The sequence below is a fragment of the Macrosteles quadrilineatus genome, unplaced genomic scaffold (genome assembly GCF_028750875.1).
Source record: "Macrosteles quadrilineatus isolate MER2022 unplaced genomic scaffold, UCM_ALF_1.0 Scaffold_5__1_contigs__length_97177068, whole genome shotgun sequence".
Lineage (NCBI taxonomy): Eukaryota > Metazoa > Arthropoda > Insecta > Hemiptera > Cicadellidae > Macrosteles > Macrosteles quadrilineatus.
In genome coordinates this window covers 90,564,155-90,695,542 of record NW_026542598.1, presented here as the reverse complement: position 1 = coordinate 90,695,542, position 131,388 = coordinate 90,564,155, and the positions used below count along the sequence as shown (strand labels likewise).

At 34.1% G+C, this 131,388-nt stretch overlaps 4 protein-coding genes across 4 annotated transcripts; 2 read left to right on the top strand and 2 right to left on the bottom strand.

The window, feature by feature from the left end:
* Positions 1–8,887: 8,887 nt before the first annotated feature.
* LOC128993911 (60S ribosomal protein L32) lies at positions 8,888–16,176 on the top strand. Its single transcript, XM_054418013.1, has 4 exons — positions 8,888–8,975; positions 12,188–12,290; positions 13,557–13,709; positions 15,989–16,176. Exons 2-4 carry the CDS (start codon positions 12,198–12,200, stop codon positions 16,145–16,147), a joined length of 405 nt encoding a protein of 134 aa, XP_054273988.1. The 5' UTR covers positions 8,888–8,975; positions 12,188–12,197; the 3' UTR covers positions 16,148–16,176.
* A 5,855-nt stretch (positions 16,177–22,031) lies between these two features.
* LOC128994013 (guanine nucleotide-binding protein G(s) subunit alpha) lies at positions 22,032–79,493 on the bottom strand. Its single transcript, XM_054418209.1, has 10 exons — positions 78,911–79,493; positions 78,692–78,764; positions 61,100–61,154; positions 57,310–57,429; positions 56,349–56,446; positions 30,664–30,718; positions 28,829–28,902; positions 28,045–28,224; positions 26,379–26,577; positions 22,032–25,191 (listed from the first exon to the last, which is right to left on the bottom strand). Exons 1-10 carry the CDS (start codon positions 79,047–79,049, stop codon positions 25,045–25,047), a joined length of 1,140 nt encoding a protein of 379 aa, XP_054274184.1. The 5' UTR covers positions 79,050–79,493; the 3' UTR covers positions 22,032–25,044.
* Positions 79,494–80,914: 1,421 nt separating this feature from the next.
* On the top strand, positions 80,915–98,880 carry LOC128995871 (malonate--CoA ligase ACSF3, mitochondrial-like). The gene is made up of 11 exons (XM_054420898.1): positions 80,915–81,138; positions 83,276–83,664; positions 86,366–86,525; positions 87,030–87,184; positions 88,197–88,353; positions 88,842–89,042; positions 89,820–89,965; positions 95,224–95,372; positions 96,146–96,233; positions 97,358–97,536; positions 98,338–98,880. Exons 2-11 carry the CDS (start codon positions 83,277–83,279, stop codon positions 98,530–98,532), a joined length of 1,818 nt encoding a protein of 605 aa, XP_054276873.1. The 5' UTR covers positions 80,915–81,138; position 83,276; the 3' UTR covers positions 98,533–98,880.
* A 30,025-nt stretch (positions 98,881–128,905) lies between these two features.
* Positions 128,906–130,747, bottom strand: LOC128995785 (uncharacterized). Its single transcript, XM_054420803.1, has 2 exons — positions 130,582–130,747; positions 128,906–130,076 (listed from the first exon to the last, which is right to left on the bottom strand). Exons 1-2 carry the CDS (start codon positions 130,710–130,712, stop codon positions 128,906–128,908), a joined length of 1,302 nt encoding a protein of 433 aa, XP_054276778.1. The 5' UTR covers positions 130,713–130,747.
* Positions 130,748–131,388: the final 641 nt, after the last annotated feature.

Sequence of the window (131,388 nt, the reverse complement as noted above, 5' to 3'; positions counted from 1 at the left end):
TCCTACCTGAAGCTGCCCTTAACCAAACTAATGATGCCTGCCTTCATTCAGAGTTTTAAATTATTTTTATACATTCAGGCTTGCAATTTCTAGAATCAAACCGTTGTGTAGGTAGCATGCAGTGGTCGCTATGAAGTTTAAAAGGAGTTCTCAAAAAAGAAGTATTTCTTTAACATCGTTGTAATAATATAGTCTCAGAGTAATAAAACAAAAGTTAAGTTTTATTACTCTGAGAAATAGTATAATTTTGTTAATACTCTATTGACTTAAGATACTGTAAATACACTTTTTATCATATTTCAATACCTGTAGCATCGTTTTATTTGTGAATAATGTCGAATAACCCAAAACAGCGTCGGTTGGTATTAATATTAGTCTCTCTTGTTTCGAAGTATTTTTCAACATGTGATTTTCCCTTTCACTATAGTTAATTTGATAATAGTTTATTAAGTAATCGTTTTATTTTGTAATATATTATTTTATTTGATAAAATAAATTGTAAATAGTAAATATTAAAACGCACGTAATATATTGTGGATAAACATTTTTCAAAACAGTATTCGCCTGATCAATAGTTCGAGAATGATTTTGGATATAACTACGCAAGCACTAACAAAACAGATCTGTAACTCTGATTGGTTTCAACAATTGACAAATCAGCTGATTTAACAGTTGTTTTTGTTTTCATGCTACACTGTAATCCAGGCACGTTTGAACATGGAATAGCCAGCTATTAGATGATCAACAATGTAATATCACTAAGCTAGACAAAACACTGTTGGAAATGGTTGAAAGGTTTATCTTTTCTAAGAATTTCATAAAAAATCTGCCTTACATGTAGATTCCAATTTTCGAGATTTGTTTTGCGATCCTAACTCCGGAATTTAATAATTGATTTGGTAATTCGTTAATCTAAATTTGAGAATTTTCTTACATCAAAACTCCAACATGTAACATATTGATTTATTCCTTGTCATTTTTAGTTCATGTAAAATTATTTCTAATACGAATTTCAATCTTTCAACAATGAAAAGGTAAAACTAATTGGGAGAAGAATGAAAATTAACAATGTTTACCTTTAAACTTAAAACCAAAATATTTTTTATTTTTGAATTGAACCTTAAACCCAAGACCTTAACCTATGTAACACTCAAAGCTATTAAATTTCGAACAAGCCTAGTGTTATAAGCGTGTGTTAGTAAGTCTAAGTATATTAGAACTGTTCAAAATTATTGTTACAATCGTCAAATGAAGAAAATAAACTCAAACCAGCATCAACAACTAAAAGAGATTAATTATTATTCAAAACCTTTATACTTTTTGAAAATTTCTATAATTCAATTGTATAGCCAAAGTTTGCACATAGTAGATAAATAAGTCATTCTAATAAAGTGACAAACTAATTTAAACATTTTAACACAATATCAGCAACAATTTTTCCTAAAAATGTTGTGTGCGTAAAGAAAATTTTATTGGAAAATCCTATTGTCAAACTTCATAAAACTAAAAAACCCTTAAGTCCATTTTTTAAGAGTTTCTACATGAGGTTAAAGGGGGATTTTCTCGCTAGCTTGTATTAAGGTTGGTAGAACGACTGTGCTGAGGCCAGCTTGGGCAGTTTAGCCACAAAACACGGTGCTGGATGGGCAATATGGGTATACAACACTGCTGTACAAAACTAATATCTCTGCTGACTTTCGTACGTATCATGACGGGAAAAATATCGGAGTTTAAGGTCATAAATTGAAATGTCTGTGTTTTCATCCACGTGGTCTGTTGCTGTTGATACGAAAAATAAAACTTAAGAGATCTTGATTGATATATAGTCATAATCCTAAACGATATTTTTTATTCTTATGATGTACTGCAATTTTTAGTAACTAATAAAATTATATTTTCAGATTTTTTCGAACTGCCCATAGGCATTTTGATGTAGAGGCCGAAAATACCATCCGTTCGGCGTTCAAATTCATATTAATGACTCATGGTATATATTTTTTATATCATATGTGTCCATTAGCACGACCTAACTCGAACAAAAATCGTCCGATTTGGATGGAATTTGATACGTTTATTCGAACGTGTTCGCGAACCAGAATGATCGGACGATAGAAACGGGGTTTTGTAGGGGTATTATGGGGTAAAAATGAGTTTTTCTCATTTCAACCCTTATTACTGTAAATAACATGTCCCAATTTCTTCCTAGACTATTTTGACCTAAAACAAATCCTTTGGTATATAGGCTATGCTTAAATTGTTATATTGTTTTTGAATTGGTTTTTCTTTGATTAAATGTTGTTGTTAACAGAAGTGTTTTTGTATGGTTATTAGTTACTGAAAAATTCAAAAAAGTTGTAAATTTAAATTGTCTATGTTATTCTTATAGGGAATACTGGGTAAACTATTATTGTCTGCTTGTTTGTAGATGTATGTTAATCATACTTTTAAAAAATCATTTTGTAGGCCCTACTAAGCTATTAACATTTTACTAAAACCGTTGATTACCCTCCCTGTAGCAGCAAACCTAGGAACCTAATAAATCTAATGTTATTTAAATAGATTTAACTATAAATTAAATCAGGAAATTAGAAACTCGCTTAGACTGCCTGCAGGTTTGCTGCAGCGGGGAAATATTTTTGTCTTATTTTCTAAGTTATTTCAACTGCATCTCCTTTTCCAGTAAGACTAATTCTCTAAACAGCTGATTGGTAATCAATAGATGGCGTAGAATAAAGTAAAACCATGGTAAAACCTAATCGTCGCACAAAACAGTGTCTTTGAATGGTAGTTTTATTTAAAAATTGTTTACCTAAGCTAAAATAATTTATTGCAACACTTTCTTATGTAGTTTTAGTAAACCTTCATAACACTTTAAAAGTCTCGTCTTTTAACATAAAAATAATTCCTGCCTTGATGTGTTTTACTACTTATTTGAAAATTAAATAATTTATTGCAACACTTTCTTACGTAGTTTTAGTAAACCTTTATAAAACTTTAAAAGTATCGTCTTTTAACATAAAAATAATCCCTGCCTTGATGTGTTTTACTACTTATTTGAAAATTAAGCATTTTAAAACCAAACATTTACAATTAATTAAAAGTTATCGTATGTCACAACATACTATTCAATTCATATGATCTTTAATATAATACAATGATAGTTCTGGTTCACCCTGTGGAGGATTCATTGTCATTATCAGTACCCCCCTACCCCCCACATTTGACTAACGCTCCCCGATCTTGGGGGACCTAAATTTAGTAAAAGACAGTTTAGACTCTGGACGTCAGAAGAAGAACTTTTATGTAAGTGTACCATCGGAAATGGATAATAATTGTGTAACAATTCGTAAAATTTACAAAAATGTCACTTTGATTGCAAAAGACGTATGGTTAACGACATTTTATTTCGTTTTTGGCAAAGAAAGCTTATTTAGTTGAACAAATTTAAATAATACCTACACATAATACGGTACATGAAGTATAGAACCATCAATTAATTTTGAATCATAATGTAGGTAAACTCTGTACCCAACTAGAATAATAACAGATAATAACAATTAAATGTATCGCACATCTTAGGTTATATTTTGTAACTTCTAAACAAGAATAAAGTACTGTAATCGCTTACCAGAATACTGCAGTTAATCGTCAGAACAAAGATGCTATCTCACAGGAAAATCTGCCTGAATAATATCACAGAATAAGTCACTTGACACTAACACTTTCAAGTAAATATCTACCAAACACGCTAATTCACTACACGATATAAATACTAACACTCGCTACACGTTCTATGCCCGTTATGACCTGAAAATACAGCAACTTTCAACAACGCGAACAATGACAACAATGAACCAATAAGAAACTGGCACATCATGCGAGTAGATGACTCGCTAATCAGCTGTTTAGAACAACTGTTTTTGGTTAAGTGAATTAGCCAATGTTTTAATACGATACTACTGTAAGCAATTAATTAATTGTTGGATTATAAATTACATCGATGAATTTAACATGAAAATTGTTATTTCAACGACAATTTATTGTAAAAAGATTGTACTACGGTTGATGTTATTGTTATTTCCCTTCGTGTTGATGAATTATTGTTGTTAATACTGTATCGCTAGTGTTGTATTTCAATGGAAATTTTAGAAATTGGTATTTTCCATTGTGATAAATAAATCAATTATGGAAATTATCAACGGACCTAAGTAGTATTTCTTTGACTGTATTAAATGTATAATTATTACTTAGTTCCTATTTTTTGGGAAACTATTATTGTAATTGATTATTGTAGTATGTACTTGTACTGTCATTCAAAGCAACTTTCACATTTAATCAATTATGATAGGTTTAAAGATATGCTAAATTAAAATTATTGAAATAGATATACACATATAAAACGGGAATTAGACTAGCTGTTTTGATTTAGTTTCGTGGATTTAATCGATATTCTTCTGATTGTGTTCATGGGCTTCAAATCACGCCATGGTTCCACGACAAGGGTGTAATGCAAGTATTCAATGTACTGTGGAAGTATGGACAGTAACTGTTTGAAAATCTTACAACAAACTGATGTCACGGATATTTTAAAGAATTTAAATATCATTAAGTAAAGCCTAATGGTAAAAAGAGTCCACGAATAAGGGAGGAATTATCTAAGTAGTGGGAGCTTTTTGCCTAGAGCATGAAATGTATCTTAGACTTGATAAAAAACATCGTAGATATTTTAAGTATAATAAGTAGATTGGATGGGGACGTGGGCTCAAGATCAATGAAGTCAGTATGGAAATAGCATAACTTTGTCCGAAGAAAAACAGTATTCAGAACTTTGTCAAATCATCGAGGTAAGTACAAATCCAATCAGGCAAATAATCAAGTCTCACTCATCTGCAGGGTTTGCTGCGGCGGGGATATATTTTCCTTATAGATTGTTTAGTGGGTTTTACAAAATACATCTAGTGTCATGCTTAACATCCTTGGCACGCAAGTTTTTGGTGACAATATATTATATTGTCATAAATGAGAATATATACAATACAATAAATGAGAATTGATTTTAGGGTTTTTAACAATATATTATATACAGGGTGATTTGTACTCAGTGTGACAAAAATTTTTTGGTGTGAGTACAAAGTAAATGAAGTGTGATGATGCATATCAAATGTTCCAAGTCTCAAAATTAGCTTCCCAAAAAATTATTTGACGTTTTTCAAAAATAACCATGCTTTTAAACTTAATACAGCGATTTCTCAATTACCTGTATATGGATTTGAGTAGATAATGTCATTTTCGTGTTCTACATTAAATTTTGAACAAGAATAATGGAAAATGACGGAGGATCAGTTGCAAAAACTCCATTGTAAATAGATTCAAAGATAAAAATTAAGATATTTGATAAAAATTGTAAAAACAATGGTCTATTGCATTTTTCACACCCTGTATACAAGAAAGTGTCGGAATAAGTTAAAAACTGTGCCATTTTATAAGCTTTCTAACTATATGCTACACTATTGAGGTTTAGATATTTTTTTGTTTGTTTTAGTGGTTTGAATACCAGAAAACAAGGAACTTTTTTACTGTTTTTACTGTTCAAGCTGAAACAAAAATACAACTTTTGCTTAATACATGCCGACTTTCTATGTTTCAAATGTTAAAGACACCATGCTTTGTAGTCTTCAAACCATTAATGCGTACATAAGCAGGCATAAACCTCAATAGTGTAGCATATGGTTGGAAAGCTTATAAAATGGCGCAGTTTTTAACTTATTCCGACACTTTCTTGTATACAGGGTGTGAAAAATGCAATAGACCATTGTTTTTACAATTTTTATCAAATATCTTAATTTTTATCTTTGAATCTATTTACAATGGAGTTTGTACAACTGATCCTCCGTCATTTTCCATTATTCTTGTTCAAAATTTAATGTAGAACACGAAAATGACATTATCTACTCAAATCCATATACAGGTAATTGAGAAATCGCTGTATTAAGTTTAAAAGCATGGTTATTTTTGAAAAACACAAAATTATTTTTTGGGAAGCTAATTTTGAGACTTGGAACATTTGATATGCATCATCACACTTCATTTACTTTGTACTTACGCCAAAAAAATTTTGTCACACTGAGTACAAATCACCCTGTATTATATTGTGCTGTATAACTAATATGATATGAGTGTATTCAGGCTGTAGTGATGGTAACAGTTAATGAAAGATTCCTCTTGTAGGTTGGTACCCTTGTCACGTCCAAGGAGGGATATTTATTGTTACAATAACATTTCTCGCCCGTCAACACTGTCACTGTCCGCACCAACTTTGCCACTGAAATATTGTTCACCTTGTTTTACAGAGACAGCTGGTTACTCGTTAGTATAATTTGTGTACAAACACATTGGATTTTAAACCTGCTATTATTTATTTTTGGTCTCTTTAGCGAATGCCCCACGTCGGGAATAATCCATTTATCTAAGAATACTTAATTGTATAGCCTAATTAATAAATATAAAATATATTAAATATTCTATAGTATGCCTATATGTGTTTGTCAAATTAAAACAATGTAACCCTTTTTAGTGACAGCCATTAGCCCCCTACTTTAGAACCCGCACCCCTAAATATAAAATCGATACAGAATGTTAAATATTTGATGCGGCAATTTTTAATAAACTACAAATTTGGTATACTGTATCTCCACTCATTAAACGTGACCAAATAGTTTATCAACCTTAAAATTTATAATCCTATCGCTATGTTCAGTTGTATTAACTGTCTCTGAGGCTGCACTTTACTTTAGGTCCTACACTCATTCGGATGAAAATATCGATAGATATATCGATTAATAGATTGATTCATTCGATACAGTATATCGTTTGGTTAGTTAGGTAAGGCTAACCTAACCCAACCAACCAACCGATATATCGTTTGAAACAATCGAATAATCGATATTTTCATTCAAATGAGTGTAGGATACAGGACCTAAAGTAAAGTGCAGCCGTTTCTGGCCTATGTGTAATTTGGTCTTTGACACGTCAAACACTTCGGTTTAAGATTGTTGGGTTTAATGGCTGTAAACGCATGTAAATGCTCGGGATCCAGATAATTTCTACTATTGTACTAAAGGCTTGTAATTTTATCCACTCATATAACAGTATTTTATTTCGTAGGTTGTTAGAAATGAGAATATTTACCTGAAGAAAACAAGGCTTGAATAATTCACTAATCACACTTGAAACATTTTATGAGTATGAGTTATGTACAAACAGTCAATTTCAAAAACAAAATAATAAATAACATGTGATTAGCAATCTATAACAAAAGGAAAGAAATAAAGGCAGAGTATAAAATATTATAACCTTGGCCGCCGTGATTTTTTTTTAATGGTTATCATTTGTATAAATTTATTGATTATTTAAGGTTTTTAGATTTAACTGATTTATTCGATTTATTGCTTTTTAGGATTCTCCCCAGAAAACCCCCCTTCTAAATGTAGCATTCGTTAACAAAATATGGTTTAATATCTGCAAGAGTGATTCCAAGCTACGTCTGAAAATAAGAAGATCTTTGAGACAGCCAGGAAAAGCTGAGATTGCTAAGATTGTTAGGAATAAGTTGGACGAAAAGCCGAAAAACGTAGCGATTGTACCTGTAATTACGAATGAACTCAATGCCGCTGATACTAGGAATGTGAGAGACAATATTGAGTAATTATAAGTTACTGTTTACTTATGATTACATGCATGCTTTTGTTACAAGCAGTAAAAATTAAAATACAGCTTATTTTTTATGGCAAAAATTGCATTTAAAATGTCATCATACTAATATATTGTTACATTTTAATTATTTCAGGACCATATCTGGGGTGCAGCCTTCTTCCCTATTGCATCTTGCTCATTGTGCCACATCTATAAGATCGTCAATGCATGAGGCAGCACAGCAGCTGGCATAATCCTAGCCCCTTCTCCGCACATGACAGAGAACCCTTCACTTGTGGTTCACTGTACCGAACTAATTTACTTGATTTTTTAACAGTTGCGTTTAAACATAAATGAAACAAGGGACTGAGTTTTATCTACTGTATAAACTAATAAAACCGTTTGTTTATTTAACTTAACTCTGTTTAGTTCACTGATCGAATTTCCGTTGGGTTTTCGATTAGCCTACTGTGGATTTAAGAGTTCGGAAAATATGTTTAGTTATATAGGAGTTCTGATTATTTGGAAGTAAGCGTTACACTTGAAAATAAATTTACTTGGAATCATGAAATGACCCCAAAAGCTTTTGAACTTTCTAATTAGAAGTAGTTTTGGTTTTAATGATCAAGCAAACTTTGTATGAAAAAGTTTCTAGACTGAATTTTCTGCTCAGGCACCTAGGCTATAAAACATTTTTTTATTAAGCATAATTTTCCACTGGCTAACCAAGTAATATTTGTTTATTTATTTGTGTTAGTAGGTAGTTTAAGTTATAAATATATCGTACATGGTTCGTTCATTTCAAATAGTATATTGCCTATGGATCAAAACTCTACACGTGGAACAGTAAAATAGTTTTATACTTGGCAGAGAATAAGACCAGCAGAAATGTTGGGTGCTTCACAAGAATTCTTTTCGTTTTTGACATCCATTAGAGATTTTTCAAGAGTTTACCGTGTTTTTTGTTAAAAATTTAATTACTCACTTGTTATAGTGCCATACTGCATCCAGATTTTAAAATACAATAAAGCCACAGACAAACTAAATGTATCTTATCAATGATGACCAGTGTATGATTATATATTTTTTTCCAAACAGCTTTGAGCTTTGAGTATTGTAAGTAACAAGTAAGCTTCATGGTACAAAGTATAAACAGCCAACAAATAATAAGAAATTCGCTGCAACACTCGCTCTACTCCACTCTGCTGACTGACTAGTGACTACTCTATAAATCCACATTTTACTTCTTCTTTCCTGAGTAAAGTTCTAGTTGATAGCCAAACGTAAGTTGCCTTGTTAAAATTTTAACATATTTTATCAATCTCTATTTAGTTAATCCCTCATTTTTAAGTAGTAATTCAATTATGAACACTCTTTTAAATTTTGAACATTTATTTCTGTTTTGCACAGAACAAGTTTCTTGCGAATAACAGTTACAATTAGGACCTAACCTGAAAGTAGAATGCCTAGGCCTAGGTTCCTACACTGCAATGTCTCTTTATGTTATAAAAGATCCAAAATTGCTCGATATAAGAGCTTATATCACATTTTCATGGCTCTTGAATTATATTCACTAACTTACATAAACATATGCCTACCATGCCGTGAGTAAAACTTAGTTGAACCCACATTAGGTAAAGTTAACTGATGATTTTGTTTCTGGCTTGGCATAGGCTATGTCAACTTTTCGGTTAACGTATTTCACAACTAGAGGTGGAGCAACGGTTGTTTGACAACGGGGACAACCATGGGTATCTATACTGTATAGGTACTGCATTCAGTGAATGTTTGTGGTGAAGCACCTCTCCCAGTCTAATGGGACTAGGCGTTATAGCCCATAGGAAAAGAGCAAGTGTGACAGAATGTGTCATCGTAAAAGGCTGGTTCACATGCCCTCCCCTCAGTCGCTTCCCAGCATTCTAAACATAGACAGTTCTTGATTTAGGGTTTTGATCTCGATGACGAAATGGTGGCAGAGGTTGGCACGATTTTCGGGGGCTTTTAACTCGTTAACTATCATTCCACGATCAAATTAATTAACTTTGCCTACAAATGAGTTTGAATGGACCCGAATGTTGACACCATTTCCAAGGCTGCGCTGCAGTGGGTCCACTGTGGACCCACTGTTGACAAAAAACTTTCTTTTGACAATCTATCCAGTCATTAGGCCTACTGGTCAACGATTAATACATAGGCCTAGTATAAAGGTGTAAAGAACCAGCCTGGCCCTAACATTCACTCCCCAGCGAGCAGTGCTACATTCCAAACACTTGCCAAATGCAGTAATAGCCTAGCAATTTATAATTTAAACCACCAAAATCTACTTAGGCTAAACACTTTTACTTAAAATCAAAATTGCTCAAATGTTTCTGCGGGGATTAAAACTTTAATAGCCTACGTAAACTATGCTACAACCGATATTTTGTTGTAATTCTTGTCTGCTTGTCAATGTCGCCATTAAGTTTGCTGGTGAGTTATGTGTACCTACACTAATCACAAACTAAAGGAAAACAGAAAAAACCGCAAGACAATAATCACAAACAATTAACCCTCCGAGTGTCATGCGTCGCTGCAGCGACTCACGAACACTGTTTACGGCAATGGCTCTATGACTGACTGAATCGGAATGAACTGGATCAAGTTAGGTATCGTTCTTTTCGTTAAATTATAAGCTTTCTCCAGAGGTCTGTCTCAGCGCTGTATGTTCTCCGAGCCGATCGTAATTGTAGCAGACAGCTGACATGCGTAATTGTAAACATCTTGGTTATCCTCGGACCGATGACTGATGTGTTTTATTACGTTTATCATTGTTTTAGTGTTAATCAAAAGTAGTGATATACGTGGTGCATTATAAGAAGATTTAAGTGATTTTGAAGGGCTGGTTGATGATCCTGAAGAAGTAGGTAGTGATATCGATGCAAATTATCAGCCAGATTCCTAGCTATGGTTACTTAGGCTATGCATTCTTAGCTAAACGCAATGTACTGAAATCTGTTTTTCACTCATAACTTATTTATTTGATAACTTACCTCACTATATGATTATATACCGTATTTGTAATCCTCATAAAATTTAGAACAAAGTGGCTATTTTCAAATATTTATAGGCCTATAATTTATATAATTTCATTGAGCGCAAACTTTTTTTTTGTTGAAAATTTTCCAAAATATTTTTTTTTTTACCTAAAAAATTGTTTTTAAACAAATGTTTCTTATGTTTTATATATAATATTGAAGCCCATGGTTTTCCAAACAAAATGGTATATAGAACAGTATAATTAACATTGTTTTTAAGCTTCTCAGATCCGTTTTAATAAAACCTTGCAAATGAGCTAAAAATAGGCAGACATTAAGGCCAAAACAAGGGACACTCGGAGGGTTAAGTAAGTTATCGGTAATGCATTAGGGCCTATTACTGAGTTTTAACTGAGCCTTGATTGTTGTAAACTAACTTAAATCAGTTCCTATTTAGGCTTGTGAGGAAAGTAGGCCGGGCTTTAAGTTATACGGATTTGTGAGTTAGGTAGGCCTAAAATAATTTAGGGATAGGGAGGTAAAGCTTAGATGTTCCAAAGTTGTTAATTGTTACCTCCAGAATATTTTTGCACCAAGTTATTGAAATAGTGAGTTAAGCATCACCCTAAATAGGCTTTCAAAATACAAAATAGGCCTCATGGCCTCATTTAGAGCGCCTATGCTAAGTGGCACGTTTAATATTTATTAGGCCTATATCAACATTTTTGGATGGTGATTTTGGTCTCTGGGGAGACATCAAAACGAACAAGTTAAAGTGGTCTAGGTCTTACCATGAGACCTACGGTACCTAATATATTATTCAGATGAGAAATTTACTAAAATGGACAGATAAAAGGCTAGGCTTAAGTTTTATAATAAGACAGTCCTACCTAGATACGGTAAATTAAATGTACAATCCTAGGAATAAGTTTGATGGAAGAATGACGAGTATTTTCAGTTGACGTGTTTAAATATTGGCGCAACTTACATGAAGATGAAAATTAAACCTGAAAATATGAATCTTGGTACCTAATAGAACCTCTGTAATCCGAACTAATTGGGACCAAAGGTAGTTTGGACTATTGAATAGTTCGGATTACAGAACATATTGTTGTTTTTACATAACAATAGCTAAAACATGGCTAAAATTGATCAAAATTATTTTGGGAAAAGTGAAAAAATGTTTTATAAAGTAAAATACAGTGTATATTTAATACAGTAGTAAATTGATGGTGAATAAACAGTACCTAGGCCTACTGTAAATTAAATACAGTATACAATAAAGAACTGCTATACTGTGTAGGCCTATAGTGTACCTACAGCAATGAGGGGTTCGGATTAGTGGACGTTCGGATTAAAGAGGTTCTACTGTACCTCGTGACATCAGCATTGAGGATTGAAATCTTTGTTCCTCCGAGATGAACTTTTAATAAGTAAGTCTCTGTATTTGTATAGGCCTAAAAAATTGTCTCTACTTTCAGACCTATCAACATGGCTATAAGACCCGTATATCGTCCCAAGATCGTCAAAAAGAGGACCAAGAGGTTCATCAGACATCAGAGTGATCGTTACATCAAGTTGAGGGTGAGTTGATTTTATTACATTATTTTGATCATACAGTAGAACCCCTGATATCCGGCCTTGGTTTTTCCGGTCCTCTGTTTATCCGGCCACTTCCAGGAAGTCAATATCAAAATGTTTTTCTCAAAGCTTACAGACGTTTAGATGCACCACTAGTCTTTGCGACTTGTTTGAGCTAAACTATTTATCTGAACTATTTATCTGTTTGTTTCAATATATTTTACTGTGTCACTAAACTCAGTTGAACTAGGCCTAACCTCTAAACAGTGGGGGGTTGGGAAATTAATCTTTGTATTTATTTCACAAAATGGATAAGAAAGTTGAGTAGAATTGTGTTTACTATTAAGGTCCTAAAAATCTTCAAGGCTGATTGAATGTAACTTTTACATCCATCATTTAATAGTTTTTGTTACCTGAAATCTTAATACTCGTACGTTCATTCCTTAACAACTATAGCCTACAAATATCTTTTTTTGTACAAAAATGTTAATTCTTCAAAAAATAATCCTAGAATAGACTTAAATGATACTTTTGACAGCATGTATTGATTAAATATTATTATAGGTATGAATCATTTTCATTTTCATAGTAGGTTGGTTTATCCGGCCAAATCGCTATCCGGCCAGGGGCTTGGTCCCGTGGTGGCCGGATATGAGGGGTTCTACTGTAATGCTCATTTTAGCCTTGGTTGCGAGTAGGCCTATGGTACTTAGTTTGTAAAATTAACATTGTACTCACAGAAAGCAACATAACATAGTTAGTGTGATCTAGTATTTTATTTGATAGGCTAGATCTATTTTACTCATCCATCTAGACTTATGTGGTCAGGCCTACATTTCCAATTTACCACAAATCAAGTCACTATCCAATCATCTATTTGTGGGGTATTAGCTGAGGTGATTACGGACAATATTAGCTGCTTTGATCTTGTGCTATCCTATTCCGTCCAATGATCCTTAGACAATGAAGTGATAATACGGTACTAAACTTAATTTACATCTAAGAGTACCCCAAATGTTTCACTTGAGCTATTTATGGCTGTTTTTAAAATCCTTTGTCAGCCGTAATTGTGATATACCGAGGGGGCTTGTTTTGTTTTGGTGAGTTTTGTATTTGTCTACTTGTTTTAGTAGGTAAATCTTCTATCGATAACGGATCCAAAAATATTCATAAACCCTGGTTAAGAGATTCATCTTGATGGATTTTAATTTGTTCAGTATGAGGCCTATGACTGTTCAGTACAATAAACCTCTTTTTATTGTTTTTCAGAAAAGCTGGAGGAAGCCCAAGGGTATTGACAACAGAGTGAGGAGAAGGTTCAAGGGTCAGTATTTGATGCCCTCCATTGGTTACGGAAGCAACAAGAAGACGAAACACATGTTGCCCACCGGCTTCCGCAAAGTCTTGGTTCACAATGTCAAGGTAAGTTTGTGGTTGTTGTTAAAAATTTTCTGAAATAATCAGCACTGGTGGTTTTAGAATATAACTACACAATCGCGATGTGATGTTATGGAGTGCTTAAAAAAATATAATGTCTAAACTAGACATAATGAATTAGCATCATTTGGAGAGGTAAATGCAATTGACAAAACCGTTGATATTTTGTTGTAACATCTTTCAAATTACTTGTGCAGTGGAACCTCTATCAACCTATTGGGGTAACCTAGTAGTTTTTGTAATGAGCGCAGACCCTCAGGCAGGACTTAATGACTTAATTTGGTGCTTTGGTATTACCGGCGGCCACATTAGGTTGGGTCATTATAAAGATGTTTGTAGGACTTGTCTCGTTTCGTTATGAATCGAACGATACCAGAGGAGTCATACTAGAGAAGTCACGCCAAATTGCCTTCAAGTAGGCCAAGGTCTGATCATTGACCAGAGCGCGCGCATCACATGTATCTGGGGTATTTGGCGGGCGAATGTACTGACTCATCTGGTATCGTTTGTGGAACGTTTGGGGTGCAATGACTTGAAATAAAAACACCATTTGGGGAATTAAATAAAACCCGGTCGACTACATGTTTACGGTTTGCTGGAATCTTGAGGGACTGGAGAGCAAGGAAGCTTTTGGATCGGCGGTTAAACGTGGAGGGAAAAGTGGCGTGATGGATTGTAGACAATCCGGGAGCTTTATTGAAATCATACGATATGACGTCACAGTCGCCTGATCGCAGTCAGGACACGCAAAACATATTGCCAACTCTTTATAACACAAATCTAAATATCGTAAAAATGGCAACATTATGGTACATTATTATTGTATACACTACAGTTAGATTCATAACGAAACGAGGAAAGACAATACAATTTACATATTTATGATAACCCAACCTAACATAACCGCCGCAGCGCCCTGTATACCTACTTGGCGTAGTATAATGGTGGCGACATATTCAACACAATCCTTGTCGACATCGCTGGAGATAGAACTCAAAGGCCACTTATCGTAATCATGTCAAATTTGGTCAATTTCAGTATGTTCTTCCCAATGTCGTTATTTTTGGTCTCCGGTAAAAAAAATCTCTAAGTGGCCTCCGGATAATACGAAAGTACCCTTAGTTTTACAAATGTTGTAGACCTTTTCTAAGTATTACAAAAAACTTTATTTATTGAGATATATCTGTAATTCTCTTTGTATTTAGGGCCTACTAGATAAAAGTCTATTCCATCAAAAATAATATTATTAATGTGGACAATAGTTCCGTGATTGTGGGAGCTGTTGACAATTTAATGTAGGCCTATAGCACTTTAACAGTGAATAGCGACATTACAACTTGCAGGTAATGCAAGGTGAAAAGGTGCAGCCCTAACTATATAATCTTGGTTCTTAAGACCACCCATGTCTATAATTAACAAATAATGAATCTTTTAAGATTGATTTCCAGAAATATTGCTTTACCGTATAATTTTTAATTCAGATGTTAGACCTGTTTAGGGCTTGTAGTATTTGTACCCTATCCTTGCAGAGTGGTCTAAGAGTATCTGCATATTTGTGGGATACTCAAAGTACTTTGCTACATCAACACTGGTTATCAGATAGAGGAATTAACTGTTGAAGTTACTTCCTTTGAGCTATAACCAAACAATTAAAATAATGTTTATTCAAATTTAAATTCAAATAATCTTTATTTGTAAGTAGCGTATAATACATACATTAATACAGTAGACTCCCTCTTATCCGGTCTCCTCGGGACCGAGGCCAGTCCAGATAACTATTTTTCCGGTTAAACCGACGTCCCCAAAATGTTGTTAAAACGGACCGTTTAAATGCATACTCTATACAGTATTTGACAGGAGAGCATTGTATTTAGACACGTAATCACTGGTCTCAAATCTTTCCCACGAGAACAGTCGTTTCAGTACCGCCCACTTCCTGCCAATCTAGTTCAGTTAAACCGATGTGGTGATAAAAATTATCCGGATAAAGAGATGTCACTTCTACCGAGTGTAGTCCGGTCAAACCGATGACTGGTTAAAAGGTGTCCGATAAGACGGGTGATTTTGTACTGTAGTGTCAAAATTAATTTATCATAATGTCTGAAACAAAGAGAAAATTAAATAAATTTGTAAAAAAACGCGAAACAAAATACAGGTATGAAAAAGTATTATCAAAGGGTTCATATAATATTGGGTTTCATATTGCCAGACAGAAAGAGATTTATTGTTGGCTGAATATAATTTTATCTTGTAATTTTTTGCAGGAGCTTGAAGTACTGATGATGCAGAACCGCAAGTACTGCGCAGAGATCGCGCACGCTGTGTCGTCCAAGAAGCGCAAGGCTATTGTGGAGCGAGCACAGCAACTGTCGATCAGAGTAACCAATGCCAACGCCCGACTCCGCAGTGAGGAGAATGAATAAACAAAATAATAAATTGTTTTTTATTTATACACTGTGAATTTTTGTTTACACCTCATAATACTTCAACTGGGTGTCCACATTCTGGAAAGAGATAGTCATGGGAAAAAATTCTGGTCATTGAAAGTCATGGAAATAGGCAAAAAGTCATGGAAATCCCCAATGATGGATGGATTTGATGGGACTTTTCAATGCTCTAGTCGGTTTTAACCCGACTATTGTAACAATTTTCAGGATTTTTCAGTTTTTCACAAATGCACGGCAATTTAATTTATTACAGCTGTATAAGTTTAATGAGTTTTGAGTTTGTAATAGTTCAATACAATCTTTCCCTACTGTATCTTATAATTGAATTTAATATTTGTAGGCTTTTGTTGCAACAGTAGTGTATATTGAAATGTTAAAACTTTATTATTACAACTCAAATTGGAATATAAATAGCCTAATAGGCTATTGTTACTGCATAATAATGTTTGGAGTTGTCTCAAGTTAAGTCTTTCCTAAGTTAAAAGCTTAATTTAGTAAACTCTACTAAACTCAATAAAATCCAATAATAAAAAGTATACAGCAAGGAAAAAAAGAAAGTGGCTCGAGAGAACTTGGCCAGCTATGGTGACGGAGGAGGCTGGGATTTCTTCTTTCCTTCCTTATACCGCACCTTATTAAACAGAAACCAAGGTTAATCAAAATTAAGTCAATTGAAAAATGAGCTAGGCCACCTGAGTTGTAGCATTGCAGAAGTAGTAAGTTATGATCTTCAGACATGTCAGCTACCAAACAATCCATTATGATTTGTTTCATTAAATAAATGACTATTTTAACTTACCACCATAACCTAAATTTTGCTTGTGATTAAAAATTTTCTTGTTACAGCCTGTTATTATTTAAACTTGCAAGTCAATTTTTTTTATTTTTATTTTCAATGATAAACACTACACTTGTCATAGGTTGAATATAGTCACAGATTGAATCGAGCTTTTTGAAGAACTTGGGTAACAGACAATGTAATTGAAGGTAAGATTCACTAGGTATTGAGAAGGTTGGAAAATTTAAGAATAGACAAACTATTGTACAATAATTTGTTGCAATTGGTGATTACATTTATTATATCCTCAAACAAAATATCTGAATGAGAAAGGCAATTTAACCCCATGAAAGACTTTCTAGTCAGCGACTAGAAGTTATAAGGACATGGAGTACACAACAATAATATCATAGCTGAAACGGTACTTTTTTAAATGGAATAGTTCCTGATTCCTGTTAACACTAATACCAAAACCTCGGTCTGACAGACCCACGGGAACTTTCAAAAACGCATGTCGGCAACACTGTTTATACCTTCCCCCCCTTTTCCTCCCCTACCTATTGATATAGTGTTTGTTCATTTTGAATGGGTGCCATGACCTTGACAGGTTGTCTGTTCATAACATGTTTGTCTCAGAAGCCCAGCGTTAGTGTATTTTAAAGCAGGGTCTCACAGTCCCAGGGTTTCGGTTTGTGTGTTTCTACGCGGGTTCCATTATTTTTCAAATGGGATCTCACAAACCAGGGGTTTCGGTTAACGTCAGCCGAAGTAAGGTTTCGGTATTAGTCTTAAGCTATCTACAAGTTGCTAAAAAGGATTATAAAGGTAATTCAAACTCTTAAACAGTTGTATTTGAAAAATAACACAAGCACTAATTGTTTATGATAGTTATAGATACATACGTAACGTATATTATTAAAATTGACATGCCACAAGTCGTTACACAATATTATTACCCTACAGTAACTTTAAATTAGAATTCCACTGAGAAAGGTTGGTGTTGTGACTGTTGTGTGACCTAATGTCCAAACGATTGAGATTCTACTAGTACTTAGACAAACAATAATATAGAGCGTATTGTTCCAGGGGTAATTTTCTTGCAAGCCTTTGTCAGACTCTCCATTTCCGCCTCGAAAAGTACATAGTTTATTAGCACAAATGCCAAATCCATCAGAAGCATCTTTATTGTCTGAGGATTGTATTTTCTTACTGACCAAACCAACTCCTTCATTTTTCTTTTTGATGAAACTTCCTCTTATTTAGGTAAACTCTGTGCTTATGCTCTGTTCAGAGATGAGGTAGGTCTACTGTATGAGCTAGACAATCGATGGGATGAAGCTGAAGGAGTAAGGGAGGCTGATGCAATTACAACATCAACTTCTTTCTTTCATCAAAATCTTGTCCAAAAATGATGTTCCTTAGGCTGAAACAGAGCAAAATATCCTATTTTAGTTTATATTTTGTAAATTGTTGCCCATATCGATGTCATAATCCCATAATATTGAATTGAGGTCCTATGTGGTTTGTTCTCATTAAATCCTCCCTTTTTAATCCCACAGATGGCATTTTCCTCAGCAGAGTAAACTAAACCAAACCAAAGTAGCTGCTACAACTCGCCAACTCAGATTATATTTTGCTGGCGAGTAGTAGCTGCGACTAAGTTGCGGCGTGTTAGTCGCAAGTGTGAACGAGCCTTTATAGCTGTATAGAGTGTTTTAGCCATAAAATGTCATTTTGGAAATAACTGTTGTTCAATCCAAAGTTGTAATCTACTCTTAGCAAATTCAGTTTTAAACATCGTACAACTACTAAATCTACAATTTTGCTGGACCAATTTTATTATTCAATGGGTCGTTGGAAAGTTTAATTCATGTAGTTTCGCAAATATTCATGAAAGTTTCATTTCAATAACTATCTGCAGTAAAGAAAGAAAAATACAAGAATCTATACTTATTTAATACATTAAAAAGGGCTTCTTCAGAGTTCCTATTTCTAGGCAAGTTTACGCTGCATTTATTGAGCATTTTCAAGAAATACACTTAAATGATTTGTATGAAATTGTATTTTCTTTCAGAATATCACCTTCCACTTTGGTCGATTTCCTCACAATTTAAATTTTTTTTGCAAAAAAGTTAAGCAACCTCCAAATTTATTGTGGTGAGAAAATACCGCTACAGACGTCTAAATCCTCCATTTTTAATCCCACCGATGATATTTTCCTCAGCAGAGTAAACACAACAAAACTGAAGTAGCCGCTACAACTCGCCATGTGTGAACTCAAGAGTATATTTTGCTGGCGAGTAGTAGTTGCGACTAAAGTAGCAGCCAAGCAAGAGCAAGAGTCGCTGAAAATACTTTCATTTTGTTATCAATATTTTGTATTTTCCAAACAACTATTAATTTGAAATTGGAAAATATTGATACAGTACAGTTGTTTTAGCTTGTTGCGCCTTCAAAATTATTTTCACAGATCTTCTGTTCAAAGTTCTGGATTATAAAAATATTGAAGAATGTTCTATTGAATTAGGCACTAGATGTGACCCTAGCGAGCACATAGAGATAAAAATTCACAAATTTTCAACCAAATTTGATGAAAATCAGATCATTTTTGCTCGAGTTATTGCGCTATATAGTGCTCGATTTGGCGGAGCGGAGTTCTGGTACCTCTCTTTTGGTAAGATAAAAATATTTGCATAAATACATATATATAAATTAATCTAAACGGAGGGTGTTTTTTGCCTCTGAGCACCTCAAAATGAAAAAGTAAATCAGTCCCGGGTCTAGGTCTTACTATAAGACCTACAGTAAAAGCTTATCCCCTATATGGGAAATTCGCTAAAAAGACCATGCTGCAGTGTGGGCAACGCAACACTACGTCACAGTGGTGGATAGTTGTACCTTTTTACTATTAATAATACAACTAGACAATCCATCATCATGTTATATTTGTAGCCAGATTTTTTTCAAAATCGTCTTAGTTGATGTGAGCCACCGACAGATTGCGCTGGCTGAATTACAGACCTAAATTACTAAGTTCTGCCGAATACACACACTTTTTTACCGCGTTAAACTTGGCCTGAAGCATATGGCCTTTTTTTCTAGTGAGGCCTTGGCTAGTGCAAAGAAAAAAGGTCTTGACTAGAATTAAGATTAAATGAACAGGCCTAATTTTCACCTATTACACCACTAACAAACTATTTTCACATTACCTCATTCTTGCTATCTTCTGCGCTATTGTAAATGCCCCTGATATTTAATATTTACACTTCCTCTAGGAAGTATTCTTTTTGATCAGTCAAAACATCAGACAAATCAAAATTCCACAACGTTGTTTTGTTAACATTGTCATACCCAACACTTGAGAGCTTCAGCTTGTTGACATTTTCACTTGTTTCAACAGTTAGTTGTTTCCTCTATACAGTCCTCATAGAATTAATTATTTATCTGTGTCTTTTCTGGTACCTCATCAATTTTTTTGTACACTACCTCACTAACTCGTCTATTTGCGGACCTAGAGGTTGTCGAGTTATCCAGAACATTGAAATTGTTAATGGGTTTTAATTGAACAGTGAGTCAGTGACTCAGTCGGTAGCGTCGGGGACTTAGGGCCCAAGGCAGCGATGTTGTGGGTTCGGATCCTGGTTAGTGCAGAAAACATTTTATCAGTACAGATCACCTTTGTACTGTACCGGCTCACTCCTTGCTTTACTGTATACAATCCACGCACGGGCGGTTAGTCTATGTGGACGGGCAAATGCAAGGTTAAAAGAGACCGCCAACCTCTTTAATTATATATATATACATAACAGATTAATTTTACATATACATTTTTGATACAGTGTCATAGAAAAGTCTCGGTACGGCAAAATATATTTTTTATAATATATCAATAATAACGATAAATGTCTGCTCTTTTAAGCTATTATTACTTTTTTATCCCTTAAGGAGGGCACGGCCTATGGGGAGTCAGACAAAATTCTTAAATAGCAGCATAGGTAGAGTATGGTATCAAACTAAAAGGTCTTAAAATAGTAGAGCACATTGCCGCAAACCGGAACTCAACCGAGTAAAAAATTACAGCCGTTCAATGATTCATTAAATTTGCAGTGCTGTTATACACCACTTCCTCAGATGCCTGCTAGAATTAGGAAGAATATCATATACTTAAGCATAGGTCCGTATGCACATAAATTTAAAGGTCTTTATTAGTAGAAATCAGTTAAGCAAATTTTAGCTAAAAAAAAAACTTATGAGTAAAAAATGGCATCCGATCAAAGATTTAAAATGGCAGATTCATGAATGTCTAAATGGCTGCCACTTCTTACTCCGTTGCCCGTTTGAGTCCAGGTTTGTGGCAATGTCTTCTATTAACTAAGACCTTCAATTTGATACAAACATGACCTAAGCTGCTATTTAAGAATTTTGTCTCCTCATATACAGTGGCAAAGCCTGGATTTTACTTTGAGGGGGGACATCTGGGGGGCCAAATCTCATTTATCTATTAATAATAGTAAAAAATATATATCTTTCCGGGACTTTCCAATCACACTGTATACAAGAGTATTTTTACATTATTGAGTAAACACTAAACATTCATCAAAAAAATGTTGAATGTTCAACAATCAAATCAAATGAGTTGACAAAATTGCTTTTTTTGCTTGCGCCGTGTCAGCGATTGACTGTCGAGTAGTGAGGTTTTACTGTATTTGTTTATATTAACCTGTCATAATCAAGACTTTTTATTGCAGTCACTGTATTCTTTGGATTTTACCTGCCACAAACACAGAAAACTTTTCACTTTTGAGAGAAATTTGATCAAAAATCCGTCATCTGAACAGCTGATACACACACTGATGCTGCATGATATCAGTACTCTGGGCAATTTTAAGGTTTTGAGCAAAGTATCTTTAAATTGAAGATGGTAATCAATAGCGACTTTGGATACTGCAAGTAAGCTTTTAATTTTATCATCCAATACGTTACAAAGCACACTAATGAAAATTTGCTTAGTCTGCAGGTTTTCCCCGGGGGTATTTAAAACTACGTAAATATAGACGGGAATAAACAATAAACGACATTACACTGATTTTAGAATAATTTATTTAACAGTTAATTTTGATAAGTTCATAGCAGTAGAATGTATCTTTCTTTACAGTAACTTTGATTTAGGGTAACTTACATTAAGGTAACTAGTGATGCTAAAAAATAATAATAAGAAAAATACTTTAAATATCACGTGTACGTGTACACATGAATGAAATGAACACAAAGAAACAATAACCGTACAGGACATGGCACGGAACCAGGAGTGAGAAAGGATACCGATCAGACGGAGGTATGTAAACCGATACATTATTAACTAGTTAATTTACAATTTGTTTGTAACGGTGCGACTATGCGGGACTAGTATACACAAGATTCTATACAAATAATTAAAATATACATTAAAAACATATATATATATTTATACCGGTTCGATTGAAAATATTCAAGAGAAACAATAGTTTAATCTATCTTACAATGCAAACTCTCGATCTCTCTCTTACCAAAGAATTACATTTAAATTCGGATACTTTCATCATTGTGACAAGAGACATGACTCTTCCCTGCTTTAAAGTAAAAACCACTTTACGATTTAAACACGAGGGAGGCGGAAATACTTATTTTTAAATCTACAGATGTCGGAAAAGGTTCATTTTTTGTACTCTCTGTTAGTAGACATGTTTTTAAAAATAAATTAACATAATTAAAAAAACACTTGGTTTCTCTATGACAATGATAAATGTATCAGTTTTTCTTAGAACAAACAAACCCATACAACATTTTGAAATTAGGTATAAAATACATTTCTCTTCACTAAGTAAGCTTGTGCATTTGTGACAATTATGGTGATAATGCGCAGCTTTCAATCCACAGATGGCAGCCGAGACAAGCGTATTTCTGCGATACAGAAAAAAATAACAAAAACAATACTGTTGCAACAAATTAAAACTATGTAAAAATATTCTGGGGTAAAATGTGACTACGGCAATTGCAACGGTCTCAAGTATAGATGGTACATCTCAAATACTGCTATAGTACGCCACCTACAGGTGTCTATATACTGCACTTGAATGGCACATGAACACACCAAGCTTCAGCGGCCTGCGGTTTATCAGTGTAACTCATTACGCAGTTTACGATTCACATTTGTGCATATTTGTGATGTCTCATTATGTCAGTGAAATGTTTTCTTAACGTTACCGTTGTACGAAAACATTAAAATGTCGGGACATAATGTTCAAATAAAACTTTCTATCTTGATAACAATGACCAGTAAAATTTAGGCATAAAAACAATTCTAAAACGCATTAGCCATCTTACGTTATATTATCTGCACTTTAGTGCTGAATGACTAGAATTTCTATCTTTTAAAACATTTCACAAACATAACTTAATGAAAATGAAACAATAATAAGATAACAATATAACAAAATCAACAAAGTATAAATAGTTATGAGTTATTTTGGTAAATTCATTGTCGGTTAAATATAGACAGCCTAAAACACAAACTACTGGTTGTATGGGCAATTCCACTACATCCCTTTGTAAATTGACCACTAAAATATTACGGATGTTAATAGTTTTAAGAATTAACCAAACGGCAAATCATAAAAGAGGTTTCGGTCAGAAAGCTCATAATTGAAGTAAAATCGAATAAGGAAAACCCTAAGTAGAATAAAAACTGTAGAGCTGGCCTCAATAAATATTCAAGAATTTGTAATAAACTTGGTAATGAAAATGAAATTGCTCACACACCCCTAATATAAATACTAGTTATATTTAAAATTCAATAAAATTAATTATGTTAATAATTTATAGCTCTGTAAATATAAAAATAAATACTTTTATAAAATTTAATAAAATAGCTCTATAGTTTCATCGAGTTCATTAAAACGTTAAAAAGAAAAGTACAATAAAATAAAATGTCACATAAATTAACTTTAAATTTGCGCTTTACTATCATTTTTGTGTCTAAAAACACAGTTTTTTTTCTCAATCTTGTATCTAAGAAGCAACCACTAAGTATTAAAAAAAATAAGGTTAAACAAACGGTAATATAAAATTTACACTACAAACATACGAGAGAGGTCAGGGATTTGTACAAAACTGTAGATACAGATGAAAATGAATCGTGTGGAAATGTATCTCTAAAGTAAGAATCATTTTCTAATAGCTATACATTTTTTACAAAACTCATTAAAATAACATTCGAAAAACAGCCTTATAATCATGTTTTACGTTCAAGGTACATTACTTAAATTCTCACAAACATTTTAATGAATTGTGCTTTTTTTAAATGCTATAGATTTACAGTAATTCACCATTACTTGTAGCACTTACAGATATCTAACCACTCATGAAGCATAACTAAAAATCGTTTTTACATTTGGGAGTGCACTCTATGACACGATGTAACAAACGTCGATTTTTACTCATGACATTCCCTAACCGTCACGAAATAATTGTAAACCGTCTACAAGTCATTCGTTAAAAAAGAGATTTGCTGTAATTAAACACCATAAAGTAATGTCTAAATTGCACTACAGTGGCCTGTTACTACGGTAAAACCTCCACCTCAGTATTGAATAACTCGACATCTGACGACGTAATAAATAATGATAAAACAGTGTCCGACCGGTCTACAGCGAATCACACTTAATACTGATAGGACTACTAAATAACATCAACGTAAGACATCGTGACGAATATATGTCCAAAGTATATGTCATGTAATGGGACGTGTTTGAGAAAGTCATCGACCAAATTAAGCGATATAAAAACACACAAACCTCGCTGGATATAGAAATCAGATCCCATTATATTGTACACGACGTTTACAAAATGATTTTCTATATTTAAACAATTTGTACAGAGTCGCAAAGTGTCAGGGCTCGACAGGACTTCTCAGGGACAAGAGCCGTCAAAAGTACTTCCTACAGTAGTGCAATTCACACAGAATCCGAGCGAAAAGAAAAATGACGCTTAAATCAGGCTAAACCGATACAAGAACTAAAGGAGTCCTCGTAACTGAAGGCAGGAGGGGGAAGGATGATCACAAGAGCTCGTACTGGCGAAGGTGCATGCGTTGTATTATGTCTCGACAGTCGTTGAACACGCGCCGGATGTTCTCAGTGTCCACGGCGCAGGTGAAGTGAGGATAGCAGTAGTGCTTGCCGTCCCCACTGGCCGTGCTTATACGCTGCAACACATAATACAGAGTCACTAACTAACAAGAGAAGAGCAGAGGTTGCCCTGGAAATGGTACACACCTCCGTAAGGTTGACAGGTGTTCATTCTTTAATTGGCAACTATAATAAAAAATGATCCCAATAATTATGCTGTGAATTAAGTGTTTACAGTACTAGCACAGATGAGAGTACAATTAACACCTTTTCAAGCAAGTTGTATACAATATTTTCACCACACCAATAGCAACAAATATACAGGATAACTTTAACACAATCTAAACAGAATTTACATCTTTTTAGAAATGGTAATGTTTGTAAACCTTTCCAATTCCAACATTTATTGTGGAATTGCAAAGAGCTTGTCCAAACCTGCCTACTATACCATATAGCTTCGTTGAGAGATTGATAAAACTCGTGCCTTTTTTAAAAAGTGCTCAACAAATTTACCTCGCCAACCTTGTCCCACCACAGATTTGCAGACTAGCATTCGCAAACCTAGGAATCCTCACAATGGTGTCTCTCTACATACTTGAAACCATAAAGTATGTAAATGAAATAAACCCCCCAAGAAACCAAGACCTGCACCACTACAACACCCGTCATGGATCCAAATTTGCTCTACCAGTTCACCAAACAACTCTGGGAGAAAAAACATTCCTACACCGGCTGCAAACTGAGGAACCATCTTCCTGACTACCTGAGAAACCTGACTGGCAACAAGCTACACCAGGAGTTGAAGAAGTGGCTAATCGCAAGACCCTTCTACTCAATAAAGGAATTTTATGGAAATTAACACGTACAATTCACTATTGTATTGACACTATTGTAAGTCTTAACAAATGAACAATAAAGAATATTGTATTGTATATTCACTAGCTAGAGCTAGGCTAGGTAAATTCATGATTACCTCGGCAAATTCATTCATTGACTGAACGCCAAATGCGCTCTTTGTCCGTACTTTCTCGGAAAGCAATTAGATAGGGATAGTGATAACAAATTCCTGGCGGAGAAGGAATACCACATTGGACATAGAAATGATCGAAGGGGTAGAACATTTATGAATTGGTAGTGAATTAACGGTGATGGTTATATATTCTTTTTTCAAGATTACTTAACATACTGCAAAGGAACAAATCAAGCAACAGGTAAACTAAAAGTTTATTTTTCAAATTGACAGTAATTCTGTACAGATACGTACCAGGAACTCGTCTCTGATGAAGTACTTGGCGCGTATGACTTGTGGGTCCTCGGAGGGGTCCGGAGCAGCATCGATGGGTGTCTGGTAGCGGGTGAACTCCTGGAAGTAGTCTTCCAACTTGGACTTGCCCGCTTTTATCTTCTCTGCCAACAGATCCTGCTTGTTGAGGAACAGGATGACTGATATGGTCCTTAGCCATCTGCGACACAAGTGTTGTATTAGTTATGGAATAATGAAATCCTAACAGTGGAACTCTCATAACACAACTTTTACAAACACTTTTAAAATCCACTTGACAATGTTGTGACCCGTGATGACTACTGTAGGTCCCTCTTATCCGGACTTCTCAGGACCGAGCCTAGTCCGGATAACAGTTTTCTGATTAAACCGATGGTCCTGAATCACTCTAAAACCAACCCAAAATTTGGGAGAGCAATGTATTTAGACACATGATCACTGGACCCAAATCTTTCCCACGAGAAAAGTTCTTTGAGTATTGCCCACTTCCTGCCGATGCAGTCCGTATAAAGGTGGCTGGGTAAGAGGGAGCTACTGTATTTGAATTAAAACAGCCTAAAAAACAAACCCTTTTTCCCTAAATTTGAATGCAACTCACAACCTCAATAACAAGTCAAACTTGATAACATGATTTTGTTTATCAAAAATTTCCCTCAAAATGTTTTAATGAATAGTGTTTTTAATTTCCCACATTTTAAATATCCACTATCCATGAAATAGATTTTGTTATAGCTTTAGAGGCGTGTAGGCTTATGTTGGTTTACACATCAACTGTGAAATTTATGATGATTCCTTTATCAATGTAATTGTTTTAACTGTTATGTCAATTTCATATAGCCTTTCGACCCGATACGTCCACTTTTAACCTAAAAAATACAAAATAAATAGTTCCCTCCCCTACACTAGTGTATAAAAAAGAGAACAGGTGATGAGTGCAATCCCTATTAAACTCACTAAGCCGTCAACTCCCACCCAATCCTGTCACCGCATATTTCAGGTGGGCCCTCTCACTAAGGTTAAGTTACATTAGTAAGCTTAATACGGATTGCACACTTACCATCCATTGAGATCTTACGAGCAGCTATTCTAAGTGGAAATGGCTTTGGTAGCGTTAGTAATATCAGCCACCACAGAAACATCAACCAGACGCAACAAATGTCACCAAAGTGAAAATAAAGAACAACAATAGCTCATGCAGGTGAAAGTCAACCAATTAATTATTCATTGGTAAAGTTGCTCTATTGTAGCTGACTAGATACGTCGAACCAAGTCGGAGGGTAATAAAAACAAACCATTCGATGAGGATTAGCAAAATTTAGCGGCCTAGCAGACTTTAAATTACTCTTACTTTGAATATTGCTTGTGACATCTAAGCTGGCACTTTGTTGCTAGTAGCTAGTTCAAAAACATTATGTACCGTCATGCGTATTGCATCAACTGTCCTCGCGACCCATATGAAGGTGCTCAAGTACATAATACAAGGGAGTAAACCCTGTGAGGCAGCAGAAATTTTTGCAGTCCGGTATTTTCCCTACATCCGCCCTCCTCCCGCCTACACTGCTCACGCTAGGCCAAGTGCCAGCTTAGATGTCACAAGCTGTAACTGAGCAAGAAAACATTTACTCCACGCAGTATTTCACTGTTGTACCTGTTATTCCAGATGCTTCTGAACAGATCAAGTGACTCTCGGAGCCGGTTCTGGGTAGGATCCTCTCTCAACACCATGTTGTAGCTGCTGCAAGCCGTCACAAAGATGATGGCCGTCACGTCGTTGAAACACTGGATCCACTTGCGCCTCTCATCACGCTGACCACCCACATCAAACATGCTGTAAACAAACACCACGTTACAGTTTGGGAACCGCTTTCATAGATGTAATAACATTTAAAAGAAATTAAAGGAATTTGTTAAAAATATTTCACTGAATATCAGACAAAGTATAAGAGGTAATCAAAATTGTTATAAAAAAATGCAGAAGCTGTGATCGCAGCAAAATCCTGAACATATCTCGTGGTCACGTAGACATCATCATCGTACTCCGCGGTCTTAGAAACATCATCATCAAACATAATCACGGCAACATTTTGAATATCTCCCGCGGTCGTGTGGACATCATCGTCTCCTACAGTTTTGTAAAATCACCATCATCGTCTGCGGTCAAGACGGCGAAAGTATGATTTTTCAATCTTTAAATCATCACAGACCCGTGCTGTGATCGCGATAGTAAAAGCTTGGCTTGACTCAGCCAGTTGTCAATAAAAAAACTCACACCTTTGACTATTAATACAACAACTTCTGTATCCAATAGTCAATGCTCATACTTAGATACAGATGCAAATTATCAGAATGTTTGATTGACCAAATATAGTAAAATATCAATTGATTAGGTTAATTGGAGACGGTAAAATCATATATATTCTAATTAAACTTACTGGAAATTGACTTTCTCCACTTGAAACCTCGTTTCAAAAATTCCAGATGTGAGAACTCGACACCTGAGAATATCCTGGAAAATACGACCTTTTTAAAAACCTGTGCATTATAAGAGATCCATAAGTTTTTCTACAAATCACATATAACTGCAAATAGAATAATCCGGGATAATAATGTTTCTGAAATAATTTAAGAAACTATTAAAAAAATATTTAATCCTCTCCTAGAAGTTGTTATTCTAGGTTAGGATTTTAAACTAATTAGCCAATTAATTAAGTGTCTATCAAATAATAAATTTTACTCTCATAAAATATAAAGCGATATTATGGCAAAGTAACTTGTAAAGAAAGAAGAAGGAAATCTGATAAGGTAAATATATTACATATATTTACAAACTTGTAAATATGTATAGCCTAATTTAAGATCTAATTAAAGCTTAATTACATCTTTTTGGGTCGTTTTGGTAGTATGTTTTATTTTTGTGTGTTTTGATATCGTTAATCAAAAGACACAAATTTTTTAACCAAAAATATTTAAGTTACTCTCATTGTTTAAGCTTTTTAAGTCCTGTATTCTGTACATATAGAATACTAATACATTATACTGAAAATCTCATTGTTATTCGTTAAATTCAATTTATCCTACTCTTTTGCTCGTCCAGCAAATTTGATCCCACCGGCATTGATCAACTACCATCATTACGTAGCAAAAGAAGCTTTATTACGGCGCCAGTAATGTTTACTCAATAATGTTGAACAAGTGTTGCTGTCGCTGCACACTTAAATGTAGACTGCAGTAATTAATCTGTTACTATTCCAAAGACAAATTAATTTGCTGAGGGATTTTTCTTAGATGGAATCTTACAAACAAGTTTAAATTTATCATCAAACAATTCAACCTAAATGTTCATTAAAATAATAACTAAATTGAGTGTATTGAGAAATTCGACAAAGTACAAAATACAAAATTGCAAAAAGTGTTTTGTTTGTAGTTGAAGTTTCTGGTTTGAGTTGAGTTTGTGTTGTTTCGAACAAACGGTTGGCGGGTTGGAACACGCCAGCAAGTTTACAGGCTAGTTTTTATCTACCACCCACATGTCTAGTCTATGGAAAGAGTAATTGCCTATTATACAACACAGTTTCTGGTAATGCCACTAACGTCATAGATAGTGATTGCTTTTTGCTCGTTTATATAACTTTGAATGACATTTAGGCCTGCAAAAATGATAATTTTATTTATGTTAAAATTTAAGACGCTGAATCAAAGTTAGCAAAAACGGTTACAAAAACTGCACAGTTGGAAGTAGGTATACAGGAGTATGGACTTCGAATTGTTACTAAGTATAATCCTCATAAAATATAGGGTGTAACGAAACTTTGCTTAACCATGTAAAGCAATATGGAAGTGCTATGATGAAAATAACAAATTTGACATAATTAAATCTCATAACTAAAAATAAATTAAAAGCTAAAACTTTGCAAAGATGTTTTTGTACCTCAAATGCCTGCTGGGAAACTGTTTTTTTTTTTTTTTTTTTTTAGTTATATTGATGTAGGTGCGTAGACAAACGTTTGTTTACAAAGTAATTGACTATTGATTATACAACAACTATGAGGAAGAGAGGGTGTCAGTTTACCCCAAATACTATACTATAATTAATTAGTTGACGCCAATAGAATATAAGTCAAAAATTTAATTCTATGAGGACATCAGCCACATACTCATCCGTCACGTTGGATTATTTAGTGTGTTAGAACTATACAATCTGTTTATGTAAACATTTTGCCAGCAGAAGTTGTGTGCTTTCAGTTGTAATATATTTACAATGATTTACCTGCTCAGTGGGAGTGTAGTCTGGTTGCTTGATATTGTGGACTTGATCCAGGAAGCTGAAACAGAAATATCGGTTAGACAAGAATCACACAGGTGCACCTCTAACCTATAAATCTGAATATTGTGTTGAACCCCATATGCAGCAAACCTGCAAGCCAAGTATGTGTCGATAGAATTAATTCCTTGAATAAATGGAGTTGACGTTGTGTCGGTTAGAGATACATTTTACAGACAAATTTTCTTGCCTGCTAAAACCTTAAACACTTGAAACGCTTTTAAGGGCAAACAGTGTAAAGTCCTCAAATATTTTTAGACACGCCAGGAGTCGGATCTGTCTCTCTTGCAATGTAGTTTTTCGATGCTAACTACTAAATTAAAACTCAGCAGATTCAAAGAACACAAGTTTTGGACTGGATGATACAAAATGAAATAAAGTAGAACCACAGATGATACTTCTACTAGAGAACAGTACAGTAAAACTGTTCATATTCGGCCTACGTGGGACCAAGCCCCTGGCCTAAAAAACCAACGTATTATTAAAATACCCCCGCCAAAGCAAAGCTGCAGACTAAGCAAATTTCCATATGCCTGAATTGATATACAATTAAATCTATTTAAGTAAGACTAGGTTAAACAAGTACCTAGGTTTGCTGCTACAGGGAGGCTAATATAGTGCGTTTTTCAGATTTCCATGTAGAGAAATAGATTCCAGACATTTTGTATATCTTTAATTTTACATGATAAATCATTGCAGAATCGTTTTACTTTCAAAATTAAAAAAAAAAATTTATATTTTTCTTACATACTATTTACTGTACTAAATAATTCCATTTCCAAATTCTTCTTTTCATTACGAACAATTCAAGTCTACGGTTCAATAGGTTTGCTCTGTTGGTTTAGTTCATATGAATTTTCGAAAATATGACTGCAAAATCGCCAAAATTGCCTTGCCACTACAGTACATAGTTCACCCATTGCCAGTTGGAGGGTTTACTTTTTCGACTTTTTCAATGTTTATCCAGCATTTACAAATTAAATTATTCGTAAACCATAAGTATTACTGATAATCTCATGATAATCAGATCCAATGAAAATAAAGTAAAACTTAAGAACATAAATTAAATTTAACTAAACAAAATGAAAAAAAAGTTAATTATGAAAATAAATATTGGTTTCATTAAATCATTTATCCATCTTGTATGATGTAATATTTGAATTTAATTTAAATACGCATTTGCAACAAAGGTAATTGTATCAATTCATAACTAAACAAACCACGAAATGTAAGGGTTAAACTTTTATTTGGATTTTTGATTGAACAATCTTACAGTTATAGAGTGGTTGTAGTTAGCAAAAATCATCCACTTTTTGTTTAAATCTCATTAACAACGCAGTCCAAAACATCAAGGCCACCTCAACGCGAACTTACGGGGATATTCAATAAAATAAAGACTATTGCTAAATGAATAATGAAATAAATTGACAGCGGGGGGAGGGGACGAGAGGATGCTACACTGGGTGGGGTGGGGGGAGGGGGCGACCTTGGTGTGGGCAGCCACTGCGTCGCTGCCAACCTCGCAAAACAAAATACTCAACTCTCGCTTTCACAATGGTAAACAATCACTGTGTTGGGAGAAATGCTAAAGATCCACGCAACAGGTCTGGCAATAGTTAACATCAGAACATAAGTGTTTCCTAAATTTTAAGAACACACACACGAAGGTGGTGTTGAAAAAAAATAATCTCGTAATGTATGCTAAGTAATTTAGAGGGTAAGAGAAAAAAAATATTCTAAATTACAACACGTAAAAGAGAAGTGGATACGATTTTTAACTGATATTCAAATACTGTAAGCCTACTATTTGATTGGTTATCAATGCAAACAATACAAATTGTGTAAATGATCGTTTTCGGATTAATATCAGTTGCCAACATATTACTGTACTTTATTAATCTGAATTGAACGAAGTACTTAAAACAAACAGGCGAACAAAATGTTGTAACATAGTGCATAAATCATAAACAAAAACGTGTTGTGTTCTTTATTTTAATTACCGATTATCGATTGATACGTATGGATTTATAATCGTTTGGTGTGCAGTGCAGTTTCCATTCAGTGAGTAGTATTAGTATCCTACTGTTCAGTACAAGTCACTATTTTGTCATGTCGGATAAAATAACTAAGCTTAAAATAACAATCACACACTCCAAGACGTTTTAGAACAAAATTACCGCCTAAAAAGCTTTACCTAAAACAATTGTTTCCAACTTGAATGAATCTACTATTTGTGATAAACTTGAAACAAACATTCAAATACCGAAAACAAGAAACAAGTTCACAAAATACTACATTACTGTACTGTGTTAATAATGGAAATAAAGACAGCCCCGGTATTAAGTTAAAAGTTACCCGCTAAACGTAATCATCAAATTTTTCAAGTAATTTGACAGATAATAAACGACGGCGGAGGGCGGGTGACAAATGGTGGTGGATAGAATACCATTAACCATGCATGGACGAGCGAGCACGGTAGCATGATAAGGGTGTCTGTCTACCTGAACACCCAAATAATACTACAACCACCTCCCACTATGGCACCAGCGAGTTTGAAGTGACCACCAGCTGCTGATGACTACCAGCTCCGCCCTCCCTGCTCAGCATCAACAGCAAGGTGGGAGTGACATAATGCTGATGACTACCAGCTCCGCCCTCCCTGCTCAGCATCAACAGCATGGTGGGAGTGACCTACTGCTGATGACTACCAGCTCCGCCCACCCTACACAGCATCAACAGCAAGGTGGGATTGACCTACTGCTGATGACTACCAACCCCGCCCTCCTTACACAGCATCAACAGCAAGGTGGAAGTGACCTACTGCTGATGACTACCAACCCCGCCCTCCCTACACAGCATCAACAACAAGGTGGAAGTGACCTACTGCTGATGACTACCAGCCCCACCCTCCCTACACAGCATCAACAGCAAGGTGGGATTGACCAGCTGAAGTTTACCAGCCCCGCCCTCCCTACACAGCATAAACAACTTTTATCTCTGCCTTTCTTACGTAGCCTAGTGTCATCTCTTTCCTACTTTTGCGGTCTAGTTCAAAGCAATTGATAACATTAAAATATATAAAAATATATATTTCAACAAGAGAAACATTCCACATCTCATTCACGCATCTTTATTTGTACGTAATCGCCCACACCATTAACACCTCTTGCCTGGGAGTGCATTGCTCCATACAGGTCAACTTGCGAAATGTCAAGCTTTAATCAAATAGCCTATCGTAGTGATGTAGTGTGATTAATTATTTCAAATAAAACACGTAAGATTCGCCGTTGTTAGTATTCAAGTAAATTCTATTATTTAATTTCAATGATCATATAGAGGCTTACAATAACACGTACTAGTAAAGTATCCACATTACAAGATCTAGCTAAATATTTTAATACCTGCAGGGGACTTAGAATGTGTGTAAACAATTTAAACAAAAACACACGGGATACGTTTAAATTTTCGTACGTAATTAAACCTCCAAAAGTTAATTCTTAAATATCCTAACTATCTAAAAAAATGGATACAAGAGGTGAGTTAAAAATATCGGAAAATCCCCCGTATTTACGTATCCAGGGAATCATGGCGGTGTGTAGTTGGCAGCTCCGCGGATGCAGGGAAGTCTGCGACGGGAAGTGTGGCAAGCCTGCGGCAGTCTGAGCGGCAGCGCGGGGGCGGGCGCGCCATTTTTAGTGCCGCCAGGATCTATAAATAGCCGACACGGAGATCCCCATAACCGCTCACTATCTGTACAATGTTGACACTCGCTTCTGCCTGCCTAGTGCCTAGCTAACCTGGCAGTTGGGACGACTGAGACATTCGGAAAATAACCGGAATAATCGTGTTAAGTTCATAAGCTGATTTGGATTTTGAATTGTATAACTTCCGAAATTGGAGGCTATTTTATGGATTTTGTAATATATATAGGTTACAGTACTTACGTCAAGTAACTCAAAAACAGTTATCATCACTTGCAATGGACAGAAAAATGTTATAGGAAAGTTGTGCAACTAAATAAATTGGGTACACATCGTCTGGGAGGTACTTGAGCGGAGGGATCACGGCAATTTTCCATAAAAAATCTGTAGTAAATAAATAGCAAGTTCATTTCAAAGTAGTACAAAGTCCCCATTAAAAAAAAACACACAATTGTTTGAGCAACTGAATCTACTAAACCCTTTATTGATAGGTGATTTGTTTGCCTTGATTCAAGCCAATTTTTAAAATGCGTCCAAATGTCTACTACATTGCCTACACCACATGCATACGTTAAACTTGAATTATGTATTTTTTATTAGTTTGTGTAAGGGAGATGAGAAATTAATGTTTTAAAAATATATTTTCTACATTTTAATAGGAATTAGGGGCAAATCGGCTTGTAACGGATACATACCAACTGTTTAATGATTTACAGAATATTTATTTCTTTATTCTGGTTGTAAGGGAGTTCCCCTACAAGCAGAATAAAAAATGTCTATTAATGTTAGTTATTTTCGCTTTCTGAGGACAGACAACAAAGCACTGGTTGAGATGGACAGTCCTTGGCTATACATTAGAGCACTGGACGAGATGGACAGTCTGCGGACAGACAATAAAGCTTGGTACAAGATGGACAGTCTGTGAACAGACAATCGAGCATGGTACGAGATGGACAATCCTTGGCTATACAATGGAGCACTGGACGAGATTGACAGACAGTGGAGAGACAATAAGAGTTTGGTACGAGATGGACAGTATGTGAACGGACAATAGAGCACTGGACGAGATCGACAGACTGTGGACAGACAGTAGAGCTTGGTACGAGATGGACAGTCTGTGGACAGACAATACTGGACAAGATGGACAGTCCTTGGCTATACAATAGAGCACTGGACGAGATGGACAGTCTGCGGACAGACAATAAAGCTTGGTATGAGATGGACAGTCTGTGGACAGACAATAGAGCTTGGTACGAGATGGACAGTCCTTGGCTATACAATGGAGCACTGGACGAGATGGACAGTCTGTGGACAGACAATAGAGCTTGGTACGAGATGGACAGTATGTGAACAGACAATAGAGCACTCGACGAGATGGACAGTCCTTGGCTATACAATAGAGCACTGGACGAGATGGACAGTCTGTGGACAGACAATAGAGCTTGGTACGAGATGGACAGTATGTGAACAGACAATAGAGCACTCGACGAGATGGACAGTCCTTGGCTATACAATGGAGCACTGGACGAGATGGACAGTCTGTGGACAGACAATAGAGCTTGGTACGAGATGGACAGTATGTGAACAGACAATAGAGCACTCGACGAGATGGACAGTCCTTGGCTATACAATAGAGCACTGGACGAGATGTACAGACTGTGGACACACAATAGAGCTTGGTACGAGATGGACAGTCTGCGGACAGACAATAGAGCACTGGACGAGATTGACAGACTGTGTACAGACAACAGAGCATGGTACTAGATGGACAGTCTACGGACAGACAATAGAGCACGGTACGAGATGGACTGGAAGTGTGAATTAAGCTTAATTGAAAGGCTGGCCTTGCAAGCCGCTCATTACCAGAGGAATTGACAGACAGCCGGTTATTATTTTAATAGCTTCTAGACTGTTGTCACCATACATCGCATGCGGCTCTGTAGCGCGCACAGCTTCAGTGCATCAATGTATCACACTGTTAATAATATTGAATTATTTAAGTTTTTTTTCAGTTGATGAATAGGCTATAGTAAATTAAATTGTGTACTACTACATAAATCATTTGAAAGTTGATGGTTGAACTCTGGAAATTGGTTTTTAAAACGAAAAAAAATATATATTTTTAGGCATACAAAAATAGTTAAGCATTTAAAAAACAAAAACGTTTGGATTTTTTTCAATATCTAGTCATATTCTGGATTCTTGAAAACTTACTTTGAGTTTAAATTGGGACAGATATACAAAAATCATTGACAAAGAAAATTCACATAGAAATAACAGGTGGGTACTTACATTTTGTAATGGAAATTTTACTGTATAAAATGTTTTGGATGAAAAAAAAAACAAAAAATTTTTAAATTCAATTTATTATAAAGGTAATAAAAATGAAGTAATTATAAATTGAATTTATTTATTATTATTATTATTATTATTTATTTATTATTTGTTACAAAATAATAAATTTACATCAAACTGAAAATTCTTTCCATTCAATTTACAAAAGGTTGGCTTCATTTTTTAACCTTGCAGTTGGCTGCACCCCAAACGTCTTGAGTGTGAAACTAACCAAGCAAAGCCCGTGGTTTGAATGTGATGCGCTATGGGGAGATATTTGCCCCCCCCCCTTTCCTTATGGGGGAATTTTTATCTTTTTTGCGCCCCCAAAAAACCTAGACCTTTAGAACCCGTGCAAGGGGTGAGCCAAAAATATATAGCCACTCAACCAATCAAAAAAATAGATCAATCTTGGCAGACAAAAACCTAGATGCAGCCTTGGTTTACAAAAAAAAGGGGAAAGATGATTTAAGAACTAAAAAGAATAGCTCTTGTAGGGTTAATTCTTCACACTCGAAGGATTCTTTAATTGGAAAAATCTTTTACATGAATACCTACAATGTATATAGACTGACATTTTTAAAACACTATTGTATTTCTTAATGAAATTTAAATAAATATTCTGTGACTGTTACAGCCCATCACGCTATTGACGGAACCACTGACTCTCCATAGTTTTATTTTTGAATCACTGTATTTTGGCTTAAAGAATTGTTTTATTGCAATAGCATTGTTGAAAATCGTCCCATAAAGAAGCAATTAAAATTACTGTTGTTACTGTTACTATGGATATTTGGAGAATTCTTCCATAGTTTCTAAAACTGAAAACAATTTTTATGTCCCATCTTCACATAGTAGAATGATTGTAGGCAGTAGTCCAGAACAGTTACACGTAACTTCAGGCTCTATAGGGCAGAGATATTGCATAGAAAAATCCGTTGGTGATTGGCCAATTTGAACCCAGAACCTTGAGGACCGAGGCCCTGTGCTCTACCACTAGATCATTTTGCTCCCAAAAACCTCCGGTTTCCCATCAAAACTAATAAACCATCAGCGTTTTACTACAATAAAAGTAATTATAAATTATTACAAATTTTAATTCTGTATACGCCTACACAATTCAAGTGCATTTCCATGGTCATTGCCGGTTGCTGCGATGGGTATTGGGGTGTCTAAGGGGAGTTTGTTGCCAAGGAGTGTAGTCGCGGTAACCGATATCTCCACCAATTAAATCTGTAATTAAGCGAGATGCTGACATGACACGGGCCTTCTTCAACCCTGAGCCACCCTCCAACACCAGGGAGAGCACACTATAACTAGTAGGGACAAGCAACACTTTAGAAATAGTCTTGGTAGAAAATTAAGAAATTTCCAAAAAATTGGAAATAAATTGAAATACTTTTTGGATGTTTAAAACAACAATAAATTGTTCAATTATTGTCTGTATCAACATCTTTTTGAGACAGCAAAGCCAGCTACGTGTATTTTAAGATGAATATGAATACAAGATTATTTTAAATACCCACGCCGCAGCAAACCTGCAGACTAAGTGAATTTCCATTTGCCTGAATTGATTTTCAATCAAATCTATTTAAATAACATTAGGTTTAAGGAGTTCCTAGGTTTGCTATAGGGAGGCTTATATAGTGTGTTTTTAGTAAAATATTAATAGCTTAAGATAAAGTTAATAATTTTTTCCAAATTTGATAAAAATATATCCATAAACAAGCAAACTAAATCATTTTACAATATTGTCCAAAAGAAATATTATTCTCAACTTGGAAATTTTAAATTTACAATTTTTGAATCTCCTCCGTCACCAGTTATTGGTGACTGTGAACTGTACAAAAACACTTAAATACACTAAATGATTTGTTTTTTAAGCTCTTTAAAATGGGCTAAAGAGTAATTGGGAATTTCTTTGTTTTGAGGGTCAAAAATGAGAAAAACTAATTTTTACCCCACAAATCCCCCCATAAAACCCTGTTCCTATAGTCCGATCATGCTGGTTCATGAACTCGTTCAAATTAACGTAGGTTTGTAACACGTTTGTACCAAATTTCATCAAATACGGATGATTTTTGATTGAGTTATCATGCTAACCGACATATATATATATATATGAATTTGAACGGATGTTGTTTTTGGCCTCTGTGGACATCAAAATGAAAAAGTAAATCGGTCCCGGGTCTAGGTCTTACCATGAGACCCATGGTAATAACTTATTCCCTATATGGGAAATTCGCTAAAAGGAATGAGATGTTTGTAGCTTTGTTACAAAGATCAGATGTTTCTTTAGCCAAGACCATTTACACTGAACAGACTGCAAAGAATATAAAAGAATAAGTTATGCCTATTAAGTATAAAATCAGCATGTTTGAACATATAATAAAACTGTATATCATATACAAATTTTTAAATATAAAAAAATTCGCTAAACATAAATATTGTTTGGAAAGTATAAATAAATTGTCAAATTTTAAAAGGGATAAGGAACCCTTTCAACTGGTCATTTTTACTTTCATCTATTTATTTTTTATACAATTTTGTAGCTACTGACAAAAAGTTCAAAATAAAATAAAAAAATGTGCATACAATAATTGATAAAATACCCCCGCCGCAGCAAACCTGACGACTAAGCGAATTTCCATTTGTCTTCATTGATTTTCAATTAAATATATTTTAATAACATTAGGTTTATCGAGTACCTAGGTTTGCTGCTACAAGAAAACTAATAAAGTGTGTTTTTTTTTGTAAAATATTGATAGCTTAGTACAAAATAAATAAATTTGATCAAAATACAAAATATATCCATAAACAAGCAAACTACAACATTTTACAATATTCTCCATAAGAATAACATAGGAATTTTAAATTTACAATTTTTTTTAATTTTGTCCGTTACTATTAACCGAACAAAAATACTTTTATATACTAAATTAATTGTTTTTTTAAGCTCTTTAAAAAGGTCTAAAGAGAAATTGGGAAATTTTGTATTTTGAGGGTCAAAAATGAGAAAAACCAATTTTTACCCCATAAAACCCCCCATAAAGCCCCGTTCCCATGGTCCGATCATGCTGGTTCGCGAACTCATTCAAGTTTATCCCGCTTTACACCTTTAAACCAAATTTCATCAAAATCGGACAAAAATTACTCAAGTTATTGCGTTCACGGACGTATATATATATATATATATATATATATAAGTCTATATATATATTTAGACTTTATTTATCATATATATAAGTCTATATATATATATATAAGTCTATATATATATAAGTCTATATATATATATATAAGTCTATATATATATACTTTTGTGTCCACCCGGTTTGGCAGTCAGTGCGCTGGTAATTTACTCGGTGTGGCAGTCACCCGCCCGAAAGCCAGTCAGCTCTCCCATAAGCCAGTCAGGTATGGCTTCCCGTGCACTTTATACGTATGAAAACAGCAAACCGGTGCTGCTGCCTGTGTCGAAAAGCGTAACTGCAATACCAATGTGGAGACTGTCTCATCGTGTGTTCTATCGTGGAGTAGTGTAGCCAGTACGGCACCCTACCCTACTTTGTAGCGGTAAAACCCAGCGGTCTGTAACCTTCGTTTACTCCTTGTTACTATTTGTGTTGGGATAGTGATTAACTACGTGTTAATGTTTAAACATGTTCATACTCCAAATAAATATGATGCACCTCTAATAAGGATCGTCGAATATTAATTAATTATAATTGGTTGAATCTTGATCCTACCCGTTCATCATCTCATATTTTAAGTTATTTTGATTTTTTTTACCTTCAGTTGAAATTTTAGTCAACTTCTCCTTTATACAATATTTTTTATCCTAGTATTTACAGTGTTTCCACGGACCGGGAACTATACGGATTTTCTTTATCTCGAGAAATATACGTGAATCTTGTCCGAGATACTGGAACTGTTTTTTACGCAATTGCGTAACGCGAAGGAGTAACTATTACATATGACAAAGATATTATTCTATCTGATAAGAATAACCATGAAACTACACTCGAAAGATAAAATATTTTTATAATAATTTAAATTTTACAAACAAACTATTACAGGAATTATATTTTGGGACGGATGAATGATAAGGAAGCAACAAAAAGTGGTCACGAGTGCAAATACGGGGGGGGAGGGGGGTACAATATAACGAACGCCAGAAACGATTATTTGTTTACTTTTCAGATTCCTTATCAAATCTCTCTCTCTCTCTCTCTCTCTCTCTCTCTCTCTCTCTCTCTCTCTCTCGCTCTCTAACAATGTACAGATTGTGGACTTTACGATTTAAGTTTTCCTGCAATTATTTCAGTTCAATCCCATACCTATCCTTATGGTTTCCTATCTATTATTTTTCAAAATAAATAGTAAAGCAGGTTAAACTATTTTTTATTTTATCTTCTTGAAACCAAACACTCTTTACCATCCCGTATTCTGCAGAGTCAAATGTTTAACACTGTGTTTATAAAAATTGAATGGCCACACAATTTTGTGTTTTATTTTTTTTTTACTAATAGTAACTGGGATATTTATATATGCCAATAAGTGCTGCAAGCTGTAATAAATGCTGCTGATTAATATCAAAATAAGTTATAATTTATTTTGTATAATACATCGGTCATTGAATACAAACCATAATGGGTTTTCTATTTGTAACTTTAACTTGCAAATACAGTAGAACCTCGCTTAACTGGAGTCGCATCATCATGATGCCTATATATTATATAACCTCACAAATCCCAAGAAAATGTTTTATTAACTGTGTTTTTCAGTCTAATATTTCGATATGAACGATATATTTAACTATTTACGGTAATTTTTATGTGCAGTAGGTTCCCAATTATTGAAATATTACAGATCATTTAACAAAAATAAGATGGAAGCAAAACGGAGAAATATCGATCAGTATCGTCAAGGTCAACCTATACGCTCGCGCCTACACACTGACAATCTTGCACTGACACTGACATACTGACAATCGTCTGCTTCTGTCTGCTGTCACAACACAACAATATTTTGTGGTTGGGTCGTTGGGTGATTAGTAACCATGACAACTTGTGGATGTAGAGAAACCAAAGAAAGAATAGAACAAAGAGAAATAATAAGAGGTGTCATTTTTATCTTTATCTTATTTTTATCATTGTTATTATTACCAGAAAGACTTAAGTACAGTACTATGATTTTATGGTGTTTTATGAGTTATTTAATATTTTTATCCCCATACTTCTGTTCTGAAACATCATGTAGTAGTAGCCTAGGATGACTACGGTATCAGTAGTCTTCTAGTCTACATTTTCATTTTGTTTTGTTCTTTACGTGATTTATTGCTGTACAGTAAGCAAGTTTTGTTTTGTTTGAGTAAGCATACGGTGTAGTTTTTATTAGTAAACCAAGGTTAATGACTTCACATATCACGGTTGCGCAATACCTATTGTATTTTGACTATGTAAAATGCAAATTTATAATCACGTTAACGTCCATTTATATAGTGTCCCGGAACGGCATTGTTCCTGAGTAAGAAACATATAAATATCATATTTAAATTATCCAGAAGTCCTTAGTTACTCACACGGGGAAAAAAAGTTTTAGGCCTAAATCATTTGAAACCTGTAAATTACATATTTTTGGTCGAGTTTTCGACCACTGGACGACCACTAGTTAAAGTTAATTGTATTACAACAATCTTTATAGTAAGCAATATAAGCTTGAATCGGACTTATCTGCCTTCAGCTAATCCATCATATGACAGTACGTTAGAGAGTATGCCCATGCTGAAGTTTTACTTATACTTGAAGAATGACTTAATTTAGTACCAAGAAATAAATCACACCCCTTACATACACTGTGCTGTTTTAATGCTGTGTAGTTGATTGCTACTGTATTAACCTGTGATCGCATATTAATTCATTCATTAGGAACGTATTTAAAAAATACTACTTTTATTTTTTTTTAATTTCTATGATTTATTTACAATAACAGAAATGTGTAAGATTAAAATAAAGTAATGTGTTGCATTGTCCATTTAAAGTTACATCATAGTAAATTGAAATTCCACTGAAACTTAAACAATAAAAGCCGAAATTAGTTATAAAGAAAACACGAGTTACCTTTATATTGCTTTTACAATCAAAATATACATACTGAGCCACGGCTCGGTCCCCCGGTACTTTTCATTTTAAATATTCAAATAAAGTCGATTATTTTTAATGTTTTATGAAACGTGACATAGCAAATTTCCACGGAACTTTTTTTGTCGGCTACTACTTTATTTTATTTTTTTGTCAGGTTAGTTTAAAAACAGTGGATTCTGTATACAAAAAGTGAAATGTTCTAAATCATTTTTTTTTTTTTTGGCTTATGTACGTAATTTAAATTGTACGAGAGGGGCTTCCCACCGTGCCGGATTGCGCCGTGCGGGCATATTTTGATCCAGTGGCGGGTGTTTGGTGTTTTGAATAAGAATACTGAATTGCTCGTTTTAAGATCGTATCATTACAAATCCTATCATTTTAAGATTTGCTTACACTTACGAGAAATGCATTTTCCATTTTTACATTTCTCAGGTACAAATTTTATGAAATAACGTACATTATTGCGTTGTTTGACAAGTAGCTGGGGACCGAGCTTTGTTCGGGAAACTTTACACTTTGAGAGTATTCCTTGGTCAATGTAATGCTATCCCAAAAATAATAATTTGCGGTATTTTTTTCTTGACATTTAACTTCTATTCAAATAATAATATCATAGTTTACTGAAATGATGAGATAGAAGAGTTTTTAAAAATTTGTTTGGTTCCCCTAAATGGCCGAAACTATAGAAATTACCCAGTATTTTTCACGCTGAATTCAAAGAAGGCTATTAGTAGTATGAAAATCTTCCCACCTTCCTTCCTTTGAAGTATTAGTCACTGCAAGAACTTGGACTCGCTCCAAAACCAGAACCGAAACGTTTAATTTACCCTCAATTTTTAAAATGTAATAAGTTACAATTTTCTGGAAACTCAGGACACTTTCTGACTGAAAATAATTACGGTTGATCCTTGTTGGTGAGTACCAAAAAGGAACCTTAGGTATAAACATGGTTGTATATCCAAGTTTGGTTGTCCTTGATATTGCACTATTTCATTGACACTGACAAATTAGGGCTAGGCTGCACTATAAGTTAATTGGGAGTTTATTTGATATCTAGTCCTAAGCTTATAGCCATCTTAAGGCAAACATAACCAAAACCTAACCACAGACATATAAATATAAGTGATATAAATAAATATAAACACTCATCCTCTGTAGGCCTAAAGCTACCTATCTATATTTTTTTGGGTTAGGATTAGTACTTTTTTGAGAGAGTGTCATTATGTACTGAGCACACTTAGATGATATAGGGTATCAGTGATTTATGAAATTATTTATTTATAAAAAGCAACCTAACGGAGTTACCTTAATGATGCACCCAGTATTTAATACAAAAATTAAAGCTTATGCCTATGTATATTAGTTTTAAAACAGAGTAGAATAAGGCACCTATAATCTAGATTAGGCATTGATTAGTTTTTATAAACTAAACATGGATGAACCACTAAGTCAAGCTACTAATCCAGTTGTTCAGGCTAGGCTAAACTGAACTCTGAAAGCATCCATCTCAAAACGGCCACAACTTAAGAACAGATCCTAGAATTTGATTTATTTTAAACTTTATTTTTCTGAAATAGATAGCTAAACTGTCCAGTGCAATCATCCCACACTGCAAATAGCAACACTCAAACTTAGTTAGGTAAGCTAGTGGTAGGTTACAACTAATTATTATCCCTGTGACCGATTCAGTGTAACATCTGACATCAGTCAGAATCAGACGACATTATTGACAACGACACTCGTCGTGTCGTTTCTTTAATTTACGGTATAATATAGTATAAAACATCTACCATATCCATAACAATGTTCTACCACTGCACCTAAACAGCAGAAAAAAGCAAATCACCAAATTCAAATCACCAAGATTCGCACAATATGACAAATTATTTATAAATTAAAAACAGTATATCTTCTGTGCCAGTAGTTAATGCGTGATTGAACTTCAAACAAACAAACAAACACACAAACTTTCACATTTATAATATTAGTAAGATAAGATGTATTAATTAAATATTAATTACTAGCTGTGTGCCCGTTCTACGCACGGGGATCCTCTAGTGGTCAGTTGAAACCTTCCTAAATAAAAAAAAAAACTATTGGTTTGCATATTTTCAGATATGCTAGCCAAACTATTATATACAAACAAATACAGTATCTGACAGTTTCAAGTAAAAAAAAATGCGTAATAGATCTATGAGGGGTACACTTCCATATCTGTTGGCACAAACAACTAAATTAGTAATATTGATTATTCGATTGTTTAATTCCATATATCGTTTGGTTAGTTAGGTTAGGTTAACCTTACCTAACTAACCAAACGATATATAGTTAAAATACTATACCTCAACCTCGCCATTAAACATTCAGGTTGGAAATTTCACTATCAAAGGTGCTCTTGGCCTGTCCGTACGGAACACTGAGTTATATGCGCTACCAACTTATGAATAATTGTTTAAGCCTACGAACCCAAGAGATGGATAATTGGTCTGTTGGACGTATGGTCCAGGGAGCAGCACATAGCGTTGAGAAGACACATTAGAAATACGATTTGAGCATAATCCGTAAACCTCTGTTACAATCACCCACTGCAGTTGTCTCTAAACACTTTACACAACCACCATTGAAGTGCCGTCAACGAGTTGAAACCTTATATGTAAGCTATTGGTAACGCTTATGTAAAAAATGTAAGTTTCCCAGGCATATAGAACACTGAGTCAAAGTCTTTTCCCCGGTTATAAACCCAAAACTCGATAGAAATTCTATACACAAAGAAGCTCTATTTTCATTTACGGTTACCCTACACATTATTGCACTTGCGATTAATTAAATCCGTTATGTAAGGAAAAACGGTTTTAATCCAACTTGGTTTGGATTTGCTTTTGAAACTTGATCTGAAATGATTGCGGTATTTCTAAACAATATTCAATTGAAACATATCAGTGACAGCTAGAGAAAAATAATCTTGATCCGAACAGCTGTTCGCTATTTCATATGATGATTATGTGATAAACATTGTGAGAAAACTTGACAAAAATCGCACAAAATTGGGTTTTAAACGTCTGTAAGTTTTTTTTACAAAGTAGCGAGGCCATATTTTAATAGCTAAAGACACTTTCGCCAATCCAGTGAATACATTAAAATGATTCGAGGATCTTGATAGGTACTCTCGTTTTCAGGAGAAGGCCGCGTAAAATGGCCTTTGGACCGTGACAGACGGAAGATAGACAACAACGGAATTGAGATAATAATTGATGATTCAGATAATAACGGAATTGAGATGAAACTTTTTTCGGATTCTTGAATGTTTAAAACGTAAAAATAATCTAAAAGTTGATGATTCTGAGCAATGTACAGACAAAACTCTAATTTTATTTATATAGATTAGTACCTGTGGTGATTTTTATTAGAAATTTATTGAAGTAAATAAACAGCAAAGTTAAAAACCATCTGACCAGTGTTTTTATTTAAAAAGTACGTAGGCCTATTTGATTGGCTTTGTTTTCTGAACTAAAATATCTATTTCCTGATCTATTTTTAGTTCCTGTTTTCGAAACATAATTTGGCAAAACAATTATTTATTCATTAAACAACTTGATCGAAAAATAATTTCTAAACATTGGAGGACAATTAAAAAACTTTTGAATTCTAATAAACCTAGCTGCCGTACCTGTGTTTTACATCGGAGAGGATTTTGAAGAGAAAAAGTTTGATACACGTCACATATTTCAAATCCCACCCCAAACGGGAGACGGACAGCGTCCCAGATCTTTGTTTGGGTTAATCCCCTGATTTATGGCCTGAGGGTAGTGGTCACCAGTGGAGGGTTGGGGAATCGAGAATTCTGAATCATACCGGAGGCGTTAACTTTTTGTCAAAGATTTCGCTTAGAATGCGATTACTTCTTAACTGTACATCTTTTGTTATAATTTATAACTTAATGACCAAAACTATTTTTCAATTATTAACCATTATTCGATTTTTTAATTATCAGCAAGTTTGGTTGGTTTGGTTAGGTTATGATAGTTTAATTTTATAATTAAAAAAATTATAAAATTAAATGTTAGGCATTTGTAATTTTATTTTATGAACAGAACTATTTGTTTAGTAAACCTTCATTCGATTGTTTAGTATCAGCAAGATTGGTTAGTTTGGTTAGGTTATGACAGTTAAATTAAATTTTAATTTAACCTACAAACGATACGTTTTGACAGCGACGGTGATAGAGCTAACAATTTACCGCGAACAGTTCGGCTATGCACGGTATGATACGGAAGCGTCGACACCAACCTAAAACTGACAGGTCAACCGACCGTGATTAAGAGGATTACAGCCTCGGTCATGTGCCTACACCCACTCCAAACACGTCATGTTAATACGTTTACTTCCTTAAATTAAGAATGTCACAATCTCCAATTTACAGGCCCGTAGCAAAAGTTAAAAGTTTCACAAATCGAATCGTTTCTACCTTTTGGACCGCAAAATCAAAGAACTTTATTGACAGCATTTAAAGCTGACTTCGTTAAACATTCTGTTATCTACATTCTTCAAAAATGTAAACATTGTGAAACTTTGGAATCCCATGGGGCGTAACTCAAAGAAAACACGTTAAATGTAATCGGTATATTTGTTAACCAGGTACAGGGCTACCTCTTGAATTGATATAGATAATAAATCGTAAAATAAAGAAATATAAGTTGATTGATTATTGGCTCTTACAAAAGGGTAAACAATCAAGGAACATGATTTAATTAAGTAACCACACATCACTGAGTCTATATCTTCATTCTTTCTTGTAAAAATCGCTTTGATTGTGGCTATATAAAATAGGGAAGTAATATTTCACTGTACAACGAGCTCAAAAAGCTCGAGAACCAGCAATAAGATGGAAATAACCGGCAGAACCTTTAACCATCCACTGGCTCGCTAGTCGCTACCCCAGGTCGGTCGGTAGCCGGGTAGCCCATCAATGGAACCCGTTAGGCTCGCCCCTACCTCTCGCCACAAAAGAGACAAGAATTTTGCCTTGTTCCACACGCCTTTGATTGTTTGAGGCGGGAAAACTATTTGTGTGCTACGGCCCGCGCAACACAGGATATTGTTTTCGTATTAGTTGGCCTTTTTCCAAGATGACCGTGACCGTTAACTTATTTTATGGACTCCCTTGGAGAATAATTCAAAACTACAGTCCAACCTCAGTATAACGAATCTGAAGGGACCGAACTGAATATTCGTTATATCAAGGATTTCGTAAAAACGAGGTTCGTTATATAGAGGTTATGTTTGCATGAATTTCGCTAAGACGAGGTTCAGAACCAGCGTCGGTCAATATAGGTCGGGATTAGTCATCATTAAAACACAATTAAAGTAGCATAGGCTACTATACTTTACAGTACAGTGTTTACATTGTACAGAAGAACCTAAATTATCCGGCATAATAAAGTGGAGGGATCTTGAATATTGCGCAATCATGACAATGGCATTGACCTTGGTACAGGTTAAGAAACTGTAAGTTTAAAATCACAGCTTGTTCTAACCCTCCTAAAACCTAGCCAAACACTGTATTGCGTAGTCATGTCATAGTCATAAATCATGTAAAGAATAAAACAAAACAGTAGTATGTAGAAAGTTTTGTAAGCTACTGCTCGTGATAGGCCAGTAGGCTACTTACAGTACAGTACCGGTACTGATTTATCACAACAGATGACAGGAATGTCAATAATAATCATTAACTATAGCATTGGTGTTGCTAGTTGAAACAAATCGTATTGAAAACAATACAGTAAATTATTAGATAAGTCATTATAAATGTGTATAATCAATAGCCAACTTAAAGATAATAAAAACACTCGAAAAAGGAATGTTAAAATAACGATGTTGCTATTCTTTCTCTTTGGTTTTGTTTTTATATTCTTTCTTAGGTTTCTCTTTATCCAAAAATTGTACAATTCACCATAGTTACTTATCGCCCAATCACAGCTTACTAAAACATTACGTCGTCATCAGTCCTCAGTGAATGAAATCAGTTCTCAGTTGCAACATAGCGCGCGCAGCGACAGCAGACAGCGATGTGTAAAACGGAGCAGACGAATGTTAGCGCAAGCAATGACGTCACCTTTCCATTTCATTTGATAAAGAAACAGATTTTTCAAAAACAATAATGGGGTGGGGGATTTGTTATATCGAGGGAAAGACGTAGACAATTCGTTATGCAGAGGTGAAATTCGCAATGTAGAGGTTCTGACAATGATAAATTCGCTATATTGAGGTGTCTTATTTTAGCCGAAATCACGAAAAATTCGTTATATCAAGGTCGTTGTTATGGTTTGTTCGTTATGTAGAGGTAAAATATACATTGTGTCTTATGGAGAGTTCTAGGGGATTTAAAAAAATTCGTTATATCAAGGAATTCGTTGTATCGAGGTTCGTTATATCAAGGTTAGACTGTACAAAGAACATTTCTAATCCCACAGTATACTAGCTATTTAAATTATAAACACTTTGGTGTTTGAAAAATATTTTTGGACGATAAATTTTGCAGCTTTTTGAAATCATCCAAGATGGCCGCTTGCCTCCAAGGACTCAACAATAGGCCTAATTGTGCGACTATAAAGCAATAACTTCCCACCTTACGCTTGCGAATTAGTACGGTACATATTTGTATCCACAGTTGCCAGGACGACTATTAAGACGACCAAAGATTACATTGACATTTAGGTATTTAATCTGTAGAATAGTAATTGTTAAGTAATCTGGAAGACAACTAATTAAAATGAAGTGCGAAAGATGGGTTATGAGAGTGCTCAATGCCTGAAGCATAATCCATTTGTTTGAGGTGCGGATTTTCAAGCTTGTAGAACAAATAAATATCACAAAGTAGAAGGGCAGGGGTGAAAGTGACTGAAGTGACGGGATACCCGGGTGGATTTTCAGTGACTGGATTCCAGTGGTATGCGGTAAAATATATAGTGACTGGCTTAGCAGCACAAATTTTACGTGACTGGCTTTCCCATGCAAATGCGGTGGTGACTGCATTAGCATAGCATTTTTTACATAATTATATTTTAGTATTTTTAAGAAAAAAAGAGATATATACGTTCAGATATGTCTAGGCTTAAGATATTTACCAACATATATTATATATATATCATAGTCTTGAAATATATTGGGGGGTGCAACTGACTGACTTCCAGTGTATATTTTATGTGACTGGCTTCCCGGGCGCTAGGAGGATTAAACATTAAGGAGAGGACACGCTGTAGTTTCGTTGAAGCCAGCGTACTGGGGAGGGGGGGAGGCAGCGCTACTCTCCCGCCCCCCTCTCATACTGCGTTGTATGCGTTACTGGAAGATTTGGTAACAGAAATATCAATTAACTATTTAAAAATTAGACTTCATCATGCTACGAAAATAAGTTAAGTTAAAATAAGTAAGTACGAAAAAAGTTAAATTCTAACCGTAATATTAGGAACCTATTAAAAGGAAAGTCATATTTATGAACCAATAGTACGTTCGAAGGTGAGTAATTTACACAAGGATGACTTATTTTTTGGAATTCGTTGTCCTTGTTTTTATTTTTTGCCATACTTGTATTGTGTATTATTTATAATACTCTAACCAGAGCGCGGGACTCCGGTTCATGGGGTCCCGGGTTCAAATCCCGCCATATCACCAATGGATTTTACTGTTCATAAATTAAAACTCAAATCATGAGTAGTACTGTATGTGTATTTGAACATTTTCTTAAAGAGAAATAAAATAAGTTTTAATCCTTTAAAAGAATGATAAACGCACTTTGGCGGTCAGAAGACGCGTAGATTGTTGAACATTTACACTTTTTACTCGAAGTTTCTTTAGGTAAACAGATCAAATATAGTTCAATATGATATTTAAAAAATCAAGAATTTGATTGCCAAGAAATTGTTTTACTTTTTATGATTGTAATTTAATTGTAACGGCTGTTGGTGTAAAAAAAGTTAGAGCGGCTTTGCATTTTTTCTTAACTTTGGCTATTTAAAATCACCTGCCTAGCACATAAATGACTTAAAACTAGTAAAAAATTATATTAACAAATCGAGAAAACTATGAAAAATGCAAATTTAAAATGTATTTCATCACCCGAATTAAAATTTTCATTTTAACCTATTATTAGTAAGATTGTTTTATAAACTGGAAAAATAAAAAAAAACTTTATTGTAATTATTTTTCTAAATACCAATTTTAAATATAGGTAAATATATATTTTTTTATTTCCAGAAACCCTTAAGGAACACGAATAAATTGTTAATTTGTGTAGATACATCATATTTTTTTCAAAAACGTAATTAAAGTAATCATATGTTCAAAGTCCAGGTCAATTCTTTCAACTTTGATCTTCAATAATAAATAATAAATAATATTTTTTATAGGAATGATTGACACCGTTCGATAGGAAATTTAATTTACTTTAAGAATGCCATCGGTGAATAACACAGGTGTTTTAGTTTAGCGGCAATTTTAATTCGAAACAGCGCGCGTCGCGTTTTTCCCTATCTCTCCCATGTTATAGCCGAGGCTTTTTGCCACTCTACGGCTCCGCGTGCCCCTCTAGTGTTCTGCTAAAGCTGGCTTCACCGCAACACGTGTATTCCTATTCGCGTGCCCTCTCCTTAATGTTTAATCCTCCTAGCCCGGGCGCGGCCGTGTATATATATATATATATATATATACATATATAAAAATTTGAACGAATGGTGTTTTTGGCTTCTGGGGACATCAAAATGAAAAAGTAAATCGGTCCCGGGTCTAGGTCTTACCGTGCCACCTACGGTAATAGCTACTTCCCTATAGGGAAATTCGCTAAAAGACATTTTATTTTATTTATACATTTTAACAACTAGATAATGAATATGCTCCTATATTTGCACAATAAAACTTTGTTTAGGATTTAAATAAGGGAGGAATGTAAGAATACCATTAAATTTGTACGCAACAATATTAGAATAGGCAATTTACACGTGGACATAAGTTGGTTCAATGACTTTGGGAATCAAGTCAACAAAACAAACAGAAAAATAAATAACCATGGAAGTAACTGACTTATAATTTTTTACCGAGCTAATTAAGTAAAAAAAAAAAATGGAGGCAAACAAGTAAAAGGGAGGTGATGTTTTATCAGAAACACATTTTAATAATTGTTTGTACCAATCATATTAAATTTAAATGGTTCCCTTATTTTCTGAAATATGCAACCTTATGTTCTTACATAACCACCCTAAAAGTAATATTTGAGTTATGTATTTTGATGCGACAAAAGATACATTAACACCTTCAATAGATTTCTACCCAAGATGCTGCAGAATTCTAGTTAACAGCAAGCTTTTAACAACCACAGCACCAAAATCATTCCGCACCCCATCTTATAGTGGTGCATTCTACAGGAGTACGCGGGTGCCGGGGTACCTTTGAAGTAATGAGGCATTTGGAGTGTTTTCCGTGAAGTGTAGTAACAGTAGTACGGCGCGGCGCGGCAGGTGAATCTTGGGGGGTAGGTGGGGGGGAGGGGGTGAGAAGGAGGAACGATCAATAGCGCCCGAGACCACAGCACCAGTCCTGAACCTATATCAGCACTGTCTGCCCGGCTAAACTTTACTATCACAATCAAATAGGGAAAAATAATTGTTAAATTTAAATATTTTGAACCTAATATTTAGTCCACTATTTTATTTAAATGCAGATTAAATAGATAAAATAAGCAACAACTTCAACAATTTTTGTATTTTCCTCATTTATTTGGCATCGGGTGTACGGTATACTGATTTCTTATGCATATCAATATATTTACTGGGCTCCTCAGAGATTGTCAATCAGTAATAATTATTATTATCCCGGTTCATTTTGATGTTGAAGAAAAATTACAAAAAACGTTATTTCAGTGAAAACAATAAAAATTTAGGTAATTTTTTCAAATTGTATTAAATCTTTTACAAAAAATGTGGACCTAATAATTTTTCTTGAACCATGCAATAGAAGGTTTAAATCGGCACATTAAACTCTCAATAGGTTAACTCCTTGGATATGAAACAGTTTTAATTAAATTAAAAAAATGAATTTTGAATTTAAAATTATAATGTTTACGAAAAATATAATATTTTACTTGCATTCAAGATTTCTTTGCAGTTAAGTAAAAAACCAGTAGGCCTAATAATATTATGAAAATCATGTAAATGCAATGAAAGTTTTCTTGCTGTTGAGGGCTTGTTAAAACAATTCTTTACTAAAAAGTATTTACCGCATAAGTACCTCGATAAGAAGTATTTTAATCATTATTGGGGTTTCTGCTATCAAAGTGTCCAATTTAATGATAATGTATAATAGATGATTATTTTAAAATTTTAAAAGTATGGCTCATTACAATATTTTTTATCAAGGTAGGCCTACTGGATTTCCTGTGTGTGTATAAAGTTGGCTGGAGATCCAAATTTTAAAATATTCAAGTTTTTCAGCCTGATTCTATATTACAACTAAGCTGAAAAATGTTCACTAATCTTCCAAATGAACAGAAGCTCGAGATTCGCAGTTTGACGGAGCTTGTGAATAGATAGAGTGATTCATCCACCGCCTGCTAATTATTTAACAGTTGGCAGGCAAATTACCTTCGTAAGATAACACGCCTTCTAAACAGTGAAACATGGTCGAGCGGACACCTCAATGTATACTGATGTCAAAGTTTACAGCTGATTTACCTTTTTAGTTTGTTTACATAAAATTTTATCCTTAAGTAATACAAAATGTTGAGCTCGTTAACTTTTTCCCCTGAGCTTCCCAAGTACAATTTTTTTTTAAAGAACAGCAACATTTGATAAAGCACAGTTAAAAAGTACTCTCTAATTATCCTAAGTATTAAATAACCTAAAAGGAAATTCTTTTTGCTTGGCTCGTGCAAAGTTCAAAACATGACAGAAACAGAAAAATCACCTAAGCCCATTAAACATTCTTTAAAATTTCAACTTATCTAATTGATTACCCACACGATTTGGAATCCTATAAAATGAAGCATACTTTGTGGCTTCTGAAAAGTGTAATTTCCAACTAAATTAATACATAATAAAGTGTAATTTTGATGTAAATTTTAATTAAAATAAGCTATTATACCTAATTAATTGTACTTTTTATATTATTTGGATGTACCTATCAGAAACTTGATTGTATTTGGATGATTATTTTGTAATGTATATGACGTGTCCTATTTCTTTGTAAAAAGATCAATGGAATAAATGATTCTTATTCTTCTTATTCTTATTCTTACATGGATGATTTTTATTTCAACAGAAAATAAATGACCAATTCTGATTCTTTATCAAGCAATAGCGAAATTTACAAACTTTGTTGGATGTAGGACTACAGTAAGTTTTTTGTGGGTTGTTAATAAATGGTTGAGAAGATGAATTTATTCAAATCCCTAACCTCCTCCTTTGGCTCTTAAATAGTCAACTAAATTCTTATTCACAAAATATTACACTATTGAAATATAAATTACGGTACATTTAATCATGAATAATTTGTAGATATTTATTTAGTTTCTTCTTATTCACTTCTAATAATATTATTAGGTTATTTTTAATCATAAAATTGCACCATAAAATTGGTGTGGTTAAAAGATAGGCCTAAGTTACAACTGAATTTAAAATCCAATAATTATCCGGTTTGATCCCAAAAAGAGTAATTTTTTCTCCTTTTTTTAAAAGCAATTTCTTAAATTTACATCTTAACAAGTTTTATACCGACGGTTAATGTTAGATCACGAGAATTTCCATTTTCCCTGCAGAAACGTTAAAGCTTTTACATTTTGTAAAAAAGGAATAAATAAAATAAAACCTTTGGCAGACAAAAATACGTTAGAACCAAAAATGAGGACGAGTATCATCGTTCCTGATGGTTCCTATGGTTTTATAGTTCCTCAACACACAAAAAATTAGGTATCTACCTATTCATACACAATTTGTATTTGGTAATAAGAATTTTTTGTATTATGTATATTATTTGTCAATTGCTGTTTGAGTAAATTGTAAACAGTATTTGTTGTATGAATAATGATAATTGGATATTGAAATAAGACATCTAAGCAAATTCACTTCCGGGTGCATCTATCTTTGATGGATACAACTAAAATAACTACAAAGATAGACTTATCATCCACACCTCATGTTTGGAAATAGACCTAACACTTTGGCAGCAGTATTCCTAATTATACACTTCAAACTCTTTTACAAGTCTTTCAAAGAACAAGCTATAATCATGTATAATTCCGTGGCTATTTTTTATTTTCATTATTACATATAGGTACAGTTATTAATTATTTTAAAATCTGTGATTACATTTTGACCTTTACAAAGTGTTAACTGCTACAGAGAAAGGCTAATACACAACGTTTTTAGAGTGATAATAAAGCAACGAAGGACCAGTAATAAAAATATTAAGGCCTACTTTTTGTGCCAATAAACATATTATAATAGTATTGTAATTGAGAATTTAAATTTTTAAATAACTGTCATATAACTGTGAAAAACATTAAGGGAACTCAAATTGATTCTTTTACAGTTAAGAAATAAATCACACAATTATATATCGATGCCTATTTTAACAACATTTTTGTTTCATATTTTAAACTAGTAAAGCCTGCTATTGTCTAGTAAACTTATTCCAAACAAACTTAAATTTACCCAACCCAATAGGGTGCTGTACTTACGAACAAAAATCTAATTTTACCGTGTAAAATATAGCCTGGCTTGTTTTTAGTCAAGTTAGGTTATGAATATAAATATTTTTTTGCCTCAATGTAAAAACCCGCTTCCAAGCTTCATTCCTAGTTTTGGTTACGGATATAACCTGACAAATTGTATTTATTAGGTCTATACTTAGACGTTTTTATATTACAAATTAAAAAATAACAAAAAAACTGGACACCACATGAGACTAAATAATTTAATAAAATGTTTTCACTTTGAAAAGTACATATACAATTGTAATGTTTTTATCTTGTCCATAGACATTATAATGTCCTTAGTTCAAAATGCATCGCTACAGATGTAAATTATTTTATAAAAAAAAAACTGCTGGGACTTCTTTCACTGGTATACTAATTAGTGGTGGAAAGTGTCCACAATTACTTAAAAGAAGTGTAAATTTTGTTATTCAGAAAAACATGTAATCGACAAAACTTTATCTAGTATGGAACAGCTAGCTGTTGTTTTGATGGAGATAATACTTTTTCAAGGTACAAAATACTTGAAAAATGAAAATAATTATTAAAACATACTGAGGCAAAAACTTTGAAACCCTCATTTCAAAGCATATTTGGCAATATTGGACCACTCGAGATTATGGACAAACATTAAGTCTAGAACTGGCAACGGTAACTGCAACACAAACTACAACACGTGCAGCATGCATTTAAAGATGTTATTTCACTTACTATTTTGCACAGTCTATCAGCTGGTATTCATTTGAACGTTCATAACACGCCTGAACACCTCTGTCCTTCCAAAGGATCTCTGTGTGTTCATAAAATTCCTGAAACAAGAGAAAGTGACTCAGTTCATAAAATTCCAAAAACAACATAGGTAATATTTACAAGAGTGAAAGTCTATCACAAGAATGTCCGTCTTATCAATTAACATGGCATAATTCTAGTGGCTATTAATAAATCTTTTACAAATATTTAGAAAAACCTCATCGTTTACTCTAACAGGCTTGGTTTTTCATCGGATACATTTTATAGCAAAAAGCTTGTAGGCTATTACTCATAAACTGGACATTTCAAACCATGTTAAAGTTGTCGCAAGTTTTTAAAATCAAAATCGTCATAGATGAGAGCCACCAACAGATTATAATTGTTTTTATTATGCATGGAAAAAAATAAATACATGTCTAATAACATTTCAAACATATATTTACACATTTAAATACTGTTTTAACAAGGCGGTAAATACATAAAAGGTGGCGGTGATGATCGATTTTGATTTTGATTGGTAATCATCATCGCCCAATAGACGATGACGATTATTATGTTTAAAACACCAGTGGCATTTTTATAGGCTAAGCAGTCTCAAAACCTTCCTCAAGGAAAATGTGCCAAAGCCTTTAAATCTAGAGGGTTTCCTAATTAATTGGCATTCTTAAAACATTAGTTAAGTTAAAAAAAAATTATTAAAAATCCAATATCCATATTAAATTGTTCCACTATTTTCAAAATTTAATTTACCTGCCTAATTGTCTACTAAAAATCAAGACTTAGTTATTGGTTTAAGCATCTCTGTAAGAAAGAAACATGAACTAGCTGCACTTCAGCAATAAAAATATCAACTTAAACTTACTTATGTTGCATACATTTTTTATCAATTAATTTTATTAATTAAGTATAAAATTATACTCACAGAAGGGTAGTCGAAGTCATGTTGCGACGCTACGTCTTGTATATAATCGAACCTAAATTGATTTTCTGGCTTTTCTAATTGTACGGGAGGTGTTAAGGTACTCATTGCACCTGTTATCGTCTGAAACAAAAAATGCAAATTGAAATTATATAAACTAAACACCATGTTTAACCTATAAAGTAGATGAAAGAAGTTTAGGCTTTATTTAGCTCCTAGGACTAAATATTGTAAACCAAAACACAGAAGTAACATTGCGAAAACTATAACCGATTGGTTGAGGTTTCCTTTACCCAAACTATAAAAATACAAGATACAAGATACAAAATTGTTTTGTGTTAATATTGAACAAGAAGCAATGTCGGATTACTAGATGATGTCACTGTGCTGACGAAACACGTAGTAAACTACATTAATTTGGAAGGGTAGAAGTTAAAATTATTATTATTTATTAAAATTGAGTGGTGTGGGAGGGGTTGTATCTCAGCTGGTAAAGAAGTAAAATTGAAGAAAATCATTGAAAACAAGAATTCTCAATTGATATTTACACGAATCGTGATTTATATAAGCTGTATACAAAATAATATTTCATTGGTTTAATTAAGTGATATTTTTTTACTTACACAAAAACAAATCATAAATTGCAAAAATTTAAAGTAACAGGACGTGTCTTATAGGGTGAGTTTTAAATGAGTTCCCCCCCCCCCCTACTTTTTTCTACATTTCTTAAGATATCAACTCCGGACCACGTCAGATCATTGTAGAGCAGTAAGTACTTCATTTAGACTGGGTATAAAGTTTTGGTCACCATCTTGGATCCACCATATTGGATATAAAGTTTTTTTTCAATTGTAAAGGTAGGGTTGTGCCCATCATTTCAAACTAAAATTTTACGCTGAGTACAGTGCCGCAATCCATTTTTTTAAATATTGATCCGTTGAAAAGTTATAACGAATTAAAAAAAATTAATTTTAGAACCAATTTTAGTTTGTTTGTGTATAACCTAATGTTAAAATACTCCCATAGTCTCAATAATTTGCTAGAAAAGGAAAGGAATCTACCACTCAACATTTTCGGGTCATATTTTCTTCACTTTTGATGAATTGGACATTTTCAGTCGCCGTCTTGGATCCGCCATATTGGATACAAAAAATTATTTTCAAATGTAAAGGTGGGTTTCTGACCCATCGTTTTAAACCAAGATTTTTACGCTGAATACGATGCTGCAATCTGTTTTTTTCAAATAGATTTTTAAAAACAGATTGCAGCATTGTATTAAGTGTAAAAATCTAGTTTGAAATGATTGGTCACAACCCCACCTTTACATTTGAAAATAATTTTTGGAAACCAATAAGGCAGATCCAAGATAGCGGCCAAAAATGTATACTCAGTTAAAATTAAGTACTTTCTATTCTAAAATGATCTGACATGATCCGGAGTTGATATCTTAAGAAATGTAGAAGAAAGTAGGGGGGGGGGGACTCATTTAAAACTCACCCTTTAAGTATAGCTTAATGCTATACCTAAAACAAGAGCACAATGATTTATAAATAAGTATAATATAACTTTGTTAGGAATGTAATAACTACAAATCACTACCGTTGCTGATTTAAGAATTTTAGAGTAGCTTTCTTTTAACATTAAAATTTAAATCGTGATAGTTGTTTTCAGAATAATCGTTGTGGGCCTAATATAAAAACAAACCGTGTAAGGTCCAACCATAATGGTATTTAAAGATAGATTTGTTCAATTTAAGTATTTTATGCTATGAATAAAACAGTGAATCATTGTGTTTTTGACGACTCTTCCATGTTGATTTTCTTTTTAAGTATGAGCTTTAATAGATTTGTTAGCTTAGAGGAGAGATAATTTTTCATCTTTTTAAATTTAATTAAAACAAATATCCAAAAAACAGTGCAGCCCTACAGTTTGTTCAACAACTTAAACAGCTGAAGAAGTCTACCGATTTATAGACATACTAGGTTCAGTATTTGTAAGTATTTTGGAACCCTAACGCTAAAATGTATTAGTTTACGCAAAGAAAGCATTTACCATAAAGTAACAGGCCAGACCATTACTGTTTACACAGATATTATTTATCTCACTCCCACAAGATAATTTGCGTCTACTAGAGTTATGAGTAAGTATAGAGATGTCTGCAGTAATACAATTATCTGAGAAGTCACAAGGCTGTGATAATGTGTTAGATGTGCACGTGCCACGGTAGACATTCTGCCCGGGTCACACGGACAAGTTTAGACGTTTGATTTTATATTACGTGGCCATAAAAACCATTAAATGAACAATAGATTATTTAAAGATCAATATAAAATAACTAAACCCTCTCAAAAGGCATTTAAACCTACTTGTCCAGAATAAATTCATTTTGGTGTATAAAAGTCATTAATTAGAATTTCAGTCTCAGCAAAACTGCACTTGAGAAGATTAGGTTTAGTTTTTTTTTTTTTTTTTTTTTTTTTTTAAGTAGGCTTAAGCAATACTATTAAATTATACAGAAAAACAAATTTCAAAACTGTATCACAGTTAACAAATCAGGTAATAAACTAAAATTAATTTGTAGAAATTAATTTATTAATACGTACAGTAGTAAACTTTCTATAGGCCAGAATTTTTGTTTACAAACGATATGAAGCTGAATTTTTTTACAAAATATTTTCAAACTTTGATAAATAATTGTGAAGGAATCAAAACTTTTGTTACATTAAACACCTAAGTGATATAAAATCAAATCTAACCCCTTTCCTGGGACACACTGTACATGCAATAGTAAATATGGAGAACAATATTTAGGGCATTCAAAATGTTGCAAATTTGTCGCAACTAAAATTTTATGTTTAAGGCTATATGATTAGTATAAAAATAAATTGTTCCTTGTTTGATTTCATGAGTTTTGCATATTGGCTAGACTGACTTATTGTTAAATTACTTAACGTAACTAGGATATATTATAGTAATCGTTTTAAAATTTATTTTCCTAAAGGAAATAGCTGGATTTCAGTTATATCATAAGGAGTATTAGATAAGATTATAACATAGGCGGTTTTGATCTGGCATACTTTTAAACAGCTACAGCAAAAACGTAAATATTAGAGATCTTGAATTTAAAAATGTGTTGAAGACAAATAAATTACAAATTATATCAAATAGCTTTACTGAGATTGTAATTTTTCATTTTTTAAATCTCAAGTGAAATACATCTATTAGTTAAATATTTTTACATGATTCCATGTATTGATTAAGGGATAATAAAGTCTACAGTAATGAGATACATATAAAACTATTTATTAGTTATGTCAAAGGGCCAAATGCAATATATAGGGTGCGTAATAGTCAGGTTATGTTGGTTAATGATAGTAACGTAATTTTTATTTCTGTTGACTGACTCACCGATTCTACAATCAATAGTTACAATCGTAAAGCTTTCAGTTGACAAATTCCTTTAAATTTAGGCAATGTGACATTGGTCACAGAGAAAGTAATTCTCTGACACAGTAATTATCTTTTGTTTTATAGGAAACTTTCATTTAGATTGCTCATTTATGATTGGGTTACATTGGTAGGTTACCAAACCTAACTCAACCTAAAAAGATTAGGTGGGGTTACATACATTTTCAATATAACTGACATTGCTCACATTATTTATGTAAACGTACCTTACATCTACTGTAAGTACATATATTTTAGAAAGATAATTTATCTAAAGAAGAATTTCTAAACCAATATAATATAAGTGGAAATATAAATCTAAATATTTAATAACAAAATTACTTACCAATATTGCATCACGTATATTCTTTTTTATATCTTCTATTTTTTGCCGTTTTTCCCTGCAACAAAAAAACACTGTTAAGTCTATTGACAAATTTGAAACAGGAGATAACCTTTTACATGTCAGATCAACTTTTTTGTTGTGAGTTAGGCCTACTGTTTTTTTTTTTGTGTGTTGGCATAAATAGCCTACTATGTAATTTGTGTTCAGTAAATTGGTAATCTCCCATAAGGGTTGTATTTTTTTGTCCTAAGACGCTAGGTCCTAGCCCGGGATCATTTTTCAAATTACTTTAGGCTAGATCTAGGGTTTGCGGCATTAGGCTAAAAATCATCGGCGATTGGTGTGAATTGAACCCAGGACCTCAGGGACCGAAGTCTTGCTCTACCACTACACAGCTCACTCCCCCTTAAACAGTAGAGCAGTTTTACAATTGAGTGAGATGATTCATATCATTGTGCATAACTCAACAAGCCAGGTTTAAAACCAGAAGTTTTGTCGCTTTATATTAATACTTGTAATTTTTAACAGTGGACGAACTAGAGTATATCATTATCAATTGAGATGGGAACACCTAAGTATGTATTTTAACCCGAATATGAGTAAAGGATGTGTGTAGAATGGTGTGAGATGATCTGTGTAGCTTTGTTACTGACGAAGATCAGCTATTTCTTAAACTAGGGATCAAAGAGAGCGTTATTTCACTCGCATGTTTTAACAGTCAGAAAATCAGAAATCAGAAATCAGAAATATTTATTTGTCATTGGACATTACAAAAATGCATTGACAATTGTCATGTGTATATAGCATGGCTACAGTCAGTCTAGACATTACAACTAACATGTCCAATATGTTAAATTTTTTTGGTGTCAGCTCTGTGGATTACCAACAGTATGGAGTGTGATTTAACAATAAATACATTTTGTAAATAAATATGAAAATTTAACAAAGAATAAATTATATGAACCAACAAAATACAGATATTAAGATAAAAATTTATTAGTTTAGACGACGTTACAAAAATAATTATATTTCCAAGGTAATATATTATTTTAAGATGCTCACCATTAATAGGAAGACGGCACCATCAGTGTTATTTCACTCACACATTTTAACAGTTCAGACAACGTTACAAAAATAATCGTATTATCAAGGTACTATGTTATTTTTATGCTCGCTGTTAGGAAGACACCACCAGCGGGATATTTATTTCATTTGTTCGTTTTAACAGTTCACTACAAAAATATTGGATTATTCTCAGTAAACTAATTGATATCTTAATTTATACACTTCAGTATAAAAATTTATAATATTATATTATTTATCCTGTTACGTTAAATCAAGCCCAACTCTACTCAAAATACTGTCCTGGGAACTCAGGTCCTAATCCTGCTAACCAAACCCACAATTAATTCTTAGGTGGTCATTAATTAGTCAGTTTTCATGTGAATGTCATGAACTGTTAGTTTGGACCAAAGGCTGTAAAAGTCAGCCTCAAAAAGAAAACTGATATATTTCTCAGACTCTGCTAGCCAAAGGTTAATGTCTCAAGCTTAGGTGCAGGAGTGACGATGCCAATTTCATAACATAAAACAATTAATTAAACAGCATGTCAGGAAATAGAATATATACTTATATTAAACAAAAGGAAAATTAATTTGATTTAAAAAGCAAATTTCATCTTTTTGTAAAAATCAACTGTTTAATATACAGTACAACAATTTAAAAGTTTTTTTTGTTCACTAACCTAACATAAATTGCATGCAACAATATACGACCTAAGGTTTTGCTTACGTCTTGGTTCTAACCAAACCTAACCTAAAAATAACCCTAAACAAGATGTGTGGAATAGTGTTCAGGGTTCGTTTACAAACCTGATAAAACATAGTGGTAGTGAATTATACGAAAAAGTCCAACATGCAAACCGACTAGTAGGGACTACAGTAGGAACTTTAAAAACCTATGCACAGCGAGGCAAATACATCAATTCAGTAGATTATTTTTATTTTGTCTTTTCAAACGTGCTTGTTAGCGAATTGTTATCTACACATTCATTAGCACCAGATGTACACAGTCATTGACAATGTTTGGACGGCAAAACGTAAGGGCCGAGTAATCCACTCATCAATCAAGAATGTAAGAAAACACCAATTTGTTCAACAGTTCCAACATGACAAATCGTAAACATTGCTGACGCCTTGAGCTTTGAGTTCAAACTGGTATATAATAAGGTACAAGTTGTGTTAGTAAACAATGACATTTGAATATTTTATTTACTTCTTTGTTCCTACAGATTGCTTTCCTCTTTACCTAATAGGTCCCTAACATATAACTTAAATGACCAATTGCACCAAGTATACTAAAGATGGAGTAATATTAGTAATTTGTGCTCATGTTTTTGTGAATTTGTACAAAGGTAACTTGAAACATTGAACAGGGACATGTATAAAAATAGTAACACAGTACAGTAGTTAAAACGAAACAAAAATTAAATACCTGTAAAATAATTATCAATTTATTTTTGAGTCCTGTAGGCCTACAATTTTTATGCGGAATTCCTGGTTCGAAAAACATTTGTAGACCAATTTAATGTAAAAAATAATAATATTGGGCATAAATTTAAAAAAATTAAAACAATTTTTAAAATCTGAAAAAAGTGTATTTATTTAGTGGCTTGAGAAGCGAGTTTTTCTTTAAAACCATGAAACTAAAAGTGTGAATTTTAAATACCTCAATTTATTTCTTAAGGTTATAATTGTTGTATTAGATTTTCAATTTAGCTTTTATTTTCGACAATTGACAAAGGAAAGTAAATATGCTTAATATTTTTTGGCAGGATAACCTTGCATTTGTTGGATGAAACTAAGTACGAGTCAACTAATACTAAGTATTGAGTCATGACCATGCATCTACCCGTGCAGCATAGTAGTGTCCTGTACTGGCCAGTAGCAATGTTAATCCGTATGTTCGTGTTCTATGTGTCTGTTTTTGTGTTCCTCAATTTCAGTGACATGACATTTTTATAACAGCCTGATGATGGCATTTTAATCTCGAAACCGGTCGCCTAAGACGACAACAATAGGACCACTGACGGGGACAGGTAATATAAACCATTTTATGAAACTAAGTGTTGCAAACTGTGAAAAATATTCTTTGTAATAAAATCCACAACACATCAATGACCAATAAGATTGAACACATGTAGTTAGTGATGTGGGCCGGGTAAATACCCAGTGGGTAGGTAAATATAAATTGGGTTTTTACCCGGGTATTTACCCCAGGCCCGGGTAAATACCCAAAAACTGGGTATTTATAATATTTATTAAAGTTAGAGAAGATTGAGATGTTTTTTTGCAATTATTACCCTGGAAGGATAGTAAAATGATGATAAAATGTGTTAAACAAAATTTCATATGGTCACTACTAGCATTTTACTTCTGGTTATAATCGCCATAAATACCCAGATCTGAGCATAAAGCATAATCGGCATAAATACCCTGGTCGCATGGTTGCACTGGTCCTGACTACTTATGATTTTTTAATTTCTATACTAGATAGATGAATTTATTTTATTGAAAGTGAAGAAAAATAATTTGTAAAGTAATAATTATTATTTAGAAAGACAGGAAAATTTAACCTAGTAGTGGCCTATGTGTAAACAACTTAAGAAAATAAGGGTACACTTCCATATCTGTTGGCACAAACAACCGAATGAGTAATATTGATTATTCGACTGTTAAATTTGATATATCGATCAATATTTTCATTCCATTGTTTGTGCCAACAGATATGGAAGTGTACCCGAAATAATTAAAATTCAATCTGTAGGATGGCAGGATTTAATATTTTTGTTCTAGATATTTTGTTAGTATCAATGGTATCAACATTAAAAAAAAAATTTTATAAACTTGTGATACAAAACATTTGAATCTATAGCACAATAAATATTTTGAAATTATATTGAGTTAGAACAAAAAAGAAGATATACATCCTTTTTGTAGGTTTGTCCAAATATATTATTGTTTCCAACTAAGCGGTAACACAGAAAAGTTTAATTACTTTTAGTATTCTGCCATTCTGCCTATGTCAATCAAGCCTTAGGTCCGTCTAGCCATCCAAGCCATTTAATACAATAAAAATTTTACTATAATAATTTAATAACATTTGGATATTAATAAATTAAAATAATTTTGTTTATGCTATTTAATTTAAAAAAAAATTCATGAAAAAGTTTAATTTATTGAACAAAATTATGAAATGAAAAAAATTGAAATAGCCACAACCTTTTTTAATATACTATTTTTAGTAAGTTAAATTTTACTGATGTTACTCGATTTAAGACACGAAACCCTATGCCTTTTGGAAACTTTATGTATTTTTTTTTTAAGTGCTTCAGTAAATCATTAAATAAAAAGTACTAGCAAAGCTTCAAGTTGCTGTAAAAAGTGTTTTAGACTATCCTAATTTATCATGTAATGATAACAATAACATATTTAGGGGTAAATATAAATGAATTTCAATTGATTTCATAAATACCCAAAATACCCGGGTATTTATGGATTTTGGGTATTTACCCGGGTAATTACCCAGGGTATTTACCCTGAGTTTTAAATACCCGGGTATTTTACATCACTACATGTAGTTATAACAATTGGATATAATCTACCAAAGGTTTTGGACTATCTTTAAAAATATAAAAACCAAGACATGTGCCATAATTGTTGTAAATATTGGATATTGACTCTAATTTAAGTTTTAGTTTAGAGTGGTTCTACTAATTTGTTTCATAGTTCTCAATAGGTTGTAAGTAGTTCTTCACCAACTACAATAAATCTAACGCTGGTTACAGCTTATGTAAAAAATATATAGTGGACACCAAAGCAAGAAGAACTTTCTCAATTGATTTTAGAAATTTCCTTTTCAAAAAGTTGTCAGATCATTTAATTTACTATAAAATAAAAAGTTTAAAAGGGGTTAAAATTGTGTTTAATAACCTCCAGCTTATAACTTCTCCAACATTAGCCAACAGTTGAAGTAGACGAGAGATAAGTGGGTTTTAACTTATCAAGTCAAATAAACTTAGCAGGTGCCCAAGTAGCATTACTTTTCAAAATTTAGGCTAACACAGAAGTAAGATTTAAATGTTTTAAATACTGCCAATAAAGCTGTTAAACCAACTTAAATAATAATAAACTAGGAAGACCCATGCACAATTTGTGCATTTTTATTACGTTCAAAACTAGTTTCCAACGCCCTTTTAATTTTCAAAGATTATGTGGTTTACTGTAAGACGGTTATTAGGGGAATAAAATGTTTGGCTTTAAATCTACAACATGAAGAGTGATTTACCTACCTACCTCAACCAAGTTGCAGTCATAAAAAGTAGTATAATTATTGTAATAATTCTTGTTTACAATCTGACTCACACCTGAAAGATCAGCTGTTCAAATTTAAATTAACATTGAAAAAGTTATGAAAGTCATCATAACTGAATCTTTGAAAGCAAACTGCAAAAAAATCAAATACATGGAGCGAAGCCCTAAAGGAACCCATTTGCTTCCCATTCCTTACCCTGCTCAAGATTATAAGCTTTACAACGACACCTCAATTGTAAAATTCACTTGATTAGGCTGAAAAAGGGATGTAACAGAGAAAACCACAACAATATTGTTTAAGTAGATAGATAGAATCGGAATCAGAATAGTTTTACTGCCATGATAATACAAAAATGTACATGGCAAAAGTCACTAGAACTAAACAAGTAAAATCAGACCCATTTAAATATACAAACTTCAAAAGGTAAAATCTATTTACATTTTAAAAACGAAGAGACACTGTAAAATTCCTTATCAACTAAATATTCCCTCAAACTATGATTACATTTTTTTTAATCCTTTTCGCCCTTGATTGCATTAGGAAGAGAATTAAAAAGTCGGATACACAATGGAGAAAGACTAGTTTTTATGAAAAGTGGTACGAGATAGTGGAATATGTAGGTCAAATTTCCTTCTAAGATTGAAGCTGTGGTGAGACGACTCTCTAACATGAAACATTGTTTTTTTTTTTTAGAAGGACAAAGATTCAAAAATGAAAATTGATGGGAAGGTCAGCATATTATTTCTACGAAAAACGAATCTACAAGACTCTCTATACTTTAGGTTGAAGTAGATTAATCTGATGGCTCTTTTTTGTAGTTTGAATATTTTCTTAGTGTGAAGTTTGTTGTTATCCCAAACGGGCACACAATATGTGTAGACGGAATAGATCCATGTATAGATTTTGCCTCATGTACATAAACCAACCGGTACATAAGTACTTACAAATTTTCAATAGACAAAAAACCAAACAGGTTCGATCGATGTGTCGGAAACAAATATAAGCAAATTATAAATGTATTTAAGTGGTGTGCGACATGACTATAGGCCTTAGCCGTGGCGCGAAACACGAGTCTTGCTTGTTAACATGCTCCTATGCAATGAGCTGTCGTATTTCATCAGCTAATGTCCTAAATCTTACCCCACCGATATCAGCTTAACAAATCTTAACAATTACAGGCTCAACACTGATTAGCTACACTACAGTTTTGTTAATTTAAAAAAAATGTCTATGGTGACAGCAGTTTTAGTATGTCCAACCAATTATTACATCACTACCTATCCTAAAATCGTGAGGATTGATTGTTTGGCGTTCCTAAAAATTGTGTTAATTTTGGTTATATTTTTTATACAACTTTAATTTATCCTGTAGCTCCTCGCCTATATTAAAGTAGAACAAAGTATGCTTAACTTATATTTTTCTGAAAATGGCATCAACATTTTCTCTATTACTGTTAGGAGTACTTTAGTTTCCATATAATGCCTGCTACTGCCACAGCTAAAGATCTCAAGTTGAAATAATCAATTTGTTATAGGCCTAATCTTTTTATATTTCTTTGTTTACATTTAAAGCATCTATTGAATTTCATCGTTTTTATTGAGATAAATTTATTACTAACAATTACTTGTTTTACATTACGATACTTCAAATTCTTTAACTATGACTTAACTACGTAGGCTAAGATACACAATTAAAAAAAAGCTTGGCATTGATGCTATCGGATGTTGACTTTTTGCTAAATAGCGTCATTAATTAATAGTTCAATGACAAAATGATGGCTTCTGTGTCCAGATTCGACCCATCCCAGGACCGAACCGTCAACCTTCAGATTTGAGGTAAGCTTTACAACAACTCGGCTCAAGCAATGAACTAAAAAGCCTTCAAAATTTAGTCCGGAAATGGATGATTTTAACAACATTGAAATAAGAAAATGCACTTTTAAAATTAGCTGTTTTAAATTAACCAGGAGAAAACTAATTGATCTGATTCTGGAAATAATTCTATAAAACACTCAGAGTCAGAGAAGAGAACTAAACCAAGCATGTAAGGTGCAGTGGCATCTCGATTGACTGTTCATTTCTTTTATCTGTCACAACAATAATGTGTATTTCACCATGTTTTATATAGGTTTATGATGTGCCACCGTTTTTTAATTACACCATAGGCTACTGTAGTTAACTTAAATAAAAGGATACTTTGAGTAAATCACATGTATGTGTTACTGTATTTTTTAATAATTGTAATTTTATATCCCTAAGACTAATGTATAAATTATTGCTCATTAGTTAGTTTAAATATTTTTTTTATTTGTTCTTGCTGCAGTTATATTTTTATTATCTAAATCATATAAGGTAATCCTTTATAATAAATTAAGTTAAATTTCTTGCCTATTACAACCACAAAAAAGACACCTGAACTCTTTAGTTTTAAAAACAATAAACAAATTTACATAACTATATTTTACTTGTTAAACAAAGTTTACTAATCAATAAAAATTATAAAGGAACCTTTTTAAAATTGTGCATTTAATTTAAAAAAGAACAAATAAATTGCTAAGTATTTTTTTAATGCACTTAATTTGTTCTTAAAGGGGGGAAACTTAATTCGTACCTAATTTAATAAATCTTCACAAAATACAAATACTTTTCTCAGTCAATGAATATTATTAACTTTTTAACTATTCAAGTTATTGTCCAAGAATTAGGGATAAAAAGCCATTTGACCTAACAAATTCGGACTAAGCTGAAACTTTTTGCACAGTTGTTAAGTGAGCCTTAATAAATAAAATATCAAAAGTCCCCATAAATCCCGGCTGTGCTTCAGCCGCCATCTTGGAAAATGGCGGCCAATTTTCACTTTTTTGACAATATTTCACAAACTATTGGTATTAGAGAATTTTTGTAAATACAAAAGTTAAAGAACGTCTAAAAATGCATATTTTTCATATTTCAAGGTTTGCTCTATCTCTAACGGTTATTGAGATAAATAGTAAAAATTAGTATTAAATTTAAGGTTCGGGATGTTATTCTTATGGAAAAGAAAATTGTTGCAGTTTGCTTATTTATGGATATACTTTGATCAAACTTTGCAAATTTATTTATTTCATAATAAGCTAATGATATTTAACATAAATACACGCTCTATTACTCTCCCTAGAGCAGTAAACCTAGTACTCGTTAAATTTAAAGTTACTGTATTTAAATAGGGATCTATCTTACATTTTTAGGATATATTTTTAGTAAAAATCCAGTCAGGCAAATGGATATTCATTTTTGAATCATACTAACAATCATTTTTTCTTATTAGTATTATGATTTAAAGCCCACTTACTTACTATCTTGTCACTACTATGTAAATACTCAAAACTTACATGGTACGTTTTTACTCCAGGTGTAATTTTTTTGTCGGTAAATATAAGAAATTGAACCTTAAAATCCCTAAATACTAAAAAATGCCAATGACCTGAATAAACACAAAAATAATCTAAATGAATGATTTACAAATAAATTATCTAAATGTCTAAACACAAAAAATGTTTTTTCTCACATGGGATAAGGATTCACTTATTGTCCCTAGGGGACATTTAGCATTCTTTGTACGATGTTTAAATTGACCATTTTAGCACCCTAAAGCCGTGTTTACACAGGAGTTAACAACAATGCCTTTTTTTTAACAATAGTTTAAATTTAATATTGCCAACAGTGTTCACAACAGATTTTTCACAAGAAGTTTTAAACATTTGCGGCACTTTTTGAAGCCCCGTTTACATCGTATATCAAAACAAAAATGTGAGACTACATTTGACAACACCTGTTTATAATAACCAACCTAAGCCAAATAATGCCTATAAAAAATTCACAACAAATAATTCACATCAAGAGTGTGAATATAAAGAAATATTCCGTAGATAATCTTACCACCGAGGGGAAGCCAGTCACCAGGACATTGTAGCATTCTAATTAAGACTTGAAACTAACTGCTGTTTTTAAGCTTACTATAAATAACGATATCATATATGTATCTATGCAAAGAACTATTCTGTAATTATTTTTTTCAATATGAGGTGACATTCGCTTTTCATTGGTTAATACTATAGTGTCTTAACGCCCATGAAACTAACTGCTGTAAGCTAATTGATTTTTAAAATACCCCTACCGCAGCGAACCTGCTTACCAAGTGAATTTAAATTTGTCTGATACGATTTTCACTTACATATTCCCAAAAAACCTTCAGTTTGATTTATTCCACATTTATATATGTAACATTATGCTTAGTCAGTAGGCCTACTTAGGTTTGCTTCTAAAAGGAATGGCATAAAGAGTGATTTCTAATCTATATATTTAATTAAATGTTAATAGCTTGATATGAAATGACTGAATTCATAAAATTTGATCTAAATATACATAAACAAGAAAACGACAATAGTATCTCACTCTCCATAAGGAATTAAATTTAGTTGTTCGGAATTTCTTCCGTAGGCTAACCATTTGAAGTATTACAGTACAAATAAGCTTCAATATTAACTAAATCATTTGTTTTGTTTTTTTAATAATATAATATTGTTTGAAAGAAAAAACGGCAAAATTTACATTTTTAGAGTAAAATATGGAAAACCAATTTTTACTCCATAGAACATTTAATCAGTTTTTCCCACGTTACATAACCAATGTCTGTCTAGAAAGACAAGGTAAAATTAGATGGTTAATTTTACCGTAGTAACAATCCCTTGGTAGGGGAAATTGCAGCCAACAAAGAACATCGTTGAAATCGTTATTCATAGGCTAATACAAATCTATATATAAAAGAGGAAGTTTGTATGTATATTGAACGTTATGGACTCCGAAATCGCTTGACAGATTGTAATGAAACTTTCAGGCATTATTAAGCATTATTCAAGGATGGTTTGTGTGAAGTTTGGTGCAGATCCGTCAAAAGGGCTCTGCCCCAGTGGCTCTGGAATTTCCCATGTTAACCTTATAAGTACCTACTCATATTTAAATGGAATTAAAGAATCTTAACAGCTGGTGCAACTAAACAATTTGACTCTGTGATGTTCAAAATCATTAAAAAATTAGTAGGTTTACCAACAGGGTGCAGCACTATTATTTTTTTTAAATTTATAACAGCTAATTTGCAACCAAAACGTGAGTGAGCGTAGTGAACGAACTTCAAACTGGAGGCGAGTTAGCGTATCGAACGAACTTCTGCCAGGACATGTTTGAGCCATGCGAACGAGCTCATCTTGAAAATGAACGAGCATTGACATAAAACCACATTAGGACAGGACGACGTCTGTCGGGCCAGCTAGTAATAAATCAAACGAATAAGCCTAATAATAGTCCGACAAACGACATTGAAACTATCCTTTATAGCCTTCATTGAAAAGGTGGGAAATTAAATTTACACAATTAATTTTTCCAATATGTGGGATAATAGTCGCTTGTTGTCGTGGGACATTGTAGCGTTCCGTAGCGACACAGCAATTAGGCCTGGTACACCTTTTTGGCAACCTTTCGTAAGTTATTTCAGTCACATCCACCTGTGCATACACTTCTCATCCCTTACCATCAAAAGGGAAATTGCGGCTGTCTTTATTAATACCCGACTTTATTTTTAACGCAGCTTCACATGCTACTAGTATGTTCGGTGTTTCGATGTAAACTTTTGCAATGTATGAGTTTTGCCAATGAAATGAGTGAAGTATTTTTTAATTAAATAAGGATAATAATCAAATAATAAAAATAATCAATAATCAAACACGTTCTGAGAATATTGTAAATTTTGAACTTTGATCCTTAAAAATAGTAATGCTAAAAATAGGTACTAGGGGTAGAGATAGTTATAGCGGTTAGAATTCTTTACATACAGAGGAAATATTCTACCAGTTTCCTTTAAAAATAACAGAGACTCTTCCTCTTGTTGTCAAATTTATATAGAATAATTTGTGTTCCTTGTTATAGTAATATGGTAAATTATTGTAATTTAAATAATAGGACTTGATGAAAAAAATAAAAATCATGATCAATTATTAATGCACTGTATAGTTCCTAGTTGTGTTACCCTACTTAATTTAGGCCTATATCATAAACTATTCTATGTTGTTGCAATTTTGTTGATGAAAAACCAATGTTTTATCAAACCACTTTTACACGTACGGTACAAAAATAAATTTAAAAAAAGATTTTTAAACAAAAATCCGAAACTGTAAATAGCCTAGGCCTACTTTAAATTTAAATCAGTGACTTTTTAAAGTGACCAACTATGGCACAATAATTGGTGATTTTAGAGCTGTCCAGAAAGTTTGATTATTTTTGGTAGGTATCATATAATATCATTCATCATATTAAAGCACTGAAAAACACTAATTTAATTCATTGTTTGGATTAAGTTGGGTTTAACGGTAATGTGTTTACTCATTATTTAGTTCAAAATCCAGCAAATCTTTAATATTTAAAAAAAGTTGTAGTGGGTTAACTAGTCCATGATCATTTGCAGTGTTCGCATTCCTTTTCCCACACAAAACTTGTAATGGAATAAGTCAAACAATGATTCAGATTAATGAAAAAGCTCATGGGATTTGTACCAGAAAGAAAATTAGGAAACTAATAAGAAATGTCAACCACATATGTCGGCAAGTATAAATACGTTCTAACTAAAAAGTTAATTTCCGGTACAAATCCGTCACAAGTGAGGCACCTGTTTGGATGAGAATGTATCCTAAGCCAACAACTACAGGGTATTCTAAATCACGGTGTGAATTAGGTTTTTTGTGTTGACAGTAATGATTATAACATTCCTATTGTGATCATAATACAGAGGTTTAACACAGTTTACAAATGACTTAAAACCTTCTAGAGGAAGTCACAAACCTAACAACCTTCTAGAGGAAGACACAAACCTAACAACCTTCTAGTGTATGTTACAAACCTAAAAACCTTCTAGAGAAAGACACAAACCTAACAACCTTCTAGTGTATGTTACAAACCTAAAAACCTTCTAGAGGAAGACACAAACCTAACAACCTTCTAGTGTATGTTACAAACCTAAAAACCTTCTAGAGGAAGACACAAACCTAACAACCTTCTAGAGGAAATTAGAAAACTAACAACCTTCTAGAGGAAGACACAAACCTAACCTTCTAAAGGAAATTACAAACCTAATCACCTTCTAGTGGATGTTACAAACCTAAAACAAGGTTACCTAACAACAAAATTACAAAACAACCTTATAGCAAAGGTAACCTAATAGAACCTAACAGCTTTATTGTCAAGGTTTCTTATTTATTAGCATATTTTTTACGTTGTTGTTTTCCAACCTCACATGTGAATGAGTGTGTGCGCAATTTGTGAGCCAGGTGCCTAGTGAGATTCCCACAGCCCACTTATCAGAGTGGAATAACCAGCTATCTATTACACACCACAATAAAACTAACTGCTTCAAGTACTACAACGGTAACAGTTAATTGTGTGCTACTTTGAACTGAACACTCCATTGCATTGCAGAAAACTTTTAACTAAGTGAAATTCTATGCAAATGATTGAATTTTGAGAGGAATCAAGTGTATTTCTCTAAAAACTATGGACTGAATAAGTACTTAAATTTGTTGAAAAATATTATCACAATTATGTTTATCTAAAGATTTAAATGCTAAATATTTTTACCATTTATAAGAAAGTGGGAGGCTACATTTACAAGCATCATTTCTATAATAGGCCTACTACAAAATTGATCGTGATAAAATTAAAAACAGAGTTTCTTGGATGGCTATAAATGATTAGCCTACCTAGTTGGAATGTTAAGAAATTTAGTCTAACCTCTTATAAACAGGCCTTCAACGATCTAACGGAGATGGAATGGTATTATTAGCTAAGCTAATATACAAACTAATTACATTTAGCCTACCTATATTCAAAATTAAATATTTCTAAAGATCAGATCAAATGTTTCTTATATTATGTACGGTACCTATTTTTGAGTGAAAATGATATTGAGTTTAACCTTGGATAAAACATACTCCCTTGATGGATTTCTCAACCTTATAGAACAGCTAGGAAGCCAATTTTGTTGTTAGTTCTGTACGATGCACTGTAGAGGTGGTGTTTGTTTAAGATTTGTTTCTTGTTATTTCAGTCATTTAAAACCTCGTTGAAGCATATAAACAATAACTCTTCCCCTAGTTATACAACCAAACAGTAAAGTACAAATCAAGAAATTGACCCTAAAATAATAGAAACAAAATTTCTTCAATACTAGCGCCCAGTTTCACTGTACGTGAACTAGACACGAAAAATAAGCTTCAAATTTTACAATGGGATGAGAAGTCTACTTGTGTTGGTTAGCCGGTTAGTCTATGGTTTAACCTTAAAATAACTAGGCCTAGTTGTATTTGTATTTTGTTTAGATTATTGATTTTGTTTTTTCGGATTCCATAAGAAAATTTAATAGGTATCTCCACCACAGCAAAACAGTAGACTAAGAGAATTTCAGCTAGCCTGATTAGATTTTTACTCCAATTTACTTGAACATGTCAGATTTATTCCCCATTTAATTAACATTAGGTTTACAGGTTTGCAGTAGAGGGAAGGTAAATTAAACGTTTTAGTAAAATGTCAACAGCTTATTATGAAATGAATAAATTTGATCAAAATATGGCAGTATCATTTAGTAGCTACCTACAGTTTGCCACATAGATGTGCTTGCGCTACAAACGATGATGACAAACCAGCAATATGCAACATTTTTTAGGATAAATACTAAATAGGCCTAGCTTATTCTTAGTTACATGATAAAGGATGTACAACAGCTGGTGGCTACTCATATAGGATTAAACAATTCCTTAATTTATAATGGTAAACCTGTATTTTTCACTGACTGATCTTAGTTGAGCGGAGCAAAGCAAAGCTCTTTGGGATTGGCTTCAATTCAAACTTTCTAACACTATCACTCAATAACGGCTGAAGATATTTTAGCCAAACTTACTAAGGTTGTTTCAACAAATGTTTGGAAGGTTTAAGACAAATAATTTTTGATAATGTCTTTATAATTTAAAAGCAACTCGAAGTTTTTAAATATTAACATTGGCCTTATGGGTTGCTATGATGGTTACAAAATAGGTAACGACGTAAATGTAAAAAAAACAAAGAATCAAAGCACATGTTTCATGTCCTATTGTGAAATTTAATGTGGAATTGTTTCAGTGTGCCAATGTCGACTAAATATAGATACTATTTAAATATTATAATACGTAAATAAGAGTTTAAACAAACTAGATATCAATTTAAGCTGTTTAACGAATGAAGCATATTGTAAAATTTTAATGTTTAATTTGGGTCTACCACTGAGTTTAAACAACGCATTCTATACTTTCCAACCTATTGTAAAATTATAAATACTTATGATGATGGTATCATGTTTACAACACACTTGATCGTTATGTTGTATTGATCAGCATTTTGACAACGACTTGAGGTACCGGTACACAATTGCCCAAAGCCTTAAGTAGTTTTTTTTTGGGTTTTTGTTTTACAAGAAAATAGGTAGGCTACCTAATTTGCTTAAGAGTGTCATAAGGGAAGTTTTAGAATGCATCCTCAAAAACTGCCTGATATTTGTAGAAAATGAAGACGAGCAATAAACTACTTCTGGCGATGTTTTGAGATCTAAGCCTGATTGAATGTAGAACACTTGCTTGAAAACAATGCTTTTCAAGTGTTAAATGTACAAAATTTAAGAAAACAGACCTTAAGGTAGGCCTATGGTTAAACTATAGGTACCGGGTACGTGAAATTCTCCCAAAGCAAGTATTTAAAAAATTTAATCTGCTAATTATATGGATTCATGCAGGATTATTTCTGCCTGAAAAGCTAAATCTAGCCGGATTGAGAAAATTTCAATTGGTCGGGTTCAACCAGAACTGTTGGTTTACCAGATGACAGCAAGTAAACATAGAAAAACTACCGATACAAAGGATAATATGTAGGCCTACCTATGTAATTTTCGCTTATGTCACTTTTAATAGAGATTGATAGCTCTGAGACAAACTGATAAGTTAAATTGATGAAATTAATTTATTTAAGTTTTAAACATTTACATATAGTTCTAATTTAAGCTATTGCTTTATTAAAAACCATAAAACGGGACCGTTCCACTCAACTGGCTTTCGCTGGCGATGAAAGCAATCCTAGTAGGCCTACAGTAGGCTAAACCTCTGATAGTTCGACACTCGATAGTTTGACACTCCTTGTAGTTCGACACGGGTTATTTTGTCAAGTGATATTTAATGGTTAGGCTACTATTGTGATGTAAGATGACTTGAACATTAATTTGTCATTAATTGTTGACTTGAGATTAATGAACAGTAAAACTGTTAAGCTTTTAAGTAGGCTATTTAATAAATTTGGGTGGTTTCTACATAGGCCTAAAACTTGTGTTTTTACTTTCCTGTACGGTATATTAAACTCCATTTACTCCCTATAGTTCGACATTTCGATAGTTCGACACCCCTTAAGTCACAAAGTGTCGAACTATCGAGGTTCTACTAACTTATATTTATACGAGTCATGAAGATAAATAACTAAATTTGAACGATCATAAATAAATTGTTAAAGAGGGCCCATTCAAAGTTTTAAAAAACATAACTTAACCTAAAAATGAAATGGCAAATAACAAAAACTTAAAAAATCAAGTTCACAGCCCGGAGTGGTGACTAGACTTTTTTAGGTCGGCCTTTGACTATCTTCTGGGGATGTATAGGCAATGGAACGTTCTGAATTTACAGTAAGTTAATTGAGATCAAGCAGCCGATACGACTTCAGTTTCAATTGTATCGATTACAAGCAAACTTTTATGGGACACAAATAAATTATGTAGGCCTACATAGGAATGCAATAGTACAAGTTGAAGGGGACCCATTAAGATTGAGATTTTATGACCCCTAACTTCAATCAATGAGCGAATGAAATTACTGAAAACAGACTTTTGAACAAGTTATCGGTCTTATTACATTGCGTGGTAAGTTGAATGAAATTGAGTTGTATTTAGATAAGACGAATCACTAACTAAATTCATAGTAAAGCAATTTAAAGCTTATCGGTATGTAAGTTAGGCCTAATAGGACTTTCCCTGATCCAATCCCAAATTTCCTGATATAAGTTATCTAGATGATATTTCCCGTTTTCCCGGTGAGTCGCCACCCTGATACAAGCTTAAAACTTATGGTACAACCACGCAACCATATATAATTAAATGAATCCTCTTTTTCTTAGTACTTCTCTGTGGTAACACCGTGTAGAGTTTAGCGTAGGCCTAAGTACTTAACTTAGGCTATTGTTCCCATCGCCGTGAGCGGGAGTGGAAATGCCAAGATTCCTAGAAAGCGGCGGTTATGATAAGTTTACTTAAACCGCTTCCAAAACAAGGTTGGTAAACAAACTGTTATATTTATGAGCGAAGGCAGATAAGTAGGCCTAGGCCTAATCCAATTATCAATTAGGCTACCATGATGTGAGGAGGGGGCATACTGTACCATGATAAACAATCACTTATGCCGAGGAAGAAAAATAACTTCAATGTGATATGTAGGCCTACAGTTTAAGTTGCACAATCTCTTAACCGACCATTAAATTATGAAACCGGACCTAAGTAGGTCAGTTTTAACCTAAATAAGCAGGCAAAATGTCCAACTAGGTGAGCAAAGCAATTGTTCATGGCATTGACTGTATACCAATTTAATGCACTTTTATGGACCGATCTAAGTTAGGCTATACCCTTCTTTTAACCTAAAATACTAAGAAGCTTCAATAAACCATGCATTAACAACACTCCATGGCCTATAAGAACAGTTTTGAAATCATTGAAATGAAATTATGTTTATTCGTCTAGGCCTAGCCTATAGACATTAAGTTAGGCCTAGCCTAAGTTATATTCGTTTAAACCAGTTCATTTTTACAATAAGTTAACATTCACTTATATCACAGGGATAGGCCTTAGGGAAGTGTGGCCTAGGGTCCTATCATAGGCTAGGTAGCCTAAGTTAAAAGTTAAAAATGATGAATTAGCCTGTGTTACTAGCCTAGCCTATAGAGCCTACCTTTTTTCATTTGACATTTCCTAAAAACACATACCTACCTACATAAACCAAATTATGGTATGTTTTTTATGGTAATCTATGTCTCTCTGAAAGAGGCCTAGCCCAAACATTAAGAAAATCATCTTACTTACTCTTCACTAAATCCATTGACGTGCAATATCCTCATCTGCTTGACGATTGTGCTTTTACCTGACTCCCCAGCACCTTCACAAACACACACAAAACCCTGAATTAGATACAAAATATGAGCAAAATAAAAGATAAATAAACACTGGTTGAGCCTATCGACTCAATATGGCTGACAGATAAGACACTATTCATGGGAAGGGCTACCGGAGTATGAAATTTACCTAATAATAAGAGTCTGTGCGTTGCTCTGTACACTTGCTTATCCTTTTGTAATTGTTGATTTATCTTTTTGTTCGTTTCCTTTCCTTTTTTAGTTTCTTCTTGGTCCGCTTTTGAGCTCGCACTTCCGAAGCACCCCATGACATTAGGCCAGTTTATTATGGTAGGCAGGCAGCACAATTGAGACTCGCGCTGCCTTTCGTTTACTGCAAAATTACCTATTTTGCAGGGGTTTCAACTCACGCACTGCACTGCACAACTAACTAAACACATCGCACCACTTAACTAAAAGAAAAATAACGTAAAATCGACCGGTTATCCTAAGTTCAATCATTTGCAAAAAAATTATACCCCGCACGAAAAGGGCTGCACTTCACCACTGCCAGTAGATAGGTGTGAACGCACAGCATTGTGGGTAGAGCCACTGCTATGCATTCTGTATTTAGTTTAGCAGACAACACAACTTAAAACGCTCATTAAAACCTCACACACGTATCATATACCGCACAATTTTAAGCTCCTACCGGAATACTAATAGCACGTTACTTGCTACCGGACACAACTTAAATTTTAAATCATCGTTTTGAGATTGAGAGTTATCTAACGTCTAGTTGGGGTTAGTGTCGTCTGCAATCAGTTTTGGCTTTTGAAGGCTGTGGACGATTCTTCGTTATGATTGGCTGAAGGATATTAGTGCAAATTTCACAGTGATTCATATCGACGCCAAGAGAGAACAGCACATACCAGCTCAGCCCTAATAGGGGCGCTATAATTTCATAGATTCATGTCAAGTTCACTGACAACTTGTATAATTTAATTCAATTTCCCGCCGTTTTTCCCAATTGCAAGTTTGTTGAATTAAATTTGAAGTTTCCAGGTCAATTAATGATCGTGTTTTATGTTATTTATTATTCTATGTGTAGATAGCTCTATTTTATACAGTATAATGTTCACACATATCTTAAATTAAATGAATGTGGTTAATTTTTAAATAAAAGGTATATCGGGTTACAAAGAGAAACTATAAACAATACGGCACAATATGCATCCATAACAAGCATTCGAAAAACTAAAATATTAAAATTAAATATGTACAGCCTTTTTTGCTCAAAATGCTTTACAAAACACTATTTATATTCTTAAAAGGTGGTATTTTTTAATAAGATTTCTTAGTATTCAAAAAGCAGTGATAAGACGATAAATTAAGAAGGTCCATGAAGGTGCCACACAAGCTGGGGAAATGCATAGGCAGGGTGACACAAACATCTAAGTATAGGTACTCAATAACACATATAGACAACAAGACATCATAGGACGTGATCTAATAAAAAAAATCCATTTAAAAATGGACCAACTCGTTCTACTGGGAGTCCAAAGGCAAATTTTGTTAATATAAGATCAAATTTATAAAAAAACTTTAAAACACTGTATACAACATCAAACAATATTTAATTTGATTATACATGTATAAAATTTGGAACGGATGGTGTTTTTGTTAACTTATCCTCCACGAGGGTAAAATGAGAATTTTAAATTTACAATATTTGGGAATTTCCTCCGTAACTATTAGGCGCATAGTAACGCTTCCCCAATATACTTAATTATTTGTTTTTTAAGATATACAAAATGGTTTGAAAAAGGATTTGTTTTGTACCTAATTTGGTTGTTTATTGATATAGTTGTGCAAACATTCCTATATTTTGATAGTATTTTTTTTAACATTTATCAAAATAACAACTATGCATAGTGTGAGTGTGCATAATTATCCATAAAACATTTTGTGGAGTAAATGCGCTCGGACTTCCATGAAATTAAAAATAATATCGAGTGAAAAGAGCACAAAAGTCTTAAATATATTTAAACAAATTGGTAGTCTCCATAGTGGCGGGAAATCATTGGTTGAATGCTTCTATTGGCTACACTGGAGAAAGTATTTTGTTTATCGATGAAGATGCTCAATCTGCTCTTCTGCTGTTCAGTTTTCTGTTTTCAGTCAGTACAGTACTCCAGATTCCAGACACTACAGACAGTACTTTCACTCTCAGTCAAGTCAACGTCAACCTCGTCATCACCAAACAAAATAAATGTCTAAACTTTAAAGTGTTAGACACTAAACACACATAAAGATACCTAAAGCCTTATTCTCAAAAGACGCAATTAAAACAATCTAGGATCCTCTTTTAGAAGATTTTCTTCACTTACAATAGTGAATAGCCGAGTCCTAACCCAAGTAAGTTTAATAGTAAATCACTCACTGTTCTTACAGATTTAAAAATAGGCCTAAATTAACTTAGTCACTGATCTTTTATTTCCGTATTAGTTATTTTAAACTTAACTCTTTTTGGTTATTTTATTTTATTTTAACATTTCAATGCTAAGGTTGTAAAGTCACCACCCAAAGAAGGACTCTAGTGCGGCCTTGACTAGGCCCATTTAAAAAAATATAATTAAGTTAGTCTACTATGACAAAAACGGGCACATAACCTAAAAATTATCCATCAACATTGCCATCCTGAAGAAAGTTACTAAGCATTTATTTATGCTTATTTTGAATAACAATACAGTAGGGTAAACATTGACTCAATGAGTTTGTGGGTTCGCTGTTACAATAACTTACTAGAAACATTGACATTGTTTTGACAAATGTTTGTAAAACCCTGCAGTTAACTTATCTTATTCTAAATAACTTGCAATAAGTAGGCTTACTATCAATCATTTTATTGTACTAGTCGGCAGAAAGTCTTGATCATAAGTTTACAAATATCAAAATGGAGCTGTCCGTTGGAATGTAAAATAAAATTTACAGGATACAATTAAGTCACACACAGTGTTCCGGTGTTCCTCAGCGCTCTCGGCTCGGTCCACTACTTTTTAATATATTTATAAATGACATAATCAATTGGTGTACTGACGTCAGACTGCTTGATGTTTGCTGATGACCTCAAGATATTTTCCCGGATCTCCTCATCCTTAGACCACGAACATCTCCAACGATCTCTCACCAACGTCGAGACGTGGTGCTATGAAAATGCAATGGAACTCAATGTCTTTTGACTACAAAATTGGTGGTGATATTCGGAGACGTGAAGACCGTGTGAGGGATCTTGGTGTAATACTTACTTCTACCTTGAGTCCTGCTGAGCATATAATTCATATTGTCGCAAGAGCCAATTCCATCTTTGGATTCATGCTTACATCATCAAGAGACTGCAAGTCCCCACAGTCACTTCTGGTGTTACATAAGGCCCTAGTTCAACCAGTTTTGGAGTATGGCTCAATTATCTGGTCACCATATCAGCTTGGCCATATTGAAATGATAAATAAAGTACAGTTACGCTTCCTCCGAGTCTTAGGTGTCCGCCTGGGCTATGAGTATCGTGCCCCACCAATCTTAGAGCTCCAGGAGTGCTTCAACGTCCAACCTCTCCATCTCAGAAGAAAGCTGCAAGACATGCTTTTCTTGTTCAAACTGGTTCGTGGTGAGATCGATTCTACCGGCCTACTGGAGGGAATTAATTTCCTTATACTGAGAGGAACACGATCTTCAGATACTTTTGCTCACTTGTATTCACCAACTAACTACTCTCTCAATTGTGGATTGGCAAGATTGCAGCGTCTTGGAAACAAAGTCGGATCACAAGTCGACTTCTTCAACGAACAGTTGTCCTCCTTCAGAAGAAAAACCTCTAACATTATCTTTGCTATGCCTGTTTTGTAGATGATGCATGTTTGTTTTGTCCCAAAATCTGTTTAATTCTTGTTATTCATTCATATATTTATTGTTGTTAATGTTTCACGTAGAAGTTATTGTCATCATAGTTTATAATACATTGTTAAATCTTCAGGAGATATCTGTTATTGCTATACTTTCAAAGTCCACATGCATTTTCTGAAATCCAAATTAGCCTAATATTACTCTAAATATTTTTTTGTTGTTATCTGTTATGTTGTCTGTTTGTTGTTATTATACTTTGTTAATGTTATTATCTGTTATTGTTGTTACGTTGCTATCTTGTTGTTAGGCCTATTATTTTTTGTTGCAATGCTGTTTTGTTCAATGGTAGGCCAATATAACTTATGCAGCTTCTAACTCTTGTTATTTCAAATGCAATTTTTATCTTTCCATTCTACTCATGTGCTTAAATATATATTATTTTGTAAATGGTGTATCCGTTGGAATGAATAAATCAACACAGTTACCTGATCAGTTACCCCATATTTATTTTATTCGGATCTAACTTAATTATATCCTAGGCCCTAGGACTAGGTCTTTAAGTATAATAGGCTAACTAACTTAAAGTACAGTAAGTTAGTTAAAACATTTTATTATTCATGCAATTTTGTTAATAGCTTTTGTGATTTTCCAGAATGCTGTTTCTCTTAACAATACTTTCCTCTGGTCGGCAGACATCAGGAAATGTGACTTTTAGAAAGGGGTTGAGAGAACTTCAAAAACTTTATCAACATACATCAACAGTGCCGATAAACAAGACATTTAGGGATGGTAGATTCAGTAAACATGTCAAATTTGACCAGCCAGTATACAAGTACGCAGCTCTGCATGGTGAAAAAAGTGCACTTCGGGACAAACATGGCGAGTACTCATACTCTGGACTTTTAGATTCAAGTACAAAATTTGCAGAGGTCATACGTAATGCTGTTGAAGGGAAGAGTGACGAAAGAGTGGTGTTTTTGTGTCCAAATGACGCTAGCTACGTAGTCACTCAGTGGGCTTGTTGGATCGGTGGACAGACTGGTAAGATTCTTTGCGTTAATTGCTTGTAAAAATGTTATCAAATATGTTCATAAACAAGCAAATTACAACAGTTTACTTATTTGTCACAAGGATAACTTTAAATTTTTTTGGAATTTTCTCTGTAACCATTAGGCGCATAGTAACACTTAAATATAGGCTACTAAATTATTTTTAAGCTCTAAGTTACAAAATAGATTTAAAAGATATTGCAAAGTTTGATGTTTTTAGGGTAAAAAAACTGAATAAAAACCCCCATAAACCCCCGTTCCCATTGTCCGATAATGCTGGTTCGTAACTCGTTCTAATAATTGTTGACGTAGGTTTATATTATAGAAAATTTCATTAAAATCGGATAATTTTTGCTCGAGTTATCGTGCTAACACACACACACACATATATATATATATATATATATATATAAACACCATCCTTTTGAATTCATACGTACGGTATAATATACGTACCGTATATTGGCCTCTAGGGACCTCAAAACGAAAAAGTAAATCGGTCCCGGGTCTAGGACTTACCATGAGTACTACAGTAATAGCTTATTCCCTATATGGGAAATTCTGTAAAAGAACTAAATATAGACCGACAATAGTGCTGTGGTTAGCATATGTTCTGTCGTCCACCGCTAGGAGTGTTGTGTAGTCACGGAGCACACCGCTGCAGCGTCTGCTGGTAGCAGACGACTGCAGCGAATCGAACACCAAGCACGCTCTAACGTCATATCGCGGAACCTTCCTTTTTACCGTCTATATTTATTCTATTATTTATATATATTTATATAGGCCTAAGTTATTTGTCTATGGCTAAGCCCTACCTATGTACCGTACATAAATACTGTCACACAATGGACTAGTTGCTACTAACTTAAGTCAAAATATCCCTAAGGCCTAGGTAAATTAAATTAATTGCTGTGTTAAGTCTACAATCTGTAAATTTAGAGTCTTACTGTTCAACACTGAAAATAAGATATTTGTAAAATTTTTGTCATAATATGAATAGTCAAGAATAGAATAGTCAAGAATAGTCATTTATTCAGTCTTTAAACAATACATTATTGTAATTGACATCGTCATTATTATTGTAAAGATATAAGATGCAATACTTATAATTAAAAAATTTGACATGAAAATTCCAAAATATAGGTTGCCCTTAGTTTAACATTTAACAGGTTTAAAATATTTAAAAAAAAAAATAGGCAAACATAACAAACTTAAATTATGAAAAATAGTGAATAATAGTGGGTCTTTCTTAAAAAGGCTAATGGTTATCACAGATGTAACAATGAACATAGAGGGACAAAATTTCTAACATTATCACAGATGGAATATGGTAAAAAAACGTATCAAAATAGTGAACATGAAATATATGAAAATTAATTACAGTAAAAAATCCTAGCCTAACTTAAAAACAAAATTTCTAACAATATCACAGATGGAATATGGTAAAAAACATACTATCAAAATAGTGAACATGAAATATATGAAAATTAGTTACAGTAATAAAAATCCTAGCCTAACTTAAAAACATTTAACATTAGCAAAAAATGAGATCACATTCAAAAAATTCCTCAATTTTGTAAAATGGGTGAGATGAAAGCCACATAGTTAATTTTCTTTTAAAGACACTTAGCGGCAAGGACTTGACTTGGGGATGAAGCTTATTAAATAATTTAATACCTAAAACGAAATGACTGTTTGCAGTTTTCTGTAGCCTACAGTGAGGTACATCAACTAGACCCCTATTCCTTGTGTTATAACCATGAATGTCTTGGCGCAAATCATACTCTTTTTCCTTTTTCTTAACATTAATCAGACAATGCAGGATAAAAACATTAATGACAGTTAATACACCAGTGCCCACAAATAACGGTTTACAATGTGCTCTTCGGCGAGATCTAGTTATGATTCTCACAGCCTTCTTTTGAATTAACAATACATTATTTACATACATGCATAGCCTATTGGCTAACTTATTCACCAGAGCTATTCCTAACAGATTCAGCTTCGGTATAACAATAGATAAAACATACTCCCTTAGTAGATTTCTCATCCTTATGGAGCGCAGCTGAAGACAATTTTATGGTTAGTTCTGTACGGTTTATGTAGAGGTCGTGTTTTGTTTACAATTCAATTCTCGTTATTTACAGTCATTTAAAACCTCTTTTAGCCAAATAATACGATCTAATCATAAACAATAACTTATCCCCTATTTATATAACCAAATAGTAAAGCACAAATCAAGAAATTAACCCTAAAATAATAGAAACAAAATGTTGTCAACACTAGCGCCCAGTGTCACCGTACATGAACTAGACACGAAAAACGTACTTCAAAATTTACAATGGGATGAGAAGTCTACTTGTGTTGGTTAGTCTATGGTATAACTTGAGTAGAATACTGTGCAGTTGCTTAGGCGTACTTATGAATTTCTGGGTGAACTTTTATACATCTGACTTCATCGTAGACAATGGCAAGTTATTCTCATTACTTATTACTTAAGCCGGGTTTTTCTAGGTGCTGAACGCAGAGAGCGGACTCCTCTTGTCTTAGGTAATTGAATGTTATTTTTTTCCTAGAAGTGGAGCGGAACGCCATGTTAATCGCTCTTCCACGCAGGAAAACCCAGCTTTAGTGACCAGTTGTGATGGTTGTTATTCATATAAATTTTGCCAATGTTTGCTTTTTGTTTCCAGCTGTGCCTTTAAGTAGACATTTTCCTCCTCCAATGATGGAGTATTTTGTCAATGACTGTGACGCTAAACTGATCGTCACTACACCTCAGTATTCCAAAACTATGACCCAGTTAGCAGAGAAAACGAATAAGCGTCTAGTTGTCTTAGACGATGTCTTTAGGTAAGGGAGTAGTCTATGTGTAGTAAGACTTCTACAGGTATACTCGGTAATTATTTTATTTACTTTATCAACTTTGGAAAAGATACCCAAACTATAAGGCAGATACTAACTTAGTAGAATATAATGAGATGTTAACCTCGTTAACTATTTAAGATCAATTGTGTCTAGTAACTATGTCTTGGGTCCAATTTCAAAATGTTACAGTAGGCCTAGACAGAAATTGAACCGGAAAGCTTTAGGCCTACTAGATTTGCTCTTGAATCATTTCAGCTTCCCTCTTGACAAAATGTTGAAAATATACAATCCTGATTGTGTGAAAATCAAATCCAAATTTAGGGATTGTTCTGACAATTTTATAATTAAAATAATTATATGTGTTACTAGCTTTAAGGCATACATAGATTGTGCCCTATAGAATATAGGAATAGAAAAGTCTTTTGATTTAACCTCAATAAAATATGGTTTTTGTGATTGGAAATTAAATTCTGAGTATTTGTCTCACAGGATTGAAGCTATGGCACAGAAGTCAGAAAATGAAGACAACATTGTTCACAGCGATATTAATGGGCTAAGGAATGACTTAAGTGCAGAGAACAAACATAACAACGACAAAGCAGCGCTTATACTGTATACCTCGGGCTCCACCGGCCCTCCTAAAGGTTAGTACTTAACAGTTATTTTGCGACTAAAACCAATCTTATCACTCAATAACATTAAAAACTCAACAAAATGCATACATTGCACATTGTAAAAAAAATGTAAATATAAAGTTGTTTGACTGCTGATGAAAACTAACAATGATTTTTTTAGATACAAACTCTTTGTGGCCAAAGTCTATTTTAGAAAATCTACATAGAGTTACAATTTATCCAGTTGCTCCTTCATACAAGTATAAAAATGCTAAGTTTAAAGAGAATGATGAGAAAGAGTTCATTTAGTGGGCTCAATAAAACCTTAACTAACTTGCTCAGGTAAAGTGTAATTATTGCATCCATCGTTAAATATAAAATGTTTATATCTGCCCTAAAAATGGATCTCATTAACAAAAATACTTTTAAGAACAAGTAAAAGTTTTCCAAAACATTGTCATTAAAAACAAAATTTTGGATGCCAATTTTAGTCTGACCATTTTTACACACTTTAAATGTTGTTTCCCTAGAAATTGCTCACTTGAAGCGTTTCTATTCTATAGATCTTAAGTTTTGGCCAACGAAATGGTAGTTTTCATCGCTAGGAGCGAAAGTGGCTCTTTTCGGTACGAAATCGGGTGGAAATATGATTAAGTACCAAAAAGACACTTCACTTTGTGTGATGAACAACTATTTTCATCATACTGTAAAAATGTCCTTCTAATCGTTACCAAATTAGGCTAAAACTGCATAATTTAAGGTTATAGGCTGCTTTCCGAACAGTATGATGAAAACTGTACTGTATTACATTCCACATTTCACAACAAGCTGAATTTTTTTTGCCCAATTTTCAACTTTTGCAATAACAGGCAGCGCAACATAGTCAAGGCAAACTCTTGTCTTCACTCGAAAAAGACCAGTGGGATCAGATAAAAATGTACCTTTTTTTAACAACACTCATATTAATCAACACACGAGTGCTGGAAACAGCACTATATGAAATGTGTATGTGTATGAATCATAGACATGTTGAAACTTGCAGGCGTAGTGTTGACGCACAGGAATCTACAGGCCCAAGTTTCCAGTCAGGTGGAGGCCTGGCAGTGGACTTCAGGAGATGTCGTTCTGCACAGTCTACCTCTACATCACATACACGGAGTTGTCAATGCCCTACTCACCCCTTTCATGGTTGGCGCCAAGTAAGCTGTATTGAAACTAAGTGTTCCTTAAAGATTATGAGGTCATTGTCAACCCCATTGTGCTTGTTTCAATAAAGTATTGGCCGTATTGATGAGGTAAATAGTACAACAATTCAGGTGTTGAATTGGTAAACCAAGACTTTCAAACCTATTAAGTGGTATGCATGTCGAAATAATTAGGAACACCTGATACAAAGAAAAAGGAAAAAAGTTAAAAACAATTTTTTGTCCTACAATAAAAAAAAGAAATTGTTTGGCTGGAATACTTTTTCAGTAATAATCGTTGTCCATCTGAAGTAAAGTTTTGACAATTACGTATGTTGGCAGTAACATCCTCACATCCTCGTATTCATGGCAGTAACTAAGTTCACACCTAGTTATTGAGGCTGTAACGCTGATTCAATTGGTTGGGAATGAAATTAATCTTCATATTGTATTATATTTATTGACCAACTGTTCAGTAACACTAAGTGTTTATTTCATTACAGGTGTGTGATGCACTCAGCGTTCAATCCGAGCGAGGTGTGGAACGAGTTTCTGGGCAAGAAAGAAGGTTCGACTGATCGTATTAGTGTCTTCATGGGTGTCCCGACCATGTACATCAACCTGCTGAATGAGTATGACCAATCCCTAACCAAGAATGAGAGGATGGTGGAGTATGTGAAAGCAACTTGCTCAGAGAAAATAAGGTACATCTTTATGTATTGTGGAAAGTATTAGTATTTAGGGTACTTTGGTATTATACCGACCACACCTAATAATTATAACCTAACTTATGGGTGGTTAGGTTAGGTTAGGAAGATTTTGTTATCAAAATCTTATTTTGTCAATTTATCGGTGTGGTTGGTATAATACCAAATACTGTATTTAGTTCTTCAAATATTTTTATTATCTTCAAGTTGAATTGCTCTTTGATGATTCTTCTAGGTAGTTTGTCCTTTGGAGGCTCCTAGATTCCCTTTTGAAGGCTATTCCTTTAAGATAACCCTCAGTGGTTCTTTCTGTTAGATAAGGCCTAGACCTTTGAGGGCCCTTCCTGAAAGACAGCCCTTTGTGGGTTCTTCCTGAAAGACAACCCTTTTGTAGGTTATTCCTGGTTGAATACCTTTGAGGGACCTTCCTGAAAGACAACCCTTTGTGGGTTCCTCCTGAAAGTTAACCCTTTGTGGGTTATTCCTGGTAGATTAAATTTGAAGGCTCTTTCTGAAAGATAACTCTTTGTGGGTTATTCTTGGTGGATTAAATTTGAGGGCTTTTCCTGAAAGATTACTCTTTGTGGGTTCTTCCTGAAAGATAACACTTAAAAGGCTCTTTCTAGCAAATTGATAGTAAACAAATAATACAAGAACTTGTCCTAAAAGGGTCTTACAACTTGAATAATCTTGGCCTTTTAGTGAACTGTCAATATTTCCACAATTATTTCCCTGAGTGGTCAATTATTCTAATTTTATTTCTCTGCCGAGCAGGCTGATGGTGAGTGGGTCGGCGCCTCTGCCCTCGCAAGTGTTTGATTGGTGGCAGATGGTGACAGGTCATGAGATCCTGGAGAGGTACGGCATGACAGAGATTGGCATGGCGTTGTCCAACCCGTTGCATGGCGAACGTAAACCTGGTGAGTTGTGTTAATGTCTGTGCCAGTGGCTTGTGTGGAAGAATCACTCTAAGTGGTCCAAACCACTCACTCTTATTGAATTGTATTGGTGCAGCCAAGGATGCTGGAAAGGCTTAAGACTCCTGGCTGGTATGGTGAGGGATGGATCTAGATTTTGTTGGTACGTTGATGTACAGCGTGTGGTAAAGTTTCCAAGTTGCTGAATGTGCTGGATGCTGGAATGTACCAATTATGTGGAATAACAAGGAAAAAGTTTAAATTACAACGTGAAACCCACACTTGCAATACCAGAATCAAAAATAACATTTACCAAAACATAATTTTGAAATGGTTTATGCCATGTCCTCATAAAAGTTTTGTCTCTGGTGTAAAGTTTTTTAAGCTTTCTAGAGGACCCGTGAGGCTCCGCAGCGTTGAAATTAATATCATATCCTAGAAATAATCAAATTTATCCTATATATAATACGAGTAAAGTTTGAATACTTTTCAACTCGATCTGGGAATCGGCTCTAACAAAAACGTTTATATTTACGGAATAACTAAGTTCTGTGTCAAAAATAAGTGCTAGACCAGAGGTATAGCCAGGAAAAATCTATTTTCGCCATAATATGAGTACAAACTTTTGAAAATTTAACATGGGCCTTATGAGAAAACATTCCGCCATTGTTGTCATTTTGTTTACATTTTAATACAAAACGTGACGTTCTGTACCCACGGGCACCTCAGCTTGCGCATGCTCAGAAAGCTCTTGAAGCACTTTCCGAGGATATGTAGCATATGTTTACACAGACCAAAGGAAATAAAAATGTGTATATACAGAGCAAAAGAAATGAACAATCAGATTATACCATTGAGCATATTATACTACAACTGGAAAACCAATTTCTGTCAATGTCGAGTACGGTAGTTAAATTAATGAGAGGATGGAATAATCTTTAATTAGCTTTAACTCATACAACTCCTTTTATATTTATTGGGTAGCAGATTTGTGCTTGATTTATTTTGATTAGATTAAGGTATCTGCAATCCTAAAATGCCATGGGAAGGGAGGAAAACAGGTCGGCGACTTAGGAAGAGGTGAAAAAAGTAGTCAAGGCGAGTAGTGCGAAGTGTAGGAACTGTTTATGACGATTAGATTAAGGTATTTTCAATCCTGAAATACTATGGGAAGGGAGGGAAACAGGTCCACGACATAGGAAGAGGCGAAGGAAGTAGTCAAGACGAGCTGTCCGGAGTGTGGGAACTGTTTGTGACGATTAGATTAAGTTATTTGCAATCTTAAAAAGCTATGGGAAGGGAGGAAAACAGGTTCGCGACGTAGGAAGTCGTGAAGGAAGTAGTCAAGGCGAGTAGTCCGGAGTGTGGGAACTGTTTATGGCGATTAGGTTAAGGTATCTGCAATCCTAAAATGCTATGGGAAGGGAGGAAACGGGTCCACGACGTAGGAAGTGGTGAAGGAAGTAGTCAAGACGAGCTGTCCGGAGTGTGGGAACTGTTTGCGACAATTAGATTAAGGTATTTCCAATCCTGAAATACTATGGGAAGGGAGGGAAACAGGTCCATGACGTAGGAAGTGGTGAAGGAAGTAGTCAAGGTGAGCTGCCTGGAGTGTGGGAACTGTTAATGGCGATTAGATTAATGTATTATCAATCCTAAAATGCTATGGGAGGGGAGGGAAACAGGTCCGCGACATAGGAAGTGGTGAAGGAAGTAGTAAAGGCGAGTAGTAGTCCAGGACCTGACTAGGGTTCTGTGTGCATGTCGTGTATAGAGAATTTTGCTTTTGCATTTCAATATAGGTGTATTAGGAAGTGTTTTCCACTCGGGTGTCAAGTTCGCACCTGGTACGTTTTCGAGCTATGACGTCATCAAGATGGCGGCTCGGCAATTTTTAAATGCGTATATTTCGCAAACCGTTTAACGGATCGGGATGATTCTTTTTTTGTTTGAAAGATATTTTTACAAGCAATCTTTTTTGTATTTACATATTTGTTGTAAACTTAATATTTACCGCACAATATTGAAAAACGTCGTTTTTATTGTTATTATATTTATTGTTATGCTTATAACTTCTTAACCGCTGATAAAATCAAATACCACCCATTGCAAAAGTTGCAGATAATTCTATACCCTTTCCAATGATATCAAACAATATGTGATTAGACCTAAAAATAAAGCAAAGAGATTGAATAAACCGTAAAAAACACTGAAAGTGGTGTACGGTCCGGGAAAGATTCAGTCCTGGACATGACTAGGGTTCTGTGTGCATGTCGTGTATAGAGAATTTTGCTTTTGCATTTCAATATAGGTGTCTTAGGAAGTGTTTTCCACTCGGGTGTCACGTCCGCGCCTGTTACGTTTTCCAGCTATGACGTCATCAAAATGGCGGCTAGGGCAAATTTTAAATGCGTATATTTCGCATACCGTTTAATGGATCGGGATGATTCTTTTTTTGTTTGAAAGATAATTTTACAGGAAATGTTTTTTGTATTTACACTTTTGTTGTCAACGTAATATTTATCTCACTATATTAAAAAACGTGGTTTTTAATATCATTGTTTTTGAATTTTTCCTCATAACTTGTTAAACGCTTATAGAATGAAATAACTACCTATTACAAAAGTTTTAGATAATTTTATGCCCTTTCCAACGATACCAAACAATTAATGTTTGAAACTAAAACTAAAGCCAAGAGATTAAATAAACCGTTAACTAACACTTAACATGGTAGAAAGTCCAAAAAATATTGCGGCTGGAACAATTCTTCAAATGCGAATATTTCGCATACTGGTTAACGAACCGGGATGATTCTTTTTTTGTTTGTAAGATATTTTTTAAGCCTATCTTTTTTGTATTTACACCTTTGTTGTTAACCTACTATTTGTCAAAAAGTTTTAAGCAAAAGTAAAATAAAAACAACAATTAAATGTACATTTATTAATATTGTGGGATAAATAGTAGGTTAACAACAAAAGTGTATATACAAAAAAGATAGGCTTAAAAAATATCTTACAAACAAAAAAAGAATCATCCCGGTTCATTAACCAGTATGCGAAATATACGCATTTGAAGAATTGTTCCAGCCGCAATATTTTTTGGACTTTCTACCATGTTAAGTGTTAGTTAACGGTTTATTTAATCTCTTGGCTTTAGTTTTAGTTTCAAACATTAATTGTTTGGTATCGTTGGAAAGGGCATAAAATTATCTAAAACTTTTGTAATAGGTAGTTATTTCATTCTATAAGCGTTTAACAAGTTATGAGGAAAAATTCAAAAACAATGATATTAAAAACCACGTTTTTTAATATAGTGAGATAAATATCACGTTGACAACAAAAGTGTAAATACAAAAAACATTTCCTGTAAAATTATCTTTCAAACAAAAAAAGAATCATCCCGATCCATTAAACGGTATGCGAAATATACGCATTTAAAATTTGCCCTAGCCGCCATTTTGATGACGTCATAGCTGGAAAACGTAACAGGCGCGGACTTGACACCCGAGTGGAAAACACTTCCTAAGACACCTATATTGAAATGCAAAAGCAAAATTCTCTATACACGACATGCACACAGAACCCTAGTCATGTCCAGGACTGAATCTTTCCCGGACCGTACACCACTTTCAGTGTTTTTTTACGGTTTATTCAATCTCTTTGCTTTATTTTTAGGTCTAATCACATATTGTTTGATATCATTGGAAAGGGTATAGAATTATCTGCAACTTTTGCAATGGGTGGTATTTGATTTTATCAGCGGTTAAGAAGTTATAAGCATAACAATAAATATAATAACAATAAAAACGAGGTTTTTCAATATTGTGCGGTAAATATTAAGTTTACAACAAATATGTAAATACAAAAAAGATTGCTTGTAAAAATATCTTTCAAACAAAAAAAGAATCATCCCGATCCGTTAAACGGTTTGCGAAATATACGCATTTAAAAATTGCCGAGCCGCCATCTTGATGACGTCATAGCTCGAAAACGTACCAGGTGCGAACTTGACACCCGAGTGGAAAACACTTCCTAATACACCTATATTGAAATGCAAAAGCAAAATTCTCTATACACGACATGCACACAGAACCCTAGTCAGGTCCTGGACTATAGCCTGGAGTGTGGGAACTGTTTATGACGATTAGATTAAGGTGCCTGCAATCCTGAAATGCTATGGAAAGGGTGGAAAACAGGTCCACTACGTAAGAAGTGGTGAAGGAAGTAGTAAGGCTAGCAGTGCAGAGTATGGGTCTGCTTAATTATGTATCTGCAATTCTAAGATGCAATGGGAAGGGGGAAACAGGTCCACGACGTTGGGAGTGGTGATGGAAGTAGTAAAGGCGAGCACTGCGGAGTTTGGGAATGGATTTATGTATCTGCAATACTAAGACTGCTTTCAGAGTAAACTAATGATTTTCCCCGAGCAAAGCTCGGTCCCCAGGTACTTTTTTTTTAATTGAGTAATACAGTATCTTGAACTTAAATAATTCAATCAATCTGTAGCTCAAATTAAAGTCTATAATTTACTGATTGTTTTGAGTCTACAAAATAAAAAAAAAACATTAGCAATACTGGAGCTATTGATTTTTAATCATACCTTATGAAAAATAATTTTTATGTTGGTTGTTCACCTTGCGTTGGCTTGAAACTCTTCCGATTTGAATAACTAATAGCTTTTTAAAACGAAAGCCGGTATTTCACTGAAGGTTCTTAGACCAAAATATATAAAATTATATAATTATAACTGGTAAAATTCATCTTTAATTGAACTAAGAATTCAAAAATAAATCAAATTTATGTTTTTTGGTCGAGTAATACAGTAAATATATATATGCCGATGCTTGGTGTGAAATCTGTGTGTGCATACTGCATAATCAATTTTAATTTGAATCATTTAAATCGGACAAGTAGAAGAGCCAAACGAATTAGCTAAAGAAAAATCATAGGCCGTAACTCCCATAAGAAATACATGGGGAGCAAATTTCGTTTACATATAAGCAGAGTGGGACTGTAGATTAATATATGCCGATGCTTGATGTGAAATCTGTGCGTGCATACCTTCAATGTGAGACCTCAATCATGAAAGCGCTCGGGTAGAAGAGACAAACAAACTCGGAAAAGAAAAACCAAATTTTTTAAATATATAAGATTACCAAATAAGCCAATGACATTAATAATTGAAAAACAGGCATTATACATTGAGACTATTTATTGTAACTTTTGTAAATAATATAAAGATAATTAAAATTGTAATTGCAGGTTTTGTCGGCTCCCCAATGCCTGGTGTGAGGGTGAGGATTGTACAGCAAAATGACATACCTAGTCAGACTGATGAAGTTTTATGTGAGGGGGATAACATCAAGACTCGTAACTTTACCAACGATTCTGCCGTCTCTGGCTTGCTACAGGTAGGTTAGCTATATACATTTCCTCTTTAATTTACTGACAAATTCTAATAAAAGTGTTTCAGACTTTCACGTTTTTATACTTCCCAGATATTTTTGTCCAATATTATTGGCTATGTTAATACCTCCCTAACTTTGTTCTTTGGTCATTATGTATTAAGTAATTCAAAATTGAAATTTAAGGGGTAACTGAATAAAATTTACTTTTACGAATTACATTCTAAAGCCTCGTTCACACGGTGCGTTTTTACAAGCTACACGCCGGCTTTTTTACACGCAGCTAGTAAAATAGCTCAGTGTGAACGGTGTACTCGCTCAAAAGCTGCTTGTAAAAAAGCTCTGAAAAAAGTTGACGCTGTTGCTACAACACGCCAACTTTTGAGCGAGTAGGCGTGTAAGTAGCCCAGTGTGAACACAGTTGCTTGTGCTTGTGCGTATGTTATTCAAAGATGTCGTGGGATTTGGTTCAAGCTAGCTGCTGAGCGAGTGGAAAAAGCATCGTGTGAACGACTACAAGCGCACTCGTTGGCGTCTTTCTACACGTCTGTGAGTTGGCGAGTGGACAAGCTGCATGTGAAAGAATACAAGCACACTCGCCAACACACTTCTTACTTGCTGGCGAGTAGCTTGTAAACTCACACCGTGTGAACGAGGCTTTAGCAATTGTGAAAAATAGTATATGTTATCATTAAATAAGCTACATGAACCCATACACAGCATTTCTAACATTTAATTCAAACAACTAATCTGGTAATTTACATTTGAAACTTGAACAGGTGAAGGGAGAAGGAGTGTTTTCCCAGTACTGGAACAAACCAGAATCCACGGCGACGGACTTTACCTCGGACGGCTGGTTCAAGACAGGTCTGCTTTTAGCATAGTGTAGTGTAGGTCTAGCTTTGAGAATGGGAGACAAATGTTTCTTATTTTTAACTTTTAATGGGCTATCCGAGAGCCTACAATCAGCTTTATCTAGTAAAATTTGAGACAATAATATGAAAAAGTTGTTCAAACATTTCTGGTCGTCTATTGTGCTTGATATTTAAATCCCAAAAGTTCTCAAAATCCAACAGAACTTTTTGATGCATCCATGATTTTTACTACTTGTAAATCTTTTGTTTTTATCAAGAGAAAATATTTTGTCTGAACTACAAGATATAAGTTTTTTGTTGAGTTTGAGCAAGGTTAGAATAGGTAACTGGGAGTTGTGCTAGTATTGTTTTATTTATTTACGAACTGCGCTGTCTGTTGACATCAGTATATCTTTCAGTATTATGATTATGTATGTATTCGTTATACAGTGAAATGAGTAAACAACACCATTTTTCACTGTAGAGTAGATTGTGCCTTATTTGCTTAGGCTATATTTTACACCCAAGGTATCCCTGATAATAACTTAGCAAGGATCCTGAAAATAAGTCCAGAAATCTTATTTTTGTTGGAAGTACTGGAGACAACCCTGTGTTAGTATTTCAATAATTAATTATCTTGGAAATGATGTATTAGAGGAACACTAGCTTAATAACAGCATTTGGTTAACTAGGATTTAAAAAGCTATCTAGAAATTTTATAGACCCTTTCACCTTTGACTATTGATACAAGCATTCCATCTCCAAGTTAAAGTTGTTGCCAGTTTTTTTATCAAAATCGTTGTAGTTGCTGAGAGCCACTGATTGCGCTGATCTAAATCATTACTAATTTCTGTCAAATACCCATTTTTTTACCAATTCAAACTAATGGAATGACTTATTGTGAGCTATAGCAACTATTATGACCCATCAACCTGGTCAGCAACAAGAAATAAGGTAGAACATTTAATTTTAGACACTAGCGCATTCTGTGCCTGGCTCACACAACTATGTTATTTTTTAATAAAAAATTGACCACAGCTGGTCCATATAGATCGGATGTCCACTTCAGTATCTGGTAGTCAACACAGTAATGGTATTAAAAATCTGGTGACATTTCTAGTGTTGTTTTGTTGCCAGGTGATATTGCAGAGTACATAGAAGGAAGTTACCGAATCCTGGGAAGGTCTTCAGTGGACATAATTAAAACAGGAGGGTACAAAGTGAGTGCTCTGCAGATAGAGTATGTCCTGCTCAACCATCCAGACATCATAGATGTTGCAGTGGTGGGCCTCCCCGACATCACTTGGGGCCAGAAGGTACAAACTAGTTAATTAGAAGAAAAGATCAGAGAAAGAGTGTTTGACTCAAAGTGTATTTGATGGTGTCAACAAGTTTTAGCCTGAAAACCGTTTTATTCAGAATAGGCCTAGTGGGTTGGGACATTACTTTTTAGATAATATCCATTAGTGTCTGGCGGGATTTGAACCTGGTCTACCACTAGACTAGCTCGCCACCCTGGTGTCTGCAATAGTAAATAAATATCTGCTATCGATGACTTGGATACCGGAATAGACATCCAGGGCCGTAGCCAGCTTTGGCAGGCCCAGGTAAAGATATTAAGCCGGGCCCTCTTGGAGCCCGGGCCCCGGTAAAATTGTCCAGAATAACCGGTTTGAGTACAGCCATATAGACATCCCATCTATAGACCAACTGTTAAATACATTCTGCTATTACTTTGATGTGATGGATAAATGAGTTTAAGGTGATTTAAGTTGTATAGCTTAGCTGATTGTATATATAGTGCTCGTAAGGTTTATGGTTTGATCCTAAGAAAAGTCATAAACTCTTTGATCATTTGAAACTGGACCCTGGCTCTTGATAAGTGCTCTTGATCAGAGTCGGAATCAAAGCTATTGTCTCATCCATTCAACAATTTGTTCTTTCACTATTCATGTAGCGTATTAATTATATAGATTCTATTCTTTAAAATTTTTTCCTTGGAGTGTCGGCGTTGTAAAAATTGAATCTAATGGAAGTTTGTGCGGCAATAAAATTTAATAACTAACTAGAAATTCATTCTAGTCTGATTTTAATAATTATTGCACTTTTTGTTTCAGATTGCTGCTGTCGTCCAACTAAAGGAAGGTTCGTCTTTGGATTTGAAACAAGTGCAACATTTTGTAAAAGAAAGACTGCCTGTTTACATGATGCCAAGTATGCTTAAAGTTGTCGATAGCATTCCAAGAAATGCCTTAGGAAAAGTAAACAAAAAAGAAATTGTCACAAACTTATTCAATAGGACAGCGGTTTAGACTGTACTTACTTAAATGTGTAATATTTTCCAACTCAAAATGATATTGAAAGTTAAAACTAATAATTTGTTCAACTAAATTCTTTTTAGTACTGAATCTATTGGTCTGATTGTATATTACCAGTTGAGTAGACCAGAACTTTTGATCAGTGTCTCATATTTTTAATTAAATGTTACGACTATTAAGCTGAGAACTTTGTAGATAGTAAGACTGATTGTAAATACCAATAATGAACAAAAGTAATTTCCTCAATATTAAGACTAAATTGAGAATTTGACTGTTTTGTTAAGACTGAAGAATGGATTGTAAAATATATTGTTGTTGAATACAAATTTTGTAATCAAGAAATGTATTAACGATTATTTGCCTTTGCTTCCTTTAGTTAGTAAGATGAAAAGAGAAATAAAGGAATTGATCCACGGAAAGTTGGAGAAAAGCTTTGTGTTACAAGGGTTTTGGTATGAGCTCACCATATTTTGGTGAGTTCTGTTGTCTTTAAAGCGTAAAAGACATTGGAGTAAAAAAGACGAGGGTAAACCATTTCTTAGAATTTTGAAGCTGTGGAAATAGTAGAGTAAAAGAAACTTTGTGGCAGAGTGCCAAAAGGAAGTTGATTTCTCTGAAACTTGAGAACAACATAGGTTATTCATTAATATCGTAGAGGAGTAAGGTACAGAAGAAACATTAATTGTTGTACCTTAGTTGTATGTAGGACAAAGGTCCAACACCTCTTTTCTAACAAACCTCATTTAACCGAACAAACGATCTAATAATAAACAATAGTTCATCCCCTGGCTACATAACCAAAAAGTAAAGCATGCCTCACTAGAAAAACAGGCCATGCTGCAGGATCCATGACCCACACTTGTGGATAGATTCACTGCCATATCCCATATGTTTTAGGTAAATAATTTGACTGTCATATTTTAACGGAAAGATTTAGTATGAATACATGTTTTTGTATAGAGAATGAGAATGTTTCTCTTAATACTTGTCCCAAAGTTTAGAAAGTATGGATTTGTTTGTCGAAATAGGTGGATAACTCTTGTAGCCATAAGACGTGGATAGCAATTTTCATTTTCTCTTTTTGAACAGCGTATATTATCTCCTGAATCATAAAAATAAACTTGACCGTTAAATAAACTAAAAAATAACTTAAAATAAACTACCCGATCATTACCATGTAGTATTGTTAACAAAAACGGCTTCACTTATTATGTAGAAATGTCATCACTAGGGCGTAACGCGACTCTTTTAGCGAATTTCCCATATAGGGAATAAGCTATTACCGTAGGTCTCATGGTAAGACCTGGACCCGGGACCGATTTACTTTTTCCTTTTGAGGTCCCTAGAGGCCAAAAACACCATCCGTGCAAATTCATATATATGTATATATATATATATTTATATATATATGTGTGTGTGTGGATGTGTACAGAGCTAGGGACTACACCTGTGGTCCGATTTCGATGAAATTTGGTGTGTAGAATCCGAGGATCATCGCAGCGACCGCCCACCGGTGTTAGTGAGTGACAGGGACCATAAAACTCTAATCCATAGTATCTCTAGGCGTTTTTTTTTTTCATTTTTTAGAAATTTAGATTTTAACGTTGATTTTCCAATACTGAAAAACGTATGACTTATGATTTATTTAGACGTATGATTTATGAAAACCCAAGTTGATGGCGGACGAATTAAACATCCATCCTACATTAATCTGTGTGCAAAAACTCGCCTATAAGAATAACTTGGAGGGCTCCGGGTCTTATCCCGCGGCGAGGGAGGGTCTGGGAGGATGAGCTGTCTTGCAACATTACAGTCTTATCATTAAAAAACCTATAAAATCTGAGTTTCTCAAAAATGGCATAACGATTTTGATAAAAATGAGTATGTTTTAGCCCTTTAAATTCTGAACAAAATGGCACTACTCCCATTTCTGTAAAAATTACGGTTCAAAAGTTATTGTAACTTATGTTATCCCCCCCCCAAAAAAAAAAACATAAAATAACAAAAAAAATCGTTTTTTGGAGAAAAGCTGGTTTTGATCGAAATAAATATGTTTATGTTATGGTCCTTATACTAAAAAAATAGTACAGCACCCCATTGCTGTAACAATTACATTCAAAAGTTATTGCAACTTTTGTGATTTCTAACTATAAAATATCATATTTACTCTTACCGCTTACCCATGATAAAAGTTGTTGATGAGCTTATGGGAGAAAGTATGTGTCAGAATGCTCGTACAGAAAATGTTTGACTTCGACGAAAATTACCCTTATGACATAACAAATCAAGTAACAAGCCAATCGTCGAACTCAGTTGAGAGAAGCGACTCTCGGCTTTTCAAACAAATATGTGAACGAGATGTAATACTTTACATCTCGTTAATAGATCGTTTCACCACAGCCAATATGGAGTGTGGTGGTATGTTATTTTTGGCTATTAGTACAAAGCTCGTACCACAAACACAGGCGAGAACTTAACTAATGTTTAGAATAAATTTCATTCTCTAACAAATTTATCTATTATACAACCTATTCGACTAAATGAAGTATTTGTTTAGGTTGACTTTTACTGCAGATAATCAGTGAAAGATTGGTATTTAATGTGTTTAATTATTTATTAAAAACACATCCAGTGCAGTGAAGTGTGGTGGTGACATACAGCGCTACCTGTTGGTGCAGCAGTGAACTTCGTACTGCTTTACCGACAACATAGAATATTCACACGACCTGACGAATCATGGCATAATAAAATTTACTATGTAAGCAATATTTTGTGTTACATTGGCGGTTTTATTATGCAGATGATTGATAGCTAAACCATAGACAAATATATTTAAATACAGTATAGATAGATACCTTACTGCTGCGGTTAGCATAAGTTCTGGCATTCGTCGCTAGGAGTGCCATGGGAGTAACCATTTTGAAAATCAAAATCACTCAAAGTTTTGCCATTGGAAGGGAGAATCATTTGGAAAGGGGAGTTTGTTGTTCAGTCACTAGTTTTTTACCTTTTTATCACTTGAAATGTAGGCATACACTTTCAAACGATTTAGAATTAGAATTTCCAGCTTCATAAACATTTCGAAAGAATTAAACTTTGCAGCTCTGTACACCAACATTGCAATCCCTTTATGCAAACCAGTAGAATATTTTGTCTTTCGATTCAAGAGGATTCCAAATTGAACGGCCACTCTGTGATAATTCAAGTGATAAATTGGTTAAAGCTGTCCCAGAATTATTATAGAAATTTGCGACGAGAGCACATTGTTATTAGTGTTGAATACCATGGATATTTCTTATCAATTTATGTTTTTCTGTTAGTTTTAGCGAATTCACCTTCTAGGCCATCGGAGTAATCACCGGCATCAAATTAGGAAAATGTAGATCCGGTTAAAAATCTGCCTTTCGACACTCCCTGCTCTGTGTCTGTACATTTACCACGTTTGTCAAAAACAACCTACGTTTATTTCAAAACTGAACAAAAAACTCGTAATTATAATAAAGATTAACAGACAACTTTTGGTGAATCCAAACCACAGATTAGAGTTGTTTCTAAATGTACCCTATTATCAGTGCATACAAGTTTACAAAAAAAATATTTATTTTTTTTACATGCGTGTCTTTGAATGTCAACAAATAAAAAAAATGAAAATTGATCGAGCTTTTCCTCTACGACAATGGAGTTATTTATATCCTTTTGACTGTAATATCACGTTTTAATATTTCTGTTCTTTCCGTAGATTATTACAAATTCATCACATAATTTGTATTGACATGGGACATTTTCATTGGTAATCTTCAACTACTCTAATATGAAGTTTGTTGATGAATAAATTTAATATCATCAAGTATAACACTTTTATTGTTTGGGCTTCTCGCTCAAAACTTTTGACTTTTGACTGTTGAAATCCCGCTTTTCTCAACTATGGTGTTACTTGTTTAGCGAAGTGGATATTGCAGTACGATATAGTGATGAAGATGAAGGAATGACGTAATATAGTAGCGGATGACCGAATAAGGACAATACGTCATTCAATTAGTATTAATTGATGAGCGCCTACTAACTTCTGACATTGACTCAAAGCTGTATGTGTAGCTAAATTGTATCACAACTTATGCAGATGCCAGTATAAATCCGGAGCGGCGCTATAATGTTTAGGTAATGTCTGGCTTTTAGCTGATTATAAACATTTATTTTACTAGCCTATCTCAAACTTCATTTATGCATATTTTATTCTAACTAGTAGTTTTGCCCGTGCTTTTACCACTTGCACCTCTCGACCGTTATAAGTTCTCGACTTTGTCTCGATCTTAAAAAATATCTCGAACCGGCAAAACCTCATTTTCGGCCCTAGGTACGAAATATACTATTAGTTTAATGAATATCTTGTGTACTTTCTGCAAAGTGTCACTGAACTGTTTATGATTTAAGTTGTTTACAAAATGTTGACCGTTAGTATATTTTATGACTAGGTGTACAATGCAGTTGTCTGCTTGCAATATTGAGCGGAGCTTGCATATTAATCCAATACTTCTCTAAAGTCAATGGCACATCTGTTCCTCGTAAATGAGATAAAATACTACTTGCAGTATCCTATGTCAATGGTATAATTGGTTCACATAAATGGAATTATTATTTGCTTCACTAAAACTTCATCACTCCGTAACGAAAGTGACCATTTTCAATAACAGCTGACATCAATGAAAGTAGTCGTTTCCCAAGCTATAATTTAGAGCGAGGGAAAATCGATCAGCTGATTTTCCCTCGCTCTAAATTTACTTTCCCTCGCTCTCAATTAGTTCTCCATTTATTCACTACGCGCGCTAGTGTTTTGTTACGGTTTAATTTAATGATTTGAATCAGCTGTATGTATTTTTAAAAGTTGTTTTATTCTTTTATTTTCATGTTTAAACAACATTGATTGAGAAATATACGTAGGATCCCATTTAGAAGATTTTATTTTGATGTTCAATCAAATTAATTGAGAAATAAAATAGTTTTAATATTACTGTGGTCTGCTGATAATCTGTGTTTGTGTATTTATGCGTCGTGATGAAAAGTATCGTTCATAACTCGTACCGAAGGTTATTATCCGGCACTTGCTCCATTATTCCCGTCCTCGGCTTCGCCTCGTACGTGAAAATAGCTCTAACATACTCGGCTTCGCCTCGCACGTGAAATTGGGGTTCCCTGTGTTCGGCTTCGCTTCACACAAAAACTTGAGCCCGCGCCGGAAAATGCCACTTTCGGTCCTAGTAACGAAATATACTATTACATGATTTACCTTTATCTCCCTTACATACATTTTTCTTTATTTTTGACATTTTAAATTTCAATCTTGAAGTTTCAAAACTACTAATTATTGAATTTAAATTAACAATTTTTGAAGGCCAATCTTTTTCAAACTAAAATTACAAATCCTTACATCCATACACAGGTTTTCTTGAGTTTTGTGGATTTAATGATGAGTTTGAAAGGCCGCTACGTAACAAAAATAGTTCAATCTTGTTAAGATTAACAAGGACCACTAGGAAGCTCAACAATTTTAGCCAAAACTCTACGGCTTTTTCTTCGTCTTCGATCTCTTTCCGATTGATTATAAAAATTATTAACGTGTACGTGTAACACATGTGTTATGGTTTAAACCCAGGGATCATTGCGAATGTGAATGTTAATATAACTTTTGTATAATTGTTTTTATTTTAAAATTATTACATTCATTAAACTCAAAATAAAGTCAAATTACAATTAGTTTGATTCCATCAATACAGTTGATATTGTAAAAAAAAATGTTAAATAGTCTCATATGAAATTTGTTCCCTTATTAACAATAATTAATACAGTACCGGTAAGGGTTTGTGTTCTAACAGAAGGTAATACACGTTTTGTTTACTGTGATATTAAAATGATGAGCTGCAGGTAAAGATTCCGGTACTTTCCTGTTAAAGGGAACATTCATTATTATCGATGATTTTTTTCTCTCGATATATCGATGTTTTTGTTTTCCGATCCATTACAAATTGACAAGAAATGAAACTGATCTAAGCTAACCTAAAATAACCAACCATACTTGCTGTACCATTTAAAAATTCCCTTTGGGTTTGAATATAAAAGGCAAGTTTTAAACGCGGAATTTTTAAATGTTACAGCAAGTTTGGTTAGTTATGTTAGGTTATTTATTTTTGAACAGTTTCATTTCATTAATGTTTGTTGATACTGAACAATATTTTTCGTCATTGTCAGCTGATATGTTTCAATTTGTTAATATCGATATATCGAGAAAAAAATCATCGATAGTAATGAATGTTCCCTTTAACAGGAAAGTACCAAGATTCCTGACAAAAGTTCAGTAGTTAGGGTAAAACATATCAATTGTATGTGAAATCAAAAAATACTGTTTTTGTTTTACCAAAATACCCGATGTTGACCGATTCTTTTTTAACTACGAATGTTTTTCAACTAAATAAACATTTAACTTTAAGTACGCTTATCATTTGAAAATTAAATCATAATAAGTTAAATTGATGTCAATAAAAATAGACCGTAAAATAATATTTTTGGGATAGATTTACATTGACCAAAGAATACTCTCAGATTATAGTGATAATGTTCCCCGAGCAAAGCTTGGTCCCCAGGTACTAACAGATTAAAGACGTCCCAGTGTCATCTCCGTTGCGAAGCACAGGTACAGCAGCTGGAGATGGTAGGAAATAATCTGGCAATTTTATGGGACCATTTTGGTACAAATTCAGCCGGATAGATTGAATTTGTTTATTCTACAGACTGCGGATAGGTCACTTCACTAGCACTAGAGGGCACTGAGGGCCCGGACACAAGAACGTTATTTTATTATTGCTGGCCTCCTGATTAGAGAAGGCCTTCAAAAATTGTACATTGCACGATGCTCATGCAATGTACACTCTGTAAAACAAAAGCACCGTTTTAAAAGTAATGGACCAATTCACCAGAATACCAAGTCTGGCCAAATGTAATATCAAAGGACCTTGCGAGACTCCTTTCTTATTCCCGAAGAAAGAAACGCGAAAACGTTATAAAATTAATTAAAATCCTAATTAAATACTAAACATGTTTCTATTTATCAGTTTTTGACTAAACTTAAATTATTTACACTTGTTGTATCACAGATTTAACGTTTTACAATGTCCACTCAAGGGTTTTTAGGTAACTTTCATATCTCCCGACATCTAGCGGATCTCAACACAACCATGTGGTTATAGTTGTAATGTGTACCGCCAGGCGCGACCTACGTTGGACATTGGAAGCGGAATTTGACGGTCTGAGTAGGTCTGCGCGGAAACAAACACAAGTAGTGCCATCGGGGTAGCGGATTTTTATCCCCCTGGAATTTTACCCCCTGGGCAAACGTGACGTCACAAACCAGGGGGTAAAATTCCGGCCGCGAACTGTTGAGTTTCGCGACATCAGCTCGATGGATTAAACGCGGAATTGAACATTTAATTTATTTTCACGGTTGTGAATTTAATCAGAACACATCAAATTATAAAAACCTTAAGTGTACGGCCCGGATTTTTACCCCCGGAATTTTACTCCCGGAATTTAACCCCCCGGATTTTTACCTCCGGAATTTTACCCCCTGTCCAGATATGAAGGGTGCACGGGAAAAACGATCATTGTCGTGCAGTAAGTAAGTTGTCGCAAAACTTTAGGAGTAAACTAACTAACAACGTTTGTTCGTTTTTAAAAAGATTTTTTTGTCACAGTATTTAAAAAAAATATAACTTAAAAGACTTGATGTGCCTTAAAAACGGACTCAAATCTTCACTGGTAACTTGTTGACTTTAAAAGGCTACATGTGTTTTATGTTGCAGCAAGCCTACGTGTATTAAATTGTAGCCTTAACTATATAAGCTATTAGCAGAGTACCCGTCCTTCGTACGGGGTTGGGGTATAAGTATAAATTGCTTATTGCAGTTATACTCAAGCTTTGCGTTTCAATGGGGGAGGACAAAGTTTGATAAAATTTGCTTCTTTCAATTGACGGTATACTATGGTATTACACATCTACCATAGCCATAATGTTCTACCTCTTCTCCTAAACAATAAAGACAAATAAAGTATTACAAATTTTAAAAATCACAAATTATTCATGACATTAAAAACATAAACATAACTGTAAACAATCCTACTTTGACAGTTCTCATTGCGTATCACAGTTGTTTGTTGCTGCTTAGTTCAAATTAGCTGTTAACATAAATGCAAAAAATATATAGTGCTGCACCCTGTTGGTAAATCTTATAACTTTTTAATGCTTTTGTATATCATAGAACCAACTTTTTTAGTTAAAACAGCTGACTAAATTCATTAATTCCCTTTAAATATGAATACTCATAAGGTTAACATGGGGAACTACAGAGCCACTGGGGCGGAGCCCGAAGGGATTTTTGAGATAAGAATATGCCTATATGTTAATCAGGAATGTGAGCTATCATCATGCCAAATTTCAGCCCAATCTGTCCAGTGGTTTATGCGTGATTGACCTTCAAACACACAAACTTTCACATTTATAATATTAGTAAGATTAGCAGAGTAGCCGTCCTTCGGGGTTGGCGTATAAGTATAAAATGCTTGTTGCAGTTATACTCGTGAATTGCGTTTGCAATAGGAGAGGACACGTACGTTTAAAAAAATTGAGGTTTACTTTAATTTACTGTACACTATAGACCTAGCACATCTACAATAGCCATAATGTTCAACCACTGCACAATAGAACAATAGAAACAAGGACACAATAGGAAACAATAGATACAATGCAACAATAGAAAAAAATAAAAGTTATCACAGCTTTTTGTTGTTCGAATTCGTGCCTTTGCAAAGTATTACCATAGATTAACCACAACACAAGAGAGTATGTTTTATCCACGGTATTACGATGACTTAAAACAGTCAAATGAAAGATAATGTAATCAATCACTCCACTCCAGTTATCGAAACTGAAAACGAACTCGTCTGAAAACAAATGCTCTTGGGCGTAGTGTTTACTATGAACAGCTGTTTTAGTTTGCAATTATAAATTATTCGTCTCCGTCTGTTTCAGTAAACAAATCTTTTCTTCAAAAGAAATACTTAGGGATTTTTATGGCCTGTGAGGCAAAGCCCGAGGACTTTTATTACAGGAATTTGTGAAAGGGGCGTCTATAAAAATAATACTTAATTTTGACACATCGTTTGTAAAATCCAAGGAGTAGTGTTTCGTACAAATTGCATTCACTTATCATAAGGATTACAAATGTCACACTGCGCGAATTTGCTGTCTTTTAAATTAAAAGAATTTACCATCCGGAAATGTAATTTAATAGTCTTTCTTATTTGGGTTGTACAAATATTGATAAATGATTCTAGAATTTATGAAATACATACAAAAGAAAACACTAGCAACCGCACTCGCATGTAAACGTCACTCGTACACCTACTTCGACTACCGAGAAACTACTAAACTACTAGTAAATTAATTCTCATCTTGCTTTAGTTCAGAAATAATTTCCCAAATCAATGTTTATTATTCTGGATTTGAAATTCCGTTTAGTTCAGAACTAGGGATGATTCAATTATTCAAAACCCGCTCTTTACGTAAATATTGTTGTTCTGTTCAATAAGCCAAATTACAAGGATAAAAATATAACTTGGGAACAATCGGCAGTTGTAGAAGTAAAAGCTTTGACTGTATCCAATATTCAATGGTAAAAGTTTATAATAACTTCAATAAAAACTTTTAAAATACAAAGCAGCTGTTTATGTTGCAGCGTGTGTAGAGATAAAATATTTCTTCCGCAATCAGCGTCCTAGTCTAAAACCATCTACAATGATAGACATTTATAGGAAATAAATTTAAACAATCTTCAATTGTCAATGTGATTGCCGGGTTTATTGCTAATGTTTTAGACTTTTGATATTATAATTACGAAAAAATACTTATATTACAGATGGCCACAACAAATAACTACTTTATTTTGGTTAGTCTAGTTTGAAGTATTAGTATGTAGTAGGCACTGTATTTCCAGTATTGAAAATTAACATAGTTCCGGATGTTCAACTTATCTTAAGTGATATTATTTACTTGTTGTGATGATAAGACAATCGTTGAGCGTCGAACTCAGTTGAGACTGTTTGAATAATATTTTTGAAATTAACTTTTACAAAACCTAGACCTAGACTATTACAAAACCTCCCACTCCCATCATCATTCATCATGTGCATTTAGCGATTATAAGCCAATCGTCGACCTTGTACTTACCAAGGGTCGACTCTCGGCTTTTCAAACAATATGAAAATTACGATTTTCACCATACAGTGTTAAATAGAGCCAAGTAAAGTTACTATATGCACGAGATACACATAAATCACTGCGAGTGTCAAACAATGGAACAGCTTATTTACACTACTACCACGGTTATATACCAGAATGTTGTGAATTGCTTATAAATAAATAGCTTGAGTATTTGTTTAACCAAGGATAAATATGTTTATTGTTACTAATACAATTTTAAATTATTGATAATATTAACTTAACTACGATGAATTGAGAGTTCCACTGTAGTGTCATCTAGCGGTGAATAGACGTACTGTTGCGAACGACGATGTAAGTGCATCTAGCGGAGATTAGACAAACTGTTACGATCGTCGCTCTATGCGATCGGGATTATATTGGTAAATGTTATTAATTTACGAATGTTGAACAGCGTTTCAGCTATGGGAACGGAGTTTTATGGTATAAATAAAAGAAATAAGTACTTCAAAATCAGAAATTATTATTCTTACTTTCCTCTACCCGTTACGTGCAGAATAAGTGTACTCCTAGTATAATAAAAAGATAAACTATTTATCTATTTGCATATAATCAACACATGAAGTATTTTCATGATTTTTATGTTAAAAGATAAATAATTTTGAGTGGAATCGAATATCGAAGCTATACTTTGTATTTTGTGTTTATGTTTTTCAGGAATCAACATTTATGTTTTTTTAGTTTAGCAGCTGACGCTAAAAATTTACGTTTATTTCAGTATTCGTGGTTTCAATGTAATATAATTCGTTTAAAAACATAAGGTATAATTTCTGCAAAGTGTCACTGAAATGTTCGTTTTCAAGATGTGAAAACATGTTGACCGTTGGTATATTTTATGATTATACGAGATGTCGTTTTCCTATCGAAAAAGATTTTCGGTTTTAGAAGAAAAATATAATTATGAACTATCTATCCCGAATGTTAAATTTTATTAAGATTTGTCGTAAGTTCATACTTCCAAACAATAAGTGTTTCTGTGATTTTTATTGGAAGTTGCGTTAATCCTATTCAAATGTACGAATGTTGATCGTCTATCATCATGGACAAGTTAATTACATTATAAACAACGTAACACAACATTATAGGAGCATGTACACAATACAAAGGTAAAAATGTAGCGTAAAAATAGAAATTTCGGTTGGTAACGATTTAGGCTGTGCTGAAATTGAAACATTTATTATTTGTGATAGGTACGTTGAGTATGCATCAGCATGTAATGTTTATAAGCCAATCGTCAACCTCCAGAAAGTAAAAGTTATTCAATTATACTTATGAATTTTTGAATTGAATGATGAGTGTTTAAAAGTCAATCGTAGACCTATAGAAGAGGTGCGACTCTTAGCTTTTGGAAAACAACGCAAGTGGCAGTCTGACTGCAAACGAACAAGTGGAAGCTTTCTGTGTGGTGATACAGTCAATGGTGGTGTGAATGGACCGCGTGGCGCGTACTGGACGTTACAAACGCATAGCATGGTATAGCGCTTCCAGTTCCAGTACGTACGCCGGTGTCATAAAGGCATTGCATGTTATAAGCCAATCATCTACCTCACTAAGAGGTACGACTCTCGGCTTTTCAAATAAATTCAAAGCTACAACTGTACAGTGTTCTTCGTTCTTCGATTGTTGAGGTAATTTAAAGACGTTATATGCAAGAGATACTCATAAATCACTGCGAGTGTCAAACAATGGAACAGCTTATTTACACTACTACCACGGTTATATACCAAAATGTTGTGAATCGCTTATAAATAAATAGCTTGAGTATTTGTTTAACTAAGGTTAAATATGTTTATTGTGATTAATAAAATTTTAAATTATTGACAATATTAACTAAACTACGGTGGATTGAAAGTTAAACTTTGGTGCTATCTAGCGGTGACTAGACAAACTACCGTTGCGGACGACGACGTGAGTGCTAAATGGTGCTATCTAGTGGAAACGAGACGAACTAACGTTGCGGACGACGACTACCGTTGTGAATTATCATGTAATCGTAATTATCGGAGCTCAGGGACACGTGTTTACAACTTATGTTTCCAAGAAGCACTAGTTTTGGAATAGAAAAATGTCACGTGCCATGTCATGAGAAAAAGGCTAATTTACAGATTTTCAAAATGATTTTGCAAATACCTAAAGAGACAATAAGTTTCAGTAGTTCATCCAGTACATGATTTGGATCTTTGTGAATATTTTACAGTTTATTTTAATTCGATAAACACTTAAATAATGCCACGAGGTACTGTTTTGTATGACGATGTTTACATGTAACAGGCCATAGACGTGGTTGAACCATAGACAACATTTTTGTCTATAGTGGCATAATCTTTGGTAAAAAAAGAAAAAATACTAAAACGAATGCAATCATTTGTAGTGATTATTTTACAAAAAATATACAAAGAATACCTTAAGATTATATACATGTTTTACTATAGCCTACTAAACAACTATCTTTTGTTATGTTGTGTTATATTCATACTATATGTATTGGGTAGTATTAGGAGTAATTAGATTATAATCAGAAGTTCCAGAAGTTGCCGTTTTTAGAACAACTTTTATGAAACAAATTCTCATTTTAACTCATAAAAATACTGGAAACCGTTTTAAATTTGTATTTTCTGAAAAGAATATTAACAATACAATACAAATACTCCACAAATAATTGAGGCAATAGTGAAAACTCCAAAATAGGCCTATTGAAAAATCTTGATATGTGAATACATAAACAGTTAGAGCTAGCCTCAACTTCAATTTTCAAACAAAATTTAAAAATATTAAAATTGTGTGATATAAAGTTATTTTTAAGTTCTGCTAATATATACAGTGAAAAATGTCCTTTTTCATACGTTAGATTTTTGACGACTAAGTGACAAACCTTAGTCATTAGTAAACAATTAAAAATTATTCGCGTACGGACAACAGTTCAACACAAGGTCAACGTGTAATGTGTAACAACTCCAAAATATTTTATTACATTTACTGAGTCGATTGTGTTCCAATCTCTTGGAAAGTTGGCACTTCAATATACATTATTAGCAACACAAACACAAATAACAATGAAGAATAAAGGAAAATATCACAGACCGTACTAGACTACACTGTCTGTACATAGAACCAAGAAAAAGCATCAACAGCTTCTAATGATTAGCCAGTGACGCATCTGGGACGAAGGAATGAGTACAAACACTTTGAAAAAAAAATGATTTCATCTCATTGCATTTCCGATTTACTGATTGAAGTAATTATTGGTTAGAGCTTTTGTGGTTTGTCCAAAGCTTGTTCCTGATGTAACTTTTTTTATCATCTTCAATGTGTTGGTTAGTTTATCCTTTGTCCCGTGCACTACTGACCAGTGTGTAGAGCGTGTACAAGGGTGTACTGTACTGATAAAATGTATAGTGGCAGATATCATTATCAGAAACTACGACATTGCTGCATTGGGTTGGGCTGCCGACTGAGTCACCAGCTCACCTCAACTATAATAAATGTTAGGTAAAAGTTGTCATCAGACAATTATTTCAGATGAATGAAAATATTCAATAACACCAGAGTTTGACCTGCAGTGAAGTGTATGCAATCTTTACACAACTCTCTTGCTTATCTAATGATTTATGGTTAGAGTTTGACGGTAATGAAAACAATAATTGAACAATCAAAATTTTCTGAGACAAAAATTTAGACTGAATGGAGCCTGGTCACAACATTTATATCAATTATTTAAAATGGGGACGCCACTATGAGCGCATTTTAACCCAAATGTGAGTGTAGGATGAGTGGCGCTATCTTGTAGTCTTGTTAGTGACTAAGGCCGACATAATCCTTAGACACAGCTGTTAATTAATAGCCCATGCAGCTAATGGCAACTAAGGGGTTTATAGTGGATCCGAACCAAATTTTTGGCTCGTTATTAACGAATTGGTCTAATTTTCATGATAGTGGATAGTCGTGGTACTTACTAGTGCGGACGTTAATCCACACCAGGGAGTATCGCATCCACAGTGCATGCCTATAAATATCCACATTTCGTGACCTCCTAGTAGCTGGTTATAGGTTCTCTCTTCTCAACTACACCATTGGTATAAAACATTCATAAAACGTTTAGCAAAGTAAGTGTTGAAGTTAAGAGTACATGTCGATGAACGACATGATGAAGAAGAAATGACGTAATACAGTAGCGGATGACTGAATAAGGACAATACGTCATAACAGCTGGGCGTAGTAAGGGCCCTCCCCTCCTGCCATAATGGTAAATGGTAAACATCAGCATCAGTGAAGAGATCAAGCAGTCTCATATCTCTGATCTAAATAGGGAATGAAATGAACCGCACATTCTTGATGTAGTTGTGCTGCGATTGACATCATTGTCAATGATTGCACTTTTATGTCTCTCCCTGGTTAATTTTGATGTAACTAGGGTATGAGGGAACTAATGCCAGCACCGTGAAAGTGTGCAATTTATGGTGTAAAGTGTGTAAACAGTGCTCAACTGTTATCTGTCTATCTCTAATCAGTACAAAACAACTTCACAACGAACTAATCTCCGAACGACTGCGTGCCTCAACCACATTACGGCAACAATCAATAATGTATCGTATCGACTACATCACCATCGATTATTTGGAACAGCATGACGACCACAACAAGATTTGTACAGAAATTATGTAAACACTGAACACTGCAAAGCAAAAGTATTATGAAGGAAATAGTATATTTCGTACCTAGGGTCGAAAATGAGGTTTTGCCGGCTCAAGACAGTTTTTAAGTTCGAGACGAAGTCGAGAACTTGAAACGATCGAGAGCTGCAAAACCATTTTTGGTCCGTGATACGAACTTTTCACCACACTACTACTATTCACAATACTAATATTGAAAACTGATAGTCAACGCAACTTTAAGGTTACGTGAAGAAGTAATTTCAGGAATCAGCAAAAATGATAATAAGTTGCTAGGCAACGGTGAAATAAAACAATTCTATTGCAATGCTATGGATACTGTTTGTGTATTTAATATGCAAGCGGGCAGCTGATTTTGCGGCACTAGGGATGTAAAAACCTGCTCGGTCCCCAAATGACGATGACAGCTGGCATGGCCAGCAAAACGTAACTTTCAGCCTCTAATTAACGTATGTAACACAGCTAATAATATCATAGTGTGGTGAAAAAATATTTTCGGAATTGTATATTTTACAAGGTTTTGTTTTCCTGATTGCATTGTTCAAATGGGCAAAAAGAGCTCGAATAGGAAAACTATCGGTTTTATTTTATTTGTCAACAAAAAGGTTGAATTTGTAGAGTTGACTCGAAAGATTAGCTGTAAAAAGAGTTCGAAGTTAAAAACCGATTAACTAAGTTCAGCTGATTTTAGCCACATTAAATTCCCAAATAACTGATGGGTAACAACCCACTTTTCTATGGTTAAGTTTCAAATAATCTTCCAGTTACTAAAGTGGCACAGCATGAATGGACATCTTTTGATGCTGAACCACAGGGACCAGTCACCACTCCTATCAAAGGATGTACTAGGCTACTTATTTATTTATATTGCTTTTAAAAGCTAGTTCCGCTTTAATGGGAACGGTCCAAACCCTGAAACCCTGGTCTTTTTACTATCTAAGGTCGACCCCATTATGAATAAGTCACCTGGGTCCAATATTTATCGTCGCTTGGTATCCAACCAGCAAACTTTAAACTTGAAGTTGAACATAACCCGGCTACCGAGGCAATTATTGTTGTTATACAGGCGTAGTAACAATTACAGGCCTCCAAGCTTATGAAAACTAAGAAATGCATTTTCTTCCTAAATCTTCTGCAAAAGAAACCTCATTTATTTCATACACTTGCAAAAACTTTTCACAAGCTTATATCAACAGTGGAAGGTGTTGTTTGCGAAAATAGGAGTTTCGTAGTTCTCAACTTCTCGCCCATTAAAAGCACAGCTTTACATACAAACTGTACCATAATATAAGCGTGCTGTGAGGAATGATTTTTAATTAACGTGTTAATCATTCATGCACATCGGTGACACGTCATTGAGTTATCATTGTAGAGCAAACGCCAACGTTGTCACAGTTAAATAAATTATGCATTTTGTGAGCGTGTTTTTTGCGGTTCTCATTATTGTAATGTCATTTTGTAACAACAATGAAACAGCGCAAGTGAATTTCTACGGATAATCAAATGCATTTTCCAGCATAGTCTATGACAGTACAATGGCCAAAATCTCCAATTGAGCCTGGTCGCTTAATATATTTTTTACTCATGACTTGTAAAAATGTTGATCGGGTGGTGTTTAAAATGTGTCTTTCAACGTTTCTCGATGGAAACTAGGGGAAAAGCTTCCCTATTCTGGATAACAACCAATGTCACCGACCGTTTACATTAACTTTCAAATAGATTTCTTTCTTTTTACACTAAGATCCTTTACACTTCCACACATACTCAACATAAACAACCGATTGAAAATATCGATCGATACATCGATTATTCGATATATCGTTTGGTTAGTTATGTAAAGCTGGGTTTTCCTAGGCGCGGAGTCGGCGAGCGGAGAGAGGAACGCGGAGAGCGGACTCCACTTGTCTTAGGCAATTTAATGTTACTGTTTTCCTAGAAGCGGAGCGGAATGCCAAGTTAATTTCAATTCCGCTCTCCGCGTTCCTCTCTCCGCTCGCCGACTCCGCGCCTAGGAAAACTCAGCTTAACCTAACTAACCAAACGATATATCGAATTAAACAGTTGAATAATCAATATTAGGCCTACTCATTCGGTTTTTTGTGCCAACAGATATGGAAATGTACCCATTATTTGTATGGTGGACTCGAAAGATGAGGTGTAAAAAGAGTTCGAAGTTATACAGACTGTCCCAAAAGTCCCGGACCGGTTTAATAATTTCTAAACGACAACAGATAAATCAATAAGATTTGGTACATCAACATCACACCTAAAAATCTACTTTTTTATGGAAATATAAATTTTCTGTCACATCATGGGGACGTCCCGCAAGGAGTCAGAAGGAAATCTTAAACAGAAGTATAGGTTGACATGTACATCAAATTAAAGGTCTTTACTAGCAGAATATAATGCTGCAAATTTGAACTCAAACGGACAACCAAGTCAAGAATGACAGTGGTTCAAAGATTCATTTAATATGCATTTGGGGGCACAGCCCTAGGAGTCGGAAATGTTTTTTAACGTAAGCATAGGTCGATATGCACATCAAATTAAAGGTCTTCACTAGTAGATTACAATGCCGTAAATTCAAGCTCAAAAGAACGCCTGAGTAAAAAATGGCAGTCGTTCAAAGATTCAAAATGGCAGGTTCAAGAAATCTTTGAACGGCCGCCATTTTGTAACGGATGATCCTTTCGAGGCGCGGTTTCCGGCATTGAACTTTGCTAGCTAAGCCCTTTAAACTGATGTGCATATTGACCTATGCTTCTGTTAAAGATTTCCTTCTGACTCCTCGTGGGACGTCCCCATGATATGACAGAAAATTGATAGTTCCTTAAAAAAGTAGATTTTTAAGTGTGGTGTTGATGTGCAAAATCTTATTGATTTATCTGCTGTCGTTTAGAAAATATTAAACCGGTCCGGGACTTTTGGGACAGTCTGTATGTATCGCATAGACAACGATAATCCAAATACTAGCCAAAGAAATATTATTAGATCGCAAATAAATGTGTATAATTTTATAGACTATTCATTCATTCAAATTTAGCCGAGTACTCTAAGCTAGTTGACATGTTATATGTTATGTTATGCTAGTTATGTTGTATATAGACCACATAAACCCTATTACCGTACGAAGACACTGTGTCTTGTCGCATATATGAATATGTTTAACAGACGACCTAGTATTTACTAAGGTTGCGTTCTAAGGAAAAAAACAGGAGTGTCACTTTGAATAGCAGGGAGTTTTGTAAACAATTCATAAATTTAAATACATTTTATAGTTATTTACAAAAGACGTTGTAAAATGATTCAACCAAACTGGATAACACATTTTATACGAAAACAAGTCGCGACAACTTGGCGTTTGGAAATACATAGTTCTGCCTCAACATAAAACACCCATCCTAAGGTCCCAACAAACACTAACTTTCTAAGGTACAGTAACTCTCCTTACGTTCCTAAGGCACAGAAAAGTGAGGCACAGAGGTACATTGAATGGTGACACTTAAGTGGTGTCTAGGGCAAAATTCAACACCACCCCTCACCCTCATACTACAACGCTCACTACGGAGGAAGATCCTGTGCCCACACTTCTTCCTTCTGTGCCTTGGGTGAGTTTCTACTATAAAATAATCAAAAAATCATTATAAATTTTATTCAGGTTGTACCTTAAACATAACAAGTACATAAACCATACATGTCAAATTTAGATTCATACACCAATCACATTACGGATATAGCAAATCAAGTAACAATACCAATGGGCGAAGCGGGCCGCTCTGGAACGCGACGATCCGCAGAGGATGATCTCGAGGCTGTTCAGAGAGAAGAATTGCATGATACAGGGTGGAAGCGAGAAGATAGGTCCAATCCAGACGAGTATCTGTTGGTTTATCAGGGATAGATCCATCGAAGAGTTGTGAAAAGAATGTCTAGGAGTTAGATATTGTTGTTTACGTTAGCAGATCTGTTGGAACAGCTGTTTGGGTAGTTTTGATTTTTTCTATGTAGACTAAATGTTTAATCTATGCTAAGTTTTTTTAACGGTGTCATATATGAAACACGTTTTGGTTTGTGTCAGTTGTTGGTGTCGTATGAGTTTGCTAATCGTATAATGTTACTTTTTTATTCCATTGTAGATTTGTTAAGACTAGATAACCTGTTGCTCGAAATCGAGCAAAACTGAAACTTGTATAAAAAATAAACATAAAACATAAACAGCAAGACCTTAATCAAAGAGTCACTCTAAAATAATTTATATTACTGATTATAGAAATATAAAAATATGATGATGTAAAAAAATATAAAAGCAATTTACAATATTTAAATTTACATTCACTCTCTTACTGCTTTGGTTATCTCTTATGTACAGTAGGCGGGTGCACTCTATGAGCACGTAGATGTCAACCACACACTGTAAAGTGAGCTTTTGACCTAATGTAGCTCAATTCCTCTCTTGACGCCAACCATTGCTACTCTTATTCTAGCATTGTTAATTTTTTTTATGTGTTCTGTTTTAGGCGTACTTAAATTAGGGGCCCCAACCCAAGTCTCCGGTTGGGAACATAAGAGGGTAAGCAAGTGGATCTAACGACAGATCTATAATGGATACGCGTTTAACATTATTAGTGTTGGAAAAAACTATACGATTTATTAGGCCAGGGGGTGCTTTGTTTTCAGCTTAAAAAATTGCTGCGAAATCTACACAGGTAGCACAATTGTAGCGAGGGAAGACACTTCTTCTGTCTCTTATTATGTACATAAGAATCTCATTTAACTCCTCGGAGCTCTCGTCCCTACATAATGTCTGCCACAGTCTTCAAAGATTTGCAAATGGGTTGGCATTGTGACCCTAATTCCCGCATATTTTTTTAATTGTGCTTAGTTATCCTTTGGGTTCTAGTGACATTGTCGTACTTAATTATATATCTGTGCGTATTCAGGATCATCACCTTCTTGAGGAATTAGAGGACCCACTCGGTGGTAAAACGTGTCACGGATCTTAACAATTTTCTCATCCTAATGAGCTTTGGAGCTGACCATGTTAGCAGAACTGAATTGACGAACTTTATCCAAATAATTTCTGGATATAAGTCTCACAGTCCTATTTTCATTTTGGGAGTTTCCAATAAGAACCCGAAGTTTATTGTGGCGAATTGCACAAATGAGGTAAACGAACCTTTCATGTATGGCAACAAAGAGTACAAACTTAACTGTCTCGGCCAGTCTTTTCTTGCTTTAAAATATGTAAGCCACTACAATGTAAACATCAACGTTCATTTGTCCGAGATTGGACTATCACAACGGTGGTACTGCCACTATGTAACCATCATGTTCAATTGAGAGGTTGGTTGATGCAAGCGGTCATGTTCGCGTTCCCTCCAGCCACTCACAGTTCTTCGTCGTACTGGTGGCATTTGATTTTAAATTGAAATGAAATAAGCAAACAACAGAATACACAATAAAGGAATTGGAATTTTGATACACATTGTAAATTACATGATAATATGGTAATGTAACGGATAACTGCCCTGTGAATAATCACTTTTAAACATTCACTTCATCACATCGAACTGTAACTACATGATAATCAGTAAAATACGATGTAAAGTAAATCAATTTAACCACAGACAAAAAGAATTAAATATTTATTCTGAAGCACTTTGTTGTCTAGTATTGATAGGAAACTCTTCTTTATGAACCAGACTTAGTTAACAGATTGAAACAAAATATAAATTTCAGCTTTGCTCTGGAAGTTTTAAGTCCTGCAGTCTGTGGTTAAGAGGGCGCAGGAGTCAGCCGCAGGCCTTACGCCGCTGCCACCACTTATAACATGGGGGAATTGCTTAAAACTGCGTTTTAAAAAGTACCTGTCACGAATCTAAATAACTTTCACTATAGAAACCGAGCACTTAGTGTCCTATCGGTAGTGGAAGGTTGATTTTTTTATTATCTGTCAATATTATCGGTCTATAATTTTTATTTAAGATCAATGTACCCATAAGAAACTCCGATATTTTTCGTAAACGCGGTAGGGGTTTATATTTTCCTGCGACTGTAATTTTTTTTGAAAACTATACCATTATAAAGATAATTTCATGGGGAAGGTCTCTATAGTAAAAAAATGGATGATAATTTATTCCAAACATGTTTAAATTCAGTTTTATGAATTCACCTCATCAAGTAGTAGTAGGCGGAGAACGCTCTCGAAATAAATAGTGTCGTAGTAGTGCCGTGAAGGGCTGAAGGATAGCACCACCGTCGCTTACTGTCATGACGTCAAATAGGCTCCATTGGTGGCGCTAAGAATATAATTTTGAATGTTCACAACATTATTCATTCGTGCGTGACCGACTACTGTGAAGAGACGTGCTAATATTTTGCCTGTTATAATTATAGTTGCATTAAAAGCGTAGTAGTTTTTAATGATATTATAAATGTTTTATAAGTCTAGTGTTGTAAATAAATATTTTTCTAGTGTTTTGCCGTAGTAATCACCTTAAATAAATAGGCTAGTTGTTTTACTGTTCAACAAAGTGTTTTATTGTGTACAAATGGGAAAAGCGAGACTCACCTTATCAGCTCATCGCAAGAAAAGAAGATTAAACCCAGCACTAGTTCAGTACAATGAAAAGAGAAGGTAAGCTGTAATTTGTGAATTATTTATAGCCCTTATGGGATGCTGTGGATGACTAGTTTCTGGGTTTCAACCCCATTTTAAAATCCTTTTTATCGCCAATCGTCAAACATAATCATTCATATAACTTAAGCACTTGCCGTCGTTAAATTTAATTTATACATGAAATACACACCTTCAGTATAAACTTTTAATAATTTGAAAATGTTATGTATAAACTATTTTTGACCTTATATTTTGATTTATATAATTTAATCAATTCTGAAGTCAAATTATGAACAATTAATTAAGTTAGTTAGTTTAGTGAAGTTTCACTCTAGTGAGCCAAACACCACTGGACTGAAGCTGTTTTAGGACCATGTCCTCTCCAGTCGTCATGTAATGTACACACAACATTGTTGTATCAACGCATGTCGCATGTCAGTGTGACTGAGCGACTGAGGTCAGGGCGTAGGTGTTTTTTTCGCGCGCTTTTCCATTATAGCTCTAGGCTCGACTAGGTCTAGGTCAAGAACCTCACGGCTGTAAAGTCGCTTCACTGTCACCGTACGCCAAACAATAGACATCCACTTTCACCCCTACCCTTGACTCTTTTGTTTCCCAACGCGGATGGAACGGTACATGTACAAATTCCACGATCTTACGCCGTTCCATTTATCCGGGATTCAGGACATTTGTACAGCAATGAATATAAATTTAATAAAAACTTAGAAAACGTTTAGCCTACTGCCAAACTGAACATGACTTGAACAAAACATTTTACATAATTCCGCATCCCAAATAATTGTGTACGCTATAAAATAATTACAGTACTGGTAATTCATAATTGATAATTGATAATTGAAAAATTCATTTCCTAATTCAATTCATTAAAAAAAACATACATTTGTTATAATAAAGAATAGTTCTAACTACAAACTGTAATTGTTTTGTTTAGGCCTACATGTTTGCATCTCTAAATTATCACCCTGGTACAACGCGGTCTGATAAACGGACCTCAAATGTCATGGGGATATCATGAATGAAATTAATTGCTAAATTGAACAAATCAAACAAGACAAGTGGAGATGGGCATTCATTAATTGCATAGTGTTATATAGTCAATGATTGCATTCATCAATGGGCATTCATAAAATGTTTTCTTGTGGAGAATAATTCAAATTGTATTATTGCTTGTACTATCGAACATATACTTGTATGAAACTTAGTATGTGGCTGTATGGTTTATTTGATAGATGTAGGGTGTGTGATGGAATTTTGTATTTACTTGAACAAATCACTAAAGAAATAAAATGTTAACTCAATTTGTGTTTGTTTTAGAAGGCAAGCAGAAGATGGAAATTCTACAGATCAGCAGCTTGAAGGGGGAAATCTGACTAATTGTATGCTTCAACAAGTAAGCTGTGTGGATGATGAAGAGTGTGGGACAAGAATTGGTGGTAGAAGAATAGTGAATATTGGGGACCTTTTTAAACAAATAAAACAGTTGGACAATCACAGCCCATTTGGCTGCAAATTCGCTGATTTTGAAATAGTTTCGGAGAAGAGGGTCGGCATCAAAAGTGGATTCGGTGTCAAATGTAAAATGTGCTCTTACCAAAGTACTTTGTGGACTGAATTAAATAATGAAAAACTTATGGATGTGAACACTGGTGCTGTTTGTGGGACGGTTACAACTGGCGGTGGTCATGCTCAGGTAGAGGAGTTTTTAAGTGTCCTCGACATACCACCAATGTCACAAAAAACGTTTAAAAAGTATGAAGAGAAGGTGTCAGCGGGTTGGACAGCAACGGCGTTGTTGGAGATGGAAGCAGCGGCTGCAGAGGAGGCACGGCTGGCGCGAGAGGACGGCGACCTTGATAAGGACGGCACGCCGCTTATCACCGTGGTTGCTGACGGGGCTTGGTGCAAAAGATCGTACAGGACAAACTACTCCTCCTTGTCAGGCGTTGTAAGTAATCCAATATATTGCTATTTATCTAACCTTTCACTTTTATCCTACAGCTATAGTGCTATTTATTATTTTTGTATTCTTAAATAATTTGTTGGATTTTTGTGTGCAGCAAATCGACCCCTAAATATTTTATTTGTATAGGCATATTGATTATCAGTTTAAGGCTCTTCTCCTGTAAATGTACTTTGTGCGGGTTTGGATGTTATCCCGTGAAAGCCCTTCGTTCGTAGGCTTTTAAAATTTCAGAGTTTCTGCTGAATTCTTTTGTCAATTGCCTGAACTTTTACAAGTTTAGGCCTACATTAGTTTACATCATAACAGATGTCCATGATAGAATATTTTGTTTAAATCTACACGAAAATAAGGTTATCGTTACAGTTTGTTATGTTTTAGTGAATTAAAGTAAAATATTGTTATGCTCTTATTTGTATAAAATGTAAATAATAAAATCAATTACGTTGATTTTGTGGTTGTACAGAGCAATAGTAAATTGTAAATTAATTGAAATATATATCACGAATGTAGAAGTCACGAAGTTTCACAGGCTGCTAGTAAAAGCCAAACAAAATTACATTAATAAAAAATATTATTACGCGTTTTAACACGCTATCGCGAACACCGTGCCGAGTTGAACTGGCATTGTTATTGATATTGTACTGAAAAGAAAAAAAATACAAAAATGTGTTTTTATATGTGTTTCTAAAGTTCATGAAATTAGCATTCCATAACATATTATTTTAATTAACCTAACCAAACCATTAAAAATCAATGTAACAGAGTACTTTTTAGAATATTTTAAAAACAAATTTTACATTTCGTCCATGAGCAATTCTTCTTTATTCACTATTTCAACATATTTGTTCTTATTTTTTTCAGGCGGCAATCGTGGGTTTCAGAACCAGAAAAGTGATTTTCCTTGGTGTGAAGAACAAATATTGTACTACCTGTGCACGGGCCGAAGGAAAGGGTGATGCAGCTCAACCGCATACATGCTACAAAAACTGGGGGATGAAGCAAAGTTCGACCAGCATGGAGGCAGCGATTATCTGCGAGGGGTTCAAGAAAAGTGAAGAAATGCATCAAATACGGTATGCTAGATTAATCGCAGATGGCGACAGTAGTGTCTATAAAAGAATATTAGAGAGCCGACCATATAAACATTTTACGGTCGAAAAAGTAGAATGTAAAAACCATCTGCTTCGAAATATGTGTACCAGGATGAAGGCTGTTGCATGCTCCAAAACACAGAAGTCCTCTGTACTCCTTCGAAAAAAAAATTGGGGATAGCATATTGCGATGCAGGGTGGCCGTAACAAAAGCTAAAGATTACCGGAAAACAGAAAACCGACTTATCAACGAGAAGATTGATTGTTTGAGGGAAGATATTCTCAATATTCCGAGCCACATCTTTGGCGAACACAAACAGTGTAAGGAACGAGGATATTTCTGCGAACAAGACCCAACAACTGCTCCAGCAACAAACAACTTAGTACCACAGCTCACCTCTGTTGGACTATATTCAGCGATCTGTGAAGTGTTCAGAGATGTAAGTCGACATAGCCGGAGTTTGCTGATTGATGTCACGAGCAACTATGTTGAACACTTCAACTCCATTGTTGCGAAATTCGTTGGTGGAAAGCGAATTAATTTCGCCTTAAGCGGTTCGTATCAAGGTCGCTGTACAGCTGCTGTGGTACAGTACAACTCCGGCCAAGCCCACTACAAGTTTCACAAGGCGGTATATAAATCTAGTCCCGGTACTTTTGCTAAAAGCAATCAAATGAAAAGGAAAAGGAAAATGGACAAGAAGAGGAACAGCAAGAGATGCCGCAAGTCTTTATTCTCAAACAATATGAATGAAGAAATTGATTACGGACTAAACGCACAAAGGCCGGATATTGACGAGAAAACCATGGAAAGAGAATCAGAAGAGTTTCTGGCCAGTCTAAAAAAAACGGATGAAGAACGTCACCGGATTGAGCGAGAAACAGTCCTTCAGTCTGACAGCAGCGAATGGCTTGAACTGCGGAGGAGCCTTCTTACGGCATCAAACTTTGGACGAGTGTGCAAAATGCGCCCAACCACTGGTTGCGAGTCGTTGGTCAAGCAAATACTTTACACAGTTGTCGATTGTGAAGCTATGCAATATGGCAGGACCAACGAAGAGACAGCGAGAGTAGTCCTAGAAAAGGAAATCGGGGAAAATGTGCTAAAGTGTGGAATTTTTATAGACAGTGAGTACCCTTTCCTTGGAGGAAGTCCTGATGGTCTGGTGAGTGATGTTGCCACTGTGGAAATCAAGTGTCCATCATCAGCTAAAGACTTAACACCAGAGGACGCAATCAAGACAAGGAAATGCACCTTCTGGACACTTGAAAAAAATGGGGAAATAGGTGACATAAACCGGAACCATAATTTTTATTACCAAATACAGGGACAACTGAGAGTGACTAGGCGCCAATTTTGCTATTTCACATTATGGACACCAAAGGGGATAAAAATAGCCAAAGTTGACCGTGACGACGAGTTTTGGAAGGAAAAAATGTTTCCAAAATTGCAGCGATTTTACAAGGACTGCCTTCTTCCAGAAATCATCGACCCGCGACACAACAGGTCAATGCCGATCAGAAATCCCTCCTACATAGAAGAAGCAAAGGCCAAAGCAGTCATGAAAAAGAAAAGTCTGTGCAAAACCCGCAAGCCAGAAAATACGCCACAGTAATGCAGTAATGCACTTTGTTGCGGGATTGTTTGTATTTAGTTTTCTTTTGTATTAGGCATTCATTAGGGTTTTTTAATATCCATATCCCATGTAAATTTCCCTTGTTTTTGTTTTACACTATTTTAATCTCGTATCCCATGTAAAATTTATGTTTAGTTGGTATGTTTTGATATTTTTGTAAATAGTCTGCATTTTATTATCAATTTCTGTTATAATTGTGTTTACTGTTAGGCTTTTCACTAAGACAATTATTATTTTATGCAATTTTTTTATATTTATTAGTGTTTGTTTTAATCGTGTTATATCTTTATTGAATTTTGAACCGTCCACAGGCTTATATCAGCGTGTTTTTTTTCGAAATTATTACAATGTCAACCTAACTTTCTCTTTGTTATCTCCTGTGTTTTTCCCTTGTATTTGTTTTATATTGTTTTTATTCTCGTATCCCATGTAAATTTTCCTTGTTTTTTTACACTATTTTTATCTCGTATCCCATGTAAATTTTATGTTTAGTTGGTATGTTTTGATATTTTTGTAAATAGTCTGCATTTTATTATCAATTTCTGTTATAATTGTGTTTACTATTAGGCTTTTCACTAAGACAATTATTATTTTATGCAATTGTTTTTAATATTTATTAGTGTTTGTTTTAATCGTGTTATATCTTTATTGAGTTTTGAACCGTCCACAGGCTTATATCAGCGTGGTTTTTTTTCGAAATTATTACAATACCAACCTTCCCTTCTCTTTGTTATCTCCGGTGTATATTTTACTCGACTATATTGTTAAATAATATTTGTATTAATTATAAAAATATATTAATAAAACCATAAATAATACATCAACTATTAATCATATTTTGAAATTGTTTACCATAATGACCATATCAATATTCATGCTGTCGTTTTAATATTGATCTATTGTCATATATTACTTACTTCTTACTTTTATAATCGATGTGTAGGTCTACTTCTGGGTTTTGCCATTTATGTTTACTTTAGTAAATAAAATCATTTTTGTTTAAAAATTTATAAATCTGTTTAGTTTTTTCCCCTTTTATATTTCGATCTTTATGTATGTATTTAAATAATGTCACCGATTATACAATTAATATAAGACAGATACATAGGAGAAAGCTGGTCATGAAGTGCGGCGTTGAGGTCGATTTGCTTGGAAGGTGGGTACAGCCACGCTTGAGTCTTGAGTAGATAGGATGCCAAAACACAAACAATGTGGAAACCATTGGACCGTGCTAATAGTCGAACCCTTGGGTCTATTGTGTCTGCTCAGTTGGGGACACAGCCGTGGAGACGGCCCTGAGTGAGTCATACTTCTAACCCCGTTACAATTAGAAGACAGTCAGCTATTGGTCCTCATTAGTTCAACATCACAATGTCTGGTGTCGTAGGATGTTTGATAATTAAAATGATAAACGTTCTTAAAAATCTAATTCTCAAAATAATATATTTGCCTAATTTAAAACTAATAGATTGCAAACAAGCTTAGAACAATTTATATAGATGATTGAAATAACAAACGATTCAAATCTCACTAAATTTTTTATGATGAATGTTTAAAAATGTCCCCATTTTCTCGTACGGACTAATATGATTTCTGGTTTACCTCATCTCTGGTCTTGTAATAGTTACGACGGTAATTAATAGAATTGTAAAAGTGAGTCGTTAAAATTTACTACAGTCCTTTTAATTTTCAAGGTTGCTATTTTTACTCGAAAAGCAACGTAATTAGAAATTTGTATTATATTATTCTTACGTATATTTACAGAATATGTTTCTATAGCTAATATAACATTCAAAGAATAGTTGTTATTCAATCTATAAATGTAAATCAATATGACTTAACGATTCTTAAAAAAAAGTGAATCGAGAATTTTTAGAGGAGTCTTTTCTCCACGTGGTTAGTGTATGACACGCGAGTATGAGGCAGTAGGACACAAAATATAATTAGTATTTACTGTACCGTACTACAATATTGGTTACCGGCTCCCGGTGGTGGGTGGTGTTCTCCTATTAGCTTGAGGGTTTTTAGTCCTACTAGTGACCGCGGCGATGGTGGCGCTACCGCATTTTTGTATTTGAAGGCGCTGTGAAACGGTGATATTTTGGTTGACTCCGGCCACCTCTTAACCTTAAAAACTATTTCAAACTACATTCATTCCATATGTTATTTGTAAACAAAGGGAAATGAGTTTGATCAAATTTCAACAGATAGCGCCACCTTCCAAACTTCAGCCCTTAACTGTACTTAAATGGTGCCCTTTCTAAATATTCTGAGACGTATTTGCACATCTACGTGAAAATACCTTTAATTTGACACCTCGAACGTTTAAATCCGTCAATCCGTTATCGAGTTATGACTGTGAAAAGAAAACCGCTTGCGTATTAATATATAGATAGCAATAGCCTACAAAACACATTTTTGTATTAATGGAATGGTCTTTTAGCTTATGAGTGATTTTTGTCATTGCATTAAAAACTTGGTAAACAAAATTTTATTGGTTTAGGGTGCGCTCTACCTCAGCTCGGAAATCTCAGCTCGGGCTTCAGTAGCTATGTTGCGCCATTGAACAGCCACGAGAAGCGCTTGCAGACGTTCACGGCAACTGCTTTTGTAAATTATCCATACATGCTAGTAAAAAACAATGAGTGGGGTTTTACAGAACAGAGAACAATATATGCAACCCTGGTATTTTAAAGTAACAATTCTATAATAAGTTAAAGCAGTTAAAAATTTTCGTTTTTCGTCTACGTTGAAAAGAAGATTTTCGGTCTTTATGGTTCAATAATAAACATTTTGCAGCCATCGTATTTTAAAATCTCTTCAAAACGACGCCCTAATTTCGATTCTACGTGAAATGTAGCCTTTGGAAACACTGTTGCCCGAGACCCTTGCGTTTACACGAAACGGCAAGTGAGAGGACCCTGAGAATGCCCTGGATTTAATGTATATAGCTGTGTACATCATGTCACCGACTTAGCCATATTTCCTCAGCTTAATTACCAGTAAAATTACCACCCTGTTGTAAGGTCTGGAGCACATGTATATTATATGTAATTAATGACTAAAATGTCTAGAAGGGGGTAATGGGGCTTCAGGGTAAATTTCAAAACGGGTGGATTTTGATGTTACTAGAGAGTAAGCGATAGCAATACTTAATTCTATGTGATGATAGTTTTACATTTGGTAATAACCGTAACTAAAAATGTCAAATTTCACTATCTAGCTTCTAGAGAAAGACGTGCATTAAAGTGTTTATGATTGTTAAGATTGTTATATCCTATAACATATGTTAAGACCTATATGTAGGCTATATGTTAAGACCTACACCATATATTAAATCTTGTCCAAAATAACGATTTCTTATTCATACAAACAGATAACGATTGAATCTTTAGAATTTTGAGGGAATCATTCTAAGGACGAGAGTTAATTACTTCGACCAATAACTCCATTCGTTACTCTCTAATTTGACACATCGATCCTGGAAATCAAATCTGCAATCTGTTACTTAGCCTACATATGTACTGTATAACCAACCTTGTTACCATATTACAAAATGCGCTGGATAGGTTAGAATGAAACAGAATAGGGGGGCCTGTTTTACCCCTTAAAAACCTATAAATTACTGTTTAGTACAAATTAACACCTTACATTTTTTGCATCAATGCTCTTATGGCAATGTTGAAATTCTTAAAAGAAGATGAATCTATACATAGATGGATAAATAATAATAGCAAAAATAAATAAAATAAAAATAAATAATAGCACAATAAAATTGAGAATATTAAATAGCTCAACTTAATGTTGTACTTAAGTCATTCAGGAATCGCCGTAGATCCGAAACAACGCTCAGTATTTTGCCAGGTCAACGACCCAGACATAATTTGGCCGGGGAAACCCATAATCTAGTTTAGATAGTAGGTATTATATAAGTTTGAAAAAATATACAAGACTTTTATGGTTTAGTATTGTGTATTCCAGTTTATTTAGTTGAACAATAACAATTTTAGCCAGAAAAATAAGCTTATTTTGCAACATTACACTAATTCATTTCCGGACATCCTTCATCGATATCCCCGAGTTGAAGACAACAATGGGATTTCGTACAGTCGCATTCCTCTGGGGTGGTGGAAATTTCAACAGGGGAAACTTCTCGAACGATAGGAGATGTTGGCTGAAGATTTGACATGAATTTACCAATCCACCTGTGCCAGCTGTCATTTGAACAAGTGCTTGACGCATCGTCTGCCTTTCTTGAAGGTTCCAAGATTACTGAAATCCCTGTAAATTTCATTTCAATTCCAAGTTCCTTTGACATTTTCGTTTTCAAAGCTGGAGTGTTTTCCGAGTTGAGGTCAGTTTTAGGAGTTTGAGGGCCTTCACTTTCATGAGTTGGGACAATGGGACACATCGGTCTGTCATTAAGTGAATGTTCTTCTTTATCAAGTTTTTCTGGTGTGAGATTAAAACATTCGTTTTTGTGGTCCCTTTCAAATACAAGGCCTATACCACTATCACAATAAGGACGTATATGCCTACTCTCATTGTGTGGCAAGACTGTTTCGCCTGTTGCACTGTCTCTAGAAACACGGGTTTCGTATTTGTCAAGTATTTTCTGCAAGTTACTATCTTTTGATTCATTTTCTTTTTCTAAGTCTCTGCAGCTTTGTATAACTCCTGGTTCCGCATTCGTTTCCAAAACATTATCATCCAACGAGTTTGACATTTCTTTCAAGTTTGACACTTCAAGTTCCAAATTCTCGTCAGCTGTTTGGTGGACATTGCTTTCCTGGTTCTCAACTTGATCAAAACCGTCGTTTGGTGTTATGCGTGTTATTCTATCGTCTTTTGACACATCTTCAGGTTTACTGTTGCCAACTACAACATGGATAACGTCTTTATATGTAAAATCACAATCTCGTTTGGATTCTTTATCGCAGTTCAAGACTTCTTCATGATTAGGCAGCGTAGTTTCATCGTTATCTTCAAGTTTTAAAGTTCCGTCAGGTGTATACTCATCTGAATTTTCACAAAGAGCATCATGACAACTTAAATCATCTGCACCACTCTTGGAATGGGTCTTGTCTGCATTATTTTCATTGACACTTAAATTCCATGTTAAATTCCATGTTAAATTCCATGTTCCATGTTCCATGACATTTAAACTACTGTCGATATCTTTTGATACATCTTCAGGTTTTCCAGTTATGGATCTGAAACAGTATATTACTGTCAAAATTCATCTAATTTAATAATTATTTACACGAAATATAAGTGAAGAAAAGTACATTTAGTCATAGAATTGTTCATTGACTAAACTTTTTTTTTCAATTAATCCCATCAAAATTGTCTACGTTTTTTAAATGAAAAATATTAAATTTACACAGACAATACACACATAAATATTAGGTGTAGAATTGAAAAAAATAAAGAATTAATAGCGAATAAAATTTTAGTTCGTAAACAATCTACGTTTCAAGGTTGTCAACCATATTTGGATATGACGGCTAACTGCAAATACATTTATTTAATTTGTTACTATCATAAACAAATCGGTGGAGACCCTTATTTGAATTCTTCTCTATTAATTGTTTACGAGATATCACAGTGGTACATTTCGTGTGTAGTTTTAACACAGTATTTTCATAGCTCTTTGCACTTTTTTGTATCTTTAACCTCATAATTTGAAAACATTCGTATTTTACTTTAAAAACTTACTTTTCAAGAGTACCACCTACTAGTGTAGGCTCGTCGTCTTTCGAGTAGAAAGGAAAATTGACAAAAGCATTGACAGACCTATGACCGATGGTACAGGCCATGTTTACAAAATAATTTAGTACAAAAGACATTTTAATAATTTAGACGACAATTCTGGAATATTACAACTTTGTAGATTTTGCCTAGTAACCACATAGTTTACGATCACAGTCTCGCGTTTAAATGTTCTTAAAAGATTATTGATGACGTTTTCTATGCCTGACTAAAAAACAAGTTTCACAATTCCAAGATCAGGAATCTGACGTTCCATCTGAAGTTGGAAGATGGAACATGGCAACAATAATTGTACAAAATCTGACGGAGTCGGAAAACTAAGTGTCTAAAAGTTCTAACGAAACATCTTATAAAAATGTGTTTACAATGTACAAGTCCTGGGTTTCCACCTGAATACGAGGTAGATTTCGATGAAGTGAAACTTGTGTTTTACCATTCACTTTTAATCGTGTCTCTCTTATTTTAGCGAATTTCCCTATAGGGAAGTAGCTATTACCGTAGGTCTCATGGCAAGACTTAGGCCCGGGACTGATTTACTTTTTCATTTTAATGTCCCCAGAGGCCAAAAACACCATTCGTTCAAATTTTTATATATGTATATATATATATATATATAGATTTATATATATATATATGTGTCCGTGAACACGATAACTTGAGTAATTTTTATCCGATTTTAATGAAATTTGGTTTGAAGGTGTAAGGCGGGATAAACTTGAATGAGTTCGCGATCCAGCATGATCGGTCCATGGG

Excerpts from the sequence above, each read along its gene's own strand:
- LOC128993911 (XM_054418013.1), top strand. The coding sequence starts at position 12,198 with ATGGCTATAAGACCCGTATATCGTCCCAAGATCGTCAAAAAGAGGACC. Across the intron at positions 12,291-13,556 it reads ATCGTTACATCAAGTTGAGG|AAAAGCTGGAGGAAGCCCAA; the intron begins GTGAGTTGATTT and ends ATTGTTTTTCAG. Across the intron at positions 13,710-15,988 it reads TCTTGGTTCACAATGTCAAG|GAGCTTGAAGTACTGATGAT; the intron begins GTAAGTTTGTGG and ends AATTTTTTGCAG.
- LOC128994013 (XM_054418209.1), bottom strand. The coding sequence starts at position 79,049 with ATGGGGTGCTTCGGAAGTGCGAGCTCAAAAGCGGACCAAGAAGAAACT. Across the intron at positions 61,155-78,691 it reads GTCAATGGATTTAGTGAAGA|GGAAAAACGGCAAAAAATAG; the intron begins GTAAGTAAGATG and ends TTTTTGTTGCAG. Across the intron at positions 26,578-28,044 it reads AGAAGCATCTGGAATAACAG|ATGGCTAAGGACCATATCAG; the intron begins GTACAACAGTGA and ends CTTGTGTCGCAG.
- LOC128995871 (XM_054420898.1), top strand. The coding sequence starts at position 83,277 with ATGCTGTTTCTCTTAACAATACTTTCCTCTGGTCGGCAGACATCAGGA. Across the intron at positions 86,526-87,029 it reads GTCTTAGACGATGTCTTTAG|GATTGAAGCTATGGCACAGA; the intron begins GTAAGGGAGTAG and ends TTTGTCTCACAG. Across the intron at positions 87,185-88,196 it reads CTCCACCGGCCCTCCTAAAG|GCGTAGTGTTGACGCACAGG; the intron begins GTTAGTACTTAA and ends TGAAACTTGCAG.
- LOC128995785 (XM_054420803.1), bottom strand. The coding sequence starts at position 130,712 with ATGTCTTTTGTACTAAATTATTTTGTAAACATGGCCTGTACCATCGGT. Across the intron at positions 130,077-130,581 it reads GTAGGTGGTACTCTTGAAAA|ATCCATAACTGGAAAACCTG; the intron begins GTAAGTTTTTAA and ends ATACTGTTTCAG.